This window comes from Gallinula chloropus (genome assembly GCF_964237585.1).
Source record: "Gallinula chloropus genome assembly, chromosome: 12".
Taxonomy (NCBI): Eukaryota; Metazoa; Chordata; class Aves; order Gruiformes; family Rallidae; genus Gallinula; species Gallinula chloropus.
In genome coordinates this window covers 2,032,379-2,176,557 of record NC_140097.1, presented here as the reverse complement: position 1 = coordinate 2,176,557, position 144,179 = coordinate 2,032,379, and the positions used below count along the sequence as shown (strand labels likewise).

The 144,179-nt window shown below is 47.6% G+C and overlaps 1 protein-coding gene across 1 annotated transcript; it reads left to right on the top strand.

The window, feature by feature from the left end:
• Positions 1-81,988: 81,988 nt before the first annotated feature.
• LRRN1 (leucine rich repeat neuronal 1) lies at positions 81,989-84,261 on the top strand (the record flags this gene model as incomplete). Its single annotated transcript, XM_084269405.1, has 1 exon — positions 81,989-84,261. The coding sequence occupies one exon, from the start codon at positions 81,989-81,991 to the stop codon at positions 84,137-84,139; it is 2,151 nt and encodes a 716-aa protein (XP_084125531.1). The 3' UTR covers positions 84,140-84,261.
• Between the last annotated feature and the right edge of the window lie 59,918 nt (positions 84,262-144,179).

Sequence of the window (144,179 nt, the reverse complement as noted above, 5' to 3'; positions counted from 1 at the left end):
TCCCATGCATGGTAATCATCACATTACAGAACACAATGAGCCTCAGTTACTACAAACACATTTGAAGGCAAATGCACCTAATGAGCGTAATAAACAATAACATAAGTGACCAGGGCCAGGATGTGGCTCCTGGGCATCCTCCCTCCAGGACACAAATCTCTGGAAGAATCCCTAGTGGGAGCATGGGAGAGCAGAACCAGCCCCTGGTTGGACATCTGGGGCTGGTTCTTGTGCCCCCAGCCTTAGGAGAAGGTGCAGGCTGGCAAGGAGGTCTTGGAGGTGAGGAAGGCTCCAGCTGCCAGTCCCACTCCAGAGCTTCCCTCCAGGTCTTTTCTCACTACCCAGAGAAAACCAGACAGTATTTTCTCCTGCAACTCCACAAGGTTTATTCAGCTCCACTTCAAAACCTTGTGCCCCACACTCCCCCCACCATCAATACTGATCTGAAGACATTTAAATTAAAAAAATAATATAATTATGCTCCTTTCTTGTCCTCTGTGCTTGCATTCACAGGCTTTCAGAGAAAAAATCTTACATATATTGAATTATCTGGAAACACACTCATCAGTTCAATGGAAGTGAAGATTTCCACATGATGATACGATCCCAATTGGCAAAGTAAACATAATTACTGATATTACTAGAAAACAAAATCAGCAACACTTCAAAGCTCTGTGGGCTTTTAGTTAGTGAATGTTTTTACAGCTGATCATCCATTGCAAAAGGGTTCTTATTATCCCACATCAATTTAACAAAGCGATCTAAGCGACCTCATGTCTCTCTGAAATCTCCATTACTGGGAAAACCTCAGAGTGACAGAAAACACCCCAGATTTTATAGCTAGATTACTTTGACTTAACTGGGACCTTACTTGAAATTCCACAGCTGTGTTTTCTCCTCTTAGTTTTTTCCAGCAAGTCCTGGGTTTCAGAAACCTCAGGGTCTGGGTGTTAAAAAGCTCAGAAAGTGAAAGGATTTCAACTGATTTTACTTTCTTCTGAAAATCCTCCCTTTTGGTGAGCTGCAGGAATATCTCTGGGATCTTTTGTTACTTCATGAGCCTGCAAAGGTTTGCTTTTCCTTTTTTTTTTATGGAACACCAAAATATTTAGACCCATGCTTAAACTAAGATTTATTACTCTTCCTTCTCTACAGGGGCTGTTCTGTATTTCAGAATTGTATTTGCTTCTGGCTTTGAAGCACTGCGGGATTTCCCTTCCATTTCCCCAGCACCTCCTGGGGTTACAGTATCTTTGTTTCCCATCCGTGAAATAGCAGTGCTACAGCTCAAAAATGTCACAGTGATGAGTAGCTACTGCTCGAAGGGAAGATGCCTCTGTGCTGGCCACAGAACTGTGCTACCAGACCAGCTGGGGGGTGCTGGGATGGGAGAGAGCATGGGAAGGATGGAGCATCTCCTCTGCCTTCCCACAGCTCAGCTGGAGCTGCTGCCACAGACACCCAATGTATTGAATTTATTGAAGTTTGAACCCAAGACAAAACATTTCCTTCAATATTAAAATAACTGACAGGGAGAGGGTGAAAAAACCACAGAAAAAGGCAAAGAGAGGGAGTACCTGCTGCATGACAACCTGCTGCTGACAGCCTCTGCGGGGAGCAGAGCCGCGTCCCGCGCACGAGGACCTGACCTTCCAGCCAAAGCACTGTCACCACAAAGCCTCACTGATGTGTCTTAAGGACACAGAGCTGCCAAAAAGAGAGAGGGGAATTTGCTCTCTTGCTACTAATATCCTACACTTCTGACAAAACATGCAATTGCAGTTTTTCCCCCTTTGGCTGACAGGGCCAGCAGGACATCCACACCCCACATCTCATCAAGCACGGCCCTTCTCTGCGCGTCCGAAGGACCAGAGTCAACATGGGAATGAGGGTCCCTCTTTCCAGTATCACTTACCTACCTTATTCCTTAAGGCAAAATCCAATTAGAAATTTAAATAATAATGAAATGAATCTTTTTCCAGTCCTGACTTGTGTATTCCACAGTTCTCACCTTCCCTTTGTGTGCCTGTCTGTTAAGCTTTCTCTGCCACGGCTGCTTCTTTGGGTTCAGTATCAGGTGATAAAGCATAAACCACTATTGAAATACAATAATTTCAAGAGCAAGCTGCATTTATCTTCACTAACCTTGAATATGCCTGTCCCATCTAATGAAACAAGTGATTGAAGGGACTTATTTTAGCTTACTATCCCAAGGACCCCATAAAAGCTGAATGGTAATTTAATTAGTTTCCTTTCTGGTGATTAACTAGGAATTTCTGATCATTTAATCTGAGTGCACTTTGATTCATTAAGTACCTGTTTCCATTTATTTTTTATGATGTTATTGAATAATCCTGCCCAAGTAACAGCCATTGATATGCAGGACTGGGAGGTATTTAGTGAGAATCAGATAGGAAACATGCAGGATGTGAACTGGATTCTTCAAACCTGCTCAGGACTCACCTGACTAGGTGATAAATTAGCAGTTAATTTATTCTGACAGGGCTGCAAACCGTGAGTCAGATCCTGTGATGAGGAAAATCAGAGCAGCTCTGTGCCTGCAAACCCGGTCCCTCCGAGGTGCCTGGTACTCACTCACTGCCTGACCCCAGGATGCTGGGGGGGGGGGGGAGTGGGGTGGGTGGGACACCCCCCCCAATATTTGCACCAAACCAATGGCATCACCAAGGCAAAACCTGAGTGATTCAAGTTCCCAGGATTCTGCTACCTGAGGATGAGTGGGAGCTCTCCAGCTCCAGTGACATTTCTCCTGACCACAGCAAGTCACTCAGTCTCCTGATATATCATCTCCCCCTTTGGTAACAGGGAGGCAGTAACTGCTAGCCTAGCTCATAAAGGATGATTAAATAAATCTATTAAAGTGCTATGAAGACTGAGAGTGCGATATACTTAACTTTTTATTTAGATTTAAAGCATATTATAAAGACTGTACATGCTCTCCAGGCACCCATACGAAAAAGGAAACTCACAATCCATTAAAATGTTGCTTAGCAGCATAATGCAATAAGAAATGCTAAATTATCAGCCAGCTAATACTGCAGCAAAACATATTTCATCAAGCAGACCCAAAACTTTCCCCTTGCAGCTCTGACAAACAGCAGGAATGAGAAGGATGTGGGAAGGCAGAGGCAAAGGGCGGCTTCTCCTTTATCCCATAATTGAAAATAAAGAGAAAACATGAGTGTCTGTATCAGACAAGAGGTACCAGGCCAGATTTCTGAGCACAAATACTCTGTGACTCATTTACACCCATTACACCAGAACACCAAGACTGGATTTGTTTCCTTGAATGAAAAGAAAAACAAAAAGATTCCAGCAGCCCAAAAGCGCCTCAAGTCTCTTTCCATGTGCTTGGATCCCCTGGTAAGAGGTAGCTCATCATATTCTTGGACTGGAGGATGTAAGGACTAAGGATGGAAGAACACCTGACCATCCTGCAGGAATTCTCAGGACAAACTCTCAATATACCAACACCCCCCTCCAGTACAGCACACGCTGCCCCTCAAAACCCAGCAGTGCTCCCAGGACAAGCAAGAGGTTAACATCCAAGTCTGCACCTTGTAGGAAACATCGTGCAGGTCTCCAGGAGAAGCTCACTACTTCTTATCAGTATTTTACATTCATGCTGGTAAGATGTTCTGGTTTTAAGAATAAAGATTTTAACAGCATGTAAAAACAGGGTAGAAACACAAGCATCCCAATTAGTGTGAGACCACCTACCAAATACCACCTTGTTAATGAGAAAGACTCTTGGGAGTCAACATTGGACATAAAACTCAACTCACTACAACCCTGACACACAGACAGCAGCTGTAAAGCACTACCTGAGGCATACCCCAACGCCAAGAACCAGCACAAGGCTGCTTCCCTCCCAGCCCTCCCAAATTTCAGGATTTTCCCTATCACCACAAGATGTTTTTATTCTTTAATTAGTTTGGGATTCTGAGGCACCTCCCTAACCCCCCCCCCCCCCCCCCCCCCCCCCCGCAAATGCAAGGGACAGAAGCTTGATGTGATTTCAGTGGAAGCTCAGACACCTGTATAACCTCACATTTTATAGGACTATGACAAAATCTTTCCCCTCTGACAGGTTAAGAGCAGCGATGGGCTTTGGAACTGGGCTGGCTCCACTCATGGCCCAGCCCTGCATTCCAGTAGGAGCCAGCTGCCTCCACAGGGCCAGCACAGCATCACACAGGCTGCATTTGTCACCCTTACCCATAATTAATCCATTTCTCTGCCTGAAATCATATCAAAGGGGCTGCCACAACTCAAGGAGAAAGGTGACAGCCTTACACCTACAGATCACAAAGTGGTTCCATCATTCCATTGGAGCTCGGTTTCCTAAATCAAGGTTTCCCTTTCCAGTGCTGGAAACAGGAGGCAAATCTGCAGGAGGCACCAAAGGAAAACCAACAACAAATCAGGAGCACATCCTACTTCTCCAGCCTGACATACAGCCCAGCCTGCCAGCATAATCTGCCCTAAAAACAATTCACTCTGGAACACTATTACTTGCCATGATGAAGAGCCAGAATCTTCTTCTTTCAAAGGAAGTCTGGCTCTTTAATTATATTGAATGCTTTTCAGAGGGTAACGTAAAAAGTGTTATAATTCTAATTGCACATCAAGGAAAAGCCCAATGATAGTAAAGATGTATCAGCTGGTGTTCAGTAGAACAGTGCAAAGATGGGAGTGTGAACCAAAGCCTGCAATTATTCAATGTAAGCTGAGATAGTTCATCATGTTGGGCTGGAGAGAGGTTGCTGGTTTGAATTTTAAAGCAAGTTACTGACTATCCTTTTCACAACGTGTCATTTTATAGGAAGGGAGCCTCAGTTTATTACCATTGTCTCCACAAATGAAGTTAAAAGCAAGCAGGAATCCCACCACATACCCACCGCCAGTTTCAGCAGGTCACCAGCCAGACCTTCATGGCAAGACCCCAGGGGTGAGCCACACGTACCGACTGGCTTCACAGCTTACAGAGCGGGGCTGGGATGACTAAGCAAGGGGGAATATTCACAGCTTGATGAAACAGATCATTTTGCCCACTGAATTAAGTGCAGAACCAGCTGTTCTTGCTGACTGCCTCAAAAACCCCAAAATAAACCCAACCCCCTTGAGAGGCAGCAGTCGCAGCCTCTGTGAAGAGGCAATTTGCCTTTGCAGTCTTTGGGGAATGAGATACTAGAAGGACAATGAGAAGCTGTGTGATATTAGATGGAGGCAGGCTCTGGTCCCAAGGCTGGGCAGAGGAATCCAGGGCTGGGTTCTGACACCAGCTGGAGGGAGATGTAACCAGGCTGCAGCACTCAGACACACACCTTGGCACAAGGGTGGCTCACGACTGTTGCTCACCATGGAAAACAATGTGGAAGGATCACAGAATTGCAGGGGTTGGGAGGGACCTTGAGAGATCATCAGGTCCAACCCCTAAATTGTCATCACTGGGAAAGAAAAAAAACTCTTGAGAAAATTGATTTAGAGCAGAAAGGGGAACAGCTCACAACACACAGCAGAGGAGTGCTGTGTTTCCAACCAGCCAGTCCTGCCACTGCAGCAAACTCAGCTGGTGCCTCCAGCACCAGCAGGAACACTGGGCAGCGCAGCCACAGCCACCCAGGTCCACACAGCCAACAGCTCCCTGCCCAACAGGAGCAATTCAGGAAGGATTCAGCATCACAACACCCAAACTCAGCCTTCATGGGAGCGAGCTGCTGGTCCACAGCAGCACCCCTCTGAGTCTGCTTCGCTGGCATCCCTGCAGCCGTGGAGCAGCAATGGGAGGAGGCTGCAGGGAGTGGGTGGGAAACATGGGGTTATCACATCGGTCAGGGCTGTTGGGCCATGCTGCTCTGCCAACACCACAAGAGAAACTCAGACTAGGTTCCAGCCTTGTCCCAAGCTCCCACAGAGTGCCCCGTTACCCATAGGGATTCCTCCTATACCACAGCCACGGCGCTGCTAACCACAAAGCTGCCTCACTGGGAGAACAGAGTTAACGTGCAGCTGGGAAGGGAACACTGTGTTGGTTCTGTGCTGAGGCACCGTTTCCTTTGCATCTCTGCACACACACAGTAAAGGGCATTACACACTCCTACCCACGGAGAAGGATTTAGGTCTGGTATTAAGAGCAGCATCTCTCACAAAGCTCCTGCCAAAGCACAGGGCTGGGCTCAGGCCAGGGCAGAGAGCCCCCTGGAGCAGTGCTGCTGTGAGTGATGGTTCAGAACACCCCAACATGAAGTTAGACGAGGATACAGAAGACGACGACAAGGAAGAAATTACAGCAGGGACACATTGTTCCACAGCCCATAAATCCCTTTTGGGCCATAGTCCACTTGCTGTTACCACATGCACATTACTGGAATACACAGAGAAAATGCAAGGAAAAGATTAAAATGTTCAATCATTTGCAAACGCTCCCCAGATGAATACGAGTATGTGTTGGAAGAACAGCTCTAATATGAAACACTCCACCGTGGTCTAATCTTGCTGGGAACACAAAATGAATTATGTGGATGAATGCATCCAGGGCTTTACCCAGCTAAGGAAGTGCACTCCCATAGCCAGCCTGTGCAGGCTCCTGTCCAATACAGCCAAAGCTGACAAGCTGTCACCAACCTGATGACACTGCAGCACTCACAGGACCCCGTGGCTGCAGGACAGGGGAGATGCTGCACGTGTCCAGTGACCTGCGGTACCCAGCAAGGGCTGGGGATGGTGATGGAGAGGCAGTTCTGCTATTAGGTCTTTTCCACCAAGAAAACCCCACCAAACTGCCAGAGAGCACCTTTTGTTTGCTATTGTATGACACATCTCCTGCAGCTCTAATGAACTAATTTCAAGGCTGGGTCACTCGTGTCACTGACCTGAGATGACCCAGGCAAATTTCAGGAAGGAAACACTCAGCCTCTTACCTGAGCCCCATCTCGCTCGCACAGCTCTGAGAAACAACACGTGAGAAGAATTAGGGGATGAGCCCCCTCCTCCTGTTTCTCCTTTAAAAACCTGTGTTGGGATTGTTCAGAAGAGGTTTTCATCCAAGGATCAAAGCCACACTAGACACACCACAGACTATCACATCTAAACGTTACCCACTGGATTTTATCATCAGTGAGGAGTTTGCATTAGGAGTGGGGAAGAGCCTCACCTGACCGACATGGAAGGAAACAGCTTATACAGCTTTAACCAAACCCCTCCTGTTTGATATGGGAAGCATCATGAAAATGGATGGTATAATGCCAAGGCTTTGGGGGAAGCTGATGGATGGGTTCTGAGAGCCCTTATATTTTAAGATGATTCCTCATGGACAGCACATTGCTGACACGCTGAGTCTGTATTTGTGTGCACTGCCATGACCCTACGCTGGGTTTTGCCCTCGTCTGTGCTCCTGCAAAACAAAGCCACATGTTGTTATGTAGCATTATGGGCTGGTGGGGGGTTTAACTCAGGGGTTTTTTTCTATCTTGTTGCTTAAAAAAAAAAAATAAATTACAAGTTATCTGGGATCCCAAAGGATTTACAAAATCCCCCCTGTATGTTCATTACATGAAAAGTGTCCTCAGAAAGTTCTGCTCTCAAAACCCTCTGCAGTGCCAGGAGTGGAACATTTCCACCGATATTCACTCATTTCATGTCCATCACTTTTTATTTTACCAGTTGGAAAGTAACCACCCTGCACTTCTCCTTAGCACCTTCCAAATAATCCCTGGTTGCCAGACACATCCTCTGAAAGGAATTTGCTTTGTTTGTGCTTTTATGAAGCATTGTTACCTTTCCCTGAGACTTTATTGCCCTGTAAGTGAGGATCCCGAGCCCAAAGCCTGCTTTGAGTTTTACAGCGACAGAGCTGCCGCACAGCACCCACCCCACCTCATCCTCCGTGGAGAAACACTTCACAGGGCCTCTTCACGAGCACACTTCAGGCACAACAGGGTTCAACTACAAGTTCTTCTTGCAACCATGAAGAGCAGGGATGAAACCTCCATGTGACACCCCAGCCCACCCTAGCCCTGCGAGGATGAGCACTGAGGGGTGGCTGCCCATGTGCCAGGGTGTTGCATCCTGGTCCCAACAGAGTTTTAACGCTTCCCACACCTAGAAAATTAACCACGATGCACAAAACCTCTTTGAATTCAATCCCAGCAAAAAGGTCACTTCCCTCCATGAGGTTTTCTGTCTCAAGGGAGAGGAACAGGAGTGGCAAACCAATGAACTAGATGAAAAACTCTTAGTTTACATAGTGTGTATCCTGGTGACCGCCAGCACACACCAGTACCTGCTTTTCAGACCAACCCTTGAAGGAGCAGCCAGCACCATCTCCACTGCTACACCAAACCGAAGTCACCTGAAAGCATCTTCCAGACCTCTGGAAAAGTTATGGCACTTTCTGATTTTCCCCATTTCCATCTTAAGGGATGCAAGTGAATTCAAATTACTTAAACCACATCTGTTTAATCATAGATGCCTTTTTAAAGATTCGTTAGCTTGAAATAACATTTCAGCTTTTCTGCTGGTTTTTTCCTCACTCTCCCACACACAGTATGCCAGGAAGAATAACATCTTCCCACACTGGGAGGGACAGGCACAGGACCTGCTACACGCTCATCTCAAATGAAGAGACAAAGTCTAGCAAAGGGTTCGTGAGATGGGGGTGTGTTGGTTTTGTTTGCTGAGCAGCAAGGAAACATGACTCATGGGCTGGAGAGCCCAGAAAACGGGCTGAGCACTGACACCGGCTGGTAGTGGCACCCACACCCCTGAGATGTTATAACATCCCCAAATTTAGGAAGGCTACTTTGGGAAGTGTGATGGATACGCATCGTATCCATCGTTCTTCAGCTCTTTCACAGACTCACTTGACTTCCAGCTACAAAATCACTTTCTCATTAAACCAACTGCTGTGTATTTACAGTGAAGAGAACACTGAGCTGCACCTGCCCTCCTGAGGAGGGCTGCCACAGGTTAAAAACCAGAGATTCCACAGAGCTGGAGAGGAGCAGCTGAAACCCAGCTCTTTCCACAGGACCCACAGCCTGCACTGGGTACCGGTGTACCATGTACCTTCAGCATCATTTCCCCCACAACTCCCATATTGTTGTTATTTCTATTTTTATTATTATTGTGTTTACTATTACTCACACTAGTACTGCTGCTGTTACTTACAACCACTAAAAATCCACATTTCTCAAAGTAATTCCACTTCCAGCCGTGAGACAGAGAAGAGCACGTGCCAGGGAAGCTCTTCAACACCACCTCTTGCTCACCCAGCTCAATTCAGACCGGGCTGGGAATGTTTTAAGGCCATTCCCACGTCCTGGCCTCTGCCAGACACAGACTCAGAGTTAAGTTGGAGGATCCAAAGCTCTATGTGGCTGAGAGTCAACGTGATGATAGCTGCAACTGTGACCCCAAAGGGATACAGAGATTGCCAAGTATAATAAAGGAATGAGCAGCACCGACTCCCTAACAATCCAGGGAACAAAGGGAAACTGAAGTACATGAAGTGATGAATTTTAACATTGATGGCTTTTTTTGACACCCACTGGAATTAGGGGTAAACTCCTTGCAAAATTATTACTTAAAAGCCTCTCCTAAGCCAAAGGGAAGGGTTTTATAGCCGCTTACTGGATATTACCTGTGTCACACTCAGCAGTGAAATAAAGCTGTGCTCTGGAGCATCGCTGGTTACTCCATGCTTCCCTTCTTCCCCAACATGCCTTAGTGGCATTTTCTCCAAATCCTTTTCTATCTAATAATACCATCACAGATTCACCTTCTGCTTCCCAAAGAAATGAGATGCAGAACTACACCTCGCTGGGGACCAGTGGAAAGTGCTGCTTCTCCACCAGCCAGTTTTCAGCTTTTCAGCATCCATTGGAGCACCTGAGGGACTCTGGGTTTCTCATCCCACCTGATCATCCCGACCAACCCTGTGCTCAGAATAAACACCAGATCCCCAGAAACAATCTTGTGCAGAACCAAACTGTCTCTTGGGCAGAAAAAGAGAAATCAATACCCTGAATGATGAAAGCACCTTTTTAGCTGATAAATGCTGATCCCAGTGGGTGGATGCTGGGCTTCAGCGATGATCCCAGCAGGGGCACAGCTGGGGGGAACCCCAACACTCTCCCAGTGAGCATCTAAGTGCAGATTCCCTGAGGGAGCACCGATGGGATGTCAGTCTTTAATTCCTGGTTATTTGATGAGTAGGCACTGCAGTATTCCCTCTGTCTTACTCCTTCGTAGTAACGCTCCCAGGGATACAGTCACACCACTAAAATGTCGTTCCTAACGAGTTGGTGTTATACAGGAATCCTAAACGGCCTCAGCCAGCTAAAAAGCTCTGCTGGCACAACTTCTGTGTTAGTCATCTTTTACCCAGGTGTGTGCAAGCAGCCCTGAGCCACACACCATGAGCAGATGGAAAGGATCTCATATTTATGACCTGACAGCTTTTGCTGTTTTTTTTTTACCCTAGAAATTAATTTTTCATTAAATCACTTTGAAAATCTTTGAATTAACTTAATAACTTCATTCAAGGAGTAATGATGACCCAGAATGGGCAGTCTCTAAGCAAACTATGCCCAGGTTGACCATCTGTGCTCAACCAATTAATAAATTGACCCTTTGAGTAACAGATAAAGCATCCAAGGCAGGTAACTGTGTTACCACTTCTTGTCCAATTAGTTTTCCTTGTCTCTGCTTCCTTCTATACAGAGCATCACCCCATCACCTCACCTCCTGTGACGGAGAGTTTATAACCATGAGCATTAACTAAACACCAGACCGCAGCTGTCACAGGGAAGGTATGTCAGCAAAAAAGGGGAATATTCCCAGGACTAGGCCAAGCATTTGGTCCTTTTTTCCCTTGGCCAGGAGAAAGGAGCCAGCTAACAGCCACCACGGAGCCCAGGGAAACCTCAGGACCTGGGTTCCTCCAGCCGAGATGCAGCAAAGCTGCTGCATCCCAAGAGGTTTGGCAAATGACAAATGAAAACCTAATACTTCAGAGCACAAACCCCAAGTTCGTGGTGGGTGCTTTGTCACAAGATTTATAGGTTTGGAGTGTTTCAGGTGCTGAAGTGCATGTAAAGGGCTCTTGATGAGAGCTTGAATTGCCTGGGAATAGCTGGGAGCACAGCACAAGCCCCGGCTGTTTGCGACAGACTGCTGGGAGAGACCTCATTGTGTGGTTCAATAAAAACAAGCCAACAATTAAAAAGAACCAACAAAAACATGTATTTCTGAAATAAGTGAGTTCCAAGGGGGCTGCTTTGGCTGAGCCCCAGCCCGGTATTTGCAGGAGTTGCCATTGCTGGGGCTCACTGGGATGCAGCAGCAACACCACAGTGGCAGCACCAGGCCCTGCTCACAGGATGAAACACCCCAGGGACAAACCAAACACCTTCCTGCTACTGCATGTGCTGCACTGGGCTTTGCCACACCTTCAAAAGGGGAAAAACCCACAGAAGGCACCGCTACAAGCAAGGAGTCAGGTAACCCCTGAAACATTGAAAGTCAAGTCGCTTCTCCCACTCAGTCCAGTGGAGATGCTTTAGCTGGACAGCCTCGTGTGACTTCTCCACCTCTGGTATTTCTCACTCAGTGAGAAAGGGGAAAGGGTAAAATTAAGGCTCTTCAGACAACGGGAATTCTGACACTAGCATCTCAGATGGGGATACACTCACTGTGTCACGTGTGTGGATAATACACACACAGATCACACAGGACAGGCACAGAGATCTCTGACAGTACTCTTGATAAACCATATACACACCAAGGCCAAACGTGGCCTTTGATGAAACAGGTCAGGGCTCAGCTCTACTCACAGGGGCCAGAAGAAACCATTTAGCCCGAAATATTTTCCCTGTTGGCTTCACACAGTAGCTGGAGCCCTGCTATTTATATGCATGAATGATTTATTCCTCTATTACCAGTTACCTCCTTTGATTAAATATATTAGTGCCTTTTAAGTTATTTCAAGGCTACAATCATTTTAAAATTAAATGATCCTTCGAGTACCCTTCGGGAAGCGTTCACTAAACTGACATTTCCATAATGCAAAAAAATTGCAGTTGCACTCATTTTATTTAATTAAACCCCACTCTTTATCACGTAAACCAAAGGGGAGGATATTAACCATAAGATTTTTGCACTTCTAGAAAACTCTTGAAGTGCAGTACCAGAGACTCTTCATTGTCATGGTCAAATTTTGTCTGTGTTCAGTCGATAGCTGAGATTTCATTTGGCTGCAGCACAGTTCCCCACAAGAACAATTCCATGTCTTACTCATCCCATTACATCCAAGTAGGAAACTACCAGCTCTGCAAGAGGTCTGAATGTAAACAGGGCATCTGAAGCACTGGGTGAGGTGTCTCTGCTGAGCCCCCCGGCAGCGCAGCCCAGCTTTTGAGGAGCCCACAAAATACTCCTGGCCTGACAGAAAGGAACAGCAGTGACAAAAAGAGGAAGATAAAAGCAATTTTTAGTCCCAAATGTACAGAATCCCCTTGCTCTTGGCCTATTCTTTAGAACTAAGCCTTGTTTTGCAACTCAAAGGACCAGCTGCTAAACTTGCCTTGCAGAAAGAAAGAGGTAGGTATGAATGCAAGGCTAAGAAAGTCCAAGGGACAATCAATCAGTCCCTCCCGTCCTCTGGCTCACACCAAGAGTCTCCCTGTCCTGGGACTAGCCCAGAACTCCAACAGCCACAGATGGTGTCCCATCATCTCCCATCAGCAACCAGAGCCAAACCCTCCGGAGGGGCATCGCTGCCAGCCAGACCCTGTGGCTCAGCCTCTCTGAGGATGCTCTGCCCAGCACAGGAAGGCTGGGCCAGCGTGTGACCCTGCAAAGCTGTCACCAAGCACTGCTCACGTCCCCTCAGGATGCCTCCAGGGCTGCAAACATTGGACCAATGCAAAAAAACCCCAAATGCAGGCAGAGTTCAGGGAAAACAGCATGCATCCACTTGTATGACATTAGATGTTACTGGGAAAGGGACAAAACAGGGTGGGGGGAAGGGGAATTTTTATCTTTTGGATTAAAACTTTAAAAACCCCAAAAAATTTCAGATGGAAGCCTTAAAAGTCAACAAGAGAGAATCCTCAAAACACTTCTAGCTTTCACTACTGCTTAACAGCCTGTTTTCCTGTGTGAAATGACACTTCCAATTGTATTTGTAGCTCTACCTGTATGTTTTATATCCCTTTGTGATCTAAGCCATCACTGCCTTGTACAATTTATCCCAGGCAATTAATATATCAGAGAATCACACGACTTGTTTCCCCCAAACAAGGTTTTGGCAGCTCTGGGCTGCACCAGCAGCTCTCACCACAGGTCTCAGCCCTCAGTTATTAAGTGGCTGTGCCCAAGGATGCCACAAAATTATGGCAAAACAGGAATTTAGTTGAAGTGAACATGGCATTTCATCCCCCCAAATACGACACACACCACACCTGATAAAAACCCCCACTTTTGATCCCAAAACAACAGGTGTTTCAGTGATAAAAGTCAAGACAAAAAGTGCTGAAGCCTTTCACATACTTGCTCCAATTTCTACAGCAACCGAGCCCTGACAGAGGGCTTCTGACTGCTCAATTTGATGGCCAGGCAAACTTATAAAAGCTGAAGCGCTGAGTTTCCTAGGGGAAGGCATAATGAAATAAATGCACTCATGAATATGTATGGCAGGAGGAGGCCATCTGTTCCCCACCAACATCTTTTCTTAAAACAAGTTTCAAATATTTCGGCAGAGAAGTTGTGTCTTTATTTCCATGTATAAAATTAGACCTTGAATTTTCCACCATCTCTGGTCATTAAGTGCCATTGTTATGGAAACAGGATTTTTTTCCCCCCCCTCCCAACAGATAATCAGAAGATCAAGGGATAATACACTTTTACAAAGTTCAGGTGGAGTTTTCAGCGTGTCTGCGGAGAAGCTTCACAATATTGACAGTCAGGGCACGCGCTGCATAATGTAAATATAACTTGCTCTGTCCTCCTTCAGAGAAACAAGAGCCTATGATGTGCTGCCCTCATTTGTATCTTACATCCATCTGATTTCCCTCTTGCTTCAGGAGAAAACATCAGAAGGCATTTTTATTCAGTATTCATGCAGTCGGTGCCAGCGCGGACCCCGATTTGCATGGGGGGAGCAGGGCACAAGCAGAGGAGCTGCTCTTCCCCCAGCCCTGGGCAGAGGTGGGAGCTCACCAGGAGCTCGCCCGTGCCCTGGGATGCCCAGGAGGTTTGCCAGGAAAGCAGAGCTGATCCCAGGCTGTGTTTATCTGTGCTTGCAGGTCCTGCTCCATCTCCCAGAACCGCGCTGCAGGGAATCCGAGCCTGACCCAGGCTGCCAAGGACAAAGCCTGCCTTTCCTCAACATCAAACACTGCTGTTGGTTATATTTATCCTCGTGGACAGCCCAACAAGCCTCCCCTGTGTACGAGTTTCCCTGACCAGAGCACGTGTGTGTGGTTTGTAACCAGCAACTCAGCCAGGCCCCACACATCACCCCTCCACAGGACGTGGGAGACAGACCTGTGGTCAGTGGGGATACCCAGGATTCCCCTCAAGGCCAAGGGATGACTAAGATGTGCACTTCAAGGTTACATTTACAGAACACTCAGGTAAAAACACCACCCTCCTAAAGCCTGCTGCCCTGTAGGCATGACCTCCCCAGCCCAAGCAGACCCAGCAGCAGGGAGAGGGCACAGTTACACACCTCTGGCACAGCCACATCAGCACACACACAGGTCTGGCACAGACAGGCACCTGGAGAGGACTCTGGAGCAGCAGAAGCTGAGACATGGGAACAGAAACCCCCCATCTCTACAGCACAGACTGTGCAGCAGCACGAGGAGAGATGAAGTTTCACACAGTTAAAAGGTTTCTAGAGCATGTTGCTGTCTGATCCTCTGTCCAGTGTTAATTAAGAGTCAGCTCTTGATTACGTAGAGCAGTGAAGGAGCTGAAACAGCCCAGCTGGACAGAATTCTGACACAAAAGAAACTCGTCTGCAAGAATGACCTTACACTGACCAGCACAGAGCTCATCCTGGGGAGAGTGGATTTGGTGATGGATGGACACTCAGCTGCAGAGCAGAGCAGACACACATGAGGTGTCCTGTGGGGAACTCTGGGGAAAAAACATGTATAAAAAAATATTGGGGGGGTGTTGGAACAGCTCAGTCCAATAACCCAAACCTCTCCTTTCCACTTCCACCTGCTGCAAGGTTTACATATCCGTCTCTAAAAGCATTTCAAAGCAAGCCTAATGAAAAGATGGGGCAGTATAGGAACTATAATGGAATATTACCTGGACAGCCAGGATTTTTCTAAACAAACCTCAATACTTGCCAAAACCTTAGAATTTCACTGAAGGTTTTAGTCAAAAAAGGCCACTTTTCTACCAGCCCTTCCCAGGCAGCACAAGCAAGCAGTGATGCCAAAGCATGGGCTTTGAAACACAACATTTCAGACACAGCCTTGGTGCGAGCCACAAACTCTTCCTCCATCCCAGCCACACTACTCTGGGTGCTCTGCTTAACGAGCTGATCTCAGAGCACACAGAGGCTCTCACAAAGCCAAGGCAGGCCCCCAAGATGAGGGTGGCACAGCACAAGAGTCCCCCCCACCCCCCATTCCTCAGCCCCTGGGCTGAAGTCGTTAATTAGCCGAGCTGCTTGGAAGGAGCACACCCTGAGAGCTGCTATCACAGCCCCTGGCAGGTTTTGATCCATTTATTGCCCCATTCCTGCTCTCAAATGAAAAGGTAGGAGTCGAGCTCTGCAGCACAGCCTGAGGCTGCGAGAGCTGCACGGTACAGCTAGTTAGAGAGCTCGTCTCCCTAATTACACAGAACATTAACCCTAATACAGTCGGCAGGGTTATCAGCTCCCCTCTGGAAGCCTGGCTGGCTCGCTCACAGCTGCAAGGGGGAAGCACCGGGTGGGAACGGTCAGGCACAAGCCCCTCAGCCCCAGCCACACTCACCTGGAGGCAGAGAAGAGGTTGGGCAGATCTCAGGGGCTGATTTCCTAAATTCAATTCAGCAGCTGATCTTAAGCACGGGCAACCTGGGCAGGTCACACAGTAACAGCTTCCCCATTTGCATCCCAAATTTGGGCATTACACTCAACCTGCTCATCCATTGCCACTCAAAGGTGCAGATTACTAAATTTGCATAATAACTATCTACAACTAATTATCCACATTTGTTCACAGCAACAGCCACTTTCTGCAGGGCTCAAAATTACCATAAACTGTGCCTGAGAATCAAGAAAACACCGATTCATCTTATTAATGGTGGCAAGGAGTTTACGTGTTAATTAGCAGGGTATTACTTTGAAAAGGCATTAAAGTGCTCAAAGGACCAGTTCACCTGGCAGCCACTGAGCGTGGTTTGGATGCTGGAGGCCAGAAGGAAACTCTCAGAGCCATCAGTGACACCAAGGAAGGAGTTGGCATCCAGGGCACCACCGGCTGGCACAGCGGCCACAGACCATGCAGACACTGGAGAGTTGAAGAAACACTTGTACAAGTTATTTAAAGGAGAGGAGGGAGATAAATACCTGAAGTATGGGATGCAGGGGGAAATGGGCAGCCCCTTTTCAGTGTCTGTGCAGACAGGACAAGGGGGATTGGCTATAAACTGGAGCACAAGGAGTTCCACACCAAAATGTGGAAGAACTTTTCCCCAGTGAGGGAGCCCTGGGACAGGCTGCCCAGGGGTTGTGGAGTCTCCTTCTCTGGAGAGATTCCAGCCCTGTCTGGACACTGACCTGTGCAATGAGCTGTGGAGCTGCTTTGGCAGGGGGTTGGACCCCATGAGCCCTCGAGGTCCCTTCCAACCCCTATGATTCTACGAAAGTAAAAGCTCTATAAAAAACAAAACCCAAACCTCACATAATGACACCAGCAGCACCATAATGATGTGAGGTCAGCAAGCCTCCTGTTTGCAGAAGATGGGCACTAAGATTCCTTTTCTTCTGGAGGTATTTCTATCAAGGTGCAAAGCCAAATGCTTAAACCACTCAATGGCATTCCCAGCACCCTGACTGCTGAGTCAGCAGCTGCTGGAAAGCCCTCCCCTGCCAGACACTCTCAGAGAGCAGTTCCCATAATATTCATTGATGCTTATTTTTTTTCCAGCAGCAGGTGGTACGATTTGTGTGTGTGGAAGGAATAAACACTCGAGCAGAGATGGTTGTGGTTAGTAGCTGCTGTACAGCTGCGCAGCGCCACCGCTCCCACACCAACACCACCAGTGAAACCCGTGGTGTTTGAGAATATGTCCCTGTGAGCCTCTAAGGGAGGCTTCCACTCTGGGAAGGGATCACAGTAACACACCCTCTAAAACATACAGCCAGTGAGTAATTCTTTCCTGGGATGCAGAGATCTCCCCCTCCTTAATGTTTACTGATGGGACTGGCGAAGGCACCTTGGCCACGCAGATGCTCAGTGTGCAGGGAGAACTGGACAAACTCCTTGGAAACTTCAGGCCAGAGCCAGGAATTTAGGCAAGATTGGGTTTGTTCCTCATGCCATGGGCAGTGCCCAGCACTTTGCTACTGAGTTCCTGCGGTGGGTGAGGCGTCAGGGGGATGCTGCAGGATGCAGCCAGCCTTCATTTACAAGACCAGCCCCAAGACCATTACTTCGTACTGGTACAGAGAAGAGAAAGCAAAACAATTGATTATTTGCTGCTTTTCCATTGAAGCAAAGATTGGCAGTTGAAGGAAACACTGCTTTTGGGCAAACACTCACGTGCTGCTCCTCATTTCCACAGGAGAGAGGTCCTCTCCACATCCCCCTTGTCCAGGGATTTCAAACACAACGCTGTCTCCAATGGAGCCATGAAAGCATGGAGCCTGATCCACACAGTGTCAACTCCAGGACTATAAATCTTTATTTCATGGCTATAGTAAGAGATGGGATTTAACGATTCCTTTCTCTCAGCCATTTCATTAATTTCTCAGTAAAGAAATTTCTGGGTTTGGGGCATGTTTTGAGGAACTCGTTTTGCCTCAGCTACCCTGAGAGGAGCTATAGTGTAACTGTCAGGTAGTTAGTCTGGTCATTGCAGATATATTTGTTACTCATTTTCCTAAGCACACAGGGATCACAAAAAAAAGAGCACCAAGGGCATCTTCCACAGCCCATCAGGAGAGATTCTCATCACACGCCAACCCCATGCAGCTAAAAATTAAGTTGCAAAACCTGCATCAGCTGCTCTCTGATACCATTTTCCATGTCAATAAAGCAGCAAGTCATAAATAAATCATACTGTTCAATGGCCAGAAGTGTCCTTGCTTCTCTGCAATCTGCTGGAATTTCTGTCCTGGCTGTGTGCAAGGCTGTAACACTTCTGGGTCTCTCTTCCTGCTGACACACTATCATCTCCCTCCCTCTCCTTTCATCACCCACTTCCCAAAACCTGTGTCCTCTGGCTTACACACAGCACCCACTGCCCAGGCATGCACACTGCCATCATCATCATCACCATTCTGAGCCTCACTTTCTGCTGTGGGCTCCTCAAACACACACAGGTTGTACACACACAACTGATGGGAACACACTCTGGCACTGACCCCCTTATCCTTGCTGTGGACCTACCCAAGCCCCCACACAACAACAAGGCAAAGGGAGAAACAGCTCCTTGGGTTTCATGCAAAAAACCCCAACGACAACAACAAAAGGCTTTTTAAAATGCAAAGCAGGTGCCCATCATCCTTCTCAGCAGTGGTTCTGTTAGGGGAAGGTGGTCACACAGGACACCTGCTCTGGGGGTGGCTGAGCACCCTCGATGCAGATTCGAGAAGTCCAACTGTTGTCACAGATGGCTGAGAACGTCTGCAGAGAAGGTTTGCAGCCACAAGGTTGATTTTGATCTGGAAGACTAAAGAAACAAAGGGAAATACCTATGGGTATACACTAGTGCTCCCAGAACAAGCACAGGCTCATGAACACCAGTTTGTAAGTATTCAGGATAAATATTCCACCACCCCACGCAGGCCACACCGAGAGGTCACCCCATCCCTGCTCCTCCCACCTCGCCAGTGCTGGCTCCCATCAGACTGTGGGCATCAGGACACCCAGGCTGAAGATGACATCGAAGGAACCACTCTGGGTTGTCCCATCAGGTGGCTTCTTTATGTGCCTCCCTGTGATTTCTGTTGCTGGGTTAAAGGCTGGGCTGTGAAGTCATGTTTATATGGGATTTCAGGGCGAGGATGGGGTTTTGAAGATAGCACTGGGAGCGCCAGGAAGAGGGGTGCTGTGAGCAAGGTCATCCCACCAAGAACCAGCAGCAGCCCAGGATGAAACTGAAAAGCCAGATATTGAAAAGGCTGTGGACACTTGATTTCTCAGCAAAAAGCACAGGGAAAAACCCCAAAACCCAACCTGAAAGAGTGAATCTTGAACACACAGGGCTTCACACAACCTTCCCATTAAGGATTTCCCATGATACGCAAAATTTATGATTTATCTTCCACACTGCTGCTTTCAGCACCAACAGAAGGACAGAAGGGGGTGGATAACTTCATTTAAAACTCCACTGTTCCAGGCTAGTACTCACCAGCTTTGAAAAGCTCTTTACAGTCGTGTTCTCCACGTTCTCCTTCAAAGACCAGCCTTATTTTCCTAACCTCACCCCAAGAAAACACTGGTGACTGCTACACAATTCAAACTGGAACCCACAGACATCTCACTCCCAGCTTGCAGAATCACTCTCACAAGCCCTTTCTCCACCCAGGTGGATTTTAAAAGAGACTTTATAACAGGAGAGTGCATGGACAATCTCCTAAGTGTAGGAAGGAGATGTTTCTGTTTTCCACACAGTGCTGGGGAAATGCTGAAACTTCTGAACAAGGAGGAGATGTGACAGCAGCAATCGGGCTCTGCTAACAGCTGAGTATATGGAAAGAGAAAATATTAGTAGAAAAGCTGTATCTGTGCATATGTAATTCAGTTTTTGCAGTCAGGAGCTTTTATGAGAGGCAGAATTTGACTCACTGTTGTGTAATTAAGATGTTCGGTAACGGTGGTAATTACCCCATCAGGTGAGGCACAATGGATCGCGGCGCATGCCCACGATGTGACTGTTACTTAAGAGTTTCATTGCAGTTTTTGGAGCTTTTGCAGGTTTTAAGCAGCTTCCTACTGCCTTGGGAGCCCGAATTGTCAAGGAGGTACAAGGCCTAAGACCACAGCCCAAGCACCTTGGCAGGGTGTACTGGTGTTCTCCTCCCCCTCCCCCTCCCCACACTTCAGAGCACTTAAAGGCTTGTGGAGAACAAACCCAGAGCATCTTGATAAGAGGCAGGGGGTTTAGGCAGGGGTTTTAGGAGAGTTCAGTATAAACAGAGCAATCAATCTCAAACCCATCTGGGCACACATCGACCTCAGCAGCATGAACGATTCTGGGGTGTGATGACAGTGGTGCAAGGCAGAGGTCTCAGCCTCCCACACCACTAAGCATCAATGCCTTCAGACAGAACAACTCTGCAAACTTCTGGAAACCAGCCCAGAACATCCCAATCCCAACCCAGAACATCCCAATCCCCACTGCAGTGACAAGCCTCTTCCCCTTGCAAATGGGTTTGAGGCACATGGACCTCAGTGGTCCTAAAGCTGTATGTTTTTGGGGTGGAGGAGTGTGGTGTTATGACCTACACGAAACCAAAGCACCATAAAGCAACAGATTATTCCCCCAGTTCAGAGAATTCCATGGTGCACAGACTGTTTTCAGTACTACCAGAACATGAATCATCCCTTGCATCAAACCCTGCTGCCATGTCTAGAAAAACACCTGAACCTGTCACTCCTCTCCACCCTGCCCAGTGTCAATCAGTCCTTCCCAGACTCTTCCAGTGACAAAATGTCCACCCTTTCACTTTGGAAAGGGGCAATGAAGATGATGGATGTGCTGTGGAGTTGATTTTCGCTGTGTCCATAAACATTCCCCTAACAGCTTATCACAGCTCAGGAGGAGTTTCACAAAGCCAACTGCTGCTGATTGAAAAGATCTGACTTCTTTTTCCATGTGTGCTATAGAAAAGGAATTATTTGTACTTGAATGTGCTTCCCTGTGATCATGAAATACACATATTTGTATTAGTTAATGCTGGGGCCAGCAATGAAGGCACCATTAATGAGCTTTTATTAGCAAGTCCTATTTCAGTCCCTCTCAACTCTGGTCCCTTCCTCCAGGGAGGCAGTGAGTGGCTCTGGATGCTTACCTGGCACAGCTTCCTGTCCCCTGCATGCTAAAATAATTAAATCCCTGTACTAAATTCAAGGGACAAGCTGAAGAGTCGCCCTCTTGATTTTCTCCCTGCAGACCTAATGACCACACTATGACCAGGATGTTCTTCAAAAAATTAAACTAACTCAGTCCTGAAATCCTCCTGCCCTTGCTGAGGACCACAGGAATGATGCCACATTTGAAAGCTGCTTTGGAACATTACTATTAGTGTAGTTTTTAAATGTGCATTGCCATGTTCCTACCTCTAAGGAAAGTCATCCTAGAGAGAGAAAATGAAACATACCCAGATCCTGACGTTCAAGAGGCACTTCAGAAGGAGAAATAGGTCCATCATTTAGAAATACCACCGTTTATAGCGATACCTTGAAGTGATAGTGCAAAACAGCAGCAGGACATTTAAAACAGGTTTTTGAGCAGCTTTCACCACAGCCTGGATATTTTCAGGAGGAAAAGACGAGTGCACAGCCTGGTAAGAGAGTGATGTCCCAGTGCTCCCCTCCAGAGCATCCCCTGGCTGGAAGAGGCACAGCAAAGGGCTTCACCCCCATCATCCTCAACATCCACTCTTGATGTTCCCTGCCCTGAGACAGAAGTTTGGCCTTTCCACGAGCTGAAACACACATTTCTTTCCCCAGAGTAAGAACAATGTATTTCATTCCCAGCACTGAGTTTTACCATGCCTTTAACTATTCCCTTCCCTGCTTTCAGAAGCTGGGTTTAATCAGTAGTGTGAAAGGCAAGCCCGCTGCTGTCACTTAGCAACCTAAAACAGGATTTGGAACAAAGATCTTTATTTCTGGAGCCATTTAATAGTGGTGGCTGATGAGAGCTGAGGAGGTCGGCCACAGCACAAGGATCCAACCCCTCCGGGGCCACACACAGGGCTGCCTTGGTCTCCACAGCTTCTTGCCCTCACCACAGAAGTTTTAAGTGAAGAGCAAGGACAGAAAGACAATTTTAATGAAAAGACAGCTTAATAACAGCATTAAGTGCCTTAGCTAACTTATTACAGCCTGCTTAAAGCTAGGAGCTGTGTAAGAGCAGAGAGCACCTCACTGTCTGCACACATAGATCCCATCAGCAGCTACTCCTCTGAGAGAGCATCCTCACACCCCTCCAGGTCTTGTGGCAGTGACCAAGTACAGACAGAAAATCCTGCTGAGCATTTGCAGGTGTAGGAGCCAGGAGCTGCTCTGGGCTGCCCTGGCAGGGGGTTCTGCTGGTACCTCCTGCTCCATGGGGCTTCCTTAGCCATGAGCTGAGCCAACAACTGAGAACTGGAAGCACCCAAGAGAAACCCCAGTGACAAGTATGCCTGCTGTGCACCTCCAGCTGTGCCCAGCTCTGCTCCAGCCTCTTGCTCCACCAGGAGGGAGAAGACAGTTGCATGTCTCACATCTCGGCACAAACGCTGGGTCCCTCCGGGTCCCATCCCATGTTACCCACCAGAGGAACCAAGAGCTGCTGCTTGCAGTGGATCTTCCTTTTGCCTGAGTGAGGACCTGCTTAATTATTGCCAGCTTTAATTACCATCCCAGCTTCCCAAAGGGCTTTCAACCCATCTCCGTTCTCACATCTCATCCCTGCTAGCTGATTGCTGTGTTGCTGTGCGTGGTGGCGGCTGCAGAAGCTCCCCAGCACCTCTCGGCTGGCACAGAGGGGATGGAGGACTCACATAAAAGTGAATGAAGTTGAACCTCATTAAACTGGGAGCTTGTCTGCACTGTCTGCTCTCCAGCATGGCCCAATCCCACTTTAATGGGCAATATAAAGCCAAGCATCCACCATAAATTAGCTGTTGATCATGTGCTAGAAACAAAAAATTCTGCTGCACACTGCGTGCCCGTTTCTGCCTGCACCCTCTTGTCACCATACATACAAGGTCAACTGGCTCAGCTACACAACCCTGGCAAAACAAGAGACCTTGGTAAAAAAATAAAACACAGGCAAGAGTATGAAATACAGGAAAACATGAAAAAGGAGCTAAAGAACCCACAGAGACTATAATAGCTAAAAAGTCAGATTCACCTACTAAATAATCTTCCTGAAGGGAACAGGTTCAGGACGACTTTCACCTCTTAAGTCCCATTAACAAAACTAAACTGTTCAAAGGGCAACAAGAGAATGTAAAATAGATGCTGTGATGTGATGAGTATAATGTCTGAACCCTAACTTGAAGACACTGCCTCTAATCGAATCCTAATCTTACAATCCAAAGTATTGTTATATTATTATAACCAAGTTTCTCCTGCTTTTTTTGGAAAAACAATGTTTGCCTCTGCAACCTTAACAACTTATGTTAAGGACAATCAAAGATATGCCATATGTGATCAATGGTACCTATCAAAGGGAAGCCGAAGTTTAGGAGTTTGTATTTAAAATAAGTTCACTTTAGGACACTGTGTTTTGTCAGGTCATAATAAAGGTAAAACTTGACAGAAAGATTTCCCACATGTGTATCTCTAGATATACTTCATAGGGACCCCAAAAATTATTGCTGGACTCATTCTATAGCAAAAGTGTGTTAGGTATAAGCTACCCAAAACGCCCAGTGCTCTGACACCAGTGTATATGCTTTATATGTGAGTCAAGTGAATTCTCTAAGAGGGCTTCTGATGGGAGGTAGGTGGTATTTGACTTTCTATCAGCAATTTGGAGTTGCCCAGCTTTGCTATGAACAAAAGGAGGAAGTTTTAGGTAATACACCCAAAATGCATTGACCACCTCACTGATAAGCCCAACCATGACGTTAAGCCCAGCAGCTCTGATGGCAGCCACGTCACCCCAACGTGATATCCTGCCAACAGGCACAATGGCATCACCCCACAGAATGGCAGAGGCACCAGAGCAGGACAATGCCACCACAAAACCAAACCACAGTGCAAACAGGCGAAGTTATCCTCAGGGGCATTAAGACCTCCATTCCCAAATGTCATTTTTTACTAATGGGGCTTTACCTGCTAATTAACTCCTGTAATTGAAAGCCAGTTCTGTGAGCCACTGAGATGAAGCACTCTGGTCCTCATATGCAGCCGACCCACTGCAAGGAGAAGCTTTCCTGGGAATCAGCATTCACCACAGAGGCCCGATTTTAAATGCAGAGCAGTAAGTGGTTCCCTTACAGCAACATTACTCAGGATGTGTGTGAGTTGTCTCCAGTGCAGTTTTCCCTGAACAGGAGTCAAGCCCTCCTGGAATCGACCAGAGACTTTCTACTGACTTCGGTGGGCGCTGGGTGAGGCTCATGTCACTGCCACGTCTAACAATTTATACTGCTTACAACAGTTTCCCCACCATAACTAGGGAGATCTGCAGAGATCTCTGCTCCTTGCTGTCCCCTTTAAATCCTGCACACATTTTCCTCAGCTGCAAGATGGGGACAGCTACAGCATCTCACCAGCTCAGCCAGATCCCAGGCTGGCACACCTTGCAGGTCTCACCTGCAGTCTCCTGGTGCCACTGTTTGAAAAACATCCCTAAACATCCTGTCTGCAAGAAATCATGGGTCAAAAATTAGACAGCTTACAATTTATTCTTACCTCCTATTCACTTTTGCCCTTCAAAAGAACTCTGCCCTGGGGAGCTGACAAATAAAGATAAATTACCCTTCCGCAGCGTTCTCTCTAACTAAGCCATTGTAGTGATTAAATGAACCTTAGAAGCCAAATTCAGCTTTGATAGCTAAAATTAGGTAGAATTTCTTGCCTTTTTACAAATACAATGCTCATAACTTCCTAGTGCACAAGGCTGAAATGGAGAAATTTTCCTGGCTGAGCATTTTAGGGCCGTTAGCTACACACTCATGCTAATGGACTCAGCACAGCAGGTGCCTACACAGTGTATAGATGCATCTCTAAATAGAATGATGTACATATATATATAAATATGGTCCTGTGCAGAGCTTGTCAGGGCCTCCTGGCTCTGAGCTGAGCCACAGCCCAGGACAGAGCATCTCTGGGGCAAGGTCACCATGCTGGAGCAGGTCGGGCTCCACAGGGACATGAGGTGGGGACCCATATGTAGCATTAAGGACACCACTATAGCATAGAGTTCACTCCTCTTCCTCACTGTTTAAGAGAAACCACTTGAAAGTACCAAAAATGAAAAGGTTCAAGGGCTGGCAGAGAGAAACTGAAAAAAGCCCAATCTAGTTTAGCAAGAGGACGACTGAGAGGTGGCTTAATTACAGTGTATTGCCTTGATTATTTTCAGGAAAAACCCAGCACCAGAGGGTTCTTCAAGCTCACACTGGAAGGTGCAAGAGGAATAAATGACTGGATGCTGCAAGATTCAGATGAGGAGGTCCAGACAAACTTCAGCCTGGCTTACACTGAGCAGCAGGGAGACACCAGGCACTTCAGAATGACCACTGGGTGCTTCTCAGGGAGAAGGGTACATGGATGTGCAGGTATTGAACACGTAGGGAAACAGGGAGAGGACGTGTCGTGGCTCCTGTGTTCAGACACAAACAGGACGAGGCTGAGCGCTGCCTGCGAGCGCCTGTTCTGCCTCTCACCCCACAACAGGAGATGCTTTTTGGGGAGCTTGTGCTCCCCTCTTCTCCAGCCCCCCTGAAAACTGTCACTACAGAGCGTAAAACTGCTTCAGCATGAACAGTGATTTTTCACTGTTGCCCCCAAATACAGAGGTTACAGATATCAAAGGATGCTCAGAGACACAACGCTCCAAGTCAAATGTTTCCAAACAGAAATAACCCCCCCAACTCTCAGGGAGAAGCAGAGCTCCCAGGATGCAAACACCAGATGTGTTCATGTCAGAGCATCCTTCTGTCCTACTAACACGAACATCTGCCTGGGACTTCACGGGAGGGCAGACCACTCACCCTCAGGATCCAGAGGAAAGGACCACCCCTACATCCACCACTTCATTTGGGTGGATGTCAAACCTGATCCAAAGCCTGTAACAGGCAACAGGTTTCAGGATTTCTCTAGAACAAGACACAACCAAGGTTTAATTCTGGAATTTTCAGATTCCAGCAGCACAGATTCCATTTAATACAAAGGTGGGGGGAAGTGCCTGTGAATAGAACCATTGGAAAGAGAAGAAAATACTAAAAATCTAAGCACACACCTGTACACTTCATTAAGAAGGAATCACAGTGAGGTGTAGGAGCTGTGCCAGTGAAACAGGGGGGCTGCCTGTGTTCCAGAAAATCAGAATTTTATCCAAGCCATGAAAAATATATGCTGTACTTGCAGTTTGAAGTTTCATAAGAGACAAGTCTAATTATCCTCCTTTTTAGTCTGAATTCCTTTCACTCAAAAGATCAAGGTGTAGAGAGAAAAACATAAAGAAAGAGGATATTAACCCCACACGCTTCTCCCCATCCCAATAATTCCTATAACTCATTAGGTAAGCTCTACTGCACTGCTGCTGGTAATTAGGTTCAGGGTTTGTGTCACTATTGTAATGGGTTATTGATCACTGAAGTTCTCCAAGAACTTCATAGTTCCAGGAGTTTGGAAAAAACCCCACCCTAACCCCAAACTCCACGTAGTGAGTGCTACTCTTGATAAATTTTATTTTAATTACATATTACAAGTCTTGTACCCTTCCCAGCCCTAAGATTTCATTTCTCCCCAGCAACAGTTTTATTTTAAGCTTTCCTTTGACAGACATCTTCCTCGGCCATTTGGTCTGGAGATATTTTTCACCTGTCTCAGGATTCTTGGGAAGAGCTATTCTTTATTCTATCTTTTTTTAGGAGAGAACACATGCCTGCAGATGCAAAAATAAGCTGCAAAAATAGGCTGTGTTGGTCTGCAGCTGGGGGAGACTACCCTGTTTATGGCATCCCCTCTTCCATGTATGTGTTGGCTCCTTTCTGGTCCTTGCTTTATTTATACTAATTCTGGGCCAGTGCAGCTCCTCGGATGCCCACAGTGGGAACTCTTTGTTGCTGTCTGCAGGAGGACACACTGCTGAGCATGGACACTCATGAACATGGAGAGGCAGTGATGAAACATGTCCCCAGTGTTTGGAGCCTCCCCCAGGGATGGGATGCCTGGGGAATGAGCAGGGCAGCAGCCACCCCACACAGTCTCATCCAAAGAGCCACGAGCTCAGCACCAGCCCCTTGGCTAAATCTATTTAAAAGATGGAAATTTAAAGCCACCAGCAGCTGGCCAGGCTTCCCCAGCTCACACCCATCAATCCCCCAGTTTCTCCCCAGCCCAAGCTCTGCCATCACTCTAAGTGAGTCAGATCCAGTGATGCACTGTATTCTGTGCCCCTGCCCGAAGCAGCCGTGGGTCTCTGCCTGCCAAGGCACACACACATCATTACAGACTGCAGGAGTGTGAAATGATCACTACATTTAATTAACTCATTAGAAGTTATCAGTTAATTGTTCTTCCCAACCCTGGCACCGCTCAAGCCAAATGGCTTTTGCCTGTCAGGACCCTGATCTAAGCCACAGCGCAGGGAGAAGATGCCACTCCGGTGCCCTTCAGGCCTGGAAGAAGATGCTGCAAGGATGCAGAAATCAATTAAGTGCTGGAGGAAGACAGGAATAAACACAATTAAGGAGGATAAAAAAAAATCCCCAACGAAGTTTAAAAGCTATTCCTCATTCCCCAGCAGACTGTAACTGATAGCCAGCATCAAGGCTGGCGGAGGTGGGCGAGGGCTGCTTCTGCAGGGAGAGGTTTCTCCTGAAGGGAAGGATTTGGGTTTCCTGCTACAGCAATTCAATTCTGCTCTAATTGCAGCCAAATATTTATGCCAAACCTGCAAGCTGCCAATGCACCAGCAATGAAAGGCAAGACAAAAGCTGTTTAACTGTTACCAGAACGTGCCCGGCCGGGAAGGCCAGTGTTGGGCGGGCAGCAGCCGCGCATCAAGCAAATCAACACTCACTGGGGGCTTTTCTCAGCTTAATAGGAAAGCCAAAGAGTTATTTGGTCCTTAATGTTGCTGAGACTCTGCCTGTGCTATGACTCTGCCTATAATTTAAAATGCTTTACCATTATAGAGGTAAGCACATCTCATCTTGCAGTTTGACTTGGGCCCAAGGCAGTGGAAAGCAGGCAGGTAGCACAGGTCCAAACCATGCTGTGGCTGCTGTTCTCCCCTCACAGACCAGACCTCCTGCAGCAGGCAGAGCAGGCTCAGAGGATCGGCCCATGACCCTGCAAAGCTGGAGGAAGATTAAAGCCACACTATACTTTCCTAATAACTTACAGGGTGCTGGTGGTGAAGAGGGGATCACGACCACATCTCACCCCACTGCTGCTGTGGAGTAACTGAGGAGATGGAGTCATGCCTCAGCCAAAGGCTCACCCCCTTCAAACCTGCACTACCACAAAACCAGGATAGTCATTTGAGGCCACAACACCAGCCCTAGACATTAAGCCAAGCTTTTGTAGCCAGGGCTGGGAGTGTTTGACCAGGCAGAGACAGCGCTGGGAAGTCCTTCTCCTCGTTGGTTCCCTCTGCATCTCTTTGGCATCACGGACTGTGGGGGCTTCTCACCCTTCATCCTGCTGCAGCCCGACAGCACAGGCACATGTGGAGATCACAAGTGCTGAACAGCAACACGTTCACACTCAGACAGACCTCTGACAAGGCTCACTGCTTCACATGGCAATTGTGTCCTTCGACCTTTTGTGCACGCAGCTACCCAGCTCAGCAATCCCACCCAAGTCCCTCAACCCACCACATCTGAGAAGTTAAAGAACATATTTTCTCAAAAATAAAAAGTCTAACGAAGCTCACAAATGACTTTCTCCCCGCTCAGCTCTCAAATAAGATCATTCTTTACGTAAGTCTGGTTCACACCAATGGCAGTACAAACACATCTGCAGATAGACACATCATTAAGTAACAGGCCAGACCTGGGCCCTGCCTCTGCAGTACAAATATTCCATTTCAAAGTACTTCCCACATTTATTGCAATGCTAAAGCCATCGTGGAGCTGTGGATCTTCTCTAGAAATATCCATTTGTAAGAAGTCAGAACTCACTCCTCTGAAGTTATCTAGGTAAGTATTTAAGAAGCACGACTTAAAGCACTAATTTACATTTGTTAATTCAAGGTTGTTCAAACTATTATAAAAATTTCAAAGAGGAAAAAGAATTGAATAGCTTAAAAGCATCCTTTGAAAACTAAGATATGACTTGCCTGCAGGATTTTCTTCCCCTAATCAGCCCACATAGAAGAGTTGTCATTTCTATCTAGTTCACTAGGAGATATGCTTTAGTTATTAAATATTAAATCAGAGAGAACAGAGATTCAATTCAGAAAAATATAGCTCAATCTGCCAAATTGCTACTTACATAAATTATGTTGTGAGCAGATTTTGATAAAAATGGCTTTATTTAAAGATGCAACCAAGCCTGGTGATAAACGAGGCCCCATTGCGACTCAAGTCTGCAAGTTTTAACTCAATAAATATCAAAGAAATCAATCTTCAGGGTGCATTTCCCTTTTTTAATGTCTTTTTTTCACTTCTTGCTTCCAAGACAGATGCCTGCAATAAGGAATGGGGTTTGCTGCACATGGAGATTTCCATATACTATTCACAGAGGAAAGAGCTATCTGGCTGAGCAGAGTAACACTGAAAGAGAGGGAAGAACCCTCTGTAAATCTTTTACTAACTAGGGCTGAGCAAATAATTCATCATGAATAATTCGGTCAACAAATGTTGCCTCTTTTTAGGCTCACAAGTCATTTATAAACAGACTCCTTGTTTTCCTTTTAGTTATTTGACTTGTAAAAACAACAGCTCCAGCGATGAACAGGGAGTGTTCTCCAGTCAAACCATGTTTCTCAGTTAAACCTGACCAGAAAAAAACCAACTGCTCAAATATCACCTGTCCCAGTGAGCCAAGGCAGAGCAGGAGTTCAGTGTGGATGTCGGTTCACATGCCATGGGATTACACTGACACTGGGATCCTCCTGGTCTCCCTCTGGATTTCCCATGTCAAGTCAGATCTTGGGGAGAACAAAGCTCATGAGGACTCTGAAACCATCCTGCAGATTGCCTGTCATTAGCCCTCGATTTTGCTGTAAGCTGGGGATGATTGCTCTAACAGAAGGCTTGGGAATAGCTGTATTTGGGTTAAAAGCTTTAAACCAAGGAAGACAGCTGAAGACACCATGGAGCCAGTTCCTGAGCACTGCTGAGCACAGGAGGAAGGTCTCCAGGAGATCACTGAGGTGATCTTCAGCTGCCACCCAGGTGCTAAGGGTGATGTGAGCCTCCCTGCCATCACCTCTGGGTATTCACTGCCTCATCTACAAGTGTTGAAGTCACACCTCCAAGGACACACGGGCCACCTCTACCAAGAAAATCTGCAGCTTGGAGACACATCTTCAGGGACAGCATTGCCCAGGGAAACATGGTTCACAGTATGTTGCTCTGAGGACATCAGACATTCAAAGCCATAACAAGTGAGCATTGCTCTGGCCTTCCCACTCACCCTCTGGCAGTGTAACCAATGAGGTGCCCAGAGTGGCACTGATCAGACTGCCTGTGTGTGGTCCCTGCAGGTCCATCGCATCAGTGCTGCCGCTGCCCCACCACAAAGCCAGCCCAACAAAAGCCCCCTCTCCTCCCCACCCATCACCTCCACTTCCACCTGCAAGAGCACACCAACGGGCCCTCCTGTGCCAGCCAGGCAGACATACACACTGTTGGGCTGGTGCTGATGGGGACTGACACCCCAGGGACTGGCTGGAGACAACCTCCAGCTACCAGCCCAGACAAGCCACCGGCCCCACGGGAGCCTGTCTGCACCATGCAGGCTGCTGTGGCACGGCGCTGCGTGATGCTGGCTGCAGAGAAAACTCCCCCTCCCACCCCTGCATCGTTTCTCTACAGGATTTTACAACTCCTTCTGCAAAACTAACAGTTCTCACCCCAATAAAAGGGCATTTACCTTTTGGTTTTACACAGGCTTTTTATGCGCGTTACTGCAATCAAATTTAATTCACTCCCCGCTAGCGGAGCTGGCACTCGTTTCAGGGTGAAGTGATATCAAATAGCAGCCCCTTTTCTACTGAATTGCTGAATAAAAGGCCAAATCAGCTCCTGTTTAAAGCAGCTTTGCATTGGGAGGGCAGCAGGCTGCCAGCAGAGAGTGTGCACGCTCAGCCACGCTAACAACACCGTTACAATTGGTTGTTTCCTTTCACAAGTCCATTCCTGGGATGGAAATGTGGCAGTTTCTCATCACAGTGTTTTAACTATCATGGTTACCCTGTGACTTACAGCTACACTGAAAACAAACTCAAATTACAAATGTCTTCTCTTAATTAGCCACTATGCTGATCACTTCACTCTAATTTCAGACCACCAGTTAAGAGGTGTCTCTGCAACGTCCCCAGCTCAGTTCAATAAACCACATCAAAATGGTCTTCCAGGATACAAGGAAATCTCTAGCTCGAGTCCATTTGCTATAATATCTAAGTGATTTAAAAGTTAGTATAACATTCAGGGCAAAATAAATGAGTTCTGCTTTAATTCCCCATTTACCAAGACGCTTGGCTCCCAAAGCTTTGACTCAGGAGTAGGGTAGCACCAAAGTGATGCTTTGCAGAAAGGAGAGGAGAAGGGGCAGCAAGAATAAACCCAGAGGGAAGGAGAGATGGAAAACGGTCAGGAACTGGCAGACACACATAGGTAAAGGTCACATGAATATGAAGATGAGATGCTAACAAAGGTCATTCTCCAACTGCTCCAGACACAGGCTATGCTCCCTCTTTCCTACCCAAGTGTGAGGCCTCACTGCACAAGCAGCTAGCAATCACCCTGCAGCCTGATGATTGTCCATCCAAACGTACCAGTTGGCAGTGTAAGGCTCATTCAATAGTAAATCCATATCTTATTTTAATTTAAGGAATACTCATCCTCCTTGACTCTTGATCATGGGGGGAGTCAGCCTATCCCCCTTTCACTGTGTGCAGCCAGCCTGAACAAGACAAGCTCCTGTAGCACTATCACAGTAAAGATCCTACACTCTTATCACCCCATACATCCCTTTTTGTGTCTGATCCACGTAGTTTCACCTTTGGGAACCTAATTCCTGGAACTGCACAGACTATTCCAAGCAAGGTCACTCCAAGGCAGTGCACAGAGCTGTGACCTTACCTCACTCACGCCAGCAAATAAAGAAGTCCCACAGACAGGTCACACACCTCAGCCTACAAACGACCACTGAGAGTCAGAATTTCCCCTCCTGGCCCTTCCTGGATGATGAGTCCCCAGGTGACAGCAAAGTGCTGCTGTAAGACCATTACTTTGCATTTTATGACATCGTTTCCTCACACTTCATTACCTGAACCCATATTGTCATCTAGTGCTCCCTATACCCCGTCTACACCTCCACAGCACAGACAGTTTTAGCTGTGCACACTTTGCAAGCACGTGGCTGAACCCCACTGATGCCACCCCCACATAACTCCCCAGCACGTGATGCCCCAGGGTCTCCCCTTCATCCAGCTCCTTTCCTTCCCCACAGCTTTGATGTTCATCACCACTGCACTGACTTCAAGCAGAATCATCGAATGCATCAGGTGGGAAGGAACCTCCAAAGGCCATCCAGTCCCACCCCTGCAGTGAGCAGGGACATCTTCACCACAGCAGGTCACTCAGAGCCCCATCAAGCCTGACCTTGGATGTATCCAGGGATGGGGCCTCCCCCACCTCTCTGGGCAACTGTTCCAGTGATTTACCACCCTCAGAATGAGATTTTTTTTTCCTAATGTTCAGCCTAAATCTCCCCTTTCCTAGTTTAAGCCCATCACCCCTCACCCTATGGCTACAGTTCCTGTGTCAGATGCTCTGCTTAAAGATCCCTCCCAACCTGTACCATTGTCTTTTAGACCTTTTATGGGAAAAAAGGTATTAAATCAGATGGCAACACAGCAGTACTAATAACATATTCCACACCACTCTCTGCTTGCCTCTCTGTGACCACAACTCCTGCCTCTCCAGCACCCGGCAGAGCACTGACCTGAGGCTGCCACTTCTCCATTCTGAGAAGGGAAGCATTACCTGGGATAACTCTCTGGTTAGAGGGCAGCACCTCCCACAGACACAGGCTCCTTAGAAACCCCTGGAATTACACTTGAAATTCATGGGACAACACTCAGCATCCCACAAGTGGGATTACCTGGGCTGCCTGGTAAGGTCACATTAAGCACTTGGGGACCTTCACCTGCCTTTCCATCACCACATGCTCATTCCCACCATCACCCCACATACATCTTCATCCTCCTTAAAGACCAAGAGACTACTTGTACTCCCTGGGCTGGGGAGTAAGGCTATACACAGGGCAAAGTACAACTATTAGTATCATAAAACAGTCTAAGCTGGCTTTCTAATTCCCATAGGAGCATGTCTCTAGAGATGGAAGGGAACACAGACCTCTGGATATCAGTTAATGGGGGGGAAATCCCACGCCACACCCTCAGTGCTGGCTGTGCCACTGCAGAGTGGAGACAGCTCCATCCAAGGTGGCTGCTCACTGAACACCCTGAGCCTGCTCCTCCTGCCCATGGACCACAGAGCATTTGGATTCAGAAAAGGAAAGCAAAGGCTGAATCCCACACTTGGGAACACATCAGCTGCTTCCCAAATAGACCCAAATGAACAGAAAGACATCAGCTGCCAATCCAATAAATAACCAGTAACCTGCACAAGGAAATCAGGATGCCACAGGTCAAAACAGAGTGCTATTTACCATGCCTACTTTGAGCCCATTTCTCCCTGATGCATTAATTTATCACATCAAACCTGTGAGTGAAGAGGATTTGCAAAGGTCACACAATGGAGCACTTCTGACCTGAGCTGTTACTGCACCCGTTGGGTGTTTGTCACAGCAAGGCAGGGAAAGAGGGGGGAGTGAAAGTCAGCACAGCAGCTGATAGCTGCCATGAAAAAACAGGAAAAATAGTCAATAAAAATATTCCCTGGGGTCACTATGATGCTGGAAAAAGCCCCAGAGCAGGATCCCTGCACCTGTAAGCAATTTCTTGAAGATGTAGCTGGGAAGGAAGCACCATATGGTGAAAATCCAACCTATAATACCCTGCTATGCCTAAAGCAGGGCTGTGTAAACAGTCACAGGCAGCAAGTTCAGCTAAGGTAAGAGGGGCGGGAAGGTCAGCCTGGGGGGCATAAATTGGGGGTCTGTAAAGGATGCTGGGAGATCACAGGAAGGAGAGATTTAGAGAAGCCCGAGGAAGTTAATCTGCTGCAGATGGCTCTGATGTCACTGAGGCATCTCTGCACAGTGGGTCTGTTGGGAAGTTCACTTGGAAGCAGCCAGCACACATGTGTGTGCACCCAGCACCAGGCAGGGAAAGCCCACAGCTGCTTGGGAAAGTTCTGATATTCAGGGGAAAAAAGCAAGAACAGGCCTGCTAAGGGACTGTTCCTTGCTTCTACACTGCTCTGGCTGTTAGCAGAGGCTGGATACATTTTTAGCAAATTAAACTTTCTTTACTGTTCTTTCATTCCAGCCCACCCTCCCCTCCCTGCACAGAGCAGCAGTGTCCAGCTGCCTGCCTGGCCCTGCAGGGCATTTGCCTGTGGCTCCAGCTTTGTGTGCTGTTTTTTAAACACACAGAGGCTGCACCATGCAGATAACAAACCCCAAACACCACCAACAGAAGCTCCATCCAGAGCAAGGCACAGGGGGGCAGCTGCACTCCCCACGGGTCTCCCAGGCTGATGTGAGTACACCCCAGGAAGCTGTTTCAGGGGTAATACAGGAATAAACGTTGAAGCTCCCCCCTAACACTCTCCCCAGTTCCCCAAGACTTTGAACACACTGGCCAGCAGCAGCAAATAAACCTTTCCCTGGTGCAGGCAACATCTGCCATGCCCCCACGTCTCGTCAGGTGTGTGTTGTTCCAGAGCTGAAGTGACTGTCCTGGGGCAGGAACGGCACTGCTTGCATCCCAGTGCTCTGGAAGAGGGCTGGATTGAGTTCTGGGAGGTAACTTCCAGAAGTTATAACAATGACAGAACCTGATCCTCATCATCAGCTGCAATAAGGTGATGCTCTGTCCTCACAGGCTCTCGAACACGGGCTGCCAGCAGGGAAGGGAAGCACCTCTACACACACCATCTCTCAGCTGTAACCTGCCCTGTCTGACCCAGTTTTATCCTCCAGTGTTTATACTCCACAAGCCACTGTTGTTCTGTTAGCAGATGCAGATTTGGGACTTCAACACAGCATAAGGGAGCATTACAGCTGGGGCTGGGCCCCCTTCCCCCAGGCCTCGCTCCAGAGGAGCGGCAGGAGCCCCGCGGTGCGGTAACCGCCACCCTGTCATTATCTCTTCAAACTCTGGCAACAATGACCCAGCAAAAATCAATGTCATATAAATGTAAATGCCAAGTGATACCCATCAGGCAGCATCAGACCCCGAGCTATGGTGTAGCTCACAGTTTCAATTCCTAGCACCATCAGACAGGGCTGTCGGTTGTCACCTGCCAAGGGACAGCGTAACGGGCAGGTTACCCGGCATCAGCAAGACTGGGGGGATGTGAAACTCAGCATCATGTCCAAGGCTACACTGCACGGGGCAGCAGTGGGATTCTGCCAGAGTCACAGGATGTGTCAGGTGGGAAGGCAATCCCAGTGCCCACTGTCACCGTGCCATCACAGCCATGGCCACTGTGAAGGTACCACACAGGCAGGTGGACAGACACTGTCAGAAACAGCACATCAACCCAAACACTGTCTCCAACTGCCTCGGAATCACCTTCTGACTACAAGATGCTGTCAGAATAAATGACAAGTCAGTGCAGTCTGGGAGAGAGTGAAGAGAAAAAAATACCTTAATGGGAGGAAAATTAAGTAATGGTCACTTAATTCCTTAACTTCAGCCTTCCCAGCTTTAATTTGGATCCTGGGAAATCAAATGTTATAAAGCCCATCTGCTTACAGGCTCCAGAAAATGCCATAAATAATGAATCTCCAGGCTGCCAGTGCTTCACCCAGTCCCTCCCCACAGGTTTCCACACACACCAGTGCTGCAGCATGAAGTGTGTTCTGAAACGCATTTTGCAGGAAGTGGGGTTAATTCCTTTAACAATTTAATACGTGAGGGAAGTGGGATTATTTATTAAAACCAACACTCCCTGCTCTGGGTAAGTGCTGGGATGGAATGCCAGCCTGGCCTGGGGCAGCCCTATGGCTGATGGGGGATGCACTGGTGGGGGGGGCTGTAAGGGGCCACACACATCAGCTGTGGGGGGGACCCAAGTACCATTAGTTTTATTTTAATCCAAGACCTTCCCTCAATAAAGGGTAAGGAGGAGGAAACCCCCTTTTCCATTCAATACGATACCTTATTACATATTTCACTCCACTTAAACCCACCCAGAAAGGCGTTGGGATGTGATAAACCTGACACTTCATTGCTTTTTCCACACTCACGTTAAACCTGCCACAACAAGGCTGAGCTTATTTCCAGGAGAGGGAAGCTCAGCCTCAGATGGAAGGCATTTGTTACAGCAGTTTTAAAGCCACCACTTCCCTCCCCAGGCCCCTCACACTGCAGTTCTGAGGCCTCTGTGGAATCATCTGTTGGGTGATACTCAACACTACACCTTGGTGCCGTTGTATGGTCTATGTGGGAGTGATGTTGGTTGGCTTTAACATCTGCTGCTCTAAGTAGGGGTCTCACCTCACCTTCTGAGGAACACACATACATCCTCAGGAACACTGGTAACACACCCCACCACACACTCAGCCCCAAGGAGACGATGGCAAGAGCAGCAAGCTTTCCATTCTGAGTGCAGATCCTATGACTTAGGTTCCCTCTAAACACTCTACGCTCACTGAAGCCCCATCAGACCCCTGTGCTTCTCTAGACCACTCATTTTTCAACATGCACTCAAAATAAAATTCCTTAAAGGAGAATTTAAGGTGGCCCAGAGCCACAGCACGAGGTGCACTTTCGGATTCTCCTTCAAACTCCAGAAAATTATCTCCTCCTTCCTGCTGAAGGACTCCACGTTTGGCAAACACCCTGCTGAGAGGGGCCTCCTGAGGGAATGGCCCAGGGAAGCATCATCACACCCAGCAGGCCAGCCCATGGAACAGGCTAATGAGCCCCTGCAATCGAAACAAGGCTGCTGCTGTCTTTAAGACAAGGGCTGGTTAACATCAGTAACACACTTTTCTACTGTCCAAGGGTAATATTTCTTTTAAAAATGAGACTCTTCAGTCACAGCTCCTAAATATTGATGCATTTCCTACCTGCCTTTCCTAATAGCCCGTGTTAGCCCTGCTTTGCAGAGCATCCTTGAAGGGGCTGCTTGCTGCTGTTCAACAACCACAGGTCTGAAGTTCCTGGGTTCCTCACACAGCAGAACGAGTTTTTCTCAATAGGGTTTGGGGTTTTTTTTTAAACTGGATTTAATTAAATATTGAGTAAAGTGCCACAGCAATCCACTCTGTGCTTTCCAAAGGGAAACTCAGTGATGCACAATTATTTTGTTCACTGAGACAAGGAAGAGTCAATTTTTAATGTGCCATGAAGGATTTATAAAGAATATATCTAGCAGGAGAAATAAATATGAGGAGACATCTTCCCCTCTCTGGGTTGATTCCGTGTCCATCTTTACATGAAAGAAACGGGAATCTGCAGATGGAACAGAAAGAGCAGAGGAAGAACTCGAAGCATTCCCAGGCTCTGTGTGGATGTGCCATGCCAGGATGAATGGCAGGCACCTCTGAGGACTCCCAACAGAGACACACAGACTGTCACAGGGACCAGGACACAACTGAAGGAGTTCAAGCAGATGAATGGTGATGAATTTGTTGTGAACCTCATGTGTGTGGTTAAACTGCTGTATTGTATGAGGATCAGGAGTGGGAAGGGCAGGGTTTCTCAACACCAGTGAAACAAGACCCACCCAGAGCCACTGGTAGAACTGAGGTTAATTAGTGCCATTTAATTCTCTCTATATATATTGAAGAATTTTTACAATAAGGCAGACTGGGTAACAACTGTGAGCTTCTATAGGAAATTATTGGGAATGAATGCAAACCTGTAATTTGCTCAAGGGGCTCTAAATACATCCTGAGCTTGGAGAGTGCAGTTCCTAAGATTTACAGATGGCTGCAAAGCCTCACGAGGGAGTTGAGCTGCAGGTCACCCAGTCATCTCTTGTGCTGGTAATTTACACAATAAGCTCTGACATTAAACACCAATTCCACTGGTGGTAAGGAAACATGCTAGCTTTCAACTTTCTAATGATTTTTTTCCCTCCCTTTGAACACACAGAAATAGGAGCAAGAAAACACCCTCCACATCTCCAGCTCAATTCCCAGTGGCTTGGAGAGCCCAGCAAAGCTCTCTGGAAACCAGCTCCTGACCAGAAATAGTCTTTGTCCAGCAAAACCCTTCCTCACACCCTGATGGGCAGATCTGCTCTGGACAGAGAGCAAACCTTCCTCTGGACTACAGAGCTGAATCAGCATCACAAAGGGATGTGGGAGGTGGGTCACTGCGGGGGACCGTGCGCATTAAGGGTGCCCTACTGAACTGCAGAGCCCAGGTACCTGATCACCATGTCTTCAAACACCCACTTCCCTGGCAGGCAGCTTAATGACATGTAAAGGGAGCTGCTGAAACCTGCAGAAATCAACTGGGATCTGCTCTGCTTCCCCTCACACCAGGTGGAAGCTGTTCCAGGTGATTCTACAGCCTCCAGCACACCCCACATTCAAACCAACACGTAACCTCACCCAGCACTACTAGCTACAGCCCAGCTAGGGTACTGAAACCAAACACCAAAACTACACCAACCCCCCAAAAAACCAACCTGAACCCCAGCCCAGCAGGCCTGTGCTTCACAGCACAGTGCTGAGTACACAACTGCAGTCACTGGGATTAGAAATAGATGTATTCAATAAATATAGTGCCTGCAGACCAGCCAGGCTCTGCTATCTCAGAGGTCTCCCTAACTTCAGGCCACACTCTGCAGACAGCTCCGTGGCTTTCTGGAGTGGAAAGTGGAAAACCAGCCAAGTATAAATGAAAAAAACCTCCAAAACAAAAGGAAAACCCCAACACTACAAGCTTGCCTTGGTGCAGCTCTGGTGGAACCCAGCACCAATCCTGTCTGTGCCCTGAGGAGATGGATCCTGCAGCCACTCGTGCTTGGTGAGGGCACCCACCACCCCCAGGCAATCACCAGTGAGCCAAACACTCCCCTCAGAGTCATCAGGGGCCTCACTGTAACTGCTTGTCACCAGTGGAAAAGCACCCACTGCATCACCTGCCCCTGTGCTCAGCACTGGGGAGACTGCACCTTGAGTGCTGGGTCCAGTTCTGGGCTCCTCAGCATCAGAAGGACATTGAGGTCCTGGAGTGAGTCCAGAGAAGGGCAACCAGGCTGGGGAAGGGGCTGGAGGGCAAATCCTCTGAGGAACAGCTGAGGGAGCTGGGGGTGTTGAGCCTGGAGGAGGCTGAGGGGAGACCTTCTCCCCACCTCCCCTGCCCTGCCAGGAGGGTGCAGAGAGGTGGGCGATGGTCTCTTCAGCCAGGGGACAGGAGATGGGACAAGGGGCAATGGGCTCAAGCTGCCCCAGGGCAGGGTCAGCTCAGCTGGGAGGGCAAAGTTCTTCCCTGGCAGAGTTGTGGGGCTGTGGCACAGGCTGCCCAGGGAGGGGCTGAGTCCCCACCCCGGGGGTGTTTAACAGAGGGGAGATGAGGTGCTCAGGGTTATGGGTCAGCACAGGACAGGGACAGTTGGACTTGATCTTAAAGGTCTTTTCCAACCTGATGATTCAGTAGGATGTGCCCTTCAGAGGGCAAGTTTAAAGCCAGAGCCATCCTTAAGGGCTGTGCTTGATCAGGATGCCCACAGTGAAACTGGCTGGGATGCCTCAGCATCATGTCCCATTCCCCCAACCCAGCACCCTTCTCCTGGTGCTGCAGCAGAGCCTGGTGAGCCACACAGCACCACAGTGATTGACTGCCCAGAGTTCACCGACACTTAAACTTTTATCAGCCATAATACAGCAAGTCCCATATTATCAGTGAAATTATCAGCTGCAAAAGGAATGACTAAGCCTATGAATAATTTAGACAAGGGAATCAATCAATTCTGCCCCAGATAATAACACTCAGCCCTTAGCTGGCAGCACCAAGACTACTCCAAATCACCCATCGCTGGAGACCCACCAGCCAAAGGCAGCTCATTATTTTTACTGGCATTGATTAGATTCTTCCTTAAGCAAACCTGGGACACTAGAACAGGAGAACATCCTTGGACTTCTCCAAAACCATCCAGGTTTGGGTTTTTAATGATACTTTGCCTTGCATTTTACATGAGCTTGGGATGGAGGCTTCAAGAGAGCACAAACTCTGCCACATCTGGCTTGTGAAGCAGAGGGGGGTGGTGGTGCTGACAACCCAGGAGTTCTGCATTCTCCATACACAACATCAGCACACAGCTGAGCAGGAACAGCACCAATTTCACCCCATGCCTCCATCTGCATCCATGCAGGTCAGCAAGTCCTGGGGTATCACTGTCCCCCCCACTAAGGGGAAGCACCTGTGGTGCTACACATGTAAAGATGGGCTAAAAGGGATTGCTGTCCCCCAACACCCCTCGTTAGCACACAGGGGAATCACATCTGAAGAGACAGACACTATTTTGTGCATTCAGCAGCAAAAAGCAGAAGCTCAAGGAGCCCCAGCAATTCACTCAGTCTCATTAGGAGTCAGGGAACAGCTCTGAGTCAAGCCCAGCTCCACAGCCCAGGAGCAGTCCTTGTGCCTTGCCTCCCTGCCCCACAAGCAACACCTTGGGCTGCTCAAAGACATCCATCCTTGTCTCCAATTAACATTCAAACAACTTCAAAGCACTAGAGCTGGAATTAACCAGACCAAAATACATACCCTGCTAGATACAGGCAACAAAGAACACAAAACTCCACAGAAATCCAGCTTTTTAGGTTGAAGAGGGTATATCTGAGGGTTCCCACAGCTGCTCTACAGGAAAGCAAAGGTCTCTGATGCTGAATGGGGCTTCACAATCACATGGTGCCACCACCAAATCAAGCCCCTGCACCCAGCCTGTATGCTAAGCAGGGCTGATAAGGGGATCTGTTTCCACATCTTGGGAGATTATCAATATCTGTCCTTCATGGGAAAAAAGTGAAGGATACTGCTGAGCCTGGTGCCTGCATGATGAATCTGCCATGGGAAAAGCCCTTTGAGCAGAAGAATTGGCCTCAAGTGAGCCATTAATATCAGAGCATCCTGGCTGTGTCAGGTGTTAGAATACTTAAATGAATAGAATATTACTTTTTCTACTTAATCTAAACAATTACACACACAGAGACCAAGAACAGCACTGCACAGGGTCCACTGCAACCTGGGGAACAGCTCACCAGGACACCCCGAACAGGGCTGCTACCCAAAGCCCAGCCTGGCAGCCACAATCCCCCCTTTCCCAGCAGGGGTTTCTAGGCTGGGAGCAAGGACAGACACCTCTAACATCAGGCTTGTGCCTGAAACTCAGCTCCTGGTTTTAATTAAAGCCCCTTTAAGGAGCAAGTGGAACAGAAGAGCATAACAGTCTGATGGCACCACAGCAGGACAGCACTCAGCTGCATCAAAGGGGTGGTGGCAATGCTCTAATCCATTGGAATATGCACATGTGGGCCCCCAGTATGGATAAAGCAGCACAAGTTTGATGGCTCTGAGTATCTCTTGCTTCTTGGCACCTTCCAGAGGAAGGATGGAAGCCCTACAGCTCTCTGAAGCACACTATCAGCAGCAGCACAATACAGAAGCTCTGAGGAGCACAGCAGGTTCCCTGGTGTTACTGCCAGCACTCCTCTCCTTCCAGACACCCCTCTCACTGACAAAAAAAAGCCACATTTGCTTTGCTTATTATCAGGAAGATCACAGAGACATCACAGTAACCTCCAGGTCTTACCTTGAGCATGCTATCAGCCAGATACTCTTGAAGAGGCAGCACCTCAGCAGAGGAAAAGGACAAAGGAGCTCCACGATGCCTCTCAGCCACACAATCTCCTGGCAAACCCAACAGGTAGCAGGGCCAAGCAGGCTGCTGGACCTGGGGATGAAGAAAACGCTGCTGGGATTGTAACTCGCCCCAGCTGTGGGTCTGCTCACAAGGAGCCGCCCTGCAGCTACAGCGGAGGCTTGTGACTCCACCTAGGCAGTGTTAATTAGGGTTTGCTTAATGGGGACCAGATGTGGGCAGTAAAGGATCCATCCCAGCCCTCAGGTCACTTGGGTGTCAGGATGAGAACACCCCCAGGACTGCGAGCTGAGCGCCCAGGAGGAAACCTCACAGGCATTGTAAGTGTGGATGCCAGCAGGACCAGTACCCCAGGGGCATTTAAACACACCTAGGCTTCCCCTCCAAATCATGGGGGGTCAGGAAAAAGCTTCTGTTCCCAAGAAATATGGCCACTGAAAAACCCCTGAGAATCCCACGTGCTGGGCTCGCCCAGGGATGGCATCTCATTTCTTAAAAACTTTGCAGCATCCAACACCCCGTTCTGAACTGCACAGCAAGAGGCGGGAGCCGGTATTTATCCTCTAAAAGGGAGGATGATTTCTAATGGGCTGGTAATCTTTAAATCCTTTTGTTTAAAGGACAGAATATAAGAGCTGTTTTGCTGCTCTGCAATAATCACTGGTATTAACCATTACATATAAGAGAGAGAGACAAACCACATGGTTCTCTGTGATGATTCCCACTGAAGCAGAGCTCAGGATCTGAACTCAGCACCGCCCCAGCGCTGGCAGGGCTGTGGTGCTGCTGGTGGAACCACGCTCCAGGGAAGGCAGCGTGCTGTGGGCAAGCCCAGCCAGAGGAACATCACTGGCCTTGGGCAAGCTGGGCAAGCTGCTGGAGGGCAGATATTTCACTGGAGAGGCATTAGAACACGAGTCTTGTGCCCAAAAATGAGAGCAGAAGAAAAAATTAGCAGCAGTATTTTGCTTTGAACCAAACCAAACTGGCTTGGGATAAACTGAGCAACTGGAAGTCAGTGCTTCCCAGGTTAGAAATGTGATTTACTGCAAAGGTGTTTTTAAAAGAGCCAGAGCCCTCCCAGCCACCCTGCCCATGCTTTGCCCACAGGGTCCCTCTGGAGCACAGACCCACCTCCCTTCCACCCATTTCAAGACCAATGAGAAAACCAGATACAGAGTGGAAATCTGGCCCGAGGTTGCCACTGTGGTGGAGAGGACTGTGGTGGAGAGGACATCTTCCAGGTGGGGATGGAAACGCCTGGGTGCAGGCAGGCTGGCTCTGTGGGGACAGAACGAGATGCCTCCCTTCCCCAAGTCAGTGTTCTCCTGGGGAAAAGGAAGGAGTAGCAGGGAACAACATCTGAGGATGCTACAGGGTGGATCAGCTCTAAGCAAAAATAAAGCAGAAATACTCATCAATTCCAGCAATTACCAAATCCCTCTGGAAAGCAGAGTGCTGTCCATCATCTGCAGCCTCCAAAGAAAAGCCAGATGCCTCCACCTGAGCCTTGTTGTAGTTCAACACAAGCCTCTGCAGTCAGTCCAAGGGCAGGAGGCAGGTGTGTGAAGTCTGTGGCCCAGGAGGTCAGCCCAGCCCATCAGAGGGTCCCAGCCTTAAGCAATATGAACTGTACATGTCAGCCCACTTTTCCTGTTCAGCTACAAGCACAGAGAACAGATGTGCCATTTAGTTATCTGGGATTCCTGAAGTCACAGACATCCAAGGAAAATTGGTAAAACCCTATTATAACTCAGCAGAGAGACGTGGGGTCAAGGAAGTGACACAAGAATGCAATAAAATAGAGTAAGAATTCACTTACTGAAAGCAATTCCTACTTCTCAAGCACTGATGTAATGACTAAATCATAAGCATGCACCAGTACTGCACAGAAGCTGAAGACTGATAATACATCTTCATCTTTAATTTCTCTTAGATTTACTAATCTAAACAAGTGAATGATTGGAATTTGGCCCAGATCAGATTTTCAAGCCAAGAAAACCAGGCTGTGGAGATCAGCAGCTCTGAGCTGTGAAGTGTGCATCCTCAAGGAGACATGGAGCAACCACAGGAGGCTGGGAAACATGAGAACCCCCCCAGAAATTCCTTCCAGCCTTTGTCCTCACACTTCTGTTTCCTTCCTCCTTCTTCTAGTCACTGTTCTTTGCACCCAACTGCTTCTCCTTGAACAACTGCAGAGCCTGCAACAGCTTCCAGCACTGAGGATGAGCAGGGGTGAAGCTGCAGCACAGGAGGAGCCGTGGAGGAGTGGGAAGAAGGTCATTCTCAGTGGGGAGACACCAGGCTTCAAGGACAAGGACCTTGGGCTCCACTTCAGAACAGGGTAATACAGGCAGGATTGTTGCCCAGCCAGACAAGGCTCCTGGAGCAAGGATGTCTTTCAGAAGGAGAAAAGGTATAGGGTGAACTCTAAGGAGAAAACAGGCTTAAAATTGGGTTTGGGGTTTCAAAAAGGAGAGTGGACCAGCTTGTTTTATTGCATAATATCCTAAAGCCTGGAGGGCTGTAGAGCTAAAATACGTGCTGCTGCTCTCCTTGACAGATGGCTCATATTTCCTTCTGAGCTGGGTGAGTGGCCAGAGTTCATGTACCACAGGGCTCGGCTTCAAAACAGAGAGCAGGAAAAATTGGGTTTCTAGTGGTTCCTTGCAGACCCCTAAAACATGGGCCAAGATCCACCCATGAATCATGTTCCTGAGCACTTAGTTCCTCTGAAAATTCATCTAACATCTGCACCAAGAATGGCTGAGGGAGCCGCCACTATCTTCTGATAACAAGCTACAAGCCAGGGATGTAGAGGATCAAGAGAGAAACGGGTTCCTGAGGACGCTGGTCTGACCCCTAACACCAAACCTAACCTCAGCCCTCCTGGCAGCCCAGGGATTGACAGCTCCCATAGGGTTCAGCATAAGCCCTTTGTCTTTAGGGACATGAGATTTAATCTTAACTGAAGGCTTTCCATGGTTGGCCAAGAAACTGGTCTGTGAGCCTGGGGCTGTGATGATCGTATTGTCCCTAATGCAGCCACCCCACAGAACCAAGCATAACCTGCTCGCCCACGTGGGTCTCAGACTGTGTCCTACCTCTCTGAGCCAGCACCCAGAATCCTCTGTCTCCAGCTATCCAATTTCACCTGGTCCCCACTGAGCTGCAGGGTTCCCTTACAGCAAGGGTTTATCTGGTGGGGGGGTGCAGCCTCACCGTGCCCCACAGCCCTGAAGCTGAAGGTGTCCACCTCCTCCTGGTTCCTCACCCCAACTCCATCCATTAGTCTGAGCTGTACGTGACTTACAACTCACTTAGGACCCTCCTCCTTGGGACTGCCCTGAGGAATCGACCTTTCTTGCTCCCCATTTCCTGAACCCAGACCCCCACTGACCAAAGCTGTAGCCCTCTGACCCACAACCACATCAGAACCAGCCACCAACAACCCCTGCCCTGGTGGGCGTTCCCCATTAATCCCTGTGGCCCTGGAAAGAAGCAATAATAGCTATTTCCCACCCAAAAGTGATCCTTTCTAAACGAAATGCAGATGAATTCACAGAGCACTCTTCCAGCAAATGTTTGCTGTGCCTTTGTGGTATTTTTATAACCTGCATCTCAAGTGCTTTTCTAGTGCCTCATCCCATACATGAGGCAGGAATGCCAGACAGGGATCTAATACTGAAACAGATGCTTCTACTACCCAAATGAGTCATTTCCATGTTAATTCAGAAATCTTTAAAGCAGTTGTGAGACTCACACACAGAGGGCTATCAGCCAGAGGAAGAGAAATTTAATATATGCAAGTGAAAGCAATTTATTTTCATGAGCACTATGCACTAAGCTGAGCTTCTAAAGGTCTAACATATAGTAGGTGTTTCTTACTACAGGCAGGGTGGAGATCATACCCCGTACGTAGATCCTGATACCTAAAGCTAATCATGTAAATGTCATTAGTTTTGGTGCCCAAACTAAATTAATCTCAGTTCAAATTCAGTAATCAAAGCTTTTTAATCAGAGGCTGAGTGCTAAATAGGTAATGAAGTGTTGTAACTACCTCAGCTCCTGGATGGAGCCCTGGCAGGGCTGGTGGCTTACGGAGGAGCAACCCCGGCTTTCGGGCACCCACCAGCTGACACTGAGAAGGGAAGGACAGGGCATTTCTCCTTCCAGCAGTCTGCTTCCACCCCACAGAGATTTTCAAGATCATCACACTCAAATTTCATTTCAGTCATCTCCTTTCCATTGCCCAGATCAGATAAAAAGCCAAGAGAAGGGATCCAGGATACGTATGTGCTGCTCTCCAGTTCTTCCTTCCCCCTGCCACCCTCCTGCAGCCACGTACAAAACCATCCCCAGCTGCCCACTGCCCCAGTACAGAGTCAAGGAAGAGCCACCACGAGGTGCTTCAGCATCCTATGTTAGATTTGGGGAGAAAGGATGTCATTAAAATCAAAGGGGTGATTTTATCCATGGAGAAGCAGCCTGTGGTCACCACACAGCTGTCCACTGCCAGCCTGGCTGCACCTTCCCCTGCTCAACGCCAACCAGTTCCTTCATCAGGGTGGAGAAGGAACTCTGAGGAACCCTGGGGGTTCCAGAGAGGGACATTAGGCACAAGGACACTCCCTGCCCTCTGTATTCTGGCAGGGATCAGAACGACAAAAATGCTTTTGATTATTGGCTGCTGTCAATCAACGAGAGGCACAATCATCATGATCCCACAGACAGCACGTGCTCACCAACAGGCATCTCAGGGATTGATTTTTACACCCCAGCACAGCCATAAATCCGATGTGGCCCTCAGAGTCAAGGGCAGCTCATTAACTGGCCGCTCTACACGGCGGCAAAACATGAAATTGCCCTGAAATAGGAAAGTAATCTCCATGGATCTCCTCCCTCCCCACAAGATTCTAGTCCAACATTGATTTTTCCATGTTGAGCAAACACATCAAGAGGCTGAAATGAGATGGGTGGATCCATTTCGAGCCTTTTTCTGCTAAAATAGTGTTCTAAAGACAAGGGGAGAGAGGCCTGAAATGACAGAGCCGGGACTAAGCCAGACCATTCGCAGCTGCCTCCAAACAGCAGCGGCCAAGGCGTGCTGCAGAGAGGGGGCTGGTTACTCCATCCCTTGGGAGCAGCAGTTTCCACACAGGTGTGAACTGGGACAGGGGAACCTGCTTTATTTTCCCCCCAGTGTTACTGGCAAAGCTGTCATACATCAAGAAAGATGTGGGGCTGTTGGAGAGGGGTCAGAGGAGCCACAGAGATGCTCAGAGGGCTGGAGCAGCTCCCCTATGGAGAGAGGCTGGGGGAGCTGGGCTCAGTCAGCCTGGAGAAGAGAAGGCTGTGGGGGGACCTCAGTGCAGCCTCCCAGTCCCTGAAGGGAGCAGAGGAACAGGAGGGGAATCAGCTTGTGAAAGGGTAGACAATGGCAGGACAAGGGGGATGGATTAAAGCTGAAGGAGTTAAGGGTTAGATTAGATATTAGGGGGAAGTTTTTTCCAGAGAGAGTGGTGAGGGGCTGGAAGGGGCTGCCCAGAGAGGAGGTGGGTGCCCCATCCCTGGGGGTGTTCAAGGCCAGGTTGGATGTGGCCCTGGGCAACCTTGTGTAGCTCCAGGCCTGGAGGTTGGTGGCCCTGCCTGTGGCAGGGGGTTGGAGCTCTGTGATCCTTGGGGTCCCTTCCAACCCAGACCAGTCTATAATTCTATGATTCTATGATTCTATATCAACATGGGGCCGTGGCTTCGCTCAGGACCTCTTGCTTCCCCTCCTCTCCTCACCATCACACAGCACAAGGAGCAGCCCATGGCACAGCCAAAGAGCTGGATGAAGAAATGAGCCCTGGTTCCCCCCAGAAAATCCCCTGCAAATGACACTGTCCCACGTGTGACAGGTTTTGTACACTACCCAGCACTCACAGCCACCAAGTGCTGTGAGCTCAGGGCTACTGTCGACACAGGGAGGACGACACACCTACGAATGCTTGTGCAAAGCTGTTTCTAAGCAGCTATAAAAGATACTCAGTGCTTACTCCTTGGGTCCTGTTCCACTTACTGCACTGCCCAAACCTCAGCGGCCACTGAAGGGAGAAGAGAGGGAGAGCACAGCCCCAAGAGTCACAAACAGCCTCCCCAGCACTGCAGCTGCAGCTCCAGATGTTGTAAATCTTCCATCAGCCAGCAGCAATCCCAGACTAATTTCAGGGAGATAGGTCCCAAGGCTTTAGTTGTTATTTTTTATACTCCACTGAGTAAATTCATCAGGAAAAAGAAGCCAAAAAAAGGCAGCAAACCCTAGAAGGCACCACAGATTCCTGTGCTGAGGAGTGGGAATACAGCCAGAGAGCAAAGGGTGTGAGGACAAGACGCTGGCGAGCTGGTGGCCTGGGAGCAGCCTTGATGTCGCTGCTGGGACTTCTTGCTGCACCAGAAACTGGCCAGATTTCAGTGTTTGCCTAATTCTGCAGTTTCAATTACTGCAAATTCCAGGGTGGGCGAAGGCCTCGTTGTTGTTCATCCTCACCCAGACACACAGCTCAGTGATATGCTGCTCTTAGAGTTGAACCAACAAACCCAGCTGCAGAGGAAACCCTGCCAGGACTTCGCTCTCGCTCTCCCAGCGAGCTGTCAGCCACTGCCCAAGATGTGAATGATCCTGTCCTCAACATCCCCTGCACCATCCCCTCACCCCATCTTAAACCTGAAAGCTCCAGGAAGAAGCAGGAGGCATTTCCACAGGCTCTGGGGCTGAGCAGCCAGCTTGTGGGCACTGTTCCCCTGCCCAGGCTGTGGATCCTCCAGGGTGGCAGGGCAGCAGCACAGACTAATCCTGCCCTGCTCTAGTTTAAACCATCACCCCTCATCCTATCACTCCCTGCCCTTACAAAGAGCCCTGCCCAGCTTTTCTGTAGGTCCTTCAGGCACTGGAAGGGACTCAGAGGTCTCCCCAGAAGCAGCCTTCTCTTCTCCAGGCTGAACCAGCCCAGCTCTCCCAGCCTGGCTTCCTAGGAGAGGTGCTCCAGCCCTCGGATCATCCTCTGGATGCGCTCCATAGGAGGTCCTGTGCTGAGGGCTCCAGGGCTGGCCACAGCACTGCAGGGGGGTCTCCCCAGAGCACAGCAGAGGGGCAGAGTCCCCTCTCTCAAGCTGTTGGCCACACTCCTTGGGATGCAGCCCAGGATGCCACTGGGCTGTGCGGGCACGTTGCTGGCTCATGTCCAGCTCTGTGTCCATCAGTACCCCAAGTCCTTCCCACAGGGCTGCTCTGCATCACACCATCCCCCAGCCTGTGTCAGCAGCAAGGACTGTCCTGACCCATCAAGCGTCCCCTGTCACCAAAACAAGCAGGTTTTATTTTAAGCAGAACAACCCTCTCTCTTGCCATGGGAGTTTTATCACGTCTCTCTTGTAAACATGCCAAAAACAAGAGCATAAGTTATGAATCTCCTCCCGGTGCCCAGTTATCTTTCCAACTGTCTGACCGTTGGGAGAAGTTAAAGAAGCAAAAAACCTAAAGAAAATAAGCAGAAACCTCCTCTAAAGGTTAAAACTTTGAGCCAATTTCAACCCCAACATGCATCAGGGTGGTGTATTTTTCATTCATTCCTCCTGGTGACATTTCAAGCTTTGTTACAAATCAATCAGCATTTCCAAAAGCATTTTGAGGAGCAGGAAACTATACTGGATCCAAATTCTCCAACATCTATTATTCTTGCTATTTCCCTCATTTGGATGAAAAACATCTGAAAGGTTATTTTAAAAGAAGCAAGGATTTGTTTGAAGTTCCAGGACAGAGAAAGGATTTCTGCACAACGCTCCAGAGGCAGAATAAACCTCAGTGATACGCAGGGAATTTATTTCAGAGTGAGTTTGCTCAAGCACTTACAGGCACGGGGCTGGCAGGCACCTGGGAAGGGATCTGGTTAATGCTGGGGGATGGAGAAATACAGGGAAATGGGGAAAGCACCTAAAAGTCATAAAAGCCAGATTTATGGTGGTGGTTCCTGGAAGCTTCCTCCTGTATTTATCACTTGAGGTCACAATGTTCTGCTGGGGGAGTTAGAATCCCAAAGGGTTTCTGTTTGATGGGAGGCAGCTGCTTTGGTATGAGTACCCTGAGAACCCTAAGTGCCTCTGCACCCACAGCCCGTGCATCTCAGGTGTTGTCACCTCAAAGTGATGGGCCAAAGCGACTAACTGGGGCTCATGGAGTCCTGTCCACCCAGCAGAGAGAACAGGTCGCTTGGCTGCCACTGCAATGGATGCTCTGCAGAAGCACACTGTGTGCAGGTGACATGTAATACCACACATGCCGGTGCCACAGCTCTCCCCCCCAGCACCCTTATCTCCCCCTGCAGCCCCACAGCCAGCCCCCTCCCTTGTCACCCCCTGGCCCCCCTCTCACAACCCCTGTGCCCGAGCACGGGCTGGGGCTGAGCCCCCAGGCAGATAAATGGTTATCTTGGTTTGCCCCAGCTTTTTAATCACAGACTGTAATTGCTTTTCTTTGTTTGGGAACGTGAGGATCAAGGAGGAGTCAAGCTCAGAGAGGAGATGGCAAAAAGGAGGATGAAACCCCCCAGCTGGCACGTCACCGGCCTGGCAAAGCAGCTCGTGCTGCCCCGTGCCCACCACGCACCCACCCACAGAGAGGCTCCACCAGGCACCCAGAGCACACCCAGCAGTCCTGGAGAACAGCAAGCCCTTCCACAGCGACAGGCCTCCCGATGCTCCCCGCTTCAGAGACAGCAGAGACCAGTACCACAACAACTGGAACCAGGGACTGCCCAGCTGTGCGCTGGGAGGGGGACGGAGATGCCACATGATGGATAATTTCCAGCTCGCAGCTTGACACTCCTGGTTCCCATTACTCCAGATGAGGAGGAAAAGATGAGGCTCTGAGTAACATTATTCTCTCTCTCAGCTTACACAGGGAGTCTGGGGAGCAGAGCAGAGGTTTCAAAGGAGAGCATTCCCCACCAACGATAAGCAAGCCTTTCTACTTTGCCATTTGCTGCCATTCTTCACAGCCCAGGCAGCAGATGAAGCTCTCCTCAGCCCTCAGATGATGATTGATAATGAAGCATAAAGTGACACGAGGTCACACATAATGATGCTCCGAGTTGGATAGCTGCATCTGTATCATTTTACACAGCTTTCCCAGCCCTGTGGCAGCTCCTCCAGCCACTGCCCCGGGAGGGGTTTGAAACAGGGCATCAGAAGGGAATGCAGATGGATATTGCTGTGGAAGCTGAAAAGATCCAGCCCTGCTTTAAGCTTTCTTCAACCTGCCTAAACGCACACGCTCATCTCCTCAGCATCTCTTCCCTTGCTCATACTCCAATGAGAGAGGAATCTGGAGTTCGGGCAGAGAAGCTCTAGTTGATTTTCTTGGTGAAGCCAGGCCATTTAGAATGGTATGATGTTAACATGGAATGAATCTGACATTTAAATTGCTTTGTAAATACATCTTTCAGAAGAAATGTAGGACTATAGTCCTTAAAAACCTATACAGTCCTTAAGGAATCTGCCACTTGGAAGGTTAAAGCCACTACCCCAGCCTAATTTGCCTAATTGCATGCCTCCCTAAAATTCTCTTTATAGTTTCAACTGCATATGATAATTTCTTCCTACCCCCTCCTAAAACTGCTGTTAATTGTCCTGATGTGATGTTAATCAGCTGCAGCATCCAAGCCCAGACCTCATTTGTAGCGATCGTTTCGAGGTGCTAACACGGCGAGATTGAGAATTTAAGATGAAATTCAAATTTTGAATGTAAATTAAGCTACACAGCAGAGATGAAAAAGCTCAATAATTATTAAAAGCTCACTTTAGAACAACCCAATACCTGGATTTGGCTATTTGAAATTCAGATTGGGTGACTTCATACATTAGAGGAGATGTGGAACAAACCCCAGGTATTGTACTGGGAACACCAGCTTCCTTTCCAGTAAGGAGGGAAGGGGAGTGAGGGCTGCTCTGCTCCCCTAAGGAGTCAACAAGAAGGGAGCAGCTCCAGCTTTCCAAGGCTGCCCCTCAAGTGATTGTCTCTCTCTGCCCTGCCCTCGTGAGGCCCCAGCTGGAATCCTGTGTCCAGAGCTGGGGCCCCAATACAAGGAAGATGTGGGACTGTTGGAGAGGGGTCAGAGGAGCCATGGAGATGCTCAGAGGGCTGGAGCAGCTCCCCTATGGAGAGAGGCTGAGGGAGCTGGGCTGGTTCAGCCTGGAGAAGAGAAGGCTGTGGGGGGACCTCATTGCAGCCTCCCCATCCCTGAAGGGAGCAGAGGAACAGGAGGGGAATCAGTTGTTGAAAAGGTAGATAATGGCAGGACAAGAGGGATGGATTAACTAAAGGAGGGAAGGTTTAAATTGGATATTAGGGGGAAGTTCTTTACAGAGAGAGTGGTTGCCCAGAGAGGGGGTGGGTGCCCCGTCCCTGGGGGTGTTCAAGGCCAGGTTGGATGGGCCCCTGGGCAACCTTGTGTAGCTCCAGGCCTGGAGGTTGGTGTCCCTGCCTGTGGCAGGGGGTTGGAGCTCTGTGATCCTTGGGGTCCCTTCCAACCCAGACCAGTCTGGGATTCTATGAAAATAACCAGAGCTGGTCTGACAGGCAGCATCAAGGTACGGGGAAGGGGTGCAAGACACTCCCCCTCCAGCAGCCAGGACCTTGTGTTCAGGATTGGGACAGATTCTTCAGGGGAACCCAAATTGACAAGCTCCACACAGACATCTCTAGCCATTTCCTGCTTGTCTTTATGGACTCATCAGAGCTATTTCTGTTCCAGGATGTTATGCACATAATAATTTTTTTATTATGTAGGAAACAGCTTATTTGATCAATTCGCCCTATTTTCCCGTGCGTGGCTTCAGCAAGAGCTTTACCCTTTTCCTGAATTTACTAGAAATTACCTGCCAGATATAATTGCAGCAAATAAAACTTGCTCTGGAGCTCAGGCTTGTAGGGTTCCAAACAAGCGTCTGCAATTACTGCATTTGTGGAGGAGGAGCTCAAGAGAGCAAGACCACAGGGAAGGAAATGAGTCTGGGGTCTTGAAAGGCACCTAAGGGCTGTAAGTACCTCCATCCCCTGGGAGATGGTGGCCCAACTCCCTGAGGACACCTTGCTAAGTGCTGCCTTACTTCATCCTGTGGTATCCTCAGCTCGCCAGGGCCTCCTCCCAGCACGTGGGCAGCGGGGCTCTCAGTGCCCAGGGCTCCATGAAGCGCTGGGCAATCAGGTCCTTGCACAATGCCCGTTGCTGCTTCTCCTGCCCAGTGTAGCAGTGATGGTTTCCTCTCCATTCACTATTCCCTGAGACACCTTGACCTTGGTGGCAGCACGTTGTTAAACCAGGTTCCTTCAGCATAAAGAGCAATGCCCGTTCCACCTCTGGACACCCCTGTCTCCAACAGGCCTCAAGGCATCGACCTTGTGCATGACACCCTGCGTGGGGCCCGGGTTTGGGAGCATCCCCCCAGTTCGCATGACGTGCCAATGTGCAGGTGTGCAAACCAGAACGGGATTCCTTTTGGTGCTGCTTATTGTACCTTTGGGAGCAGCAAGGAGGTTCCAAGTCCTTTCTGCAGCCCTCTCCCCAAGGTATCTCCTGGATCAGCCCGCAGGCTCCCACTGCCCTAGGACACGCGCGCAGCCGTGCCCGGCGCTGGCAGAGCAGTGCTGTGGCACGGCACCCAGCAAAGGGATCCTATCACTGGGGAGACATTACCAAGGGATTACTTGATTATCAGACTTTGCTTTCCCTTGGGATCGGGAGACCAATTCTGGCACGTGGAGACAGCACTGGGTGACAGTCCCTCTCCTCTCACGAAGGAGAAGCTTTATTTTGCCAACGTGCCCCTGCCTTTCTCTCAGCACCATCCAGTAACATGCACACTGAGAGGAGGGCAATTTCCTACCAGCCACTGTCTGCAATTAAAAAAAGAAGAAATATAAATGCCCTTTGGTGTTATTTCTAATAAATTCAGCTTTTAGATGCCAAACAGAATGACTGGAAAATACTGTGTGTACTTTCTTGGCTTCCTAGAGGAAAAGCCTCAGTATATATCCCACAGCAAGACACAGATCTGAGGTTACATCTCCCCACACTAAGATCACAATAATCCTTTTTGCATTAAAAAATAATGAGCTTCATCTCATTTGCAGATTCTTAAGAGCACAGAATCCTATGGTCACTTGGCAATATGAATGCACATCTCATAAATAGTAAATGAAAACAGAGCTCTCTTACCTTCCCACAGAAGCAGGACTGAAAGCTGGGTAGTCCCACAGGGAAATAGATTTCTTTCAGGAAGCTTTCATTTCTGAACAGCAAAAAATCCTGCCCATACAGGCTTCTTTGGGGGAAGAGAGAGGATTAAACTGGCCATTTAAAATGTTTGTTTCACTACTGCCATCTTGATAAATCTCTCTAAAAATGTAATCCTTTCTTATAATGGAAAAGTGCCAGAGTTCTTGGTTAAACCCAAATCAGTCATTTTTATGGGGAACCTGCACAAATGCCTGTTTCACCAAAGAGCAGATTTGGGAAGCAGCTAGAGTTACGCATAATACAGCAGCTCTCTGAAACGAGTGCCTAAAGGCAGCTGCAACCAGAGAAATGAGAGCTGTAGCACAAAGCTTTGCCAAAAAAAAAGTAGTCCTCTCTATTCCCCCCCCCCCCCCTTTCTTCCAGATATACTTGTTCATTTTCTTTTGTAATAAAAAGTCCACGGAACACGTAGTCCCTCATTACGGATGTGGGTGTTCTGCCAAAGCTGTGGTCCAAGGATGAGGTTGCTGCAATAATGTGCCCAAGACATCAAGAATAAATCTATTATTCTATTTGAAAAAAATAAACCCCCACAACTTTAAAGAAAGGCCCTGAGAATTTAATAGATATAAAACCAATTAGATTTTGTAGGAGCGGGGTCTACGGAAGCCGCTCTTACAGCCACCTTATCATTCCTTAGCAAGAGACATAATGCTCTATTAAGTTGTATTAAATGCTTAAAGAATCATCAGGAAAGGCAGCCTTTTCCCTTCTATTTTACTGTTTAATGGATTTCACCTTGGCCCATGCTCTGGCATTCCCCATGGGCCAGCAGCTCTCCTGGAGGCTGGTGGGGTCTGCGCAAAGCAAAGGTCTGGTTCTTGGTGCAGCACTTGGCTGGACTTTGAGGAGCTCAAAGGAGCTGTGCCTGTCCCTGGGCTGACAGGCAGTCCTGTCCCCAGGGCGCAGCACCCAAACCCTGCAGTGTGAGTACAGGCACAGCAGAGGTACCTTCACAGCCTTGCTATGTGGATGCCACGAATGGTCTAGAGGGAGGGAGGAAGCTCTGTCCACGTGCCACCACAGGCACGAACAGCACGCTGCCACGGTACCAGCTCAGACCTAAAGAAACCCCTTCAAATGTATTTTTAAGATGAGGGTTGGTGTATTTTTAAGATCCAGGGTTGAGTGATGAACCAGCCCTGGACTGGCACTCCAAAACTTTGGGTTCAACTCTCAGCCCTGTCACAAAACTCTTAGGTGAAGTTGGCCAGCCACGTGCTCTGCTTCGGATGCGTTTGTGCTCCATAAACAAAGCAGGGGAAATGTCACAGCTCCTACCTCTAGAGTGCATCATGGGATGCTGAAATGCAAGCAGCAGATGGAGTGGGGACTGTCTCTAACCCTCTATATCAAAGTAAAAAGAGAAAAAGGTCAGTAAAACTTGGAGACCTGCAGCAACCAGAGGGGATACAGGAGGTGGCAGGAGGCGGAGCGGGGCCCATCACAGCAAGCTGTGGCTTGGAGAGCTCCTCCTGCTCCAGGGATCAGCATCGCAGCTCTTCAGCTCTGCTCTTTGCATTTATTCCTGGAATACTTATCTAAAAGCAGCACATGCTCTTCAATTGACTTTACCTATGGAAAAATATCTTTCTAGGAGCAGCAGCTGTTTTTACAGAATCCTCCTATTTATTTAGTAAAATAACCTCAGCAGCGCTCATAGGTTGGGTACAAAGTCATTTCCTAAGGCAGATGGTTTAAAGTCGGATGAGAACAGCCCGAGAACCTGTCACTCTCCTCCAATTTCTACTGAACATCAGGAACAGCAGAAAAAAGAGCCATTGTTTTCAAATATCGTGGCTGAAAGAACCCATATTTTTGTTGTCAAAGACTTTAACTGACTCTGCCGTGCTGCTCCCCATGTTCTCTGGCTCTGGATTAAAAGATCACACATATTCCAATGCATTCACGTGGGGTTACGGCCCCACCACCAGCATTTTGAAGACCTCTGCCCCAGCCTGCGACCTGCCGTGAAAATCAGGCGGTGCCTTAGCGGGGTGAGGAAGGAAAGAAGAGATTGAGAAGACTTTGTTCCAGCATGGTTAATAGCATGGGGAAGTGTGTTGTGCATGCATTAATCAGCTACAATTTGCAGCCCTGAACAGATCGATAGCAGCAACCTTGTTTTGTGAACGAGGAGCAGTGGGGAGCGGGTGGCTGGGTGTCCATGGCGTGCTGGTGTCCCACCGCAGGGATGATGGACCTGGGATGCAAGGACCAGGCTGTCCCACTGCACGTGTAATGAGATGCCAAGTCAAGCAGAGCTCAGGTCTCGTGGTTCTTGTATGGGGCAGGCAATGAACTTGTGACTCTGGTAGGAGTCACAGGCCTTAGCAGGCTGGAAAATCCCACCGGTCCAATTTCCACCCTTCTGAGAGAGCAGGAGAGAAACGCACAATTTCTGGACTTTATAATTCAAGAGTTTACAATGCAAAGGATCAGGGCTGCCTCTAGTTACACCCCACAGCAATGGCAGGGTTGGGTGTTTGGCAGAGATCTGTCCTTGCTCAGTGTCGGCCAGGAGGGATGACCTGAAATCAGACTGATTTACTCCCTGCTGTAATGTGCATTTAAGACATGTAAGAAATTCTTACAAAGTGCTGGCCCTTCCCCAAACATGAAGTGTGCTGCAGAGCTGCTCTCAGCACCGTAAGCCTTTCTTGTGCACTTGAACTAAATCCATTCCCACCTTCAGAGTACAAATCCTCTCAGAGAGTGCCATGAGGAGCCAACTTCCAGGGCTCCAGACCTTCCAGCACACAAGGATGTCACCCAGCTGATGGGATCCATACTACAGCCAGGAGGATGCTGTAAGGTGAAGATCAAGGAAACAATCCCACACCTGCAAGCTTCTGGGTGCCCTCCAGACATTCCAGCTCAATTCAGCTGTCTAACTGTGTTTTCAGTGTTTGTGCAGGGAAAAAATAATGAAAATATGTTAAAAAATAGAGCAGAATGACAGGCTTGAGACCAGGTGCTACGTGACATACAGAGCGCGACTCATCTCTCTTCCCCTTGGGTGGCACCTGCTTTTCATCAGCTCGTCCAGCTGAACTTTCCCAGCTAACTCTAATTAGAAGACAAGTCATTGATCTCAAGGCAGCACATATAATGAGGTTAGCCCCAAGATGTGCACTATGCATGGAGTATGGATGAGTTATTTTCATTTATGTAGGACATACAGCACAAATGTGGATGTTTATAATGTGTCTGGGGCACAGTGCAAGCAGAAGGATCTTTGCCTGCTTAGCAGTACGTACTGTGCATCTGTCCTACACTCTGCCAGCTTTCCCAGCCACTGGATTTTCACAGTGGTAGGAAATAACAGGGATAAAGGGATTAAAAAGCAATGATTTTCTGTAAAGCCTTATAGGACATGTCTGCTATGATCTCAGCTTACTCGCCTCATCTACACCAGTAAAACACCATCGTAGCAGACAGATTTATGGATTAAATGCAGACGAGTGTGTAAAATAAATATTTTCCTTATAGCTTCCACACACTTTAAAATATTCTCTGTGATTATAATAGCTTTTGAAGCCTCTTTCCAACGGGGTGATTTGCAGTTCGGAAGTTAAAATCAGGGACCTCCCCTGGCTGCAGTGCAATCTAAAGGTCATGATTGAAGTATGGTGTTTAGCAATCCCCAATAATTGTATCCAGACCTCAAACATGCCATGCTTTGTCACAGCTGCCACTTGAGGTCAAATTGAATTTAAATTATATTTATCTTAGTATTAATAGAGCTGCAGCTCGGGCTAAGCCAGGCAGAATGCAGTTCTCAGCCGCCGTGTTGCCTCGTGGTCTGTGGGGCTGCAGCCACAGCAACAGGAGTGGGAAATCTGAAGCCTGTGAACCCTCGTTTCATGGAAGTGGGACAGCTCAGCAGCTCTGCTGTGGACAGACCTGGCAGACCCAAGTCAGTGGCTTTACTGGGATGAGCACCGAGGTTGCACATCTTCTCATTTGTGTAAACTAGAAGTACATCAGACCCCATTGCAGTAATGACGCTGAGTCAGAGCACGACATCAGCCCTGGGTGTACTCACAGTGTGGGTTGTACCACCAGTGCTTTCACGGCTCAGGTCCTGGTTTGGGACTCAAAGAGCCGGTCCCCTGAGCCTGGCCATGGCCCTGCTCTCGTTAGGAGTGACAGTCACCCTCCCTCGCAGCAGAAAGGCTGTGACGTGTGGTCAGGGTTCTCCCCCTCCACACCGGCACCCTGCGGCCTGCAGAACCAAAGGCAGCTCCTCATTCTGGTGTTTCTGCAGAGTGCCATCCCAGGTTCTCCTCTGCAAGTCCTTTTGTAATCATTTTATTATCCCAGTAGAGAAGAGCTGTACCTCAAATACACTTTAGACTGCCTAAAATGAAATGTCAGCCTGCTCAAGTCCTTGAGCTAGAGGAGGAGACTCCAACCTTTCTCCCAGCGACAGACACAACTACTTCACACCCTCTTCAGAAGGAATTGCAAACTCAGCTCCAGGACCAGCGTCAGGCCTCCCTCTCTGAGACCTGCACGCTCAGCACAGTCTGTTGGTGACCAGGAGAGCTGGTTTGGCCGATGCATATGGCACATCACAGCTTGCATCAGGAGATGTCAAGAAAGGTTTCGATGGGTGTTTGCCTGTCAGCGCGGGATGGGAAGGCAGCAGCAGGGCTGTCATGCTCCCTGCATCTTCAGGTTTAAGTAAAATAAACACAAACCCCATGCTCACAGTGAAGCTCTGTGGTTGCCTTTGAGGCACCCCGGCTTTCTAAGAAGCTTTGGGGGGTTCCTAGCAAAAGTGATGAAATGAGATTGGAGTCCCTCCTCATGAAACATTCACGTGACAGCGCATCTGGGAGAAGGTACACCAACCGACAGGAAAGCTTCACGATTAATAATACATAAGAGAAGCGATATGGAACAGGGTGTGAGGCGCCTGACCTGCTTTACAAACACTGCCTGGTGTCACTCTGGCTCCTGATTATAGAATTCCCCACACAAAGACATCCAGATGTTCTCATCTGCCTACACACAGGCGACCGCCGGCAAGGGGCAGGGCGAGCCGCAGTGAGTCCTCGCTGCTGAGCAGCCGGTTCCTTTCTCACCAGCAAACCCCAGTTGTGATCAGCAGGTAGAAGAATCCTTCTAGGTGCAAACAAAGACTCTAATTCCCGGGTTCTGCAGCAGCACCATGGCGACTGGTGCAATTGCTGTTCACACTGAGCCGGGTTTTGTCGTCCCTGCGCCACGTGATGCATCCACACTTTTGCACCTGCAATCACTTACACCATTTGTGCCTGCAATTATTATATCCGCATGCATAATTGGGGAATGCATTATGCAAATAACCAGTTATTGATGTAATTGGTCATTGGCTTACACAGTTACTCACTGGTAATTTGCATGTGCAGTGCTGGTACCTTTCTGAATAAATCCAGCACACTCAAGCGATTTGGGAAATAAATGCTCAGCATCTGAAGCACCGGGTGAGAAGCAAACCCAGCAGTGGTTCATCTCGCTAACAAAAAGTGTCATCTAAGCTAAGAAACCTGTTGGCACGAGCTGCAAACTGCAATGCCTCCTTCTCTGCTGAACTCACAAATGAGCCTCCAGCACGAATCCTACTTCTCATCCAAAAATTCCAACTAACTGCTGCCTACGCTGACGGATGCATTTCCAACTCCTGGAGGTTAGGAGCTCCTACTGTCAGGACACAGGGCAAAACATGTTGCCCTGCTCAGTGTCCAGTCTCTTTTCCTTTTGTTGGTGTCCCTTCTACCTGCCGTTCCCACTTGACATTGCTCCCCAGTTTGAAGCTCTCTCTCAGAAGGGCACGTTGGAGCCTGGCAGCACAGGTCAGGGCAATGGATTATGCACACGCTCGGGATGCTAAGCAGCTTAATGGCAGGATGTCTGCTTCAAAGAGAGAAGGCAGCGACACATGGGACAGGACACCAAGAGCTGTGTTGGTTTAGTATTACCCAACAGGAGTTATTTACACCCTTTGAAAGGTTTAAACACCCGGTCCTTAAAATCCTGAGTGCTGCCCAGATGCAAACCAGCAGCCCCAGTGCTGTCCCAGTCCTGCCAGCACAAGGTATGGGGCAGTAAATTGGGACAATGGTAACACACTGAGTATTGGCAGCAAGCATGGTACTGGTTTGTCAACACTTTCTGGAGATGGAGATGGAGATGAACTGGGACCACAGCTAAATGCAGAGAGAACAGAGGAATAAGGGGATAAAGCCAGAGGGCACGGAGGGAGAGAAGGTGAGAACAAAGAGGCAATCCAAAGGGACAATGTTCAGCCCAAATGGTGGGAAATCCATGTTTTCCTGGGAGCTTCTCTTTTAAGGCCACTTGAGCAGGAGTGTTGGGACAGTACTCAGTGCTGCCTGGGTACTGCTGATGGGAAAGGATGTGCAGAGCTTGTACCCCAACCAGCTCACGGGAGACGGCACAGGGAGGAGAGTCCCCTTCTCCTTCCCCTCAGTCCAAGCAGCTACTCCTGGGGCAGGGGCTGCCCCACCAACACCAGGCTGGGGAAAACACAGCTTCTCCACTCTCTGCTCCACAGAAACATCCATTCCTGGTCTGTAGGCATGAAAGAGTTTTTCATTTCCATCTCAACATTATTCTCACTCCCAACATTTTAATGTTGTGAAAACTGCCTAGAAACGAAGATGCCAGCTTAAGATTGTGCAACTGTAATGCTCAGTGTGCTTTGCCTCCTTCTGCTTCACATGTAGGTTTTAGGTCCAGCAGGTTTGTGCTTTTCAAGCTTTTCTGTGCAATTTGAAGGAATTAAACCTTTTCTCTTTTGTGTGTGTGTGTGTGTGTTGTTTTTTTAAATGAATCTAGCATTTTCCTAGCAAGTATTGTACTAAAAGCTCAAATTTTAAGAAGGATGCGAGCCACTGGTCAGGATCCCTACAGGACTGTGAAGTCCTGAAGTGCTGACCCTGAGGGCAGGCAGCCAGCGCAGTCGGGATGTAACTCTGTGGCTGTGCAGACCCCTCTGTACCTCCCCATCCAGACCCCCCATACTCCCCTGTCCCAAACCTGCCCTGTGGCCAGGCAAGCAGGGAGATGATGGCTGGGGACTGCACAGCCCCATTACAGACGCTGTAAATCCACCTCACTTCTCCACACAAGGAGAGTGTCCCAGCCGCGCTGCAAGAACAGCCTCCGAGGTCAAGGATGGGGATGAGGATTTAACGACTGATGGAGAACCCCTGCAGCAAGACAACCCAGTCTCAGAGCTTAGCAAAGGGGCTGTGGTGATGGGTAACTGTACCCAAGACACTCCTCTTCCCAGGGGCTCTTCTAAACCAGGTGGTTCTGTGGATGTTTAGCTTTGGCCCACGTCTGGGCGCAGCTGTACATCCCCAGTGCCACAGAGCTGCTCTCTGCTGGGCTGTGCCGCTGCGCCCCGGCTGTGTCTGACATCCCACAGCCAGGTACCAGACATTAAAGGGGTGACAGCAGGAACAGAGTCCTGATACTCTGCCCAGTTGCGTGCAGAACGGATGCTGTACACCGAGCTGAGGGGCTGATTGCCATGGCACAGCTGCAACAGCTTTTCTGCACTTCAAACCCACCAACAGAACTTGTCTCCCTTGGAGAAAAATAGTGTTTCAGAGAGCACAACTCTCCAAGACATCATTTCCCCTCAGCTTCTCATCACAGTAACCCCCATCTCCTCTCCCTTGTACACTGCAGCCCTTGTCAGCCACCCTAAGGCTCAATCCTGCACCTGCACAGCACCAACGTGCATCCCTTCAACCCCCGCTGCACCATACACTTCAGCACCCCCAGCCCTTCATTCCCTGCATGGGGACACCCCAAATCTCCAGCCCAACAAAGGAAGGTTTCCCCTTCTGCTGTCCTGATGAGTTTCTGCTGGACCCACTGCAACAGCTGGGGACCATGCAGGCAGGGAGGGCTGGAAGTTTTGGCAGCCCCCAGCTGCCAGCCACGGCATGGGCTGAGCTCTCTGCACGGTGCCCACCTCCCTGTGTCAATCCTGGGTCAGTCCCATCCCCACTCCACAGAGGAGAGGTAGTGCAGGGTGACACTTGTCCCCACAGCCCTGGAGAAGGGTCTGTGAGGGCTCTGCCACTGCTGAAAGCAAGCACACAGCAGCCATTCCTGCTCGCTTTGGGGCTTGGAGATGCAAGCTCTGGTTTAAACACCGATTTGTGATTGTTTCACAAGTTCCTCCTGAGCCTTGGCAGAGAGAAGGGGCCTGTTGTGCATGTCATTTAAAACAGGGAAAGCCTGGGACAGAGACAGCAGTGCCTGCAACGACATGGAAACTAAACACAGGAAAGACTTTCCCCAGCAAACCTACAGCTCCCTTCTGCTGCTGTCCACAAACAGGACGGGCTCAGCAGCGCTCCCAGACAGGCCTCACCTCCAGCAACCCCGTCAGCTGTGTGGAAAACAAAGCACAGGCTGTTCTGACAAAACACCGCCCGGTAAAAGGGGGACGTGGCTGCAGTGGGGTGCTGATCCTCTCTCTGGCTCCCTGGCAGAAGAAATACTCGCAGAGAGGAGCGCGGTGAGGACGTGTAACTAAAGGCAGGTGCAAGGATGGATGAAAATAAATTCCCTGCCCTCAACCAGCAAGGAACTAAAGCCATGTGCCACGCAGCAGATTTTCCAGGGAGCAGCTGCTATTGTATTACTTCCACGTCAGGAATAAGTGATAGATGGAAAGGTAACATCCGGGCTAGCGAGAGCAGACCCTGTGGAAGGAGAAGCAGCTTCTTGGGCGACATCACTGAGTTCCTTCTGAAAATTCTATTTCCTTAATATGAAAAACTTCACTTTGTGTGTTACCCAAATGACCTTTTTCACAGTCATGGCCTCGATAGGGAATCTGAGGCAGTAACCAAAGGCTGGATTTGCTATGTGTTTAACCTTTTGCTAACTCATACTAAGGGTCTTCCTCACTATAAATTCATAAAGCAACGTTACAAACCATTTCCTGAGAAGGTTTCCCTTTGGTCCATCCCAGGAGGAGCCACTGAGCCCAGCTGGTCGTGGACACTGGCACCTTTTCATCCAGCCTGCACTCAGCAAACTGCTGACGTAATGGTAACAGCTTCATGTGGGGCATGAGGGTGAAAAGGATGCCGTGTACCTGCAGGCTGCTGGCTTTGGTGGGGTGTTTGTCACCCCCAATAGTTCCCTAATTGTACCAACAACAGCGCAAGGGATGAGGCAGTCCAGCACCCTCCCCGACAGCATCCCCTCCGCTGGTGAAGCACGTACCAGGCAAACAAGAAACAAAGATTGAAAGGCAAGAAGAAACGCTGACTTTCACACAGCTGCCCAACCTTCAGCGGGCCTTCAGCACCGTGTGCTGGCAGAAACTCCTCCTCTAACACAGGGTAACGGTCCTGGAGGTCCCTGGAGAGGCTTCTGGTGGAGGATGAGCACTTGGAGCACCCATGTTTCCCTATGCCCTTGTGTGACCACGCGTGCTGAGCTGCGATACCTGAGGGGAGCCCCTGATGGCGGCACTGAAGGCTTTAGGACAGACAGACGGCACTCTGATGTCCAGCTGCAGAAACCCTCCCAGCACACACGAGGAACCCGGCCAGTGAAGCGGGTGAATACTGAGGTCAGGACAAGAGAAGGTACGGAACTGTGCCAGTCAGTGATTCCTGACTGAGATACTGAAAAAGAGCCAAGGTGGGAAACACAGAGCGAACAGGGAGCTGAACGTATCCCGGGGTTTACAGAGACGGCTTCCAACCCTTGGATTTCAGGCTCACATGGCTCTTAATGTTGAAGTCACAGCCTGTTTTTCTCCTACTAATCCATCAATCTCTTACCCAAGCAGCCATAGGGGACACAGGGATGTAATGTCAGTGAGTAATGCAGCTGCACTCACCTAGAGCAAAATTACCCCTATCTTTAACCCCCTCAATTGCAATGCCCCACGATCGACCTTGGGGCAGCCACATCTCCACAGATGGGGGTTTGATGCTCTGCTGAAGGCAGGAAATGGAATGTCAGTAAAAATTCAGAGGGAAAGTTGTTCAGCAGTGTTCCCTGACCAGCCCGTGCTCTGCCTTGGTGCTATATATAGCACCAGTGGAGTTTTTCTCAGCCCAGAGGGTGTGTCAGCGATGTTGAGCCTCTCTCGGAGTCCGCAAATGACATTCACCAGCAAACGGAAGGGGAGAAGACGAGGCAACCTCCTTCCCCCCGGGAGCTGTTAACTCTGAAACCTACCGACGAGCCGCTCGCCACCCCGGCGGCCGCATCGAGGCGGAGGGGGCGGAGCCGCAGGCCCCGCCCCGCGCAGATGGTGCCGCCGCGCCGGGGCGGCCAATGGGGGCGCAGCCCGTCAGCTGACCGGCGGCGCCTACCCAGGTGCGCGCCGGCGGCGGCACAGAGCGGGCGGCGGGCACCGGCGGGACCGGCACCGCATCCTCCCGCCGCCGCGCCCGCCCTTCCCGCGGGAGGAGGAAGGAGGAAGGATAATCCGTCTCCCTACGCCGCTTGTCTCCGCAGCCCGGCGCGGTGGGACCGCGGCAGCGACAGCAGCGGCGGATGTGCCGCCCCCCGTGTAGCGGCCGCCGCGGGCAGCCCCGGGGGAGAGCTGCGGCTACGCGGGCTGCGATCCTCGGCCGCCGGTAAGCGCGCTGCGCCGAGCTGCGGGGAAGGAGCCGGGGCCTGCGGGAGCCCCGCGGGGAGCGCAGTGCCCGCAGGGAGCTCCGCTCCGGCCGCCGCGGTGCGGGGCGATGCGGGGCTGCGCGGCCCGGCGGGGATCCCCGGGGGCCCGGCCCGCACGGGGCCGTCGGGGAGGAAAGTTTGCGGTAGCGGCCGCGCCCCCCTCGGGGCGGGGGGCAGCCGGCATCCTCCCCATCTCTGCCGGGAAAGTTCGGGCCGGCCGCAGGCTTCGCCGTGCGGGAGGCGATTTGGGGCCGCCCCGAGGCTGGGCACCGCGTCGCTCCGCACCTCCGGGGCGGGGGCTGGGGGGGGATGCGGTGTTTCCGCGGAACAGCGGGCGCTGCAGCATCGCTCCCCTCCTCCCCTCGGGGCAACCCTGCTTACCCCGGGTTGAGTTTTTTTCCCCGTTAATTGCCGCTTTTGGCTGGCCGCGTGTCCCGGCGTCCCGGGGGGAAGGGGCGCGTTACCTGCGCGGGGGGGAGCGGCGCCGGGGCCGCCTGTGCGGCAGGGCTGCCAGCGCCCCCGACCTCGGATTTGCATGCAAATGGGAGCGTACCCCGGCAGATGTCTCGCCTCAGCCATTCACACGCAGGAATTTGAAAAGACAAGGAGCCTTCAGTGCAACAATAGCCCTCAGAGGCGGCATAAAGGCGCAGTGTGAGCGGGGCTGCCCGGGACCGGCGGCTCCGCCACCTTCCCTCCGAGGGCCACGTTCATTGTTAGCGGGTCGGGGCCGGCGGAGCGGCCGCTTCGCACCTGTGCGGCGGCCCGGCCCGGCGCGGGGCGGGCATTGCCGGGCGGTGCGGGGGGCTCCACAGACGGGGTTCAAGCCGCCTCCAGCCGCGCTGCGCCGGGAGCTGGTTCGGGTTCTGAGGGGTTTGGTTGGTCTGTGGGTTTAGAGTTGTTTTTTTTTTTTAGGGGGGAGATGTGCGGAGAAATGGGGGACAGGCAGAGGGACGGCCGCGGAATCCAGCGCAGCGCCGGGGGCCCTCCCTGCGCGGCCGCGGAGCGGGACAAAGGGCGGGCGGCCCCGCTCGCCTGCCTTTGTTGGGGGCTGCCGGCTGTCAAAGGGGCTATTGAGCGCCGGGGGGCTCCCCCCGCAGCGTAAAGCCCCTTTGAGAGCGGAGAGAGAGCGCGCATTGTGCCCGCCGGCTCTGTCTTACCGGGAGGAAGGCGACAGATGTTGGCCTGCTCTTTTACATCGTTCCCCAAGTTACTTGGCGCTGCCTTCGTGCGGTTTTCCCACTAGTGATGGATGGAAAAGTCTCAGAACCAAACTCAGAGTAGACAATCTGTTGTCCAAAGGTGAAAGATCACACAGGAGATGCTTATGTGTTTGTCCTGGAGCTGCATGATGCTTCCCAAGTAATGAATCTTCAATATAAAACTAGTTTGTGAACCCTTAAGTCCTTTCCTTACGCCGCCAAGGATGGCTATAAAACGAACCTGGCGTTTCTAAACAAGTCTGTAACCCTTTTATGGAGAGTAATTCAGAGGGACGTGAGGCAATCTCCCCGATGCTCCAATGGCCACAGTCCCACACGGCATCAGTCCCAGCTGCGGTCTGAGGCTCCCACCAGAGCACGTGCCAAAGTCTGCCAAGTGGGAATTGAAATCAATTTCAAAGGCGCTGAGAGAGAGGAAACCCAACACGTGAAGCTTCCCAGCTGATGAAGTAGTTGAGTCCAGGGCTTGCTGTGTCCATCAGACTCCCTGCCTGGACATCCCTGTCCAGCAGTGCTGCGGTGCCGTGCTCGGGGAGAGGTGAAACTTGGGCTCTGTAAGAGCTCAAGCCTGACTTTGGCCTTGAGGGTTAAAAAGTTAGTGGAACAAAATCTGATGTAGTTCCCTGTAACATTATATATCCTTGTAGACATTCTGGGCTTGAACAGATCAGTTACTGCAATGACTGTGAAGTACTTTTCATTTACCTAGAACAGAGGTGACTGATGCTGCTGATTCCTAAAGGAAAGGGGGTATCCAGGTGGACAGGTTATAAGATGATAAAAACTTTGGGATGTTACCCATGAAAGACCATTAGTGATTGACATGACTAAGGCTGAGTACGTCCAAACTCATGCTGCAAACAGAAACTTCTGCCTAGTCCGATTTAGCAGGGCTCCAAGTGCAGGCATGGCTCCAGCTTGGAGGCAAGGGTTAAACCCATCATCTGCGTGTCTGATTCCAGCTCGTGGAGAAAACGTGTGCTAGTTAAAGCTCCCCTCATCCTGTAGTGAATACGAAGCACCCCTCTGTCTGAAGGAATACTCACTGCTGCTGGGCTGTGAGGCGTGGGGGCAGCCCCCGTGGAGGGGCTGCTGCAGCCTTTTGTTTTGCGTGGCACTGCAGAACCCAGGGAAAACTTTTGCTGATGGGCGTGCGGTATTCTTGCTGCATCGTCTGTCGGCAGGCAGGCTGCTGCTGCTGAGGCACAGGCAGCTACCAGCTCTTGAGTATTTGTATTTTTTTTTTATTTTTGGATGAATCATATCCCTGGCCAAAGTGTTACCCGTGCTGCAGCTTCCATAGCTTGGTATTTTCTGAAAAGGTGATTTATTTGCATTACTGAGTCTATGGATTTCTGTTGATGTTAGGGCTGGATCAACTCCAAGTTCACATAAACAGTAATTTATCTATTTTTAAAAATTCCTTGTATGAATTGAGTCTCTTCTTTCTGTTAATATCGAGGAGTTAAACAAAATTAAGTCCTTTCCCTTTGGTAGATGGGTTATTGGTCTGTGCCACGTTGCTTGTGCCTCTTCCAGAACCTCTGCTTCCCAGGTGGATGCTTTGGAGAGCTCCCAGTCCCAGGTCAGGCTTTGTGTCGGGCTCAGGGTAGGATCAGGCATCAGAGAAAGACTAAAACCAAAGGAAAAAAATAAAAGTTAAGTGACATTTGTAGAAGAGCACTGGCTGCCAGCAGCATTTATTTCATTGTATTTTTTTCTAACCAGCAAAGTAGCAAGAGACTGAAAATGCTTCCTGAGGAGCCAAACATTTTCAGAAATAAAAATCACTTTCTTTTGCTGCTGCAACTACAGGGGTGACTGCTCCTGGAAGCCCTGATTAATATAAATGAGTTGTAATTTTCTGACCAAGCCATCCTAGTTCACGTATATTATTCCCTTGGCAGACATGTGGTCCCCACAGCTGTCCCCTCATTTGTGTATGAAATGGAAACACTGGTGGCATTTGTAGGTTACCATAGTTACACGAACAATACACGTGTGAGGCTTCATCCTGCCAAGCTCCAGATTTTTTCCTGGCAGACATTTTGTAGGCACCGAACTGAAGAAAATCTATGTAAAGTTTTTGGAAGCACATAAATCCCTTTCTGCTCCTATCTGCTGGTGTAATGCTGATTGGCAGGGAACCTGCATTTTGGCTTCCCCACAGATGACTTTCCATCTCCAGGTTGGAAATGCCATCTTGGGAGATGTGTGATGATCCCAGTGATGAGAAATTCCAGGCCCTAGTCAAGAGCAGCTCGTTGGGATCAGACCTTAAATGCTCCAGCAAACACCAGCCCCAACTTCCTTAAAAATAACTTAGGGCATACTGAGATCTACACCAAACACGACTTGGAGACAAACAGTTTCTCTCCTGGTTGTGTTACACAGGTTGGCCAATGCCTCTTGGGTTCCTGGGGTGCAGAGGCAGGAAGGGATGACCATCCCATGCCTGCTCCATCAGGAGCATCTGTTGGAAGCTCAAGGCCATGGCCTGAGAACTATTCCCATACTTTTTTTTTTGTCTCTACAGTGAAAATGTGTCCTACTGTGGGAAGAAGATAGGCAAGAGTAGGGAAAATGATGGAGCTGGCTTGTGCTGAGGTTCAATCCAGTGGGCAGCCAAACCAGCTCACTTGCTGGTCCCTGCAGTGCGTGGGGGAGAGAATGGGGAAGGAAAGTCAGATCTGTGGGCTGAGATGGGAAGTTTCCTAGGACAGTATAGGAAGAGAAAATAATAATGATAAAAGGATATTCAATAGAAATGATGCACCGTGCAGCTGCTCACCACCCACTGCCTGGTCCGTTCCCAAGCAGTGATCACCATCCCCGGTCCCTGTGTTATCAACATAATTCTCATCCTAAATCCAAGACACTGCCAGGAAGAAGACTAACCCCATCCCAGTCTGAACCAGGACAGCTCCGAAAGCGATTTGGTCGGTGTGTCATAAAACTAACAGGTTTCTTTAAGAAGCGTTTCTTTAAGGCTCAGAGTGCTTAAATTCTGCCAAGAGAGATCCAAGGAATACTTCGATAAGAAGCAGTCTGCTGAGGACCGTTCTTGAGTTAGTCAATGAATTTTCCAGCCTCATTCTTTTCCTGTAGCTGAGTAATTAAGTCCTTTGCTAAGGGACTCTGTAAGGTTGGGGACAGATCGTGCCTCCACATGGGTTTGAGAGTACCCAGATCACAGTTCTCTCTGCTTAAAGCCCCACAACTTTATTGAAATTTTGTTTTGCAGTTCAGATGCTGTCTTTAATTTCTCTGTGTATGGCACTGAAGGAAAATACTGGATTGGCCTATTTTGGATTGGCCTAATTCTCCTCTTGTTGAAGACAGTGTAAGGCTTTGGCATCAGTGGGAAGAGAGTCTCTGCTCTTAAATTCTAGTGCAAAATGGTTTTATAACTTCACCTTCTGATTCAGAGGATCTTAATTTAGCCATGTGAGTCTGTGTTTCCTTGACTCTCCAGCCAGCTGAATTATCAAACGAACGGGACCTGGTTTTCACCCGGAGCCCAGTTTCTAGAGATGGAGAATGGGAGATGAATAGATCCCTATTGCTTTTTTTCCTTTTCTTTTTAACTTAAAGAACGACAGGGCAAAGCAATTGTAAGTAACAGTCTTGAAATATTTAAGGGGATGCTGTTCTGAGAACGCACGGAAGTTATAAAAGTGCCATGGAGAAACAGCTCTTCCCTGTGTTTTACGGGGCACAGTGGTCTCGCTGCGTAATTCTCTCTCCTAAGGTGCTGCCCTTTAGCCCTCCCTGGTTAACACAGGACAGTATATTCCCTGGGCACTGCACAAGCCCAAGCGCTCCATCTAATGCTGAAGGAGAAGATCACTTAGGGGGTTTATTCAGGGATTCTAGAGGTTGTCAGTGTCTCATTTCCAGGTATTTCATTTAACAAACTCTGCCCATTCCAGCAATTTACGCATCTGTCAGCTCTGATTAGAGCAGGAGTCCCAACCCTTTTAGAAGCCGTCCCCCCTCCAGGAATTTGGCAGGAATTTGGCAGGGTTTGCCTCCCAGCCCGTTGGAAGTGCTCACCTCTGAGGGGGTCCCTGCAGCTGCTTGGTGAGGTGCAGCCCCTGAGGTTCAGCAGGGTGCCTGCACCCAGCCGTGTCCCACGAGGCCGGGGAGGAGGCAGGGTGGGCAAAGCGTGGGTGGCTTGTGCAGAGTGGGCTCTTCTCACGTGGGAAGGAGCAAAATCCCAGGCAAGCAGCAGGGTAGGGGGCTGCTCTTAGCAACATGATGCTGCAGGAGCAGGACTAGAGCTGGATCTGCCCACCAGCTTGTTTCCCCACCGCTGTGGGTAGGATCCATCACTGCCCCATCCCCCTGTATCCCGTGTCTCAGTTGGACAGTGTGGCTGCATTCCCCCAGGGACCACCCCTGTGCCTGGCAGGCACATCCTGCTTCTGGGGGACCCGTTCCCTCATCTCACATGACCTGCTGTTGTAGACAAGCAGGAGGTCTGAAAGTCCAGTGCAGGACTGATAAATGGCAGAGCTGACACTGGGACAGCAGAGGCTGCTCTGAGGGTGGGTCTAGTAGGTCACTGCCTGGAGAAGCTGGGGCTGTCCCGGGATCTCTGACAGGGTTCAGGGACAGGTTGGATGGGGCTTGGGGCACCCTGAGCTGAGGGAGTGTCCCTGCCTGTGGCAGCAGGGTGCTCTGAGGGCCCTGCCCACCCACACCAGTCTGGGGTTCTCTAATGACTCCTACATCTTCTGTTATTTCACGCATCGTATGATCCATTTGATTAAGCAAGTCCAAAAATACCTGGTAAGTGCATACCTTGCTAATGTGCTGCATATAATTACTAGGATGCAATGAGCTACTGATTGGCCTTGCTAAATTTTTAAATTACAAATGATCCATCACTCTAACAGAAATAGAGTAAATATTGATGGTTACGGGGATCCAGCACTCATAACAGGCAGTGCAGTGATTTGTAACTGCGCTGCAAAAATAGCTCCCTGTACCCACAGGTGACCAGCACCGTTAAGTGAGCTACTTGCAAGGAGGGAAGTTTTTAAATAGCTGCTTTAAAACAGGTCTTAGAAACTAATTCATCATAGTATGTGGCACAGAGGGAAACCAGATCAGTGGTCTTCATAAATTCACTGCCAAATAGGTTTTATCTTTCAGCCCCCTTTAAGTGAAACAGGCCTACTATATGCTAATTAAACTCTGCCTGAATGAATCACCTTAATTAGGCAAAGACTTTATCTACAAAGCTTTGGTAACTAAGAGTTTTGAGAGAAATAACTTCTCCTATGTTTTCTGCCACGAGCAGCAGTTTTAGCACCTCTGTATTTTGCAAGCACTTCATGAAATGAACCCATCTGCAGAAGAACTGCTGACTAGGCCCTGACGAGGCCGAGGAGTAAAGCTGTAGGAACCATTCACAGGTCTGTTCTCAAACATACAAATACATGAAATAGAGGGTTTTTTTCTCTACAGTCATCTCATGAACTTCTCAAAGCAGGATGGTGATGTGTGTTCTGCATGAAACAAAGTTATATCAAACTTTAGGTGATAGGTGAGAGGAAGAGAAGTAGCTGGAATCAGGCTGCTGGTGTTTTCCACTTCCTTCCCTGCTGACATGGCAGATGACCTGCTCCACGTTCCAAGCAACACTGCTTAATTCTGGAAGGAAATAAACGCTCCATAAAAGAAGTATCTTTGCAGTGGGACACTGGGTTATCAGCTGTGAGCTGAAGAAGGTGGTCTTCAGAAAAACAACCTGAAAAAAGTTCCTGGAGAAGCCAGTTGACAAGTGGAGAAAGGCCTTTGAGAGGGGCAGGGGAGGGACATGTGAAGCCAGCTAACCAGAGAGGAACTCACGTTTTTGCTTAGATCAGAGTACAGCCTCAGCTCAGAGCAGTACCAGAACCCAATCTGTGGCCACTTAGGAGGAGTTATTTCTATCCCATCTCGACTTGGTTGAGTTCCAAACCTTTGTCTTGACGCTAACAGCCTTTATATTAGATCTCTCAGCACCTCCCATGATAAATCCATTTCTTTTGTTATTACAGAGTCGCAGCCCCGAGTGAACAGTACAGTGAGTGGCTCTGCATCGGTCAATGCACTATAGGATTGTATTCAAATGGATATGTAAATATAGCTCAGAAATAGAGCATTTGATGTTGCAGGCATAGAACTCCTGGGGGGGGGGATCAATAAAAGCCTATTTCATTCCAAGGGCTGGAGTCTGCACAAGTATGCAACATATAAACAGCGTAGATGTGGTGTAGGCTATCAATAAAATACAGTTTAATACTTAATCACTAATAACTGAAAACTAAATGCACAGCACAGCCACAGGAAAGAGAATTATCAAGGAGACTGTAACAAGGACCAGAAAAAGAGCTCTCTCTTTGCCTCACTTGAAGATAAACACTTGAAGCTGTAGATGGCTGGCTTATTACCTACATGTACAGAGAATTTTTTAATAACAAGGTGTAGGCAATTCCTGCAGCCAGGGCTATTGTGAGACATAGCACCATACTGACTCATTTTATTTATTGGCTGCCATTTCTAGCCCAGGATCTGTTGGCATCCTTCATGGTAGTAACAACTGCTTACACGCCGGGGTCTTTCCCGACTGAGGGAGATCCTGAATGACTCATAAAACTGGAGTTTGATCTAGAACTGTGTAGGAAGCAAAATAATCATGCTGCCAGAGAGCCAGTCAGCAAAAAAACCCCAACCAAACCAGAGAGGAAGAGGATTTTCTGTTGCTTTGTGAAAATCCTGTGGAGTCCTGGCATCTGTATTCTCTTGTGGTTCAAAATAGTTCTCATGTACTCCTTACTTCATTATTAACACTTCAGTTCCACTGGCCAAGCTGCACTGGTTCTCAGAGTAACAAAAAAACCAACCCCAACAGAAATTCAGCTCCAAAATCCAGCCTGATCCCTTAATGCCCATGGTCTTCTTTTAGAGCTACTTCTTTTCTTTTTATTATTATTATTTTTTTAAATATTGATTTGAACTGTGCTGATTTTGATAGAACACAAGAAGCAGAGATTATCTGAGTTCTGGCATGAAATCCTCCTGAGGTGAGGACCCCCCACGGCTACCAAGATGTTCAGATTGTTCCCTGTGGTTCCCTGAGGTCCCAAGGATGCCAAGCCCAAATTCCACATCCATTCTTCAAACATGATCAGAAGATGAAGCAGTGTTTCTCTAGCCCTGGCCCTCCTCCATTCCTCAGCCAGCCAATGCACAAAACAGTTGGAACAGCTCTTCCAGAATTAGTTATGCTCCGTAAATTTCAGGCACCGTACAAGCTAAAACCAATTAGGTTTAAATTCCCCCTCACATTTCAAACACAGGGAAGCTGGGGATGCATTACAGCACGTACAGGTGGCAAGGAGAGACTTTCCCCAGTGGATTGTGCTCCAGGAAATCGTCCTGCACTTCAGTGCAGAAGGGAGGAGCAAGGGAAGGGCTCCTCAAACTGGTTTTTAGCCTGAGAGAGGCAGTTGTTTGGCTGTTGGGAAAGCTGAGCTGGTCAGATCATTTTATCTGGTAATTGTGTGGAATGAGGGGTAAGAGAGGCTGAGGGAGCTGGGCTGGTTCAGCCTGGAGAGGAGAAGGCTCTGGGGGGAATCAGCTTGTTAAAAGGGTGGATAATGGCAGGAAAAGGGGGATGGAGTGAAGCTGAAGGAGGGAAGGGTTAAATAAGATATTAGGGGGAAGTTCTTTCCAGAGAGAGTGGTGAGGGGCTGGAACAGGCTGCCCAGAGAGGGGGTGGGTGCCCCGTCCCTGGGGGTGTTCAAGGCCAGGTTGGATGGGGCCCTGGGCAACCTTGTGTAGCTCCAGGCATGGAGGTTGGTGTCCCTGCCTGTGGCAGGGGGTTGGAGCTCTGTGATCCTTGGAGTCCCTTCCAACCCAGACTAATGTGTGATTCTATGATAACCACAGGCATGAGTCTTCTCCACCAGAAGGCTTCACCACTACCTTTGTATTGGGAGGGGGCAGACCCCACGTTACAGGACATGAACAACAGTCACGGGCAATAAAAGCCCCATGTTGTCCCAAGATTAATCTATTTATTTTCATAAAACATCGTAAGAAAGTAGCTAGTAAGTCGGGTTTCTAATGGAAGAATATTACTGCTGCACAAACAGATCGTGCCTTTCAGGCTTTCCAGCCTTCTCAATGCTTTTATGAGGGGTTTTTTTTCCCTTTTCCCAAAGAAAAACCAGACTGTATAATTTGACAGCCCACCGTTTGGAAAGCACTTATTATTCCTGATGTTTCTAATATGACTTGTTAATGGTAATTTGCAAGAGATTTTCAAACAGATGACAGAAGCTGGATTGCAATTCCATGGTTGATTTGATGGGCCATCAATATACAGTAGCTGTGCTCTGCATGGTATCTAGCCCCTTGTGCTCAGGATCAGTGGATGAATGAAAAGAATTTTTCTCTATCCTGTGAATTTACTTCAACACTGTAATGAAAAACATTGTATCAGATGCAAGTCATAAATTAGGCATTTTAAAGATTTAATATGCTGTTTCTGCAGCGCAGGCATTATGAATAGGATGCCTCTTGTGTTTCCTCTGAGGAGATAAGCCTGGTGTTTTTCAAAAGACACAGATGGAGCATGTGAAGGTTGCCCTGAAATACAGCAAATGGCCTTCTCACCAGAGCTTTCCCTGACGTTAACCACCGACGTGATTCTGATGGAACGTGTGTACAGACAGGAGGAAATAACAGGCATTATTTGCAGGAAAACCCAAACTCCAACCTCAACTATTCTGAATCCCAGAGGATGGGTTTTGAGGCTTTATACCAGTAGCTTGTGCCAAGAACAAGCTTTGCCAGGAGAGGTTGGACCAGCTGATCCTTGAGGTCCCTCCCAAGCTGGTCCTCTGTGATTCCATGATTCATTATTACAGGTCCCCCAGGCCCTGGCTTTGTCTTTGCTTTTCATATCAAGCTCCCATTTTCAGATCTCAGTATGCTCTTTCCACTGACTCATGGTTTTCCAGCTTGACTCTCCTGTATTTTACACAATTCAAGCTTGTAAATAACTATTTCCTGATGCCATCAGACTCTTTACAAGCCCCAGCAGGAGAAGCTTGCTGTCAGGCATGACTCCACGGTATTCTTCCAACCAGACAGGACTGCACGTGTGATTCCTGGGAAGGGCGCCCATTCCATAGGCAAGATGTAAATCTGGTTACTAAACCCCAAGTCCAGCCTGAGATGCACAAGGTCACCAATGCTCCTGAGTGGAGTAAGCCCTGAATTCCATAACACAACCTTTCAGACCTGGTTTGTGCTGTGCCTGAGTGATTCAGCGGGTGCCCGACCCTACTCCTGTGGTGGGATTTAAATGCCTCTCCCAGCCTACGATCCCAGGTCACTGTGGACGTGCAGTGTGGCACCAGCAGCTCAGTTTGCAGAGACAATGGGTGGGTACAGCACTGCAAAGGTCCTGCTGAAGCTGAAAGCAAGGCATGTCACTGCTGGGCTCCAGCATACCCTTCCCTAAGGCTGGTCAGGCTGTCTGAACCTGACTGATTCAGACTGGTGCCAAGGACTGTTTGTGAGGGCAGGGAGCAAGAGGACAATGGTTTAAACTAGAGCAGGGCAGGGTTAGATGAGACCTTGGGAAGAAGTTCTTCCCTCTGAGGGCGGTGAGACTCTGGCACAGGCTGCCCAGAGAGGGGGTGGAGGCCCCATCCCTGGGGACATCCAAGGTCAGGCTTAATGGGGCTCTGAGCAACCTGCTCTAGTGAAGATGTCCCTGCTCACTGCAGGGGTGGGACTAGATGGCCTTGGAAGGTCCCTTCCCACCTGACACATCCTATGAGTCTGTGATTCTATTCTATGACTGTAATGAACTCAACCCCAGCTCATTATGGCCCAGTTCATCTCCAGCATCACTTCCAGCACAAGTAGCTCTTGAGGCCAGGTCTCTGCCAGACCACCCATGCCAGTCTTTTCAGTGTGCCCTGTCCAACCAGGCTCTTCTTTTCCTTGACTGCAGAGTGACACTTTGTATTGATCCCAGTCTGGATTCAGTTTTCTCCATTGCCCTGTTCTAGCTCAAGCCTCACCAGTTCTCCTGCCTCGGTACCAACACCAGGTCATTGCCCTGTGCTCCAGATCCAGGTATGAGGCTGCCCAAAGTGCCTTTTCCTAATGACCAACCTGGATCCAGGATGCAGCAGCCAAGGTCAAGTTTTCCCAAAGGTACTGATGAGGGAGGTGTTCATAGGGTGTCAGTGTCACAAGATGATGATGGGGAAAACAATAGAGCTGCAGGAGTCATTAGCAGAACAGGAGCACAACAGACAATTTTCCCAAAGCCTGGTGACACTCCTTAGGCTCAATGCATGGAAGTGTTGCTGGGGAGAGCTGGGTGGGTGCTGGGTGGGTGCTGCATGCGGATCTGGGTGCTTTGGCCTCACAGCAAGTGCACACCAAATTGCTTGTCTTAGCCCAGGTAATTTTCTACACATATCCGATCCCTCAGACCCCCTCTGGTCCCTCAGACTCCCCTCGGCACTGTGTGCCCGTGGCTGCCAACCAAACCCCGTGCTGGTGCCATTTGCTGTGTAAAAGAAATTCTGCAAGAATGAGCCCCTGCACTGTGGTGAGAGGAGGTTCTGTGGCAGCATGGCTGCTGGGGAGCAGACACCCCCGTGTCCACGTGCAAACTCACTGCTGCTCCTTCCAGCAGCTTTTAATAGCGACCATTAATACAGCTGTCAAGGGCCTGACAACGCTTTGTCTTCCCATTACCAAGAAAAAATGTTTAATATCTATTTTTTCTAGTGGGCAAGTTAACTATGAGCACTTTTAATGAGCCATTTATTTGTCTGTAACCAAATTCCCACTGTCAGAATTTCTTGGGCCGAAGAAATTCGTGGTGTTGAACAGTTTTCACAGCCAAGCTGGCAAGGGAAGCCCACCACAAACTGTCCCTCTGTGCTTCCAGGGTGGGAGGCACAGAATGATGCTCGTGCTTGCTGCCTGGAAGTATCAGGAGAAGTTAATAGCCCAGAGAGCAGCTCACAAAAACGTGGGTTCTGAGACTGAGAGGTGCTATGGAAAATGCGTTTCTGTAGCCCCTAGTGAAATAATTCCCTCCATATCTCTCCCGTAAAATTAACCATTATTTCTGTTGATGGCAAGTTAACAGCTGTTACTACACTGGAAAATGTGAATGTAATAAATGAGAGGGAAGGCAGAGAACACTAAAAGCTTCACAGGCTCAGGAGCTCCCTAAAGAAAGGTGTGATGCCCCTTTAATCTTTCGGGGACGTTTCCACAGTCAGTATTTTTAGAAGATACTTTTACCGTAGTTAAGTCACATGACCCACATTAAATATCATTTTTAGAAGGAAAAAAAGGAAGTTGTGATATGACTGTCCTAAGGAGGGGTTGAGGCTGGATACTCTCCTGAACCCAGAGCACCCAGAGCCATGGCTGTGTCTAAATGTTCCCTGGCCTTCAAAAGCCAAAAATGTGGCTGACTGATCCCTGACCTGCCTTTGGCTTGGACTGCACCCACCAGGGACACACCAGATTAGTTTGGTATTAAAAACAGTAACATCTTCATACAGGAAGGATCTTGGTGGGGAAACACTGGGCTGTCTCGCAGGAAGGGGGCAGACAGTAATGCTCAGATTCTTCTTAGCTCAGTCCCTGATGGCAGGAGCTGGGAACCTTCCCAGGAGCTGTCCTTGGTTTATCCACACAGCTTGGAGATTAGTCAGTGGTGGCTGTTTGGCGCCGTGTGCTGTCAAGGGTTTTGTTTTCAAAGCTTGGTTGTCCTCCAGACAAAAGGGAGAAGAGATTTCTGTCTGTCACACGTCTCTCGTCCAGTGTTTGTCTGGGGAAATGGGATTATAACTCCAAGTAGGACCTTGGGACCCGAGTCTAACGTTCAGGAAACATATTCCTCTGGTGAAAAAATACCATGTTACTTGATTCCTTTGGACACTAAACGTTGCAGAGAGGTTTGGGACCAGTCCTGCCAACACTGGAAAGCCAAGACCTCTGGGGCCAAAGGGATGGCTGTCAGTGTCCACCCAGCAGAGCTTCTCCCAAACAGGAGAGCAGAGATGGCCAAACACACCATACATAAAAGAGATACAAGCAGTGGAACAAGAGCAGTTGGTGCTGTGAGTTACACAAAGCACCTCAGCACACTTTTTCACTCGGCTGCCTCTATTTTTTATCAGAGCAACCGATGGGTTTACAGCAGAAGCAGCAGCTAAAGCTGCAGTCCAGGGCTCAGCCTTCCCCTCGTGCTGTGGCCTCTGGGCTGCTGTTCACAGAAGCACAGCACTGAAACAGACTGGGGCCTGTGGAGCCCACCTGAATTTACTCTTTGATTACACTGAAGTATTTCATTTATAGCATCATCCAGCTGCCCAGGGCTGGGGGAGATTGGAGACTGTAATGTGTGGGTCATTTCTAAAGAACATTTTCCAGTTAAAGAAAATTAAATCCATTTGCAGTAGAAAATAGCTGGAGAAGAGGAAGTGTCACCAGTAACTTGTAAAATCATATGTCTGCAGTGATCATAAACCCAGAGCTCTATTCAATAAAGCCAGAAATGCCTTCTTACCAAGGATGAACAATAAATGCAATGTGCAAGTAAGAGGATATAAATATTCAGCAGAGGAAGGACTGAATGCCATTTTTGTGGGGTTTTGTTTGGGTTTTTTTAAATCTCAGTGTGCTTCAACATGTTTTAGAAGAAGCTTCAAAATCTCTTTTTGGGCAGTTTAATTTTTAAAGTATTACATGATTTGTGTAAGTACATCAGAGCTAAATCAGTCCTGAAACATCCTCCGGGCCCATAGCTCTGTAAGGGATGGACTTCTTCCTCTTCAGTACACAGGGAAAAGTTACAGACTCCAAAGGCATGGATGTTTGGAGCTGTATTGCCTCTTGCAGTGGCATTTGGTTTGGTGCTGACTGGTTGTGCCCAAGGCTGTGTGCGGGCCCAGAGCCATCCCCTGCATGGGGACCAACCAGGCGTAGGTGGCAGCTGAGGCCACCTCCTGGACCACCTAAAATTGCTGCTGGATGAAATCACTGCTTGCAGTATTAAGTGGGAAATGTTATAATCTGAAAAATCCAGAATTAAATCAATTAAACTTCAGATGTCATCAGTATTCCTATAACTGTCTGGTTTGGGTCAGCGACACATGCATCCTGAGAGAGGGAAGCATCCGTTACAGGCAGCCTAACTCAGTTTGTGCCAGTCTCCTCATCACTCTATGCTAATATAGTCCTTATTTTGTGGTGCCATGGCTAGGGTTTATTATTTTTTTAAATACAGTTAATGTCTTATTCAACTCTCCCATCAGCTGGAAGTTATTTGAGAAGGGATGTTTGTTCTACATCTGTTTCATTCCCCCTCCAGCATCCCCCTTCTCATCTCTCATTCAAGTCTCAGCTACCAGTGAGAAAATCTAACTCAGCAGGGTCAGGTACGTTCTGGCTGACGTACCCATCTCCCCTCCTCCAAAATACAACCACAGAACAAATAAGAGCATGCCAAAATAAAAATGCTATTTGGTGGGTTCTACTTTGAGCATTAGAGCAGAAGCTGAAATAGAATAAAGTAGTTCTGTTATTTATTATGCAGATCAGATTTTGGTGTAGATGGCATTCCTTTCACCACGATCTCAATGACTTCAAAAACTATTTCTGAGAGCTGTGTTAGTCTGTTAGGTAGTCCTGGCTTTCCTGGGCTTTGACTAGGGTGAGGCTTCACTATGTTCTAATTGAAAGAGCCACTACTTCCTGCTGTTATCACTGCTCTGTGTCTGATACAGCACAGCTTCATTATTTTAGTTACCTGAGCAGACAAAAGCCTTTGAGAAGTCTCAGCTGCAGCCATTAGAGCAGGAGGTGTGTGGATTCACCCTGAATGTTCAGAGGTGTGCTCCTGGTGCCTGATCTGTCACAAGCCTTGCTCCTGTACGCACCGTATTTAATCACAGCATCGTAGGGGTTGGGAGGGACCTCCAGAGATCATTGGGTCCAACCCCCTGCCAAAGCAGGGTCCCTAGGACAGGTCACACAGGGAGGCATCCAGACAGGTCTGGAATATCTCCAGAGCATGTCAAACAGCAGCACTAACCCACTGAACCTCCAGTGTGGGATACCAGAGTACTGATCAGCCAGCAGTGAGGGGCTCAGCGCTCCCGGGGGGGGACCCAGCCAGTCTGTGCTCCATCCCCAGAGCAGCACAGCTCCAGCAGGAGCACAAGCAGCTGCTGCCTGAACAAAACGAGCCAGGCTTTTCCCAGCAACACCAGGAGCTCTGTGGTGACAGGTTCTCAACACTTTTTCCATCAAGGGAGAATGAGAAAGGTTCCTCTGCGATTCTCCTTGGCTGTGTGACTGGAGACCCGTGACACAGCAGATGTTTCTGGGGCACACTGGCTGCTGCTGGGGGTTAATTCAAACATGCCCCTGCACGAGTAACTCCAGGCTAAAAGGCCAGGAATTGTGTGGTTCACACAGTAGTTTGGGTTGGGGGTAAACAACTCCCAGACACTGCACAGTGTGGCACAGACAGCTAAAATAAGGCCAGTGCGTTCGTTTAATCACATTTACTGATGCTGCGTGGTGCTTGGCTGGATTAAATCTAAGCTGTTATCTGGAACCGATTTGATTAAGTCGGATGAATTAGCTCAAAACTTATAAACCAACATCTTCCTGGGCCTTAATTCCACCACCTTGGGGACATTGCTGGCACCCTGACTCGATGATCTCCAGAGGTTCCTTCCAAACCCCTTTCGTCCTGTGATTCCCATCAGGATCGTGCTTTAAGCACTTGAGACCCGTTATCCTCCATCTGCCCCCTTTCTCAAGCCATCCAAACCAATAGTGCAGAGTAAAACTGAAAGGTATCTGAAAGGTTTATTTCCAGAGGATTGTGTACACTGTTACCATCACTTGGGAAACAGAGTTCTCTTTGGAATTTACAGAACCAGAGAACCTGGTTCTCTGGTGTAAATCCCAAAGAGAAGAGAGTTCCAAACTTACAGACCTTAACTATACCAGACCAGGATTTTCCTAAGAGGGGAATGTTGACATAATGATTGTTTTCTGGTGTTTTTCTTCGAAGGACAAAGAAAATAAATGATAATAATAAAGTGTATATAAGATGAGCATAACATGTATCCTCATCTGTTTCCAGGAACATCTTCAGACACTGACTTGCAGAAGATTCTGGACCAGAGAGGAGCAGCTGGGAGTCTTCAGACCATTTGTGTTCTCTAAACTCAGCAAATCACCTTTCACCTCCTGGATGTCCAAACCTCTCACCTTAAACTTCAAGCTTTACGCTTTCTGGCTGATAACACATCAGCCTCTCACTCTGCTGTGGTTTTAAGGGGCTGGGGAGCTGAACTCGCTAGCTGACCAGCATGGCGAAGGTTAGGGTCGTTTTAACTGTCTGCCAGTTGGTGCTAGAATTGTTAACGAATTCATTAACTGAGTCTTCCATACAAAGTAACGAATGCCCACAGCTCTGCGTGTGTGAAATCAGGCCGTGGTTCACACCACAGTCAACGTACAGGGAAGCCACAACGGTTGACTGCAATGACCTTCGGCTAACAAAAATCCCCAGCAACCTTTCCAGTGACACTCAAGTCCTTCTGTTACAAAGCAACAACATTGCCAAGACCACAGACGAACTCCAGCTGCTCTTTAATTTGACAGAATTGGATTTTTCACAGAATAACTTCACAAGTATCAAAGACGTGGGGCTCTCAAACCTCACCCAACTGACTACCTTGCACCTGGAGGAAAACCAAATAACGGAGATGACCGACTACTGCTTGCAAGACCTTTGCAACCTTCAGGAGCTGTATATAAACCACAACCAGATCAGCAGCATTTCTGCAAATGCGTTCTCTGGCCTGAAGAATCTTTTGAGATTACATCTCAACTCCAACAAACTAAAGGTTATCGACAGCCGCTGGTTTGACTCCACTCCTAACTTAGAGATTCTCATGATTGGAGAAAATCCAGTGATTGGAATACTAGATATGAATTTCAAACCACTCTCAAATTTAAGGAGTCTAGTTTTGGCAGGAATGTATCTCACAGACATTCCTGGCAACGCCTTGGTGGGCTTGGATAGTCTTGAAAGCCTTTCCTTCTATGACAACAAATTGGTAAAAGTTCCTCAGCTGGCACTTGAGAAGGTTCCAAATTTAAAATTCCTGGACCTCAACAAAAATCCAATTCATAAAATTCAAGAAGGTGATTTTAAAAACATGCTGAGATTGAAAGAGCTTGGCATCAATAACATGGGAGAACTCGTTTCTGTTGATAGGTATGCACTGGACAACCTGCCTGAACTGACAAAGCTCGAGGCCACCAACAACCCAAAGCTGTCTTACATACATCGACTGGCCTTTCGCAATGTTCCTGCCCTGGAGAGCTTGATGCTCAACAACAATGCCTTGAATGCTGTCTACCAAAAGACAGTGGAATCCCTTCCGAACCTGCGTGAGATCAGCATCCACAGTAACCCGCTCAGGTGCGACTGCGTCATTCACTGGATCAACTCAAACAAAACCAACATCCGGTTCATGGAGCCTCTCTCCATGTTCTGCGCCATGCCGCCGGAGTACCGAGGGCAGCAGGTGAAGGAAGTGTTAATACAGGATTCCAACGAGCAGTGTCTTCCAATGATCTCCCATGAGACCTTTCCCAATCACTTAAACCTGGACATCGGCATGACGGTGTTTTTAGACTGTCGGGCCATGGCAGAACCCGAACCGGAAATTTACTGGGTCACTCCTCTGGGCAATAAAGTCACTGTCGAAAGTCTCTCTGATAAATACAGGCTGAGCAGCGAAGGCACCCTGGAAATCTCCAACATCCAGGTTGAGGACTCTGGGAGGTACACCTGTGTCGCTCAGAACATAGAAGGGGCCGACACGAGGGTCGCTACTATCCGGGTGAACGGGACGCTTTTGGATGGGACCCAGGTTCTGAAAATCTACGTTAAGCAAGCTGAATCCCACTCCATCTTAGTCTCTTGGAAGGTTAACTCCAACGTCATGACTTCCAACTTGAAATGGTCATCGGCCACTATGAAGATTGACAACCCCCACATCACCTACACTGCCAGGGTCCCGGTTGACGTACACGAATACAACCTCACGCACTTACAGCCCTCTACAGATTACGAAGTGTGTCTAACGGTGTCCAACATCCACCAGCAAACACAGAAGTCCTGTGTTAACGTCACGACAAAGAACGCAGCTTTTGCTCTGGATATTTCAGACCAGGAAACCAGCACGGCGCTGGCGGCAGTGATGGGATCCATGTTTGCCGTCATCAGCCTCGCCTCCGTCTCTGTTTATATTGCAAAGAGATTTAAGAGAAAAAACTACCACCACTCACTGAAAAAATATATGCAAAAGACCTCTTCAATCCCCCTGAATGAGCTCTACCCTCCACTTATAAATCTCTGGGAAGGTGACAGTGAAAAAGACAAGGATGGTTCTGCAGAGACCAAGCCAACCCAAGTCGACACATCCAGAAGCTATTACATGTGGTAACTCAGAGGATATTTTGCTTCTGGTAGTAAGGAGCACAAAGACTTTTTTTTGCTTTATTCTGCAAAAAAACAAAAACAAAAACGAGAAGTTGAAGACTTTTGTATTTTTGACTTTGCTAGTTTGTGGCAGAGCCGTGAGGACAGGTGGAGAGTTCCCAGTTTTTTAGTATAGCGTATCGCAATTGTTTGACACAAATGGCAGCTTCACCTAGCTTCCAATTCTTTTTAATTTCATTTTTTTTCTTTTTTTTTTCTTTTTTTTTTTTTTAGTTATTGTGCTAAATTTAATGCTGTTCTAACTACAATGCTGAATAAAATTAATGAGAGCAGGGGTTACCCTTGATTCAGTAGCACGACCCCATCCTTCCGAAGCCATCAGTAGAGTACAGCATCCTGCAGAGCTAACGTACAGTTCTGAGACTGCATTGAACTAGGTTTGTCACACCGGTCTGAGGACTCGCTCGCTGAGACAAGGAGACCTTGAAGGATGTTAGTTTGACTGTACTGTAATGTTGTATCAACTGATTTGAATGTTTTTTTGACTTTGAACAAGGAGTTTTCTTTTTCCTTTTTATTTTTGTAGTAGTCGAGAAGGCTTAGGTAAAGCTAACAGGCAATAGAAATATGTACATCCAATTTTTTAATGTAACAGACTAAATGTTAATTGTTCTCTTATTCTTTTTATTCTATTTAGTAGACACTTTTGAAGAATACTAGAGTTTCTTTGTGTTTCAATCACCAACACTCGGTGATTTAGTTTTTGTTTTGATTTTTTATTTTAGGAGTCACAACGATGTATTTGGGTTTAGATGTCACTGGTTTGACTGGTGATCATGTTTTGACATAAAATATATCCAAAATGTTATATAAAAATATTGTGGGTTTTTTTTCCTCAATGGAATTATGTTGCAACAAAATTGCAGCTTTTTAAAAATGCATTTATTTTCATAGCAGTGTTTTCTCTGCAGTAGATGCAAAATGCTGAAAAGCATTTCATCAGAAAAATGTATGGGGATGGCTTTTGGACTGGAAGTCACATGCAGAATCAAAACTGTTTGGCATAAAGTACACAGCAGTAGGAATTCACCCAGCGTGTAACAAACCCCCTTCCTTTTTCTATGCTTTTCTGTTTATCTTTGGAGCTACGACAGGAATGAAGCTGACATTTAGCTGTCATCGTGATCAGTTAGGACAGAAAACCCCCAGCAGCTCAGTGCTACCCAACTGAAACGGAACAGTTGCATCCTGGCATACACTTTAGAAACCAAACCCAAAGCGAATGGGGTTGGTGTTCCTTGAGGAGCAGAAGCTGAGATAGGTGACAGCAATGCGCTGGGGTGCGAGGCTGAGCGGGATTTCACACAGGCTTGAAGTCACCTCTGGAGTCTGTTCCTGAGTGAGTGTGAGGTGTGGGGCCTCCGGGCGCAGCGGGGTCTCCCCGTCTGCACCGGGTACAATATAAACGCAGAATCTGCAGTTGAACCTACAGACACTTTGTCCGTTGTCTTTTCTGCCTCCACCCAAGGTCCCCGCGGGGACCGTCCCGCGTCACAACAGGGTGGGTTCCCGGTGAAGGACACGGCTCCGCTTTGGGGACAACCCAAATACACCTTATGGCCAACACCTAACTTCTCACACATTTCTACACACCAAATATGTTCTCAGTAAAGAATGGATTGCCTGAGTTTTGAGGTTGCTTCCAGGTTTTTAAGGTCTCTAAGCTTGGCAAATCTATCAAAGATCCCACCCAGAATCTACAAGCAGCTTCAAACTTCTTTTTCCCCTTCAGCCAACAGTCATGGCATGAAGCTGGGCCAGGCCAGGCATTAGGAAAAAAATTTTACTGAAAGAGTTGTCAGGGCCTGGAACAGGCTGCCCAGGGAGGGGCTGAGTCAGCGACCCTGGATGCGTTTAAAAAAAGGGTAGATGAGGTACTTCGGGATATGGGTTAACGTAGGATGGGAACGGTTGGACTTGATGATCTTAAAGATCTTTTCCAACCTTGTGATTCTGTGATTCTGTCCAGAAATGACAGAGTGCTCAGGGCAGGTTCACTGACAAGCTGCTTTGGTGCCCAAATTTGGGCACATCTCTTGGATATGTGCCTTGTTGATCTTGCATTTCAACCTAAAGCTGAGCAAAGCCATTAATTATGCATTTAAATCAGGCACTCATGCTGCTATACACAATCTTTTACATGTTCATGAGATCTCATACATTTTTAATCCTGTGACAATTAGGTGTTGGGATTAGGCAAGTGTCTTTTGATCACGGAGCAGTCGCATGGGGGAAGCATTTACTCATCACCTTCTCCTGTATTTGTTTCTAATGTTAATGGGAAATTTCCTCCTGCCTTCTCCAGAAAAGCTTCAGAGCAATAATTATCACCTTGTCTGTACGCTATTCTAACTTTAAAACTGCCTCTATTATTACAGCAGGCACGATGAATTAAAACTGAGGTCTCTCTTGCAGTTAAGATTCACTCTACTCTTTCCAGAGCAAAGGACACAGTGAGGACAAGGTTGACAGCAAAATTATGGCTTCCAACTAGCATGACATCATAAAATTGTCTTTAGAAAATAATTAATTGAACAGGTGTCAGACGGTGCAGAGCAAGCCCCTTCCTCCATCTGCAGCCTTTGTGCAGCCACACCACAAATACACAGAAAGTCACACAAGGCCCACAGTGCTGTACCTGAGCCTCCTGCCAAGGCTGTGGAAGATCAGACCACTTTGGGTCCAAGGTATTCATCAGTCACCGTGAGCTAACCTAAGCACGGGTCTGCCCTCTAAAACAGCAATTCTGCTCTTCCTCCTCCCTGTCCCCACCTCCCATCCTCAGTGACACAACTTCCTAAGCCCCACTTGTCTTTCAAACATCCTCGTATCAACTGGTCCCTGCTGCTGGAGACAAGACCATGCCAGGAACTGTGCTGAGGGTGTCTGTGGGGTCAGCCTGGCCACATTCTGCTGTCAGGGCAGTTTCAGAAACATGGTGATTGCCGAAGAGGAAGGTGGCAGATACGTGTGGCTGTGCCACAGGATGAGGCAACACTCAGCGCTTTGATCAGCAATCGCCAACAGCAGCCAGGGGTATGGGAAGCAAAGCCATGTTCAACATGGTCCTTTCTGACAGGGAAATAACAGGCCTTTTGTTCCCTGCAGACCTATTTGGCAGTTTTATGCCATTTGTTATCTTTCTGGAGCAATGCTGTTGCGGAACAGCAGGAGAAAATGGCCCTGTGACAGCCACACGCTTCTCCAGGATGTGCTGACCTCCTGTATTTCAGGGCAGCTGATGCAGCTGGGATGATGCAGGAGAACAGCTAAGCACCAAGAAGCACCCACTTAGCACAGCAAATTCTGCACACAGAGCCACCAGTGAGAACTATTTCCAGCCCTGTAACCTCTCCCCATACCATTCTGTGTAGATCCCCATGAAATCAAAAATTTTGCAAATAAAAGATTAAAAAAACCCCATTGGGTCCAAGAGCTGAATCACACATGGCATCTCATCTCAGCTAATAACCTTCAGCCTTGTGCTGTTGTGAGCACAAAGGAAGATACTCTGCCTAATTGCCTTCAAAGCTTATTTCCATCTACTCGTTGCTGAAAACAGAACAACTCCCCTGGTTTGCTCGAACCCGAGACAGAGTGGCCACTGTAAAAGCAGCACAGGAAGAGCCATCGTTATCTTTCATTTGGCTAAGGGTTCAGAAGTGCTGGGTGAGAGGAGATATTTCATACCCAACTAAACTTGCGCCATGCTGCTTCCCCTTGGCTGCTCAATGGTAAAATATTTCAGTCCCCTGAAGAGTAAATTGCTCACTGCAGAGCGGAGTGCAGTGCTCCTGCTAAACCCACTGCCCATCTCCTCACCCCAGCTGGAACAGCCCGCTGGGCTCAGGGAGGGTATGTGCACCCATGAGCCATGGCCACGAGCTTGGAGTACAGTGCACAGACACAGCAGTTCTCATGAGCCTCATGAACACGTGTGTGTTTAGTTACAGAGTTAGGGAAAGGCCAATGCTTTGGCCACTGGTTTCGTAAATGGGTTAAACTGAACTAGGCTGGTAAATCTGGTCCAGTGAAGGGTGTCCCTGCCCATGGAGGGGGCTGGGCCTCTGCAGTCCCTTCCGACCCGAACCAGTCTGGGATTCGATGATAAATTCTGATCCAGTGAGATGTGCATAAACCTGCCCGTTGCCACTGGCCAGCTGTAAGTGTCAAAGGAACATCTTTCTTAGTTCCCATCAGGCAACTCCTTTTCCTTGTGCTGCCAACCTTGAAAGCAAGACTGAGGCCAGACCACTGCAGTGAGATTCCCAAAACTAGGTGGGATAAGCAACTGGGGGCTATTTCTGCAACATCCCCCCAGCCGACACACCCTGTATGGGATCAGGACCAGTCCCTGGGGCACGTCTCTCTGTACCCAACTCGCCATCCTGCAAAGCACCACGATGGACACGTGTGCAATGGGCAAGCTGTGGTGGAAAAGCTCACAGGCACACAGGACCAGTGCCAGCAGAGCTCTTACCCACCCAGTGCAGCAGGAGCAGCTGTGATACTGCTCCATGACCCACCGTAACAAATGCCATGAACTCCTGCTGGAATTGGAGTTCACCTCCTCATGCTCACCATGCCGACAGCACAACTGGGGCTGTGCCAGCACCCACAGCTATGGAAATGCCAGGACTGAGGGCAAGGTGAATGTGCTGCTGTGAACTTTCTTCAGGAAAGCCCAGAGTGCCTGAGCTGGAGACCTCCAACGCTGCTGCACATGGTGCTTGTTAACTATTGGCACTGTGTCCCCGAGGAAAGAAACTCCCAGTCCCACAAGCCCTAGATAACATTTCCTTGCAGTGTCAGACAGAAGGGAACATTTTGTGTTTCCCCTCAACTCTCAACCTTTTAATCTCCTCCTCTCCTGCTTCTCCCAGCTACTGCAGTATTTTACATCTGAGAACTGGTATCCACCTGCTCCACAGTCAGCCTTTCCCTGGTCCCAGCTGGCCCCACACCTGCCTGGCATGGGCAAACCCTTTGCAGCCTCCATCATCACGAGATCTCACGAGGTGACAATAAAGGACATCTAATTTGTATTCAACTTTGCAGCTGCCTGCTTCCCACCAACCTCTCCCCTCACCTCATCCTCACCCTGTTCTTTCAGCCCTTTTCCTTCAGAGACCTCAGATGCTGCTGGGTGTCAGTAAAGTCGGATCCAGGCTGTGCTTCAGGCAGGCAGCAGTGTACATTGGATGTACATTCCCACAGAACCCCTACCTGTCCCCATCTCTGCTCCAGGTCCCTGGCTGCTCACCCTTGGGAGCAAATTAACACCCATGTCATTGTTTTCTACTGATACAAAAGCATCAGAAGTCTGATTTTTGTTTCTGGAAAGGTAAAGGAGATTTACCCTAACATTTGTACTAGGTGTATTAATGTCAAGTAGCCCAAAGGAATGCCGAATCGTAATAAAAGTCTCATCATAACAATTTTTGAAGTGCATGAGAATAAAAACTTCAGAAAAGCCACAACTGAGCATTAAGGAAAATTTTCAAAAGCAACTCAGACTTAAGAGCTTGGATCTCATTAACTTCAGTGGTACGTCAGGTGCCAAATCAGGTAAATGAGATTTTTCTGAAGTGCATCTGGAAGCATTCACTTCCCTTCAATTCTGAGCAGCTGCAAAACATTTTCTGTGGAAATTTATAATGTGGATTTTTTTTTTTAACAAATCCCTTGAAACCATAATTTTGATCTCAGTTACGGGGTGGAGGGAAGGATTTACAGCCTGTCATCCTCAGCGAGTTACTGACTTGCAGTGATTTAAGTAAGGGCCACATCTTTAAAAACTGCAGTCCCAGGTTTCTGCTCACAGAGTTTTGGGCAGATTTTTTTACACCACAGCTTTTCTTACCACAGCCCATTTTGCTGGACTTAAAGCAAGAATTAATCCATCACAAAAGATCAGAGTGGGGAACAAAGGAGGAAGATCAGTGGAGTATCAACTACTTTTAGTTCTGAACACTATCATTTAATGTGAACAACCCCAAAGACCTCTGCAGTGTGTGTACAGACCGTCTGCATCCTGATGATACAGGTCACTGACAAGCCCGTTGCTCTGCAACACGGAGAAGTGCTCATAACTCATTTTGTTTCACATCCTTCATCTTTATTTGAAGGGTTCTTTATAATAATAATAATAATAAAAGGATTCCGTGTCCAATACTCAATTACATGTTTGTCTTCCACTGCAAATGAGAGCACACCCAGAGAATACAGAAGCTGCTCCAGCCTGGAAGGAATACTGCTGGTGGACTAGGAGGAAACCCATGTCTCTGTGCCTGAGGTTGAAATGGACACCAGTCCTTCACGTGGCTGCGTATGGAGGCTGCCATGCCATGCACCTCTGGAAGTCACAGTGCACACACAGGAATTATTATGGATGTACATTACCCTTTTGCTACAAAAAAATAAACCTTGTCACTTATTTCTGCTGAAAGGTCTGGCAGTTTTGGTTGGGTTGGCTCTGGAAGATCTGTGCTGTGCCCAGATGACAAAATACTCTGGTAACTGCTAAAAATCACAGTGGCTTTAGGTTAAGCAGGCAGGCAAAGCAGTATCTGGACCCAAGCATTCCCATGGGACAACGCAGACCTAGCTCCTGACACAAACACCCCCAGCCTTTGCCTGCCTTGTGGTACCACCAGAACAGAATTGCACCAGTTCCTCTGACCACACTCGGGAGCACAGTGACACAGCCAGGCTGCTAACAGCAAGGGCTGCCCAGCACCCCTCTGCATGTACAAGACCATGTCACGGGGCAGTGGGGGGCTCTGGTCACCTCTTTCCTTGGTGTGGCATCCCCTGGGCCTCCAATAAACCTGGAGGTACCTGCTGCAGCCCTCTGCCAGCACAGGCCCTAGCTGGCACTGCAGCGCCCAGCGCTGCCTGCCCACGCTGCGGAGCTCTGGCTCGCTCCAGGAGGCAGCTGCTCAGTATGTGGTTCTCTGCTCTGCAGTGCTCTCCAGTGCCTCATTTGCAGCAAACCATCCCTGGGGGGCTGGTGCTCTTCAGTGGACACTATTAAAACACTCTGCAAACACACAACTGAACTCAGCATCAGAAAATTACTGCGGGAAAAGGAGAAGTGGGTAAGCAGATTAAAGCCAAGAGGTTTGGGTGCCTAATTTCATTTCTCTGGAGTCTCCCAGAGTATTTTGTGTTCCAGGGCTGGTGCCACGACACCTCCACGTAGCCAATGAGGAGGATGCAATTCATATTGTTCATAAATAAAGACCCATTTTTTCTGACTGGCCTCACAGCCCAGAGCAGCTCTCACTGGGGATCCATGTCGAGAGAGCAGCATTCACCCACCTGAGACTTGAAAACATGCCAGTCCTGTGCCTCCAGCCTGGCTCCCTGCACCCCTCTCAGCTTCCCAGCATGAAGTGGGGGCCCTGCTGACATCACAGACACCCCTTTTCTATGCAGACTTGATCTTTGCCTCAGACAGGGCTTCTGGGAACACACCAGTACAAGAAGTGTGCAGTGGTGGAGAAGCCTCTCTTACACAGACTGCCACTACCAGGGCAACTGATCATTTACTAATTCTCCTTTTTTGTTTGATTTCTGTGCACTACACAGCCTACATGTAACATACACATCCATGGAGACATCCATGCTCCTCTGAAAGCTGGTGCCATACCTACCAACACCAGCCTAGCACTGGTGAGGGATGGGGCACTGGCCAGCAGGTCTCACAGTCAGAAGTGGCAGAAAACCAGCAAGAGGCAGCAAGGCTGGGTGCTGGACCTGAGATATTTCTGTGTAGGTGAGGGTGGGATGGGACCACTGCTCACATTACTCCATTGATGAGCTAGTCCCACAAGTAATAAGCTAGGAGACCTGGGAAGAACCTGAAGATTAAGGTCACAAAACGTGGACATAACATACAACCTTCTGTATGTGGAATAACAAAATGCTCCTGATTTCTAAGAAATCTCCAGTTTCTAGAAAGATACTCTGGATATTCCCAGCAGGTTTGTTAGGGGAAAGAATGAACTTCCCTTCAAGGAGCTGGTCCTAACCCAGGACAGTATCTACAGCAAAACCTTGGTACTTTCTAGCCGTTTGTGACCCCGAGGTGTAACTTCGGGTTGGTACCACTTGAGGAAGTCCCATGGGGTTTATGAAGATGTCAAGAATCCTTCTGGTAGAAATGGAAACTAAAAAGTGTATGGAAGTGGGCACAGAGATGTCTTTCACTGTGCAGTCACTGGCAGGAGAAGCAAAAAGCAAGTGGGGCACATCTCTGCTTCCACTCTGCCTCACCCGTTTCGGTCTCCCCAGAGCGGTTACGTACATCCAGCAGGTCATCACTGATTTTAGTGCTTCCCTCTCCTCTGCTGAAACCAACCCACACTTGTTTGACATGGCTTTGTAGAACTAATAAATTTCCTGCTGACAACCCCAGTTCAGTGGTTTGACTCCTATCCCCTGCCATGGTGGAACCAGGACATCACCCAACAAACTCCTTCCCCTTTGGCAGGAGCTGAACCCCAGTCCTACATACCAGGAGGTGGTGTGACAACCTATATAACCTGCAGACTCAACCACAGCCTAATGCTCTGCTGATCAAAATACACAAGAAAGGGAGGAAATGGCTGTAGGAGCACCTGCACAGCTCGTACCTGTACAATTCCTGAGTGACACATAGTCTGGGAGTGAAGCTGGGCAGAGGACTCAGCTGTTCCTCCCCCTACTCTGCTGCTGAAAGGGGGGCAGGAGCACAGACACAGCATCTTTTCAAGGCTGACCTAAACACATCTTGGTGAACAATTAATGGGAGGTGCAGATGTTAAAGCACCTTGCTGAACAGCACTTCCAATGAGCTTCTTCAATGGCAAGAGCTATTTGAGGCCATTTGCAAGTCCCTTAACAGCAGATTAAAATTGGTTTTGTGGAAAATGATGTCGTTAGCAGTTATTGCACCGCTCCCTATCCTCCCCTAGTGAGAAGTTTTGCTGTCACACCTCACATGGGACCAACCTTAGAGAAGTAGTTTCCGTGGCTTCCAAGTTCTTTCACATCCAGGCTGAAGTCAATAGTGAAACTATGAATGCTCGAGGTTATCAACTGTAGTGAACTTTTATCTGAACTAAGTTTATCAGAAAAGACTGGGAGAGTTATGCTCCAGCTTCTGTTACATTTTAATGGAGTCTGGAGACTTAATTTCCTTTGGAACAATTTGAAAATCCCATCTCAGAAGAGTTTTCAGTTCGCTCCTTTCCCCAGTCATTCAGTCTCCATGTAATTGTCTGAATTGAACTTACACAAGGTCTCAGATCCATATCTTCTGAAAGTCAGTAAGAACTGTGCTGCTTCTATAGGTGGCAGTTCATTTCTGCTGCCTTCCTGAACTGTCTTTGAGAACTCAGAGGACGCTGCCTTGATAGACAGAGACCAGGAAAAAAGCAGCTGCAAGTGTGACAGAAAAGGCATCACAAACCATTACAAGCACATGTTATTTCTTCCTAACCCTTTCCTGTTATCCTCTCCTGTTTCTTCCTGTTTCTTTGTTCATGCAAAACAAGACTACTCTGGGATTTAGTATCATGTTTTCCTATCTATACATTGAAGTCTGCATAGAAACTATCAGCACTGGGTGGCAAAGCCACCGAGCAACTGGTATTAAAGGTTAATACTACTGCAGGTGTAATTTAATGAGTCCTAATGTTCTCCAACACCTGGAAGCCAAAGTCTTTCTTTACTTTCTTCTCCACGTACTTTTCTGGGACCCCATAGGCAGGCATGTGAGTTTCGGGTCCTTCTGAGCCTCCTAAACCATGACCATTTCCAATTCTCAGAGCAGGAGCTGACTGAGACCCTCAGCTCTTCTGGAAACAATCTGCATTCTTCTTTTGAAGAGAGACAGGCAAGACCTCAGAGATCTCATTTCCTCAAAGAGATGAGCTGCTTAATTTTCTTATCCCTTAATGTTCTGAGTGGAGAAAAATAGTTTACACGTAAAATCATTAATGTTAATATTGTTCAGATAGTTGTGTGCAATTGTTCTAACCCCTGCCACGAAGGAAAGCAATAGCTGTCAGGAAATAAAAGGGCAAATAAATCCTCAATGATTTCAGAAGAATGAAGTCTGGAAAACCTCCAGCCTCTCAATCTTCAGCACGTGCCTAAATGGCCCTGATTTACTCCAGCTACCTTGAGTGAAGCAGATTTCTTACCCTTTTATTTGAAAAGCTAACTGACTGATAGATGGGGGCCGTGAGCTTTTATTGTCACAGGCCTAAAGTGCTGCTGGTGAAGAGCCACACTGTCTCATAACAATGACTACTACCTTGCCATTGCGCAGAACCACCTTCCAGGCACACAGTGCAGACAGGCCCAGTGGGGACAGAGAGGAGTCAAGTTGCTATTAGGCAGCAAAGTTGCATCTTCTTACTAAACCCAGTGGCAATGCCCAGACTGATACAGCACAGGAAAGAGTCAGTAATACATGGAAAAATGGCAGTGCTTTTGTTTAAGTACCTTGGACAAGGGGCTTTATCCCTCCCAGCACAGCAGCAGGAGTACATTCAGCCACTCCTTCCAGGAATGGCTTCAAATATGCAATGAAGCCAGGCTTGAGGGAACTTCAGAAAGCCCTAGAACCTAAATTAGGAAGTATGTGTGACTACAAATGCTGCATCCGCAGCCAAGCAGCTCCAGTCCTGCTTTTCTGTTTGATGTCCATGACTAATAAATCTCAGTTATAATTTGAATTTTCCTCAGTTTTCCCACTGTTCAGATATCCATGGAAATTCAAGGACACACACTCCCAGTGCACTGGGCTGCCCACCTGTACGTGCCAAATACCAAGATGTTTGCTACGAGCTAAACAAACACCCACCACGCTGATGCCAGCCCTGTGACAGCTTCTACCCCAACGTGGCACCTGGTTACAATTAGCAACCATGCAATTAACTCCTTACTCAAACACAACTCGCACTGTAACAAAGGGCAATTTTGGTTAAATAAAGATTTCAGCGTGTGACTTGCAAGTTGTTCATGTCACTGAAACACGGGGGGGTGACGGATGAGGCTCCTTCTGCTTTAATTGCAGCTCTGCACAGGAAGGTGCTGTCCTTCCATGCAAAGCAGCAATAAATCACAGCCACGTACTCCTGTCATGTGAGGAAGGAGGAAAAGTGCTCTCAGTACAATAATACTGGTTTGACTTTGCCTATTTTTCTTCCTCTCCTCTCTTGTCTGTGCCACTTACACTGTGACAGAAAGGAAACTGGAGGAAGTGGCACGCTGGCTCATGGAACAGCAGAGAGAAGGACAGTGTCAGCCACCAGCTGACATACAGAACGTCATGAGCATTTATTCCTTCACATCTCTAGACTTACTCCTCCTTCCTTTCCAGTCCCACAATGACTGAAGCCCTGGGTTTGCCATCCTCTGAGTAGGGCACGGACACCAGCAGTCCATGCCCCGAAGAGCAGGTCCAGCTGAAGAAGGGCACAGTCAAACAAGCAAGAAACAAAACTGGAAACTGAGATCCCAAGACAAAATTACAGTCAAAGAAAATTATTTTAAAAATAATTACAACCAATTAGTTAAATCCATCTCTAACACTACCCTCTCCATGTATTAAAACATACAAACACAGAGGAGGAGGCAATAATGACAGGTCCCTGACCCAAGCTGGCCACAGCCACGCGCTGCTGAAGGAGCTGCTGTACCAGGACTGACAGCAGTGAAAGAAGAGGATGCTGGATGGATCATGAGCCAGTTCTCCCCCAGCAAAGTCATTTGTTCCTATAAAGCGTTTTAGAAATGCTGAGTGCCACACTTTCCCGTGAAGCCCTGACAGAACTATTTACAGGGACTCCATAACATTTTGTAAAGACATCCACTGACATTACCCACACATCTGCCATAAAATCTGTTCCTTTTAAATCTCCCTCCAGAGGAAACAGAATTACCTTTGCCACAGCCTTTTCTATCAGCTGCAAAGGTCTCTACTAGCAGCTGTGGCTGTGCAGAAGGGAAGTCTCTCTTCACCCTGGGATACACTCCTGGTCGCTGTCTTCAGCCCATCACCTGCTTTTGTTTCACCTGAAGGTCTCACCCCAGCCTCAGAGCCGCGTGGTTGTGAAGAGGGTCGGGCAGGTTCCCTACTATTACTTGTATGTGTGTGCAGTGACAGAGTAGGACACTGCTGATGTTTATGGTGTACACACTGCAGATCGTGGTACTAAGAGATATCAGGTATATTTTTATGTTATAGATAGCTTTGCACACACTATATACAGCACTACACACTTAGGCTACACGCAGAGTAGACTACAGAGTGTATAATCATAATACACAGCACTGAAGTCTAATTTAATAGATAGTTTGGTCCCAGATAAAGCAATCACCAACAGAGACAGACATGCCAGAAGAAAAGCAGATAGAATGGTGTCTTCAAATGGATAAGAAAACCCACAGTCTGAGAAGACAAACAACTCCTCCCACACATCCCATACATACCTGCCTATATACGTTACCACACGTGAAAACTCAAGAACAAAGTGCTGCTTCTGTACCAGCTTTCTGTGCAATACTTCTATCAGATTTCCTACTAAGTAACAACCACAAATCCCCAAAAGAACTAAATGTTACCTACTGAGTTGGGATTTTAAAGACGAGCTGGAGTGTGTAAGTGTCATTAAGCTTCAGTGCCCTGGGTACAAAATGTCTTCCAAAGAAAAAAATCCATTACAATTACACAGGAAAATAGGGAACAGAAATGAGCCTACACTGGAACTGAGACACGAGATGGCATCTTTGTTAACTGAGTAGCACATCAGCAATTAACATCTCCTGGGGACAACTGCCCTCCCCCAGCTGAAGGGAGTGATAAAGTTTCATTGTACTACTTACAGACCTGTAACTACATTGTAAATTAAAAATACATTCATTACCACAAACACATCAGTAAAAAGCCCCCTAGAGATAAACAAAGTCCAGAGATTCCTGCTGGACTAGGAGTCCCACACTCACACAAAGGAGTTAGCAGAGCCACAGAGCTCTGGAAACAGCCTAAACTGTGATTTATCTACACCCCGATGACAAGGTGTTCCAGCTGAGGTATGAAACCCACCCATTTCAATCGTGATGGATCCTCAAGGAAAACTTACTGGGCAGATCTGCAACCTGGTGGATTTCTTGCATTAATAAACACCAGACAATAACTCAATGTGCTGCCAGGCACAGGCGCTCTGGTGCCTGGCTCCCAAAATACCAGGCGTAACTCAAGGGCACCCTGTGCCTAACGAGCCTGAGCTCTGATTTGTGAGGCTGGCTGCTGCTATCTCAGCCAGAGTCTTGCACAAATCAGGCCTTTGCCATTTCCAAGAAAATGTCACTTCAGAGACACAGAAAAAACATTCACTAGAGGCTAGGTAATGCCAGCAAACCAGTCGCTGCCTGAAATGGCATTTGTCCACAGATCTGCAGACAAAGCAAAGCAAACAACTCTATCAAATGCCGTGGAGCAGATCTACTCAGCCCTCCTCAGACCTCACTTCCACAGCATCCCTGTCTTCAGCAGCACGTTCTTCTTCTTAACTCCTCTGACTCATCAACAAAAGAAAAATCATCGTGTTTCTGGCTGCTAAAAACATGACCACTACTAAAAAGTGAATTAAAAATGTGCCAAGTGGCAAATGACTTTGAATTTGGTACCTGCAGAAGGATGGAGGTAAGTCTCACATTAACATGGCTGGGGAAAGGGGAGACTGTGTCAGTGTGTCCATCACATTCAGGACTGGGATGACTCTACTGTGTAACAGGACCACGTGCCCATGGAGAGGGACCAGTGTCACCAGTGACAAAGGCTCTGGCTCGTTCTTGGGCCGCTCCAGATCTCAACTTTTTAAATTTTTAACTCCCATTTTTGGTGCAATGCAATGCTCCTGCTCAGAATATAAAGAAAAAACTTTCACTCTTCACACAACCTGGGCTGCAATAGGCATTAATACACCAAATGAGCATGAAAGGAGGAGTGCATTTACATTTCTACCAGGGTTGTATGGAAACCTCTGACAAACATGTCTCAGCTCACACAGGAGGTGGACAGGACCCACCTTTCATGCACTTTTGTATATCATCTTTAGGTCACTTCAAGGCAGAAGCAGTTGCTATCTTTGCAATAAACATAAAATGATAGAAAAGTTCCTGTGTGGCTCCAGTACATCCAGTGATGTTCCCTGGCAGCCGCTCCCGGGAAGAGCCTCGGTGAGAAAGCACCTGCTGTCATTGCAGCCATCGCTGCGCCAGAAGCATCACCCTGTCAGGAACAAGCCAGCAGAGCGCTTCTTGCTGTGTAACAACAAACCAGCCCCATCTTCCCTGTGTATCCATCAGAGAAAGAGCTATAAAGGATGTTAGGAGTGGTGAGAAGAACGCAGCTGCTATACGTCAACACGCAGGAGGAGGAAAGTTGTGGAGGAAACAAAAACAACCCTTGTGAAACCTCCAGGCAGCAGATTTCTGTCCTTTACCTCGTCCTCCTGAGCGGAGAGCAGCAGTCGGGTCAGCCAGGCTTACAGCAGGTTGTTATTACCGCGCCGCAGACGTCGAGATAAAAGCCCTCGTCTCTTCCATACAGGGAGAAGGTACAATACAGGACACAAACAACCCCAGCATCACAGTGGAACTGCCTTTTAATGTGCAGACATCCTGTTTATTTGGTGAAGAGCCACAGATCCAGAGAGCTGCACAACGTGGGCGGGGGGGATCCAGCCCCCCAGATGCCCCTAGTTGTGAGCAGGTCCCTTCCCACCTGGTCTCCAAAGTGTGACCACCGAGCTGAGGGACTCAGGGGACCTGCAGCGTCGTGGCTTCAATCCTGCAAACATCCAGACCTGATTTAAGGCACACACAGCATGGAAATCCCCATCAGCTCCACGCGTGCTGTTCACCAGCAGTCAGTTTTCAGTGGCGACAAAGGGGAACAACAGGCAAGGTCACTGAAGTCTATTCCTGGCTTGAAAAACATATACCCAGCCTTCAGCTTTATGAGCTTTCAAACAGAAATTAAGGGGAAAAGAACATTCTGGATCTATCTGGAAATGTTATGGCTAATTCCTCCAAAACCGGTGACTGCTGTGCTGCAGGCTGGGGTGTGCAGGCTCCAGAGAACAGCCTGCAGACTGCCAGCCCCTCGCCAGCTCCCACAGTCCATGGAGCCTGACTGAAGTATTTACTTCTCCCCATGTTGATCTAATGCATTCACAGGCTGATGGTCACATGTAATGCCCATGGGCACACAGAGGTGCTGGTAAATGCACAGCAGCCCCAGCACCCCATGGCTTCTCTGCACCGGGACAACAGGGTACTCAGCACCCAGCCCTGGTTTTGGGTGTGCAGGGAATCGCAGGTCTGCTGCAACTGGTAAGTGCTGAAACCCCTCCCCCATTTCCCTGTGGGTTATCAGTTGCACCCTGCATTCACCCAGGCAGGACAGAAGGGAGAACCAAGGTTTTACTCCCCACAACACGCCGGGTGCTCCCGCAGCGCGGTGGGACTCACGAGCAGCGGCTGGCAAGAGGAAGCACAAGGGCTTAATGCAACACAGGTACCACAGCAGGCACAGAAACTGTTCACTTCTGGAGATGGGAACGACCACAGTCTGGGGAGAGGCCTGTGGGGGTTTTGAATGCAGAGAAAGAAACACAGCAAGCAAAACAAGGTGCAATTAGGGCTCTTTCACTGAGCCGCTCTCAGGGCAATACAATACAACCCCGCTGCTCGCTGCAGTCAGGCTGACACATTTTCCATCTCCCCTGAATCAGTTTTGAACATCTAAATGAAACTTTGTATGGAATATAAATGGGAAATAGCACTTGCTTAGCTCAAATATGGATTTTTATTTAATCCCTGGGGTGGGAGTTGGTATGGGGAAAACATTTTCAGGACAAGAAGAATGGATAAGGTGTTATCCTGCAAAGTGAGGCCCTGCTAAACTAGCCCCAGACTTCAAACTGTTCAGATTGCTCTTTAGCTTCAACAAGAAGGAGATTAATCTAACTGGGTAAGGAAAGCATGAGAAAATCACAGAACCCCACTCCAGTGTGGATGGGAAAGACCCTCAAAGCCCCCCCAGTTGCCCACTGCCAGGGGCAGGGACACCCCCACAGCTCAGGGTGCCCCAAGCCCCATCCAACCTGGCCTTGAACCCTGCCAGGGATCCAGGGGCAGCTCCCAGCCTGGCTCCAGAGCAGAGGGGTTCCAGCCCTCACACCATCTCCAGGCTCCTCAGGACTCGCTCCCACAGCTCCATGTCCTCCTTGTCCTGGGGAGCCTGAGCTGGAGGCAGCGCTGCTGGGGGAGTCTGCACCCCAGAGTGGAGCATAATCACCACACAGACCTTCCCCACCTCTTGTAAGCAGGCAAAGGGCATGGGGGAACTCAGTGACGCTAAGACAAAACCACAGGAGGGCTGAAAGCACGAACATGGGGCACCACCACCAACATTCTTCTTCCCCCTCTCCAATTAAACACGCCTCTGTGTACCATAGCTGACACCATACCCTGTGCACAACATAAAGCACACACTGTTCAGTGCCACCAAGCCAATATCAAGTTTGGTGTAGACACAATTCTGCTTCCTTATTCTGTGGGCTTTTTTTCTGTAGAAACCCACTGCTATACTCTCATTTCACAGTTACTAATACCTTAAAGCTTGTGTTAACTACTTGAGCAGTCTCTACGATCCCAAACCTTTTACTGTATTTTCACAGGATATATTGTAGTAACAGCCTGAACTCATGGGGGACAAACTTTGTACCATCTCACTTCAAAAAACAGTCACTGCAAAATGACATTTGCTTCTGCTTTGTAGTTAAAATCAGTATATAGTACACATATTTGTTAAATTTGTTGAAATGCAGCTGACTGAATGAGAATACCATGCAAAGTGAATCGCTTTCCCTTCAGGCATTAATTATCAGCGTATCTCGACGGTTCTCCTCCACTCTTCACATTCTCTGACGTTTCATCTCTTCCCTTGATTGGGAGCAACCATCCTATAAATAGATTTTTTTTGGCAGTAATTGGGAATAAAACTGACTAGCATGGACTGTAATCATTTGGAAAATTTAGCCTCCAACTGAATAATTGTAGAGTTTTTGGATGCCTGATATAGTCCCTTGCTGCCTCTAAAGGTTATTTTGCATTTAATGAGTCTTTGTAGATTTAAGGTAAGGAAAAAAAAATGTCAAAAAGCTTCCTAAGAGAGTAGCAAGAGTTTGGACAAGAGATGGTGGTTTACTGGTGATCCGAGTGTTAAGGGGGTATGGGCTCTTCAGGTGTAAAAATGTAAGGAGTTATAACGATCAGCTGTAAGAGAAAACACACTGCCTGAGTATCTGAGGAGCCATTGCTAACCTTAACGACAGAGCAGGTTTGAACACAAGGTAAATTCTTCTCTCTGGTGTGTAGGTAAAGCCCAGGACCAGCTGTATCACCTCCCAAGCTCGGGCTGCCACCCCCACCCCATCTACCTGGGACCTGCACCAATTATTTTAAGAAATATATGTTGTAAGAATCTTATTTTATATACAATATTTATGTAAATGATTACAACCAAAGTATACAATAGTTAAAGTCCAAATTAATGAAGTTTTAATTTAAATACAACCTCTTTTTTTAATAACAGGGGATGCCAATGACATAGTCAGTATTGCTACTCTCAAAAAATATTTTTTTTTTAAAAAAAGGGCACAGTTTCTAATTTATTGTGAAGGAAAAGGCAGAGTTTTGCTGAGAAGTGCAGCATAGTCCAATCAAATACAACAATTTCCACTAACGTCTGAGCAGCAGTGCCAGTGCTTACAGATCATGTATTTAATCACCAAACTAGTTTCCTGCAGCGAAATTCCAGGGTCAGGAGTTTATTGTGCACTAGGACAGTCCCCAGGCATGCAAAGAACCTCTGATACCACGGTGTCAGGGTTGAAAAGCATCCACAAACCACCCTGGATAGGTCCACTGGATGGGTCCCAGCCACGTGAGAGCCACCCACCAGACTCCCCCAACCCATGCACACACAATAGCCTCTCCTTGACTTTTTTTTCTCCCTTTTTTTAAAGGCAGCAGCCGTATGTGAGTCAGGCTGCCTTCAAAACACTTCTCACCACAAATACACAGCTATGAACTTCAAGGCTGCAGCTTGTAAGGCCACAGATCCGTTTCTTCTGGATGGGGCTGCGGACAATGCTGGGATGATCACAGATCTCCTGGAGGATGCTCTTCCCTCTTTTTTATTCCCCAGCAGTGACAAGCAGCAAAGGAAGAGGAAAGATGATCAGAAAAAGAAGTTAAAGTGAACAGTGAGGAGATACAGGAGAAAACCAGCAAAGGAACAGGAAAGGCTCAAGGTAAGAGCTAATTTAGACTCTGCCAGCCCAAAAGAGAGACCAGGCACCATTATCTGAGCGATGTGGTAAAAGGCAAGGAACAGAGGGATGGCAAGGGCCACATCACCAACCCAGCCCTTCGCTACACACAGGCTGGAAAAGCCCTGCCAGCTCAGTTAAGATGAGAGGGAGGAGAGAAATGCCAGGGCTGAGGCAGTGAGGCCTTAGCTGGGAGAGGTGTGCTTACCGCCTCAGGGGCAGCCTGACAGGAACAAGGGAAACACTAAGAACAGGCATTCCACAACATTTTCTAGGAGAAGTTTTTCAACATCTAAGAAACTCTTCAGATTGCTTTCTCAGAGCCGATTCCAGACCCCAAGTTTGAAAAATCACTCCCCAGGTGCTGTGAGGTACTGTGGCCTGCAGCAACGCGATCCCTCTAACACAGACCTGCCAGAGCCAGGACCTTCCGCGGGGAAAGCAAACGTCCCGTGGCAAGACAAACTCATTTTCAGGTGAAGGAAGTCACCTTGTTCAGGTAAATCAATCAGAGAGAGGGTATTCCTGAAAGCCCTACTGCACTTTGGGTTTTAGGGTGTTGTTGCCCTGGGAGTAGGACAGGATTACCTCCCTTTCTAGGCCCATTTGAAGGTGAGGGGTGATTAATCCTGGAAAAACAGGATTTCTGTTAAACTGGGGTTTTTTTTATAAAAAAAGAGAAATACAACAGCAAAATTTATCAGGACTTCAGTGTTTCACCTTCTCCTTCATCCCCATCTGTACCAGAGGTATTCTGTGTATCACTCTTCATGAAAGAAAAGGATTTATAGATATTATTTCCTTAGTCTAGTGGAGCAATAATCCACGCAGGCAGAGGGTACAAATCCCAGCATAGGTTGGCCTTGATTTCTCCAGACGTTTTTAAGTCAGGAATAACACTGCAGGAATCATCCAGGCCCAACCCAGCAGCAGATCATCTGCATAAGCAATCCAGCCCTTTTGAACTGGGGGCTTGTACAAATACTCATAAATACTAAATATTACATACCGCTCCTGAAAGGGCTTAACCCACCATGGGATTACAGCAAGAGCTGGAAAACCACTGAAAGACCCTGGCACAACTAACCACTGTTCAGTGTGAGCATTACAAAGCCCCTCCTGACGAGCCCTGGCTGCTCTGAGGGGGGATGCTGATGCCTGGCATTGGGCCTGTGCTCTGCCCTCACAGGAGCCACACCGGGGCTCTGATCTGACATGCCCCCAAATCTTCTCTAGGCCATAGGGGAAAGCAAGATGGGAAGCAATGAGAAACAGAGAAACATGAGTGGGAAACAGGGCACTCACAGCAGGTGTTCTGCCTGGCGTGAATCGGAGCAGCACGCCAGGGCTGGGGAGCAGCAGTCCCTTCCCTCAGTGAGGCAGGGGAGCAGCAGAGCCTTTCCGCATGTCTTAGCCTTTAACAAGCTTCAGGCTGTTGCTTAATTGTATCCCCTAAACCCTCTGCAATGAGCCCCTGCCCAGCCGGCCACATCCCAAAGCCTGGGATGCAGGATCTGGCTCAGAGCCCCAGCAGCGGCCGAGCTGCGGCCGCTCCCGAGCAGGCCGGCCATGGCACTGCCCTTCCCGCCTGGATGGGACGCAGCCAGGAGGGCTCACAAACAGGACACACCCATGTTTGTGTCCCAGCATGAAGCTTGGGCTTCTAATTAGCCTTCAACAAGAGGGAAATCTTCCCCTGTTGGTGCAAGGAAAGTGAAGTTTTACAGTTCATAACCCCTCGAAACAGCTGCAGCAACATGTACTTTACAGCCCACGGCACGGGAAAGAGAAGAGTGAAATCAAAGTGCTCAGGAATCTAAGATTCCCCTTGTTTGTTTTGAAGATACAGCCCAGCAACATCAACAATGAAGCCTCTGGAAGACCCAATCCATAACCCATATTGTGGCTATGATGACGTACAGCTTCACTCGTGTGCCAGATTCCCGCATTTTTTAATTCCCAAATTAATAAAAGATCGTGGCTATCCATCAGTTCCATGGAGCCAATCCAACAGAGACTTGGTATTTCTTGTAGCCCTGCAGAATACATATTTTACCCAAAAAATGATTCTGTATTGCATTGTTTTGGATAACTAGTCCATCAGCATTCCTGTGCTAAAGAAAACATCACTAGTAATTTATAGAGGTTGCATGAAGAGTAATAGGTGTGAAGAGCCCAGCGTGAGATAAATTAAGCCCACACCTTCATGAACAGCAGTGAAAGGTACCTATGGTGACATGCCCAAGTATCCTCGTGCAGGCTGAGCAGGAGCCTGCCAGATGTCAAGCCACCCTCATCTCACATACTCGACATGACAGCACCGCATCGGGCTCGTGCTCTGGTTTGGAGAAACACCAGCTGCTCTGCTGGGACTGCTGCCTTTGTGGGGCTGGAGGAACTCAGGGGAAGGGGGGAAATCAGCTTCCCCAACTCCTGTGGAAGCAGAATGATTTGAGTGCCTTCACCAGAGGCACCCATGTGCTTCCTCTCTCTCTCATGCTGCTTTTCATCCCCATCCACAGACCCTCATCATCACCCTTAAACCACTCTGCCAGACTCCAATTGGGCACACTGCCCCAGGGACCACCACAGGGCCAGCCAGCATCCAACAACCTCCACCTCCATTTTCACCAACACTTTCACCCAGCTCCCATGTCCTGAGGTGAGCACGTGTCCCACCTTCATCCCTCTCCACATTACACACACTTGCACACCAGGGCTTTGTTCCAGTCTGTATGCCAGCGAGGGCTGATGCCTCCCCTCTCCTTCACCCTTCATATTTCACATCTTCCCCACTTATCTCACACCCTGGAGACGTGACCTTGCACCATGATGCTATCATCTACCTCATCTGTTTGTTCCCACAGCTCCATTTGCATATCCTTATTGTATTATGGATTATTCCAGAGCTTTGCAGCCAAGAAATGTATGGATTATGTACATGAAAGCGTTAGGAAATGAAGGCACAGCATCCTCAGTTGCTCCTATCAGCAATACAAATGATGGGGCCAAAGTGGCCTGTGGCAGCCTAATTAATTTCCTGCTACCTCTCAACTAATTACTAGAGGTTTGGGGCTTTTTAAAAGCTTGGTAATAGGAAGTAATATTGTTTGTAGATTTATTTGGCAGGGAAAAATAATCAGTGAAGAACCTGAAACCAGACACATTTACCCACAACTTCAGGTACCTGAAAAAGCTCTGATTAGACACTTTGGAATTAAACTTCTTTTCAAAGTAGTTAAATATAAAAATAAAATAGGTTATGTAGAAGTCTCTACATACAGCTAAATGGGTTTCATACTGGAAACCACTGAAGTAGTAGTTCTGTATCACGATGAGGATTCCAGAAAGCAGCTACTCCAGAACAGAAAGACAACAACTCGCCTCTTTTAGGAGAAGAATGATGGTATCAGCCATAAAATATTCCAGTTTATTTTTAATCCTGATGTGACAGTAAATGTGAAAGGATTGCTGAAAACAAGCTCTAGCAATCAGCTATTTTTATATGAGTTTTGTGCCACACAGTAATGTTATTTGGTTGTGGTTTAGTATCAAATTGACAGCCACCTCCTGAGGATCTCTAGGAATGTTACAAAGATTTATGGTCTTTGCACTGGTGTGATTAACTCAAACCCAAAAACTAAGACAAACTTTCTTGATTCGGTCCGATTGTTGCATCTCTCTATTCCTACTTTCCAGTGACAACAAGAGAATACTGAGAATATTTTTCTGAACTCATTTTTGGGTGCAGCTATAATTTGTGAGCCAGGTTTCTAGGCACAGCCCAGGTCATGGGGAATTGGTAAAGAGAAGCAGGCTGCAGAGTGATACTGACACACAGATGGGGTGTTAGTCGTTCTTTGAAGATCATTTCCTTGGTGCTCAACATGAAGCTGTTTCTATCTACTGCTGAGTATGAAGGTCATAACAGCATGCACTGAGATGCTGGCAAAGTTCCTTCTGCCGTGCAAAGCAGCCTTCAGGGGGTGGGGAGCAGAGAGCCAGTGCCCCAGCTTCAGCACTGCCACCCCGGTCCCAGCCCCAAGCCATGCTGGCAGAATTTAAGTGCTCCTCATCATGCTTTGCCCTTGCTTGCACTGCCCCAACGCTCTGGAGAGACAACGGTCTGTTCACCCACACACACCACCAGCAGCACAGAGCGGGGAGGGCAGTAGGCAGCGGGCGCTGAGGTCCTGCCACCCAGAGCATGGACATTCCGTAGGGATTTTTCCTCAAACCAGGGCCACTTTTGACCTGCAGCCTGAGTGGCCACCAGTGGTCACAACACAAGCCATGCTCCTAGAGCACAGATCCTGTCCAGCTCCACCCAAAAGGTGCTCGGTCCATATCCTCCCGATGCATCCTGCACTCCTCCTGGAGCAAGGCTCATTCCAGAAGCACACCCCTGCTCCAGACTGCAACACTAATGCAGATGTACCAACACAAAAATATATCCATGTTGGGGCTGGTTTTAATCCCCAAACCAGTCAGTTCAGAGCAGGGCCATGAGCAGCGAGACGCCAGCGCTCGGAGCGCTCTGGTAGCGACACTGCAGCGGGGTTCAGCTGCAGGAGGTTCTGAGCAGCCGTCTGGACTCTCTCCCCATCTCTTGCCTGTCCAGGCTGGCTGCCAAACCCATCACCACTGCCTCTCTCCTTCCTCCCCTGCAGCATCCCAGTGTTCCCCCTCCCTTCCCACTCTGCTGTCCTGAAGCCAAGGTTACTCACTTCACTTGCTCAAAACGCTGCAGCTCCCACTATGCGGGTACACACAGCATCCTTTGAACTTTCCTTTTCCCTTGGGAAACACACTGGTATTTATCTCCTTATCTGGCATTTATCTCCTTTTCTGGTATTTATCTCCTTTTCATAAAGAATGGATGCTGCAGGTACTTGGTAAGAGTGTGAGAAAGCCAATTCTTTACATGGATGAGGCAGCAAATTAAGTTGGATTTCTGCCTTCATCCTCTTTTCTTGACACATTCTTTGCATATTAGTGAGAACTTTTGATCTGAGCCATAAACAGTTAACCAGTTGGAAATTTGGAACTACTGTTGCTTGGCTTTTCCTGCCAAAGCTCTTTTAGTTCCCAACAAACATGAAGGGGGAAAAGCCTCACGCTTGCTGCTCTGGAGAACTGCCAAGCCCTCGACAAAACCTCGCACGTGCTCCTCAATTCCACGTCTCCTCGGTGCTGTGCAGCCAGTTGGCTGCTCTCTGTTGCATTTAAGTGCTACAGAGCTCAAAGGAGTCTCAAAGAAGAGATGTATGAAAGGAACATGGCTCTGCACAGCTCCCCAAATCCCTGAGAGGTGAGTAGAGAAACCCCATTTCCTTCCCTTCATGTGTAAACCCATCCCTTGCAGCACCATCACTGCACTGACACAATGCAGGCACTATTGTAGCACTATAAACAAATAAAGCCTGATGTCCTCGTGTATTAAGGATTGGTACAGCCTATCCATGAAAGAGTGAGTGTTTTTTGGGAAGGAGAAAACAATTGATAGCCTCAGTGCACAAATACACAACATACATGCCACGCAGCAGCCTGTGGATGCACCAACATCCCATACACAATCCATACAATGCACTGGCACTGAAGGTGTGGGCTCAGGTAACCCTCAGACCAAACCTGCCTGCAGCAGGACCAAGGTTTGGAGGTCAGCAGGTAACAGAAGCTTTGAAGCTTGCTGAATTCCAGTGCCATCCCACCAAGCTCCATGTGTGCTGCTTACAAACTTCTGAAGGATGGAGAAGACAGTAACAGATACCATATGCCACCTGGTCACGCAGAGGACAGTAATTATCATGTATGTAATTTATGTCCTGCAAACACACCACCACCACAGAACTACGATGCTACAGATCAGAGTGGTCTCCCCTCACACCAGCATCAACAAGAGCTGTCCATTTGGCTTTACCCAGTCCCCATCCCTGCTCCCCATCCAGTGTCTCCCCAGCCAGCTAAAGGGACCAGGAATCTGTTTCTCTCCTTAATAATAATCCAATAACAAAGTAAAAATTGGATGGATGAAACCAGACAGGATTGATTATCTGCAAAGTAAAACAAAACACCCCAGGGATGTTTACACGCATTTTTCAAGGTCCCACCTCTGCACCCAATTTTTACTGCCTTCTCATTTTGGCTTTTCCAACAGCAATGGGAAATCTGCATCACTGAGACCAGAAACTATCCAAGAGAAGACAGGTTTATATCTGTGTCACTCTAATTTCACTTACAGCAGCATTCATCTGCTGTGTGTGTGGCAACAGGCAGATTTCCCTGCTGGGGCTGGAGTCAGGACAACACACTACTTGTTCCACACAAACAAACCTGAGGGAAGAGGCACCTCACCCTAACATCACCAAGTGTTTAACATGTGGGACATGGGCTTGGCACATCACAGGAAGAGACACTGGGGTAGCTTTCTAATTGAAGGGATGCAGCTCCTGACAGGTCCCTCAGCACTCCTGCCTCTGCACCTTCATGGTAACACCCCCCTCTTTGCAGGTGGATTGCAAACTGACAGTTGGAAGGAGCGCTGTGCTGACCCGTCAGCTCCACACGTCTTCACAACCGAGAAATCACTGCAATTAAGAGATGTTGCTACAGCCTGGTGGTTATTAAAACAACCTGAAAACAAGGAGAGAGATTGGGGAATTGGAAGCAGGGAAGAGCTGTGCCTCAGGCTGGGTGTATCTAATGGAAGGATGTCATTGCCATGAAATCAGGAGGCTTGAGGGCCGGGCCCAGGGGAATGGCCTTCAGCTGCAGGAGGGTAGCTAGAGAGGGGCTGGGAGGCAGAAATCCTTCCTGGGGAGGGGGGAGGCCCTGGCACAGGGTGCCCAGAGAAGCTGGGGCTGCCCCAGGATCCCTGGCAGGGTTCAAGGCTGGGTTGGAATGGGATTGGGGCACCCTGGGCTGGTGAGGACCCTTCCCACCCAAACCAATGTGGGCTTCTGTGATTCCCAGTAAGAGCTGGGACTGGGTAACACCAGTGAGCCCTGAGCCAGCCCCCACTGCTGGGGACTGTGAGGCAAGAGTCCACCTTTCAGCCTGTGAGAGGCTCAGGCATGGAAGATGTGGCACAATTTAGGGTGTTGGCATTCCAGCTTTCTTTACTTTTTCTTCAGCTCCGACCCTACAGGATCAGGCTGTCCGGGAGGGAGGCCTGGCCTTAGGACACCTGTTTGCAGATCAACAAAGAACTATGCTCAGATCAACTGACATTTTGCAATTAAAGATCTACAGGAAAAAGAAGATCTGGGACTCTGTATTCACTCACTGATTCATGACTCAGTAAAACTGGTCGTTGTAAATGAAAGCTTCATTAAACACGGGGCTGCCTGAGGAAGGAGCCACAACCTTTTGTTTGGCCACTGGATCCATGGCTCAGTGAAACAGCAGATGGGAAATCTGCTGAAAACACTAGAGATTCCTACAAGAAATTCCTTCTAGTCTGAACTGTTCTATAAATCATTCAGTACAATTGATAAAAACCCCATTAAAAATAGTGAAGTCATCTGGAACTTATAGTGAGAATTTAAACTAAAAATTCTACCTGATGGGATGAAATCAATACAAAAGTCACTCCCACCACAGAGCAAACACAGAACAAAAGGCAGCAGCAGATGAAACCCAGCAGCTGGCTGCCTGCGATCAGTGAGCTGTGAAACTAAGCATTTCAATGTTTACAACTGGAATGGGGTTTGCTGGGAAGTTTCCTGCATTGTCTACAGGGTGCTGAAGGCTGACCTGAGCTACAAGCAAATGAGCTACAGAAAGGGATGCAAGTCAGTCACCAAAACAGGGTACCCAACACCCAGCACCACATCAGGCAATGATTTTGGACTCTGTGGGTCAGAAGGAAGCTTGGAACTCCAGGAGCATCTGGCCATCATTAAAATGTCAGCCTGGAGAAGGGGCTGTGTAAATTTAACCCCACTCATCACGAGGAGGATGCCACAGACACGACTGTTTCACTTCTCCTGATACCAGAGCCTGCTCACCACTTTTTCATCTTTTTACTTGAGCAATCACATGGATCCAACCTTGGGAAACAAAACGTCCCTTTATCTCCAGCAGCATCCCCAGGGACCACAAACAGCTCTGCAGCCCTGGGGGAGTATGAGCAGCAAATGATTCACCATTGGAGGGTGCAGAGCAGCTTAATTAGCAAAACCCAGTGTTCTTACAGGAGATGCTTCTTCCTTCAAGTTAATGGTGCACAGTAGCACTAGTTACTCCTGCAGAAAAGCCCAGTGCTGACTTCCCTGGTCTCTTCCCACCCCAGAAACCAGTTCCACTGGTAAAATGCACCAGTCCTGGTTTTCCACCCCTGGCTGCTATTCCATCTCTTTCTGATCTTCTACAAAACATCCACTCTCTTTCCTCTGCAGGGCCAAACAACAAAGTCACTGTGTATTCAGTACAAACCTCTCTATGTATTTACACACAGGGAATCCCAGCATCAGGAAATACAAGACACACTCACATTATAACATCCTTTGGTCTCACCTAGAATCTCTGTTCTTGTTTTTTTTCTATTCAAGTTGCTTTGTTTTATGATGTAGAAAGAAATTTAACAGCAACATGTTTCCACATCCATAGCAAGAGAAATCCTGTGGCACACATGAATCACTTCAATGTAAAATTTAGCAGAATAAAGTTAATTGAAGGTCACCAGTTTGATTTTTTTTTTAATAATTTTAAATGCCTCCACTGTCTATCAGCATGGGGCAAAATAAGATAATTTTGTTAAAGCTGATGGAATTAGCATGAGATAAGTAAAGGTTAAATGTCAGAATGGAGACTGGAGGCTTAATCTTCCTCCAACATAGAGCAGACCAGCAGAAAGAAGTGAAAAGAGGTATATTTAATCAAAAAGGGGGTAAAAAAGGACTTTTGCATCAAAAACATGCTTGTGAATTAAAGCAGATTGAGATCTTGATGAAAGAAGTTAAGGTTTCCAGTTAATTATGACTGCTGTGAGATCAGACTTCTTTTGCAATAGGTTAAGCCAAGGAGATGAAGCAAAATCAGTTGTTCTAGAAAAAGCCACTCTGAGCTGAGTGAAGACACGGGCGTGGAGGGAAGGGGACAGCTGGGCTCCTATGCTGTGGGAAGGGAAACATACCCCAAAGCAGCTGATAAATCACCAAATCATGGAGATGTTGGGGTTGGAAGAAGGTTAAAGGTGTTAAAGATCAGCTAAGCCCAAAACTCCTGCCAGGAACAGGACCAGCTTCCACTGCCCAAAGCCTCATCCAGCCTGACCTCAGACTTAACTTCAGAACAGCGTGAATGAAGCAGGCTGGGAAGAACAGTCATTTCAAGTAGCATCTTCCACACAAAGCAGTCCACAGTGGTTTTAATTGTAAGAAGTAACAGTTTATATAAAGAAAGTATAGAAACAGCTGAAATATAAACCAAAAGAATAATTTTTCTAGATAAGTTCCTAAGTGAAACATAGTTAATGAAGCTGAGAGACCCAAGTAGGTTATTCTACAGAGAAAAAGAGTTATTGAAGCGGCAGACAGACAATGTTAGAAGAAGAGAGCACAACAATGTAGCATTTCTAAATAAATAGGAGTGGAATCCAAATTTTACTATTGCATTTCCTTTCTGACAACAGAAATGGGTTGTGAAGAAAAAGAACAGCCTCATGGTTATAGGGGCTGCTTTCATCTCAGCGAGGAGACACCAGGATCTTATCAGAGGCATTTGATATTTTCCCTAATCTCAGTATTGAGATATCTGGAGGAGCAGCCGCTGGTCCTGTCGCTGTGGCTCCTGGGAGGCACCTGCCCTGTGTGAGCGGAACGATTCACCATCACCTGTGATGAGTGAGACACTTGGGGATGTGGCATTAGCAGCAGCAGCACTGCACAGGCTGCAGCTCAGCCCAGAGATGGATGATGTGATCCACATGCTGCTTCTCCCTAAGACACTCCTCTGTTCACCTGTTCCCCAGCAATTAGTTACTCGCTGTTTAAGCAATGCAGGAGGCTGGAGCAGCAGTCACAGAGGCACAGACCAGTAGCACCTGCAGCCAAAACATCCCAGCGTAACTCAGTACACACAAAGGACTACATAGGAGTGACTTTTAAATCATGATGTCAAAGGAACAATATCTTTTTAAAACACATTTTCAACCATATTATAGAGGAGAACTTTTCTATTAGCAAGTTCCATGCCAGAAACTCAGGCACAGACAGGAGTTAATGCAGCATTACAAACTGAAGTCTTCCAGAAGTAAAACTATTTTCACCTCAAGTGTTTCCACTCGATCAATAAACCCATCTTGGGCCAGCACAGACCACCAGCACTTCTTGGCCAGCGCCTGGAGGACATGCAAATATCCTGCCAATCCGTATTTTTACATTCAGAAGTCATTTGGTCGTGTAAATTATATATTAAAATATGCACAGAGAAATTGTTGAGTCACCAACTTTTGCTTTACATTCCTCTAAAAGGGAAGGCTTTGATAGACTTTCCAATAGTGAGGATTGCTAGAATCCCAGGACAGCCATCTGTCCTCTCCCTTTCAGACTAACCTTAAGCAGTCCTTTATTTGGTATATACCATATGCTTCCATCTCTCTGTCTGCCACCTTCAGGTTTCCTTTTCTGAGCTGCAGGAAATAGTATGCTAAACAGCACGAAGTCTGGAGGTGAAACCATGCTAAGGTTTCTCTCCCCCAGTGGTGCTGGATTAAGAGCATCCCTCAGAGTCCTCCTTCTTTGGAAGGCTATAAAGCAAACCCTCCCATCATGGGGTAACCACGTTACACCTTGTCACGCTGATGTCCTTTGAAGAGTGAGGGCTGAAGGCAGCCCAGAAACCCCACACTCATTACTGAAACTCTGCTCTTCTCTGGCAAGCAGAGAAGAGTGTGCTAGGGAATGGCAGGGCCAACGTGGGGGCCGGTGCTGGGCCCTGTGCTGTGGCAGGGCATGGCAGGGATGCTCCACGGCCCCACCAGCACAGCATGGGCAGGAGGACTGGGCAGGCTGGAAGGTGCAGCTTGGCAGTGGGCAGGGGCACATCGTGCTGCAGGGAACCCGGGTCCATTGGCCTGCTCTTCATCAGGGTCCTTCATTGACAGAGAGCCATCCACTGCCTGGCCACGTCACTGGATGGATTCAGGCCGAGGGAACCAGGGTTTCATGCTGCAGAACTCTTATCCTCTGGGAATTCATCTTCTAAAGCCAGAGATGGATTGGGCTGAATTTGTGACACAAGACGCACCAAGGCTGGCAGAAGTCTCCTGATGGCATCGCTGGAACTGGCATCGAGTTTGGTTTTCGGCTTCACCTCCAGAAACAGTCTGCACAGCTCAGGCAGTTCACTTTCTTCCCAAGTTGTTTGGCAGCTGATCAACTGCTGCTGCTATTAAAAGCAAGCACTTGGTGACAGAAGAGCTAAGAGCTAGTTAATTGGACAGGGAAGTAGTTTAAGGACAATGTTGCTTTGCATTAGGACTAGCTGGAAAGTTGCAGTTCTGTATCTCCTCATCTGTGAAATTAAAGGGTGGGCTCAGCCCGGTCAGTGAGCAGCCCAGCACGGGGCTCCTGCTGCCTCTCAGCAGACATGCTGGGGAAGGACTTGCTGTCCTCTGTGACACCCCTGGGGACACAGATGGGATCTCGTGGGGAAGCTTGAACCCCTTCGCACGATGTTCCATGAATCCAGAGAGAACATCAGCTTTCCAGGCTGCCTGGAATTTGTCATCCACACAGTAATTCCCTCCGTCGTAACAAAAGCCTAGGACATGAATAACCTCTCCTTCATATTCCCTGGAAATGAGAAATACTCTCCTTTTAAATTATTCATGACATTATTATTATTAAAAGTCAAAGTGTCATTGAATGAAATAACATCTTAAAAGTAGGATCACATTAAACCCCGAATGCCAGAGCTTTGCAGAAACATCTGTCTCTCTCAGCCCGTGCTGAATTACACGAGGAATGAGTCTGAAATCATGTGTGCAGCCCAATCCAGAACTCCTCTCTGATGCACAAATCAGTACACAATTTAATTGGGTTTTATTGCTTCTTTCACTTCAGTCTGGGTCAGGGAAGACCCTGAGAACATCTTGTTTGCTGTCTTCCCAAGTCATACTCAACATACACCTGGTTTTTAATTCCAACCTTCCAGCTTTCTCCAGCTGCAGGGCACCAGGGAGACCCAAAGAACAAGCACATGAAACAAGCAAGGTGTTTGTTTGCTTTCTGGGTGGCTGCTTGCTGAAAGGTTTTTCCTCAAAGTTTGTCTCCTGAAGATGCCAACAAAGCCCTGATGGAAGCGTCAGGGCTCTGGTAACATAGGGCAGTGAACAGGTGATCTGGGTGCAGAATGGCTTCGGGCTGTTGGTGAAGGTTTAGGAAAAGAACAGAAAATGCAGCATTTCATCAGCACCAGACCAGGAATTTTCACTTTTATTTCTTCAGCCAACATTCTTCAAGATTCAAGCACTGTTCAGGGTGCCCAGTGTCCAAAGGTACAAGCATGAACGCGGTGAGTCAATCCTCACACAGTATGTATGGACCATTTTCATCCCCTGGCTTTTTCTAACAGTGACAGAATTCCTCACTATTCTTAGCCCCAGACAGCCACCTAGGTTCATGCTCTCTAACCTCCATCTCCTGCTCTACCATTTCAACCTCTCTAATATCAATACCCAGAGTTGGTGTCTCTGCTTGGACTCGTACTGTGGGAAACAGCCACAGCTCAATTAGAACTTTAAAACTAAAAACTAACACATTATTTGGAAATGAACTGCTGGGGTTTGTTCTCCACAGGTCTCCAGGGACACATTCAATTTTTTGAGTATTTATTTAAAGGTTTTTTTAAAAGGCTGAAATGGGTTTTTTCCTTGTAGCTTGGAAACGTTGAACAGCCTGCTCAGAGAAGCTGTGGGAGCCTCATCCCTGGAGGTGTTCAAGGCCAGGTTGGATGGGGGTTTGTGCATCCTAGGCCAGGTGAGAGTGTCCCTGCCATTCCCTATCACTTTTCAGTGGTGATTACACCTGTCTGTCACAGAACCTTTAGAGAGGCATTTATTTTTCAGGATACATAAACAGAAATATCCTGGAAATTAAGTCAAGCTCTCAGAAGAGCCCAATCACATGACAGAAATGGCACCTGCAGATAAATCTACACAGAAGTGTTTATTATTCCTCAGTAAACAGACATCCTGGAAGCAAAATTACTGCTTTCTGCAAACAACCACAGGACTTGTTTAGTAAGCTGAAAGGAAAATAGACAAATTTGCCTCAGTTATGTTTATATGAAAGTTTGAGTCCTACTGTGGGTCTCACAAAGGTGCATCACCCTTCACTGCCACAGCCAGAAAAACAGGGTCTCTTGACAACAGGCTTAGGTCCTGCCACAAGCCATCGTCTCAAACAGAACTGAGGATCCCTCCCCAAGGCACAGAAACTGCCTTTTGCACTGCCTTTTCTTGCTTGATGGCTATAAAAAAAGAGAGAAAAATCCCTGATTTTCAAGCAGCATTTTCCTCCATTATACACTAATGGTTAATTCACCACCCTGAGAAAAGCACTACTTACAGATCAATTTTACAGTTGGAATTGAAGAAAGAATGAAGAACAATTGCTCTATTCAAGGCTCTACTGCAGAATGAGGAACTGGGATTAAAGAAGTCCCAGATTTGGAAAGTTACACTACCTGCCAGAAGAGAACTGCTCCATGCTATGTGCTCAAGGAATTCCATACTGGAAGTATATGGAGCTGAACACAGAGCCACTGCTAACACAGTCACCACACCACATCCCTCAGAGGTGGAGTTACTACTGCTGCATGTAATATGTGGAACTAAACCCATCACAGTTTAGTGGGGTCCAGATGTCAAGGTAGGAAAGTTGTGCAGAGAACCATGCTGCTTGGTAGCCAAACAAACACTCCCTTTCTGGTTTGTTTTTTTCTACTGTTCTGCCTTGCTACAATCACCTTTCAACTCCCTGCTTTCTGAGAAAGTCTAGATTTAGAAGTTAATTTTGCAGCTTCATCTGTGCTCACCAAGTACTGCAGAGAAATTAAATATACCCCCTTTTCCCAGCAATACAACAAGCCTAAACCCATGTTGTTATTCCAACATGTATTGTCCTAATATATAGGACATAAAACCACATTTTGAAACTAACTACACCATCAGGATCACTAATACTTGCCTTGCTCCACTTTCAGTAGCCAGCTTTCTGAGTAAGGCAGGGGTGTAGTAAGTCCCTACGGCCACACTCACGAGTAGATAACCAAGCACACATCGGCACACTCGCTCCCATATGCACACCAGAGGGATTCTGTACATTGCTGTGATGATGGGAAAAGGATGGGGACACCCCCTTCAGGGTTCCCATGTATATGGCTCCCCCAAAAAGCATGCTTTGCATCCCTCTGCTTCCTGCAGGGACACACAGGCTTGTTCCTACACTTGCTGGATGCTGGGGTGACGTGTCCTGTCTGCTGTGGGCACAGCACCATCCCTGCAGAGTGTACCTGGGATAAATGAAACTGCTTCCAAGGCAGAGCTGTCAGCCTGATGGCCCACTCTGGAGCATGAAGAATTAGGAAAGCCCCACAGAGCTGGAGGTGACATGCCAACCAAAGAAATAGAAAGGAAAACACAGGTTGTCAGGAAGAGATGGAGTGTGAGAAACACATCCGACAGGCTCCAACCATCCATCATGGGAATATCACCACATCACTCTGCTTTTGTGCCAACACTGGGAGAAATAAAACACCAACAAAGTAAAATGTTCTTGCAGGGCCACATACCTCTGGTCCTGGTTTCTCTCTTGGCAAGTGACCTTAACAAAGTATGCCCACCCTGCTGAAGTCAGAGGGTGTCCGGTGGCCCTTCCAGCTTTACCTCAAATATTGACCATTTTCAGGTTTCCCAAATTACTTGTTTTCTGACATGCCTTGATAAGCAATGCTGACATATAGCTAAGTGATTTCCTTTGCATGCATATAAACATAGCTTGGAGTTTGCTCTCAGGCATGAGTGTGAAGTCAGAGAAGCTTTTAGATAGTTACTGTACTCATGGCAAAGAAAGTGAATGTCTACTCATTATTTTTCTAACAATAATTCACAGTAAATAAGATCACTGTATATCATCACCATTAATGCACAACTTTGTAATGAACAAGATTATTTTGCCACAGAGTCAACCTCTGGAGCAGAAAGAAAGACAAAGCACAATCACCAGGCTCAGAGTTGCCCATTTATGGGTGATTTTCACCATAGTCCCACCGTGTGATGTCACAGTGGGTACTGCCCTGGTGATTTTCACCATAGTCCCACCGTGTGATGTCACAGTGGGTACTGCCCTGGTGATTCTCACCACACTCCCACTGTGTGATGTCACAGTGGGTACTGCACTGAATGCTGCATGAAAATTTATTCTAGAGGTCCCTATTTTTTTTTTAAATCACTTCCAAAAAGGTTACAGTCTGCATTCTCCTAGCCCAATTAACTGAAGAGAAAATTAATTGACGCAGATCTTAGCTAAACACTAGCTAGTGGGGTGGGTTTTCTGTAGGATCACCAACTTAGCTGTCACACTCCTTTAGGCATGGACCTAAGTCTTATTTGCTGTAAGCAGGAGGTTGTAGTGCTGCACTCACCAGACACATGGAGTGTTATAATAACTAGTTACTGAGAGCTTCAGTTGTGCTTACAATCTGCCACCTTATTAATCTCAGCCAATAATTAGCTGCCTGAGGAAAATGTGTATTCTTCCAGGGACCCAGGTGCAAGTCAAAATAGCTCCATGGGTATGAAACTCCTGATTTATCTCCCTTCCAAACCAGAGAGGTGAAGTAAGGCACATCCCTTGCTCCATTACAGACACCTGACAATCGTGCTCTGCGCATCATGAAGTGAAGCACTGAAAGAGGAGAGAAAACAGAGCTGCAGAGAATCAAAACTCCTCATTTCTGATACAGGAGAACAACAGCATGACAGTCCCTGCACTTAAAGATCTCTCCCAGCCAGTCACAAAGAGGCTGCAAGGTGCTGTACAATATTTATGAGTAGGAGCTATATACTATAGATTAATTCATAAATTCTCCATACATAATTTACAGTCTATTTACAGACTAAAACAGTCATCACACAGCAACCACCACAAATGCATTCACTTAAGCTTAAGGGCATTTGTGATGACTGCTCAGAAATCAGAGGGCTGCCTAAAACGCACGGCACTCAGAAGGAAGGAAATGCATTTTTAAGGCAGTTGATGTGCTATAAATTTTTAATGCTCTATAAAATCTTTCATTTAGTTAGAAATATTTATATAGTATTAAGCACATTATTCCAATTCAGAGGAAGAAATTAGTCTTGGCTTGTTTTACGGAGCACTGAGACTTTCCTTCTGAAATTTTACCCTCACACGAACACGCTTCAAGTCGCGTCTCAACAAATTCACACCAAAGCAGCCCAATTTCTCCATGTCCTCAAAGTTCACTGAACACCACTACTTTTTCTCCAGTTAATAACACAAATTAGTTGTTTAGGCATCATGGGTGGCAACAGATTTGATGACTGCGGTTGGAACACTTCAGTAGTACACGCAGGTGTAAGGCACACCATACATTTGGATAGGACTTAAGACCCTTAGTAAGTAACATACTTACAGTATGTGTTCACAACTTGGAAATAAAAGCAGAGCTTGCTGCACTATCAACAAGCAAGCAGTGAGCAGTGACTGCTACAGCTCTTACACGCTGGAGGGAGACAGAACTTACCCAGCTCTCGCTCGGGGCGTCACCACTGCGGAGCAATTAAAACAATCAGGCTGTTAGTTACACCTCATTCCACTGTTTCCCCATAAATTAGGTGCAAGATCAAAGCCTTAAACGCTTCACTATCAGACATACATATTTATTTACTTAAATATAGTCTGCATTTCCATAAGAGGGGTCGGGAGTGCTCCTTCAGGAACCCTTGGGGGGGGTTAAGGCACAAGCTGTGCCAGCATCTCCCGCTGGAGAAAGGGTGTGTTGGACAGCAGCTGTGCTGCCCTGAATCACAAGGCCCAAGGTGCACAACTGGCTTTTAGGGGGTTGGGTTGAATTACTGCAAGAAATGATGCCCTAAGCCTTGGCATAAAGCCACCAGATCTCCTTCCAGAACTGAATAAAGCACATCAACATCCTCTTGATGATGCTTTCTCGTTCTTTAAATGCCTTCCTGATGTTCCTCCGCACACACAGGAAGATTTTTAATTGCTATTTAATATTATTGCTGCTTTCACAATCGAGGAAAAATGTTTTTTAATTATTCTTTTTAAAAGCCACATCAGCATCCAAGTTACAGCTATAAAAATGAGTGTTAGGGACAGGTTAGAGGGTGTAGTGTCTCCTGTACACAAGACTAAATTACTGAAGATATAAGACACCCCATTTTTAGCACAAGCTCCCCAAAAATCTATCATGACCCCACAAAACATGTAAGAGCTGCCTGGTTCTACCAGTGACATTGTCACATCCTCGATGAGCTTCATTATTTACATTTCCTGTGAAGAAGTTACAGTTCATTACTAGGTCTTAAACTTACTTAACTCATCTGCATTCCAATCATTTAAACTGTCATTTTGGACATGTTTGATAGCTCATGTATCTAATACAAGGTTTGCTGAGATAATAAATCTTCCTGCCTGGTATTTTCCTTTTTCCTAGTGATGCTCTAATTGACCTCTATGGACAAAGCTTCTTTTATGTATTCCAGCTCCTTTCATTACTGATCACTTCCCTGTTAGTTTTTTTGTTTTCATACAGCACAGTCACATTAAGATTCCTGAGACTCACCATTAAGAACCGTGCTCCCAGTTGCCACTGAAATACACTCTGGTTTAGATGTTGGCTGAGCAAGGACTGAAACTTGATTTGAACATGTTCCCTAAGCCACACAGTTCCACAGATGGGAGCTAAAGGATTACATGAGAGCCAACCTGACACTGTATAATGCATGAAAAGAACTGGCCTCCACCTACAAAATCTGTAATTATGGGTGATTTGCTTTAATCTCTATAAAGAAATAGAAATCCCTAAAAGAAACAGAAAAAGCAGATTAGGAGCAATATTCTGCTGACAGCACCTCATATGATTTATGTCAATTATGATCATCCCCACAAAACAACCTTTTGCTCCATCACTGAGAACCACCTCTCTCTCCATCACTGAGGAAGAGGATGCTGCCTGCTCAGACCTCTCAGCACTAACACACTTTCCCAGAGAAAGAACGATCCATCTTCAAGTTTATCCAGGGAAAAGTCTATTACATTCAACACAGCTTCAAAATGCAAACCCCTAAGCTATCAAAGAGAAAAGTAATTTTTCATTAGCCTTTCAAGATGGTGCTGAGATAAAGCTATTAAACCTGATATATGCAGAAGGTTGAACTATTCCAAAGTGAAGCCACACGTGCCTCTTGCACTGCTGCTGCAGCCAGAGGTCACCCATGACGACAGGACTCAGAAATCGTGCTATTTTCTTTCTAGAGCTTGAGAGCAGGAATGCTGGTACAACTCTGAGCCAGGTTCATAATGTAAGGGTAACATCTTCAGAAAAAATCCTGGCAATTGATGAATCATTTTGCAAGTCAAGGTAGAAGAGCTATCATTAAAACCACCTTGCTGATACTCCAGCAGCCTGCTGTCTTAAGAAACCCACTTCAGCTCTCATTTTCCAATTCACAGATGGTGACTTTGGAGCAAAAATTCTCTAAGGCTTTAATTTGCTCCTAGAGATGGGCAGAGCTGGATGCTGAGCTACAAATGGGGTGGCAGAAGTGTCTCTGCCATCTGAAAATGTCTCACTTCAGGATACGTTAAGCGAGGGTGCTCCTTCTCCCAGAGCCGGACCGGACCCACCGCGCCTCCCAGACAGAAACCCCACAAGACCATGAAGTGAAGGCATCCAGCAGCTGTGTGTCATGGCCAGGAGAACCACAAGTGTCTGCTGAGCCACAAAACTGAACCATAGAATCCCAGACTGGTCTGGGTTGGAAGGGACCCCAAGGATCACAGAGTTCCAACCCCCTGCCACAGGCAGGGACACCAACCTCCAGGCCTGGAGCTACACAAGGCTGCCCAGGGCCCCAGCCAACCTGGCCTTGAACACCCCCAGGGATGGGGCACCCACCCCCTCTCTGGGCAGCCTGTTCCAGCCCCTCACCACTCTCCCTGGAAAAAACTTCCCCCTAATACCCCATTTAAACCTTCCTTCCTTTAGCTTTAATCCATCCCCCTTGTCCTGCCATTATCTACCCTTTTAACAAGCTGATTCCCCTCCTGTTCCTCAGCTCCCTTCAGGGATGGGGAGGCTGCAATGAGGTCCCCCCACAGCCTTCTCTTCTCCAGGCTGACCCAGCCCAGCTCCCTCAGCCTCTCTTCGTAGGGGAGCTCTGATCATCTCCATGGCTCCTCTGGACCCTCTCCAATAGTTCTACATCTTTCTTGTATTGATGCAGAGCTGTTGGAGAGGGTTCAGAGCTCACTAAGGCACACACTGGGGGACGCAGCGAGCTGTAGGGAACTCTCCTTTCAGTCGCCATTCCCAGCAGCCATCGCAGGGAACACCCGCAATTCATCCACGGGCCCCATACCTGTGTGCCTGGGAAGCCCTGCTGCTGTGGCTGCCTTCATGGAAAACTGATGAAGAAAAATGACTAATAAAATGCAAGAAATTTAATTGGCATATTGTTTAGGAGAGGAACATTAATTGCCAACTATAACATTGAATAAATTAGCATAGCCAACAAGCTGAGGGCTGACATGCATTATCATGCACTTCACACTGACTCTTTAATTATTCAGAAAGCAAATAAATTATTTTCAAGCTTGCATCTTCTTCTGTTTCATGTCGTCCTTGTGCCTTTTAAATACATTCCAATTTGATTTCCTTTTAAATTCAAGGCTACCAAGCATTGGTAGTTCAGCTGCTGCTTTTTTCTTTCTACAGAAGTAGATGGGGACAGAAATCATTGTCTCACCTGTAAGATCTGCAAGACTTCAGTCATGTTTGTAAGCCCAAAATCTCCCAAGGCCTTGAACACCACAAACACCACCTTTCCAGAGGAGGAAGAGTCTCCTACTGTCAGTTTAAGACATACTGATGGATTTAATTGTGGTGTATTTACTGGGTTTTAGCTCCTCTACCTAACGAGGACGTTAGCCATGCTTCACCCTGATAACAGTAACGGGCCTTGGATCAGTCTCATAACCTTTTAAAATGTTTTTGGAGTTTTTCTGAACCACCAACTCTTTGAACTGAAGGGAAAGGCCCATGGCTGTAGGCAGCTTTGTTTCTGAGACAGGTACCTCCTTACCTATCATTCTTGGGCCTGTACATATCTCCCTCTAGTTCCCCTTTCAGTCCCTTTTCTGAAGACTATTTTTAGCCAGAGCAAATGTTAATGTACAAATAAAATTAAAAAGGCAATTAACATTACCAGATATAATGAGATGTTTAATTACCCTTGAAACTAGGCCTTGTGAAGAGCCAATAAACTTTGAAGTGCTTTTGTTAACAAATAAATTAACCACCATAAAATATATCAGATTGTTTGCACTACCCACGTACAAGGGTCTGATCATCAGAACACCAGAGCAAGGAAAAGATTTTGCCATCAACCCAGTGGAGAGTGGTAGAGAAACACTGGGTTTCCTCCCAGCATCCCCCACCTGCATGAAGCATAGCTCTTCAAGAAGGACACTGTCCCCAGAAGCAAAGCCCTTCAGAGAGGACATTGTCTCAGCAGGTCTGGCAGCACCAAGCACACCACTTCTCAGAACATGACCACACTACTCCAACACAGGGAAGGAAAAGCTGTTTCCAAACCCCCCCAGGGCTTTTTTTTGAGAAAACATCTATGTTCACTAGAACTCTGAAGCCATCATGCCAGGAAGGAATTGTATGCCAGCCCACCTGCTCCTCTCAGAATGCAAAAAGCCCCGACAGCACTGCTGGTTTCTCCATAGCTCACCAGACCATATCACAAAGCAGTGAAGTGCCCCACAGTGAGGTAAGACATTAAGCTGAGACAGGAATCCCTACCTCTGACCTCCAGCCTCTGACCCTGTGGTTCTGTCCCTTGTCCATGGAGCTGTTCCAGCACTCCAGAAGGAACAGCTCTGCTGCCCTGTGAGCAAGGAGGGATTCCATCACCATGCATATTTAGCAGGAGCCTTGTCTGCTCAGGCACTGACAACAGAGTGTGGGAATTGCTACAGCAGTGACTCTTGAGACCTAAATCCCATCTGAAGAGAACTCATTTCTAATGGAGCTACGAAGCACCCATCAAACACCAACTCCTGTGATTTCTATCATTCTGGCTCATGTCTGGCTCAAGTGGCCTGACCCAAGTTCATACCCAAATACCAAGGAAAGGCCCCAAAGCCTCTCACTAGCCTACAATAAAGAAGTTAATCGGACTGTGAAACAAAACAGCTTTGTACTGCTCTACCTGATGTTAGTTCCAAGCAAGTACCTGTCAGGTAAGGTTAGATTAGTCTTTATAAAGGTGTTTGTTGTAATGGGGATCCTGACAGGCCCCTGACTGCGGTGGCAAAAAATGGCAGCACAATTATTACTGTTCATCTTTGTTAGGACAATCTTCCTGCAATTGTGAAGCTTTTAGCACAGGGTAAAATGATAGCCTTGAGTAATTCTCAATTACAACACAGCCTGGCATCCTTCTGCCATTTCACTGAGCACTTCCACTTCATTATTTGACAGCATCGCTGAATCACTGAGATGAGGAGGGAGGATGACTTCTGGCAGTCACCTAGTCCAACCTGCTCAAAGCAGGGTCAGGTGTGGAGGCTGCTCAGCCCCACACCTGAATCTGACCCCCCCAGGCTTTGAATCTGGCAGCCAGGGAGGCTCTTACCAAGAGTAACTCTTCCTTTTTATGCTTTAAGGAGGGGAGAATGGACTGAGAAGTACCAAACCTGCTGTCACAAACAGGGATCTCATCCAGGCCACAGGAACTGCCCTACTCCTGCAGGACGCCTGGCAAAGCTTAGAACTGAACCAATATTCACTGAGTTCCAGGGACAGCTCATTAATCACTCACATAATTTAATTCACAGCAGATAGTTTACAAAACAGCCAGCAGATACAAGATCAGATCTCCTGAATTTCACAGTACCAACTCATGATTAACTTCTCTCTCCTGGTGGCATCTATTTCAAAGGCAGCCTGTCAGACAGGGGCTGTTTCAGAAGCGATGACCAGGATCAGTCATTAGTAAACCTTTAGAGCCTGGAACCCTAACTTCTTGCTCTTCTGATTTTGGAAACTGCAATGGTAAAGAAGTTTGGGTTTAGCTGATTTTGAAGATTTGCCACTATACCAAAGATATTTCCAAAGAATACTTTCCTCTTTAGGCATAAGTCAGAATCAGTGTTCATACATCACTTAACACACTATGCCAGCTCTACACCGTGCTTAATTCTGCATGTCTCCAACATTTCACTGACCAACACAGCACCAGACATTGGGAGCAGTGTAGCCAGGGAGCACAGAGGTTACCATACAGTGTCGCTTGTTGCCTCCCAGCCACAGCCTCTTTCAGCTCCAACCAACACACCAGTACCCGTGACAAAGCACACAAAACAGTCCCAAACTCCAAAGACGCTTCAGTGAGCAGCAGCTAACCCAGCCCCATACTGACCCCAAAGAGTCGACCTGAAATGGTGCCCAATACCACAAGTGAGAAGGCTGTGGGGGGACCTCATAGCAGCCTTCCAGTCCCTGAAGGGAGCAGAGGAACAGGAAGGGAATGGGCTTGTTAAAAGGGTAGAGACTGGCAGGACAAGGGGGATGGATTAAAGCTAAAGGAGGGAAGGTTTAAATTGGGTATTAGGGGGAAGTTTTTTCCAGGGAGAGTGGTGAGGGGCTGGAACAGGCTGCCCAGAGAGGGGGTGGGTGCCCCGTCCCTGGGGGTGTTCAAGGCCAGGTTGGATGGGGCCCTGGGCAACCTTGTGTAGCTCCAGGCCTGGAGGTTGGTGTCCCTGCCTGTGGCAGGGGGTTGGAGCTCTGTGATCCTTCGGGTGCCTTCCAACCCAGCCCAGTCTGGGATTCTATGATTCTATGTGTCCAACTCCCTGGGTCACCTGTCACCAGGCTCAGCAGGAGCTGAATTTGTTCTATTAAACTTTGATGCTGGAAACAGAGCACAGACCAAGAAAGTCCAAACATTTCTCATTCACTTCCACACACACCTGCAGATTAAAGACCTTGCTTTGGGTTCAGTTTTATTTACACTGCTGAAAACTCTAACGAAGTCAAGGGAGCTGCTCTGAGTTTGTGGATTAACTTGATCGGGTCGAACACAAAATTCTGCTTTGTTAATAAAAGTTTTCTGAAGGTTAAAGGCAAGGAAAGCACATCTCTCACAGCTGCTCTTCCAGACAGTTATTTAACTTAAACCCCAACAACCAAACCCAAACGCCTGTACAGACTTTTTGCCCGAGTTCCCATGATGATTTTCCATCCAGAGGAAGATATTCATATCATTATTTAATTTTTTTTGGTGACAAAATCAACTCCTTGAAAATTTTTGATTAATTTGCAGCTTGATGCATTAAAAGTGAGCTTGTGAAATTACCAGAAGAGGTAAATAAATGATTCATGCAGGTTGGTTTTGCATGAATAAATTATTTGTTCCTTCTCTGTGCTTCATTTGATAGAAGAATGCAAAATTAATGGTATTCTATGCAAATAGAAAGCCCTTTATAAAATTCTGACCTAATTCTAGGTGTTTGCTAAGTAACATATACATTCAGTTTTGGGGAAAAAAATTATTGGTGCCATATTAGTGTCACAGAAGGAAAGATTTGTGGATATTTGAGAGGGGAAAACACACATTATTAATATTACTCTCTTCCTAAACCACTTTCACCCTTCTGGAGAGATGATTAGATTGGAACCCAAAATGCTACAGCCCTACAGCTAGTGTTTTAAGACAGCCTATGATTCAGATGAAACCGCAGCACATCACATGAAGATGTGCATCCCAGAAGATTTTCATTAACGCCAATAAAATCGATGGCATTTAAATTAGGTTGTAGCCAAGGAAACGGAGAAGCACATGACAAGCAGCAGCCTTCAGCCTTCTCCTTCAGCAGCAGCCAGTACAAGCCCTTCGGTCCAGTCCCACAACAGGTGATGGTCAAATTAATCCTTAAGACATCACAACAGTGTCTGCTGACTCACAACGAGCTCTTGATAAGAATTGGTCATAAAAATACTGTTAAAAATGCCAATTTTTTTCTTAATAATTACCATCTGAAACAATGGAAAACCATCTTCCTTTGGAGGGGTCTCTGGCAGAGCTGAAGACAGAAGAACACTGCCCGTTATCCCCAAGAGCTGATGTCTTCTAGGGAGGGTAGTGACCCACAACAGGATACCAGCAGCTATCACTGACCAAAGGGCCATCCCAGCTGCAGCAGCGTGAAGCCTCCCTGATTTCCTACCCATGGGCTCTCTCCCCAAGCCTCACAGCTCCTCTTCTGCACAGAAGTTTCATTTCCACAACGTTTTGCTTTTAAGTTTTCTGAACATACAGCTATGTTTTCATTCACACACTGGCTGAGGGAACCAGCTGCCTTCCAGGACCTGCCCACGCGTAGGTTCCACAGGGAGGTTCCCCTCCCTCAGCTTTCAAAATGTCCCTTTTCAGATTTCAATGTGAATTTATACCCTTGACAGCAAAAGAAGAATTAATTTTGGTTTTTACAGCTTTCCATCCTGATCCATTAACCAGTAAGAACTTCCAGTAACAGGCTTTCACCAGAAAAAATGTCCAACAGTTTTGGAAAAAACCCATCCATCCACAGGACAAAAAAATAACCCATCAAACACCTCAAGGATTTAGGGGTAAATAAAAATCAAACTGAAGATTATTCATCTATGAAGGTACAAACCATTCCAAATCTAAAGAATATCCTTAATCTGCACACCCACAAAGTGAAACGTTACCCCGTGATGCTGATGAGAAGATGGATAGGAGCTACAGAAGCTGGAGAAAATTTGTGCTATCAACCACAGTATTTCCTACAGCAGTATTTTTACAGGTATACCAACTCAAACACACAAAACTCAGCAAGAATGTACTTGGAAGACTTATTTCAGATAACTCAAGAAGGAAATCAGTGTTTTCTGTCTGACCAGTACTGTGCATTTTAAGTATGTTCCTGCAGAACCTCTGACACATCTGCAGGTACTTTCCCCCAAGGCAATTCCACTGCTCTCACACTAATTCTAACCACCACTGTTCAGATCCATGTTAGACAACTTGATTGACTGGCTGATTCCATCGATCAGAGGGTTGCAAGTGGTGTCTCCTCCTCAGTCACGTCCTTCGCCCCGTGGTCTCCCTCCCACTGTATTACAGCACACGTCACTGAATTACCCCAGGTTAGAAAATGGTTTAGCCAACTCTACATATTAAATATGGATGAGAGTGTAATAATTAGACTCAATTGGTCTTTCTGTCAACAGCAAATTCCAACATCAGTAACTCATATTCATTACAGGTGCCTGAACGGACACCCCGAGACCATTCCCCAGCAGCACCACCTCTCACACTACAGCCTCTGGGTATCTACACTGGGGGATGGATTTCCATTTTCAACGTGTGATACAGATTTAATGCCAGTTTATAGGAAATAATGATTTGAAAGGTCTGTCCACAAGGCAGTGACACACTTCTCAAGCTGCACTCATCGACTGCTGGCTGTACACCCCGTACCCGTGGTACGGGCGGGATCCTGCGCTCCGCTGCTTCCTCAGTGCGAGATGCACCAGACACTTCATCTCCCTGGAGCAAGCAGTTAAGCCAGAGCTGACGTTCATCCAGATAAATCTGGCACATTTTACAAGTAATGTGGGTAATTAGCGAGTTAGAGGTTAAACAATCAAAGTACTCTGGTACTTTATTCCGAGCTTGAATGCCCTTGATAGAAATCAGTGAGGTATCTACTCCAAACATTCTTGTTTCTGTACACAATGTGGCTGCTACTATTCAAAAACAGACAATTTAGTGGGTGGATCTGTAATTAAATTATTATGGCTCATATCTAATTAAAACAGATTTCAAGGCACATTTCAAGCTGTGGTTGGATGTCAGTTTTAAGTTGCCTCACACGGCTTGGCAAACAATCACACTGAAGGAGGGCAGAGGGAAGCAGCATCCAAGACTAAGAAAAGGAGGATCTAAAAATAAAAATGTTCTGGAATAACTGCCTTTCATTTTGAACCCAGCATTTCATTTTTGGCACGATATCATCCCACACCACAGCTCTCTCAGAGAGGCCTTGAGACTCCCAGAAAGAAATAAACAACTGAAAATGTGCAGACCGTGGTTGTATGTGGGTTTGAGACACCGTCTAAGAACACAGAGCTGAAGAAAAGCCTTCCTGCTCCATGGGAAAACAGAGTGAACACGGAGTTACAAGCCGGAGAAGACAGGAAGGTGTAGCCTATCCTAAGACACATTACACAACCCATGATCTTATACACACTCTCAGCAGTGAACCATGGGACAGGCAGGGTCCTTCTGCATGAAGGCATGGCAAAGCACTGCAGCTGTCTGCAGACAGACTCACCCCATGGAAGGTACCCAAAGGTCCAGTTGCTCTGCCCCACGCTGTCTGGCGGCTCTAAAAGGGAAAAAACCAACAATTTACATTTAAAATCAGAACTCTGTGCTCTGCTAAGATCAATGAGCAACTTGTCTGTAAAGCAGTTGTCTTTTTTTTACTGTCAGAAAAGATGCATTTGAATTTTAAAAGTGTTCAGAAGTCTAGTGTCAACACAACTCTTGTTCCCACAACTAGTTATGCCTACTTTGCCTCTGCCAATGTGTGCTACTCCAAAGCATTGATCATTTTTCTACTGACCGAGACCTTTGTAACAGTCAGGGAAAAACATAGGGCCTGACTCACAACAGATACTAATGGCCTCGTGCACACTTCTCCCTGGGCCACAGATTTTACTGCTGTTAGATCTAAAAATTGTTGCTTTTTGCAAATACTGGAACACAAAAACATTGACACAGAACACACTGTGCACTAACCTGTAGACTGCCATGTACATGCAGATAATTATTGCAAGTTAGATAATGAACCTAGCTAGTGATATGGCGTAATAGCTACAACACAAACCACCAGCCATAAAGACAGCTTTACTGCAACGTTAGTGCTCAGAGTCCTGCTGCTGCTGCTTGTCAGGGAATCTTATTCCTCAGAGTAAATGTTTTACTCCAAGACAGAGGAAAGTGCTGTCACCAGAAGAGAATATTTCAGTCACTTCAGAAATAGTGGTTAATCCAAATTCACTTTACTATCAAGTTAAAGAGATGTTAGCTCATGCTCTGCAGCCCTGCATGAAGAGTGTACGTTATCACCCAGCCGATAGCTTCAGCCTGTTCCGTACACACAGATTTATACAGCTTCAGATGGGTGAAACACCTTTCGGGTTACAAGTGGCATTGAGGTAAACTCCAGAAGAATGTTATTAAAAAGCATTAATGTGGAGCCTGACAGATGCTTCAAGCTCCCTGAGAAGTGGTATTTTTCTACACAGAACTGTAACCCTAGGGAAGGCAGAACTCTATTAAGCTCAGCATAGACCTTGGGTTTTAGCTCTGAATTCAGAGGATTCAGCCAAGAAACAAGCCCAGGAGTTTGAGGACCACACACTACTTGGGTGGTGTCTGAAACAACAAACTTTCCAAGTGTTGCTAATTCTTTTTTTTTCCTCTTATTTTCTTCCATTACCAAAATGGGATTTTAATTCTATATAAAATTTAATACTACATAACCAGATAAATTTTTTTTCAGGAGACCTCAAGGTGCTGGAGCCACCAGGAGCCCAAAACCACAAGAAGCAGCAGGATCTGAAAACCCAGCTCCAGACTCTTTAGGGACCTGTCCCCAGCACACCCATCCTGCTCACTAATTACTTCACCTCCCACTTTTTTTTCTGTACTTTTCCTTACACACTTAAATACATTTCAAATGTAATTGCACAAAAAATTGCCTGGTTCACCCAGGAACTAGTAAGTCCATGTAACTACTATTACAAACCTGAATCGGAGGAACCAAATATTGCCCCTGCAAAGTAATTAAGCCAGTGAAGCTATCGGCGACTTCAAATGCTCTTTCATTAGCAAAGAGAATGCAATTATTTTTCTGCCACCTTTTCTTATTCTATTAGCCTGATGTGCAGGAACAGGCGTCCTAAGCAGGCTGGCTGCTCACAAGGCTCCCCACCTCTCGGAGCACATGTACGTCCCCGCTCACCCCGACGGAAGTCCTTCTTCACGCGCAGCTGAACCACTGATGGCCAACACGTTGCCTCTGCTGTCAGGACTTAACACCCAGCTACTGAGCTTAAACATCTCCTGACAGCCAAACCGAGCAGCATCCTGGAACCCTTTAAGCTTTGACTGAACATGAAACAGAACTGGACACGGTTAGGAAGGGAGCACACACAGCGTGAGGTATTTGGCAGGGGGAAACTCTTACAGCATTTTCCCTTTATTTATTTTTACTAAGGGCCTCATGTCTCCAGCAATAAGAAGAGATGCATTGCTGAAGCATAGCTGCTCACAGCCATGACATACATAATGTAATTCCAGGAACTCTTTCTGAAACCACATGTTGCCATAGAGTACATTGCCATCTCAGCTTTCTCCTTTTTAACCTAATACTGCAGATATTTTTATGACAGTGGTGTGGGAAAACGTAATCTTGCAATTTGTAGGTGCATTTTAGGCTCTTGCCTCGTTACAGCTCCTAAGCTAAGCTGTATCAATCAGCAGCGCTATTTGTATTGATAACCTTCAAAAGAAAATCAAGGCTCTACACAGCGACATGAATAATTCACGAGCCACCCACATGTTACTGTAGCAAGGAGACAAGCAAGCCTGAACCTAGGATGAGGGGTCTCCAAACAAACAGGTGAGCTGCCTTTTCAATTAGTCAAAAAGCAGAAGTGTCACCACTCATAAGCCTTCCTGAGTATGCTTAGCCAACACAGCCAGGCTCCGGCTCTAAGGCATGAGTGGGATCATAGAATCACAGGGGTTGGAAGGTTCCTCGGGAGCTCATCCGGTCCAACCCGCTGCCAAAGCAGCTCCCCAGCTCATATTGCACAGGTCGGCGTCCAGATGGGGCTGGAATCTCTCCAGAGAAGGAGATTCCACACCCCCTGGGCAGCCTGTCCCAGGGCTCCCTCACCCTCACTGGGGAAAAGTTCTTCCCCATGTTGGTGTGGAACTTCCTGTGCTCCAACTTGCAGCCATTGCCCCTTGTCCTGTCCCCACAGACACTGAAAAGGGGCTGCCCATTTCCCCTGCATCCCATACTTCAGATATTGATAAACATAACATGTTTATAAATATGTTTATGCTGTTCAGTGAAAGCACAAGACTCCACAGGGCTGGGCAGCCTCCAGGTCCTTTCCTGGCTCACCGCTGGGAACACAGACCTGCACGGGGCACAAAGGACCTTGCTCAAGCAGCCCCATTTCTGACGCTCTAACTTGGCCCTGTGCATCTACCAGACGAGCTGGCAGAAAGGGCCAGCTGAGTGAGGCTGGGACCTGCGGTCAGGGTCCGAGGGGACAGGGAGGAGCGCAGAGCCAGAACGCCGCAGGGTGCCGAACCCAAACTCAACGATGGAATAACTCCATCCCAAATATTCACTGGCTTACGAGACTGGCAGGCAACCAACCACGGAAAGCTTTGATTTAACACAGTCAAAGGAGTTTTGTTCTGAGGAAAATGATTGTATAGTATTCCCACGTAGCCTCAGATAACTGCAAGGCGCAGCTGGACTTAGCAAAGTATCGGAGAAGAGGGACTCATTCATACCCAACTCACAAACGGCAGCACCCCAGGGGTACAGCCACCACATGAGGCTTAAATACCTACACAGCAAAGTAGTTAATTTTAAAAGTTTGTGCCCTTATTTTTTCCTTTGTAAATGTCTTGTGACATGTGAAGAAAAAAATAATTCTTGACACACTGGTTGGTAAAGAGAATTCAACTGCAATGACAGGCTTGGGACTGGCAAAGATGTCATTTCAATGTGTTTAGGGATATTAATTGAAGCAAAATTGACCAATGCCTTAGCTACAGATTTGCTCTAGCAAGCAGAACTTAGATGAATATGAAAACACAGGTTAATGCATTTTTCATTAACTAAGAGCAGAAAGGATAATTCTCCTTTATTTCCAGCAGCAGCAAACTTCCCAGAGCAGTTTACATGAAGTCCCAGTAACCTGAGAACCAGAGAAACGAGACCAAGTTCTGCTCAGCTCTAACACCAGCTCTTCAGCTATTAGTGCTGAAGTTGTATTGAAAGAATTCTCATCCTGTGCAGCAATAACTATTTGTGACTCCACTGCTGTTACCTGGATGTTCCACTGAGGCAGCCTGGGACACTTCAGGACTTCATGGGCCTGTTCCCATGAAGGTGAAGGGGTTGCTGCTCAGTTTTGGTAGCAGAAAGTAGTGATGGATAGCACAGAATGCTGTTACCCCACAACATGTATGCATAAGCAACACATACTAAGTCAGAGGAGCCATCACCTAGGCTGGGACTGGTCTGAACTGGGACAGCCACAGAGACAGAAACAACTGTCATGATTAGACAGCCCAACGCACAGCTCCCTCCGAATGAAGGGCTTGCATCGGCAGCACCCAGGCTGCTGAAGCCTTACAAGAGACACACAGCAGTGCAGGAGAGAAATACAACTACATTAGACAGTGAAATCCATTTGAGATTAATTGGTAAGTAATCAACCTGCTGAAGTTTATGATCCCTGAACTGAGAGTAATGCAAAGGCACAATGTCAACAATAAAGCGGTACCAGCTGAGGAGAGTGCCCTTCTGAGGGGAAAACAAACTCCTCTCTCTTCTGGCTGGAGGCAAAGGCAGCATCAGACTATTTCAAAAGCGACAAGTGCACTTTCTCTGGAGCAGTTCTAAACCATTAAATTAAATAATGCCTTTGCTCTTTGAGCAACCTTTGGTAATTGTGGGGAGAAAAAAATATTTGTGATGCTTTTCAACTGGAGTGTGCCATGTATCAAAATGTATACAGAGACATTTAGGCAGCAATAGGAACATCTTGCAGGAGAAAATGCAATGCCTTTATTTACAAATACACAGAAGCTATATTTAAAGTAACATAAGGGAAGCAGAAGTAGTCATGGAAAAAAAGAGTGGAATATTCCCCCATAATTCCCTATTTTTTTTCAAAAAAACAAACCCAAACCAACCTCTTCCTCCAGAACAAAACCTCTTCATCTGGCAAGTGTCAGACCTGGAATCCATGCAATTAGAAACTGGTTCATTCTAATATAAACAAGATGCAAAGATTAACTCAGCTCTAGTCAAAGCTGCTATTTCCAGTATAGAAATGATGTTCTCCCCAACCCAGCCACACTTTGACTCAGGAAATCTCCTGTTACCTTGTTTTTCATTTCATGGGTTTTGTTTCAATTAAGTGTCAGCACACATTAAGCACTGCAATACTTTGAAGAGAATTAACCCTAGAAATACTGTGAAGGACTGAGGCAACCTGTCAGTGCTCCTCTCCATCCAGGAACGGCAGAAAAGCTGCTGCAGTCCCTGAATTCAACAGAGCCTTGCTGACTTGGAGCTCTTTGTGGTCTGGCTCATGGCATCAGACTTATTTTCTTGCTATGATTGATTTAGGACCAAAAAAATCAGCCATAAAGAGCCATCAGAAATTACAAAGTAGAATCCTTCTAAACATGCCTTTGAAAATCTCACCTGCATTTCCTTTGCCCAACGTGGAGCAGAGAACCCCCCCTGAGCCTTTTTATGAGCCAAGACAGGACCTGGAGAGGGTCTATTCCAGTACTTCAGAGAGAGACTTGGGCATCTGTCCCATCATTATTCTGACAGCCACAGGAATTGCCAATTTACTTCTCCCTAATGCCCCAATTTCCCTCTCCAACTTACAACCTGTCTGAACAAAACACTCCAACTCACCAAGCTGATCAGTAATTCTTTAGGATCATTACTGGTTCCTGCATTCAATTGTTTGTAGGCTCAGTTTTTTCTAGAAGCTCCCCGACCAATTCCCCCTCCTTGCTGTGCTCTGTCTCTGCAGGAGCTGCACTCATTTCTTTCAAAGCACTTGGTTATTCCATTGCCATTTTATTTGACATCCACCTGACCTGTGCAAAAGCACAGCTACTGTGGTTATAGTTTCATTCTGCCTGGAAAGAGAATATTTTTTTTAAAAATAAGCACTATATGAGGAGATTAATCAGGAGAAACCCAGTGCTTTCTGTTATTGGTACTCGAGCCTCCAGTACTGAAAACACCACTGACCACTCTCCTCCAAAGCAAACCAGATCTCCCCTCACAGCACACGATGGGGAACACTCAGAGGGATTTCTCTTCGTGTCTCTTTTCTCTCACTGGTTATAGGAAAGCGGATTGAGTAATCCAACTGGTCCCTACCAGCCACATGTCTTACCCAGGGAAGAGAACGTGCTAGAGGACAAATACATCCAAACCACTCAAAGACAAGCTTCAGTAACAGCCAAAGGAACACAACAGGTACTGAAGGGAAAAAATGTCTTATTGGGGAACGAGCAAAACGCACCTGATGTCCAGCACCATCTAATAAAGCAGATATAGAAGCAGGAGATGTATGTCTTGGTGGGAGCAACCCCGGAGCATTTATCACCACGGACCTTTACCACCAAGAACCTTTTCCACTGTTCCCAACAAGGAGGTGGCAGTTCCTGTAAACCCCCCCTCTTAGCTGCTCACCTCAGCAAACCCTCCCAGGCTGTCCTCACCTCCTCAGTGCCACTATGGCAGACAGAATTCAAGCCTGTCCTTCTGCCACCCATGGTGGTGTCTCACAGACCCCACTTCTCAGCACAACCCTCTCTTCGGTGCACAACCCCAGACCCAACCCTCTTTATTTCATTTCTCTCCACCAGAATTGTCTCCACAAGAAACACCCTTCTCAGGACCCAGTTATTTTTGATCCAGGGTTTTAACTGGCATCCAGCTCTACCTGTGTTTCCCACATCAGCATCACTCACAGTGCCCCCAACGTCCCCCAGGGGTTTGAAGGCGGAGGAACACCGAGTACATCATCTTGCCGGAGGTGAACCCTTCACCAGGGCTGCTGCCTTGCTTCAAAATTACTCATCTCTTACTCAACCTCAGAGCACAGCAAAGTTTTGCAAACTTCTAAAAAGTACTCTACCTTCTGCCTTTAAAGGACAGGCAGGGAGCTAGGTTCTCCTCTAACAAATTCCAGACATGGCTTCAACTCTGTGCTACAACAGGCGCCTTCGGCTATATTGTTCAAACTGTTTGAAATCAAGTTAAACAGCCAGAAGAACAGAGTTACATTTGAATCAGAGCAGGTTGAAAAAAAGGAGAAAACAAATATGCTACACGAGTAACAACTCTAGCTGGGCGTGCTGAGGCTCTTTAGCATGCATATTTATAATGAGGATTTACTGCAGAACTCTCAGTGCATCTTAATACCAAAGAAATCCAAGCTGAATACTGAAGGAGACAAAGATTGCTTGAAATTCAGCTAAATGCATGCTTCTCTCTGACACACCAGCAAACCAAAGGAAAAAGGTTTTAATTTCAGTGGGTGGTACAATTTTATGACAGAGGGAAATAAATTTTCATGGAGTGTGATTGACACTTCTGGGAAGTGTGTTAGCTTTGTTTCCAACCATCACGTCAAAATAGATTTGGCTGTTTCTATTCAGATCAGCACTGCAATCAAGAGACTAGAAAACAGCTCCTTCCTACTACACCGTTCTGAAGTCATCTCTTCATTGTGCATCAGGACTCCCCTCTGATCTTGAAACCTGGAATAAAATTTAAATAACCTTCCAAAAGCCAGGGCCAGTTTTCTTCACCGTCCTGGTAGTATTTCAGGCGTGACAAAGCAACTTCTCATGACAGACTATATTGTCTTACAAATATTCATTATTTAAAGATAAATAATCCTGTGCTCTCTCCGAACATCACTCAAGTTTTGAGCTGTGATCACTTGTACAAAGTCCCTTTCACTCCTGGCAACCTACAGAACCACTGCTCACTATATCCCTGCTGAAATCTGAGCAGCAGGTAGTGGGAAAGAGGTGTGAAGGTCACCAGGATGATGTGATAGTAACGTCACAGCTTCACAGGTTGTCAATCTATCATGAAAATACCCTGTGGAGGTTCACAAAAAGTCCAACAAGAGTTATTCTCCTCTCACGTGTACCAGGAAAGCCACCTTCCTTACACCCTTCTCCTGTCATTGCCAGGAATCCCGGCATCACAGAATGACTAGGTTGGAAAAGACCTTGGAGATCATCGGGTCCAACTGCACCTGGCCTCTACTAACCCACATCCCTAAGCAAAAGGATATCCAAGACACTGAGAACACACCAGTTTATTCCTCACTTAGCAAAGGCAGTTCTGACTGGTGACATGAGCACAGGGAACACCAGCAGGTGAGGCAGCTCCATGCTCAACCTGCTGCCGGCCGATCCCAGTGAAGGAAGAAGGGCAGCAGCAGGGAGTCACTGGTTTGTTGGGGGTTTTTATACACTGGAAGAGAACAATCCATCTGCTAGAGCCATGGCACAGCATGCTGGCTGTACCCTCCTGCCTCTAACCTGGGAGGTGATTTGATGTAAGCACATCCAGTTCACGAGCTGCTCAGAAGTTTCACCCCTCAGTTCTGCGGCTTCTGATGATTTATCCAGCTGGCCATTGATTTATATTGATGTAACCCAACCATCCAGTTCAAAGGTTTCAGTACCAGTACCGGATTAATGGCTTCCTCAAAACATCTTCATCAATCTTCTACCCAAACTACAATAAGAAGTTAAGTTTTTAATTCATTTTCCTAGGTTTTAACTGACCTTTCTGGAAATGACTGCAGTGATTCAGCAGCAGTGATTTCAGATCATCTGGGTTGGCCAGCCTCTTGCAATGCTCCCAGCCACTTACACTATCAAGACAACAGCAAAACAGATTTCTCTGCCTCAAGCACATTTGTTTGAAGGAATTTTCTTCTGGGACCAACAGCATAAGGTCAGAAGACAGGATGAGCTCATTCACTTTAGGAGGGACTGGTGCTAAACATCCACACCTAACTAGCTCATGTAAGACTGCTTACTTTCCAAATATCAAAGAGGCTTAACTTACAAGTTCTTTACTGACAAAGAACATCAGCAAGAAGAGATTGCAGAAAAACTGTGATCCAGTAAGTGGATCCACATGGATGCAGCCTCCACCAGGAGGCAGCCAGTGATGTGAGAGATCCCTTATTCCACAGGTCAGAGGAGCACTCCCTGCTTGCCAGAGGACAGACTATGCACTCCGACACTCTGATGACACTGATCTTTGGCTGTATGTGGTCACACAACTCACAGAGAAAATCTCCAAGGCCAAGAATAGGGAAAGTGCTGCACAGATCAACAGCAGCTCTGGGGAAGCACAGCACTCCCAGAAAAACATGTGAGTTGAAGATATCCTGTGGTATAGTCTGGTTTTATTAGAATCATAGAACCAGCCCAGCTCCCTCAGCCTCTCTCCCTCAGCCTCTCTGATCTGAATTCAAGCAGATGAGGTTATTCAGACCCCACCCAGAGCAGTGTTCAGTTCTGGGCTCCCTGGGATAAAACAGACAGGGATCTCCTGGAGAGAGTCCAGAGGAGGCTATGGAGATGATGAAGGGCCTGGAACATCTCCCCTGTGAGGGAAGGCTGAGTGAGCTGGGGCTGTTCAGCCTGGAGAAAAGAAGACTAAGGGGGGACCTTATTAATGTTTATAAATATCTGAAGGATGGGATGCAGGGGGAAATGGGCAGCCCCTTTTCAGTGTCTGTGGGGACAGAACAAGGGGTGATGGCTGCAAGTTGGAGCACAGGAAGTCCCACACCAACATGGGGAAGAACTTTTCCCCAGTGAGGGTGAGGGAGCCCTGGGACAGGCTGCCCAGGGGATGTGGAGTCTCCATCTCCGGAGAGATTCCAGCCCCGTCTGGACACTGACCTGTGTGACCTGTCCCAGGGACCCTGCTTTGGCAGGGGTTTGGACCCCATGGGCTCTGGAGGTCCCTTCCAACCCCTGTGATTCTGTGATTACCAGCCTCCTTTCTGCACTGGCAGTGCTCTGAGCAAACTGGTACTGGCCTGAACGCTAAAAAACCATAATTGCAATCAAACAGAGCAAAACCTCAGAACAGGGTAAGAGAGCTCCTCCCGTCGCGCTGCGTTCTGGAACACAAGAGCTGCTATCAGCACAGGTAGGCACTAAAATCAGCCATTTCTCTCAGCCCTTCTCTGCTTGCTGTGAAAAATAATGATCTGTTGATCTTGGTTTGTCATTCAAACTGTGTCCCCACTAAGTCAGCATCTGTCTCTACTGGATCTTCTTCTGTGGTGTTTACCAACTGTCAAAACAGAGGAGTTAGAAAAATACAAAGAAGATAAACTTCCAGAAAAAACTTTTCAATTACATTTGTCAAAAAGCCCTGACAACCATGGCCATCAGAGTTCAAAAACCCATCCACAAGGATGTTATGGCCACATGTATCTACACAGAGAAGTACAAATTTCTATTATACTTCCAATCTCAGCACAATTCAGAACAGATGCCTGCACTATGCCTGCAGTCAGTAACATGAGTCAGTTGCACAACTAAGGCACAAGATGAAGCAGCCCTGTATAGGAGCAGAGGAAGCCTACAGCCCTAACCCTGAAAGCCCTAACACCCATCTCAGACTGCAGGCAGGAGCTACTCCCAGTCCCTGACTCCAGAGAGGTCCTTGAGCTTTTCCAGCATCATAAAGTTACAGGCAAAAGAATGAAGAGCTGGAGACAGAGGAAGATAGCAGTGAGACAGACCTACTCCATAAAACATGTCAGTTAAGTCAAAGAAAGATGGCATCACCTCAGTAATTTTCACCTGACAATAGGTTATTTGCAGTAACACAGCATGTTTCATTCCAGTCTTCTCTTACTGCCACATCCCAGAAGACTCACATGAGCTGCTTCCAGCTCTGGCCTGACACTCCACATGCATCCCTGTGACACATCCTTCCCCGCAGCAGGCACGGGACAGGAGGAAGCCTGGCTGGAAAGCTGCCATATCATTTTGGACAGAGACAGGAGGGTCTGGGGAGAAAAACACCTGGGGAAGTCACAAAAAGTGATACAAGTGTGGATCTTCCCCCTGCCCCCATTTTTCTGCTAGCAAGTTTTACGTGGTGCAGCTGGAGAATGGAAGGAGGCTGAGCCAGCCCCTCCTGCCTCACAGAAAATACTCTGTCCTCCCTCCATATCGGCATCAGGGACTTCAACAAAGCAGAGCTGGGGCTGGCAGTGCAGTGAATCAGCCCTCTGTGCCCAGCTGCCTGGCCGGGCACGGGGCTGCACCCTCCACACATTCAGACATTCACTCGGTTTGCAGCCGCTCGGCATGGCCAAGGAGAGGAGGAAACAAAGGAGTGAAGGGAAGCTTTTATGTTCTCTGCAGTTCAGCCACTGTCCTGGAAGAGGCAGGCAGGGCTCCTGATCCCAAAGTGTGGGCCCTGCAGTGCTGAATAGCTCAGGAAGCTCTTCCCCAGGCTTCTGCCAGGACTGCTCTGAGCAATCTTCCCGTTTAAAGTGACTGCCCATCAATCCCAATTATTGATGGTCTTGATTAGGCCATGCATTATCACTGAAATAATTCTAAAGGGAGAGACCATTTATTTAGTGTGAATTTTGAGTTATTGTGTGAAAATTAAATTACTCATTTTATAAGCACATTCTAGCAAGGCTCTGGGAAGGCTTATCTAACAGCCCCCCCCCCCCCCCCCCCTTCCCAATCTCTGGTGCATCCCGAGGGAGATAACCAGGCACATAAAGAATGTGCTCATTGATCAGAGACCCCCGAGGAATCCTTAACAAGGTTCAGATGGCAGGGTGGCACACGCAGGGCCCTAAAGCACTCTCCTTGGAAAGCCTGAAGGGAAACGTTCCTTAAACGCATCAGAAGTGGCCCACTTGTAATTTGGCTCCCTAGAAAGTTATTTCCATACCTGACAGGAAAGTTTCACTTGTGAAGGTGAAGGAGCAGAGGAGATTAATTACCCAGCTGAAAGGAAGCAGACACTGAAGTTTGCCAGCAGTAAACTCTCCCCTACGACTTTGCCACTACAGTAAATAAGATTTGGTTGGACAGAAACAACATCTCTACAAGTTTTTCTCTTTATAGACAATCCAAAATCAGAGAGCAGCCTGGAACTCTTCCTTCAAAGAAATCCGGAGCTTTAAGAGCCGAATCAATTTGGTATTTAGGTGAAGACAAATGATTGAGAGTTCATCCTGCTCCCAGTACATCCTATGAAACACAGGTTACTTTTGGGGTTTCCAGAAGAGTCTGGCTACACCCACTGGTGTAACAGCAATCCACCTCTGCATACACAAGCAACGGCACACACAAGAGATGAACTGGAGGAAACCCCAGGCCTGGACGCTGGAGCGCGGGCAGTCGATAGCAGCACACTGCAGGCTGTGCAGATTCATGAATGCATTCGATGGGAAGCCTGATGGCGACATCCAGGAGCTTCTGATACATCCTCGAGAACAATTCAGTACCCTCAAACTAGCGTTACAGCCATTGGCTTATACATCACTAAATAAGCAAAAGCACTGCTCTCTGATTGCCCAGAATTACTTCTCCAGGCTTTCAATTTGCTCTTCTTTACAATCCATTGTGTAAATTGGTTTGATGGACTCCAGCTCTCCTTATCTGTTTTATTTCATCTGGCTGGCTATGGTTGGGTGTCAGAGCAGCAAGCCTGCTTTCCAGGTAGTTCGTAGTTAATGAAAGAAAAAACCCAACAAACCCAGAGGTGATCATCCATCACTTGGAACTTGTCTCCTTGTTTAGAGAAGGAAACAAGAAGAACAGGGCAACGCAAGGGAAGAAGCCAGAGCGTGTCACTCCACACTGCCAGACAGTCCCTCAGCTTGCCAGCAGCCAGAATAACAAGTGATGTGGTACAGATTAACACCTGCAAACAGCTTAGAAGGGCACCAAAATAATTTCATTACTATTATTCTATCCTGAATTCACAAATAACCCCAAAAGCCAAGCCTGGCCCTTTTGCTGTTGTTCTTTACATTTAAAGAGCATTCACACCTCAGCAACACTTAAAAAGCAGCTGCAAACACAACAGCACTGAAGAAAGATGACAACTCCAAAAACTCCAAGGGACACAGCAGGATATTTTTTTTTTAAAGATGGATATGACAAGTCAGTATGATTATTGCTGCCAAAACTCAGTAATTCACTAAAAGCTGTTGAAAGAAGCAAAACAAACCCACCCACAAACTCCCATACGAGAAGTATTTATTGCCTGTCAGGAGCTGGACTGCCATGCTCCAAACACATGAATACCTGTAACAAAAGACTCTACATCCTCAGAAGGAAAGAATGGGTTACTACTGACTCCAGCAGCCAGGGATCCCAGCAGTTGTTACTAACTGGAGCAACGTTTGTGTACACACACAGTCCCTCAGCTTTGAAACGTTGGGACTGGGGAGCAAGCGCCCTGGATAGCTGAATCACTGCGACTGCTCACTGTCCTGCTCACTGTCCTGCTCACCTTCAGGCAGCAGCCTCTTCCCTCTGTTCCTGCTACAAAGCTGCTCCCTTGCTCCTCTTCCCATAGAGAACAAAGGTTCTTAGAGAAGCTAAAAGGAAGGAAAAGGGGAAAGAAAGCACACCTTCACTCCTGTTGAAGGCAGAATGCTACATAAGAACAAAAATCCTTCTGCTCTCTGCAGCTCTTGTGCTGACACAAGGGTAAGGGGAAAAAACCCAGTGAGCTTCTCGGGAGTGAAGGTCAGAGCTGGGGTCTCTGTGCCAGCATCCCTGCTCTGCACCACGCAGGCTCAGCAAGCTGCAGCCCAGCACACAGCGACTGGCTGGCACAGCAGAGCTCAGGTAAGCAGCAGCTTTAGCCACGTGGCTTGGCCTCAGTGATAACTATTTTTGATATAGTTGGGATGGGTTTTTGCCAGATTTTGATATTAGTAAATTGTAATACAAAAAATACAAACACAGCATCAACTATAATTGCTCATTTCAGAATTAGACACTAAAGAAAATCAGGTTTATATAGAGGCTGCACAAGAGCAGATCCCTCACCATCCTGGGTAACCTGTTTGTGTGACTTTAGGGAACCAACTGTAGTTTGCAGAAACATTTAAATGAGTGTCAGATCACTGTGCAAGGTCCTAAAGACAAGAAGGTATAACGGAATCTCTGTTGAAAATTCTCATCTATCAGTCACTACTATTCATTCAGTCTGAAGTCTCCAGGCATTTCCATTTCTGGGATTCCTCTAGCAACAGCTACTCCAACCCTGCTGATGGGATTTTCATGTGGCTGCTCTGAGCATTTCCATTTGGGTCCATCAGTTCTCATTTTCTTTGACTGTTTTTTACAGACATCAATACAGCTATGACTAGCAAACAGCCATCACAGATTTACTTGCTGATGTGAATACAGAAGCCAGCCCACTATTTTGGGTTACCTGGACATTCTGGATACCTTCTTCCAAATATCAGGACAATTATTTTCCCACAAAGCACTGATGTGATGGTCACAGCCATTAATACAGCTTCTTTCCCTTATTTCTGCACGCCCCATTTGCTTTAAGCCTGGCAACTGTGTGAATTAATCATCTCTTCAGGACAGCTGGAAGAAAAATGCTGCACCACCATCACACGTCCTGGCCACGAGTAGGAATTGCACTGACAAGAGGATTAAGGTGATGTGGGCTGGTGTGAAAGGGAACGTATGGCCAGCGTGCCCTTGGCATGTCAGTGTTACAGAAATGGATGCCCAAAGTAGTAATTTCTCTTAGTCTTGTGAAAAACTCAGCACAACCTTTTTTTCAATCCAAATATATTTCATTTTTAAACCAGAGACATTAAAACCAGCTACTGCTAGATTCTTGCCAACCTCTGCATCTCCTATGGTTTATCTTCTCATCCAGAAATACACAGTAAAACCAACTGAGACAAAGGACACCTGCCCAAACTCCTACACACCTTATAGCTTGTCAAGCAGCTACCCAAGAGTTGGTCCCAGCAGATGACCACAGGGACCATAAGTACATGCTGTAACAAGCTCTCCAGGCATTCCAAGCAGCTCTGGCCCCTTTCCAGTCCACAGGATGGGTACAGAACAAGGGTGTTTGGCTCTGCCAAACACAATGCTGCTTGGTCCACAGGCTGTGGGGGTCTAGAAGGACACAGAACACAGAGAACTGACCTTCCTTACTGTTACAGATGTAATGTTTTGCAAGCTGCTTCTTGAAGGAAGGAAAATGCATTCATTTCACATCAATTAACTTGGGGTTCAGCTTAGAATTCCACTGATTCCTCTGTTCTGTGTGTAACTGTGCACGTGAGCACACGTGTGTAGCTGCTCCCACAGCTGTACAGGAACAGGGCCAGGGA